General features: G+C 56.0%; 3 protein-coding genes across 20 annotated transcripts; 1 reads left to right on the forward strand and 2 right to left on the reverse strand.

The window, feature by feature from the left end:
* Positions 1-17,421: 17,421 nt before the first annotated feature.
* On the forward strand, positions 17,422-44,093 carry LOC129024027 (PI-PLC X domain-containing protein 1). 12 transcript variants are annotated; one of them, XM_054473344.2, is made up of 7 exons: positions 17,422-17,443; positions 25,246-25,393; positions 29,736-29,872; positions 31,870-31,998; positions 32,598-32,753; positions 34,127-34,310; positions 37,990-41,884. In XM_054473344.2, the coding sequence occupies exons 2-7, from the start codon at positions 25,267-25,269 to the stop codon at positions 38,226-38,228; spliced, it is 972 nt and encodes a 323-aa protein (XP_054329319.1). In that variant the 5' UTR covers positions 17,422-17,443; positions 25,246-25,266; the 3' UTR covers positions 38,229-41,884. The 12 variants fall into 12 exon arrangements, 10 of the variants coding, with proteins under 10 accessions (XP_054329319.1, XP_054329314.1, XP_054329317.1 ...); XM_054473339.2 differs by lacking the exon at positions 17,422-17,443 and adding an exon at positions 21,346-21,684; XM_054473342.2 differs by lacking the exon at positions 17,422-17,443 and adding an exon at positions 23,457-23,538.
* LOC129024030 (putative GTP-binding protein 6) lies at positions 43,667-56,500 on the reverse strand. Its single transcript, XM_054473338.2, has 10 exons — positions 56,132-56,500; positions 54,648-54,785; positions 53,058-53,128; positions 52,335-52,465; positions 51,374-51,441; positions 49,740-49,898; positions 48,831-49,039; positions 45,602-45,750; positions 45,230-45,382; positions 43,667-44,114 (listed from the first exon to the last, which is right to left on the reverse strand). The coding sequence occupies exons 1-10, from the start codon at positions 56,478-56,480 to the stop codon at positions 43,991-43,993; spliced, it is 1,551 nt and encodes a 516-aa protein (XP_054329313.1). The 5' UTR covers positions 56,481-56,500; the 3' UTR covers positions 43,667-43,990.
* Positions 56,501-69,569: 13,069 nt separating this feature from the next.
* LOC129024029 (serine/threonine-protein phosphatase 2A regulatory subunit B'' subunit beta) lies at positions 69,570-120,765 on the reverse strand. 7 transcript variants are annotated; one of them, XR_010125578.1, is made up of 15 exons: positions 120,069-120,289; positions 118,857-118,999; positions 96,561-96,746; positions 81,693-81,796; positions 81,344-81,446; positions 80,683-80,757; positions 80,312-80,398; positions 79,325-79,481; positions 77,875-77,923; positions 77,323-77,412; positions 76,894-77,069; positions 75,261-75,379; positions 75,087-75,193; positions 71,626-74,672; positions 69,570-71,507 (listed from the first exon to the last, which is right to left on the reverse strand). XR_010125578.1 is itself a non-coding variant. In XM_054473336.2 (14 exons), exons 2-14 carry the CDS (start codon positions 118,995-118,997, stop codon positions 69,988-69,990), a joined length of 1,545 nt encoding a protein of 514 aa, XP_054329311.1. In that variant the 5' UTR covers positions 118,998-118,999; positions 120,655-120,765; the 3' UTR covers positions 69,570-69,987. The 7 variants fall into 7 exon arrangements, 3 of the variants coding, with proteins under 3 accessions (XP_054329311.1, XP_054329310.1, XP_063517028.1); XR_010125577.1 differs by lacking the exon at positions 120,069-120,289 and adding an exon at positions 119,760-119,861; XR_010125576.1 differs by lacking the exon at positions 118,857-118,999 and having other exon boundaries at positions 119,760-120,491.
* Between the last annotated feature and the right edge of the window lie 19,731 nt (positions 120,766-140,496).

Below are 140,496 nucleotides of genomic sequence, written 5' to 3' on the forward strand. Positions count from 1 at the left end.
CAGGCGTCCCTGGGCTTGAGGTCGCATCACTCCAGTCTATCCCTCTGTGTCCACGTGGCCTCCTCCTCTGTGTCTGTGTCTCCTCTTCTGTCTCTTAAAAGGACACTGGTGATGGGATGTAGGGCCCACCCTAACCTGCTGAAACCTACTAATTCCTCTGCAAACACCCTATTTCCAAATAAAGTCCCATTCTGAGATCCCACTTGACAAGAATCTGGGGAGACTACAGAGCTCACTGGAGCAGCTGCGGCTGGGCCTGGCTGGGCAGCTGCCAATCTGGCAGCTCCAGGTGCCACAGAGACACCCATGCTGCCCAGGGGGTGGGCTCGGGCTCAGGATGAACGGCCAGGCAGCGGCCTGGGGTGCTCAGGCTCAGCCCTCATGCCCGCTCACAGGGAAGGTGCTGTGCACGGTGGAGCTGCCTGTGTACAGGGTCACCTCCTGCTGCTTCGGGGGGCCCGGCTACGACGACCTCTGCGTGACCTCCGCGGCGGACGACCTGAGTACGGGGCAGTTGTTACAGGAGCCCCGGGCTGGACACATCTTCAAGGTTCCGTGGGCGTTTTGTGCCGAGAGTCCCTCCTGGGGCAGCGGGCGAGAGCTCATCTTTAACCTCGGTGGGAAGCTCAGGCAGCGTGGGTGATGTCCGCAGACAGATGGAGGTTATTGTTTCTGTTTCCTAGAAAACAAACATTTCCAAACTTTTTTTTTTTTGAGATGGAGTTTCGCTCTGTCACCCAGGCTGGAGTGCAGTGGTGCGATCTCAGCTCACCGCAACCTCCGCCTCCCGGGTTCAAGCGATTCCCCCACCTCAGCCGCCAGAGTAGCTGGGATTACAGACATGCACCACCACTCCCAGCTAATTTTGTATTTTTAGCAGAGACGGGTTTCACCACGTTGGTCAGGCTGGTCTCGAACTCCCGACCTCAGGTGATCCACCCGCCTCGGCCTCCCAAAGTGCTGGGATGACAGACGCGAGCCACTGCACCGGCCAGTTTCAAACGTTTTACGCCCCCTGGTGTTAGATAGAAATTGTGTTTTTAACGTGTGGGTTTTAAAGCCTCTAGCATTGCTCTGGCCTTACTCTGCCGGTAACACAGTGTTTCGGCCACACCCTTGGAACTGACCGCAGCATCCCGGCTCCCTCCGCAGGTCACAGGCCTTGGGGTGAGAGGAGTCCCCCCGCCTTACTCTTTCACTGAGCGTCGGGTTCACAGCGGGTAATAAAGGCAGCCGTTCTTCAAAGTCGACTCTGTTGTGGCTGCTGTGGGGACATCAGTCACAGCCGAGGGACCAAGCACTGGGTCTCTGTGTGGCATAAATCCTGCCTGGGGCTGCGCAGACCCTCCTTTCACAGCTCATGGCCCCGTAAGCTCACCAGGCCCTCCCAGAAGTCGTCCGTGTGAGACAGAAGGCGTCTCTGCAGAATTCTAACTCCCCACCCAGAAGTTGCTACCCAGTGACTGATAGGATGAACAAGGTTTTCTAATTGTGGTAAATATGTATATAATTAGCACTTTTTTTTTGGAGACAGAGTCTCGCTCTGTTGCCCAGGCTGGAGTGCATTGGCGCGATCTCGGCTCACTGCAAACTCCGCCTCCCGGGTTCAAGCGATTCTCCTGCCTCAGCCTCCCAAGTAGCTGGGACGCCCGCCACCATGCCCGGCTAATTTTTTTTTTTTTGTATTTTTAGTGGGGATGGGGTTTCACTGTGTTAGCAGGGATGGTCTCGATCTCCTGACCTCGTGATCTGCTCATCTCGGCCTCTCAAGTGATGGGATGACAGGCGTGAGCCACCACACCCGGCGAACATTTTCTAATTGTGGTAAATATATATATAATTAGCACTTTTTTCTTTCTTTTTTTTTTTTTTGTTTTTGAGACGGAGTCTCACTCTGTTGCCCAGGCTGGAGTGCAGTGGCGCGATCTCGACTCACTGAACCCTCCGCCTCCTGTGTTCAAGCGATTCTTCTGCCTCAGCCTCCCAAGTAGCTGGAACTACAGGCGCACTACCACGCCCGGCTACTTTTTGTTCTTTTAGGGTTTTGCCATGTTGGCCAGGCTGGTCTCAAACTCCTGACCTCATGATCCGCCCGCTTCAGCCTCCCAAAGTGCTGGGGTTATAGGCGTGAGTCACCACGCCCGGCTAATTTTTGTATTTTCAGTAGAGACGAGGTTTCACCATGTTGGCCAGGCTGCTCTTGAACTCTTGACCTCAGGTGATCGACCTGTCTCAACCCCCGAGTCAGGCAGGGTGGACAGGAGGGTGGGGAGTCTGGGAGCTCAGATGCAGGAGCCACGGGGGGCCTGGCTGGTCGCTGCTGCAACCGTGAGGCCAATGACCAGGTGATTCTATGAATCGAGCTGCTTTCACCTGCTGTGAGATTTACCACAAGACAAAGCTTTAAAAAATACTTTGCTTGGCCGGGTGCAGTGGCTCATGCTTGTAATCCCGGCACTTTGGGAGGCCGAGGCGGGCGGATCACCTGAGGTCAAGAGTTGGAGACAAGCCTGGCCAACTTGGCAAAACCCCATCTGTACTAAAAATACAAAAATTAGTCAGGCATGGTGGCGCATGCCTGTCAACCCAGCTACTCGGGAGGCTGAGGCAGGAGAGTCTCTTGAGCCCAGGACGCAGAGGTTGCAGTGAGCCGAGATCACAACATTGCACTGCAACCTGGGCAACAAGAGTGAAACTCGGTCAAAAAGACAAGACAAGACAAGACAGGATGGAAAGAATGAAAGAAAGAAAGAGAGAGAGGGAGAGAGAGAGAGAGAAAGAAAGAAAGGGAAAGAAAGAAAGGAAAGAAAGAGAGAGAGAGAAAGAAAGGGAAAGAAAGGAAAGAAAGAAGGAAAGAAGGAAAGAAAGAGAGAGAGAGAGAGAAAGAAAGAAAGAAAGAAAGAAAGAAAGAAAGAAAGAAAGGGAAAGAAAGGAAAGAAAGAAAGAAAGAAAAAAGAAAGGGAAAGAAAGGAAAGAAAGAAAGGAAAGAAGGAAAGAAAGAGAAGAAAGAAAAGAAAGAAAGGAAAGAAAGAAGAAAGAAAAGAAAGAGAGAGACAGAAAGAAAAGAAAGAAAGAAAAGAAAGAAAGAAAGAAAGAAAGAAAGAAAAAGAAAAAGAAATCTATCTATCTGCCTGGGCCCTTGGCAGTTTGGCTGAGGATGAAGTTGTTGAGGGTTGTGACTGCACGTTGTCCAGGTTCTCGGCGTTTTGAAGAAAGAAATGGACAAAACGCTCAGCAAAGCGAAGAATGAAGCAACAGAAGGACGAAGGCAGGGATTTATTGAAAAGGAAAGTACAGTCCACAGCGGGGAGCGGACGTGAGCAGTGGCTCAAGGACCCAGATACAGCATCTTCCTGGGTCCAAATACCCCCGATAAGTTTCCCGTTGACCACTTCACACTCACCTCACGTAACTGAAGGGTTAGCAGCAATTCAGAGGCTGGAACGAAGTCACAGAGCTGCAGAGACTCCACGCACTCAGGCTGATGGGTTGTGGACAGCCGGTCTCCCATCTGCCAAGGGGAGTAGCCTCTGGTCCTTTTATTGCTTACGTGTCCAAAGTTAGGGTTTTCCTGTCTTTTTTTCTTCTTCTTCTTCTTTTTTTTGGTGAGATGGAGATTTACTCTTGTTGCCCAGGCTGGAGTGCAGTAGTGTGATCTCAGCTCACCGAATTCTCCACCTCCCGGGTTCAAGCAATTCTCCTGCCTCAGCCTCCTGAGTAGCTGGGATTACAGGCATGTGTCACCACACCCGGCTAATTTTGTATTTTTAGTAGAGACGGGGTTTCACCGGTTGCCCAGGCTGATCTCGAACTCCTGACCTCAGGTAATCTGCCCGCCTCGGCCTCCCAAAGTGCTGAGATTACAGGCGTGAGCCACTGCACCCGGCCTGGTTTTCCTTTCAATTTAGCTCTAGGAAGTCAATGTGAAACAGCCTTAGGTTTCCTGGCTCCAGACACTCGTCCTGCCTCAGACCCTCTTCTCCCGCCTCAGACCCTCTTCTCCCGCCTCCAGACCCTCTTCTCCCGCCTCCAGACCCTCTTCTCCCGCCTCAGACCCTCTTCTCCCGCCTCAGACCCTCTTCTCCCGCCTCAGACCCTCTTCTCCCGCCTCCAGACCCTCTTCTCCCGCCTCCAGACCCTCTTCTCCCGCCTCAGACCCTCTTCTCCCGCCTCAGACCCTCTTCTCCCGCCTCAGACCCTCTTCTCCCGCCTCAGACCCTCTTCTCCCGCCTCAGACCCTCTTCTCCCGCCTCAGACCCTCTTCTCCCGCCTCAGACCCTCTTCTCCCGCCTCAGACCCTCTTCTCCCGCCTCAGACCCTCTTCTCCCGCCTCAGACCCTCTTCTCCCGCCTCAGACCCTCTTCTCCCGCCTCAGACCCTCTTCTCCCGCCTCAGACCCTCTTCTCCCCCCTCAGACCCTCTTCTCCCGCCTCAGACCCTCTTCTCCCGCCTCAGACCCTCTTCTCCCGCCTCAGACCCTCTTCTCCCGCCTCAGACCCTCTTCTCCCCCCTCAGACCCTCTTCTCCCCCCTCAGACCCTCTTCTCCCGCCTCAGACCCTCTTCTCCCGCCTCAGACCCTCTTCTCCCCCCTCAGACCCTCTTCTCCCGCCTCCAGACCCTCTTCTCCCCCCTCAGACCCTCTTCTCCCGCCTCAGACCCTCTTCTCCCGCCTCAGACCCTCTTCTCCCCCCTCAGACCCTCTTCTCCCGCCTCAGACCCTCTTCTCCCGCCTCAGACCCTCTTCTCCCGCCTCAGACCCTCTTCTCCCCCCTCCACACCCTCTTCTTCCGCCTCAGACCTTCTTCTCCCGCCTCAGACCTTCTTCTCCCGCCTCAGACCCTCTTCTCCCGCCTCAGACCCTCTTCTCCCGCCTCAGACCCTCTTCTCCCGCCTCAGACCCTCTTCTCCCGCCTCAGACCCTCTTCTCCCGCCTCCAGACCCTCTTCTCCCGCCTCAGACCCTCTTCTCCCGCCTCAGACCTTCTTCTCCCGCCTCAGACCCTCTTCTCCCGCCTCAGACCCTCTTCTCCCGCCTCAGACCTTCTTCTCCCGCCTCAGACCTTCTTCTCCCGCCTCAGACCCTCTTCTCCTGCCTCAGACCCTCTTCTCCCCCCTCCACACCCTCTTCTCCTACCTCCACACCCTCTTCTCCTGCCTCAGACCCTCTTCTCCCCCCTCCACACCCTCTTCTCCCGCCTCAGACCCTCTTCTCCTGCCTCAGACCTTCTTCTCCCACCTCAGACCCTCTTCTCCTACCTCAGACCTTCTTCTCCCACCTCAGACCCTCTTCTCCTGCCTCCAGACCCTCTTCTCCTTCCTCCACACCCTCTTCTCCCGCCTCATACCCTCTTCTTGTGGCCAGGCGCGGTGGCTCACACCTGTAATCCCAGCACTTTGGGAGGCTGAGGTGGGCGGATCATAAGGTCAGGAGTTTGAGACCAGCCTGGCTGAGGCAGGAGAATTGCTTGAACCTGGTGTAATGTCAAAAAAAAAAAACAAAAACCAGTACCAAGCACAGCTCACAAGGCCTTTCCCCTATAGGCTCAGAACAATAGCGGGGTGCAATGGCTCACGCCTGCAATCTCAGCACTTTGGGAGGCCGAGGTGGGTGGATCACGAGGTCAGGAGATCGAGACCATCCTGGCTAACATGGTGAAATGCTGTCTCTACTGAAAATACAAAAAATTAGCCAGGCATGGTGGCGGGCACCTGTAGTCCCAGCTACTTGGGAGCCTGAGGCAGCAGAATGGCGTGAAACCGGGAGGCGGAGGTTGCAGTGAGCCGAGATCACACCACTGCACTCCAGCCTGGGTGACAGAGCGAGACTCTGTCTCAAAAAAAAAAAAAAAAATCACGCCTGTAATCCCAGCACTTTGGGAGGCTGAGGCAGGTGGATCACAAGGTCAGGAGTTCAAGAACAGCCTGGCTAAGACGGTGAAACCCTGTCTCTACAAAAAATACAAAAATTAGCCTGGCGTGGTGGCAGGTGCCTATAATCCCAGCTACTCGAGAGGCTGAGGCAGAGAATTGCTTGAACCCAGGAGGTGGAGGTTGCAGTGAGCCGAGATCATGCCACTGCACTCCAGCCCAGGCAACAAGAGCGAAACTCTGTCTCAAAATAATAATAATAATAATAATAATAATAATAATAATAATAATAGGGTCTCAGACTGCACCTCATGAAGCCCAGGGATGGGCTTTTGGGGTGGGCATCACTGTGAGGTGTGTGGGTTTCCAAGTAGTTCTCTGGGGCACAGAGCACCTTGGGAATCAGCAGGGAAAATGGATCTGGGCAAGCTCCGGCCCTGACATGGACTTGGGGCTCCGGGGACCACTCTTCTGGGCCAGCCAGGCCCCGGTATGCCTGTGCCCCTCTGGTGACGCACCCCGGCCTTTGCAGGGTGTGTCCCTTCTCCCACCACCTGCAGGTGGTGCATGGCGTCTGCCTGGGACGAGGACTCTGGAGGCTTCTGTGGAATCTGAGCCACTGCCTTCCAAGGCCGGCACCTCCTGCCCCTGCTGTCCTTTGATCTTGGGGTTCCCGTCCGAGCCACGGCTGTGACCTTGCGCCCCCAGGAGCTGGGTTTTCTTTATCCTCCTTGGTCTTCCTGTCACCGCCCAAGGGGCTCACCTCGCCAGCTGTGTAGACAGTGATTTGTCACAACCACAAAGCTGCAATCCCAGCCGGCTTCGTGGGAGGCTGGAGTTTCCTTATTCCTCAAATCCGTCTTCCCCAAGACCCTGGGACTGGAGTTTTTCAGGATAATTTGGTGGGTAGGAGGTAAGAAAGTGGGGAGTGCTGATTGGCTGGGTCAGAGATGAAATCACAGGCAGTCAAAGCTGTCGTCTGGCGCTGAGTCAGTTCCTGTGTGGGGGCCGCAGACCAGATGAGCCGGTTGATCATCTGGGTGGTGCCAGCTGATCCGGCCAGTGCAGGGTCCGTGACATATCTCAGCACTGATCGTAGGTTTCACAATAGTGATGTGATTCCGCAGGAGCAATTTGAGGAGGGTCAGAATCTTGAAGCCTCCAGCAGCCTGAGTCCTAAACCATCATTTCTAATCCAACCACTAATCTATTAGTCCTGTAAATGCAGCCTAGTTCCCAGGCAAGAAGGAGGTTTGCACTGGGAAAGGGCTATTATCGTCTTTGTTTCAAAGCTAAACTATAAACTAAGTTCCTCCCAAAGACAGTGTGGCTGACACCCAGGAGTGAAGGACAGCATGGAGACAGCTTGCAGACAGCTTGCAGACAGCTTGCAGGCAGCTTGGAGACAGCTTGGAGACAGCTTGCAGACAGCTTGGAGACAGCTTGGAGACAGCTTGGAGACAGCTTGCAGACAGCTTGGAGACAGCTTGGAGACAGCTTGCAGGCAGCTTGGAGACAGCTTGGAGACAGCTTGCAGACAGCTTGCAGGCAGCTTGGAGACAGCTTGGAGACAGCTTGGAGACAGCTTGCAGACAGCTTGCAGGCAGCTTGGAGACAGCTTGGAGACAGCTTGGAGACAGCTTGCAGGCAGCTTGGAGACAGCTTGGAGGCAGCTTGCAGGCAGCTTGGAGACAGCTTGGAGACAGCTTGGAGGCAGCTTGCAGGCAGCTTGGAGACAGCTTGGAGACAGCTTGGAGGCAGCTTGCAGGCAGCTTGGAGACAGCTTGGAGACAGCTTGGAGACAGCTTGCAGACAGCTTGCAGGCAGCTTGGAGACAGCTTGGAGACAGCTTGGAGACAGCTTGCAGGCAGCTTGGAGACAGCTTGGAGGCAGCTTGCAGAAAGCTTGGAGACAGCTTGCAGGCAGCTTGGAGACAGCTTGGAGACAGCTTGCAGGCAGCTTGGAGACAGCTTGGAGACAGCTTGGAGACAGCTTGCAGGCAGCTTGGAGACAGCTTGGAGACAGCTTGGAGACAGCTTGCAGGCAGCTTGGAGACACCTTGGAGACAGCTTGGAGACAGCTTGCAGGCAGCTTGGAGACAGCTTACAGACAGCTTGGAGACAGCTTGGAGACAGCTTGCAGGCAGCTTGGAGACAGCTTGGAGACAGCTTGGAGACAGCTTGCAGACAGCGTGCAGACTGCTTGGAGACAGGTTGGAGACAGGTTGGAGACAGCTTGGAGACTGCTTGGAGACAGCTTGCAGACAGCGTGCAGACTGCTTGGAGACAGGTTGGAGACAGCTTGCAGGCAGCTTGGAGACAGCTTGCAGACAGCTTGCAGACAGCTTGGAGACAGCTTGCAGACAGCTTGGAGACAGCTTGCAGACAGCTTGCAGGCAGCTTGGAGACAGCTTGGAGGCAACTTGGAGACAGCTTGCAGACAGCTTGCAGACAGCTTGCAGACTGCTTGGAGACAGGTTGGGGACAGCTTGCAGACAGCTTGGAGACAGCTTGGAGACTGCTTGGAGACAGCTTGCAGACAGCTTGGAGACAGCTTGGAGACAGCTTGCAGACAGCTTGCAGACAGCTTGGAGACAGCTTGGAGACAGCTTGCAGGCAGCTTGGAGACAGCTTGCAGACAGCTTGGAGACAGCTTGGAGACAGCTTGGAGACAGCTTGCAGACAGCTTGGAGACTGCTTGGAGACAGCTTGGAGACAGCTTGGAGACAGCTTGCAGGCAGCTTGGAGACAGCTTCGAGACAGCTTGCAGACAGCTTGGAGACAGCTTGCAGACAGCTTGCAGACTGCTTGGAGACAGCTTGGAGACAGCTTGCAGGCAGCTTGGAGACAGCTTGCAGACAACTTGGAGACAGCTTACAGACAGCTTGCAGACAGCTTAGCGACAGCTTGGAGACATCTTGGAAGTTCGAAGCAAGACGTATTCAGTGAGGTCAGCTCTCCTTCCCTGCCCTAATGTTCTCACAATTTTATCAGGCTGGGTGTGGTGGCTCACACCTGTAATCCCACCACGCTGGGAGGCTGAGGTGGGTGGATCACAGGGTCAGGAGTTTGAGACCAGCCTGGCCAATGTGGTGAAACCCCATCTCTACTGAAAATATCAAAACTAGCCGAGTATGGTGGCGGGCGCCTGTGGTCCTAGCTACCCAGGAGGTTGACACAGGACAATGGCTTGAACATGGGAGGCGGAGGTTGCAGTGAGCCGAGATCGCACCACTGCCCTCCAGCCTGGGTGACAGAGAGAGACTTTGTCTCCAAAAAAAAAAAAGAAAAATTGTTTTTGCAAAAGTAGTTTCAATCTCAGGGAGTAGAGCCCTTTCCTGTGGGACCCGCCTGGCCCAGCTCCCTGGCTCCCTCCCTTCCAGGCCACCAGGCAGGATGCCAAGGGTGGGGAGTTCTCTGAGGGTTACCATGGAGGCCCCACCTGTTCCTGGGGGCTGCCTAGAGAGTCCCCCCCCACGGGGAGCTGAGGGCCTCAAAGGAGGAGCAGAGACTCCAGTTCCTGCTAGGGTCAGTTGAGGTTATCTGTAGTTAATTTTTATCTAAAAGGTGATGCAAGCTTATTTTAAAAATGCAAACAGGTGAAGTGGCTCAACGCCTGTCATCCCAGCACCTTGGGAGGCTTAGGTGGGGGGATCGCTTGAGCCCCAGATTTAGAGACCAGCCTGGGTAACATAGCCAGGTCCTGTCTCTACAAAAAATAATAATTATAAATAAATAAAAATTCAACTGTAAAGATGTTTATAAAGTAAAAAAGGAAAAAATGCCTTTTTTAACCTCGCCTATTCTTCAGAAAAGGTAACCTATTCATACTCAATACTTATTTTTAATCATTCAATTTGCAATTTAATTAATCATTGAATTTTACATTTAATTTACATTTTTGTTTTTAATCATTCAATGTGAAATTATATAATGTCAACTTACCCATTTCAAAGTGTGCACTGCAGCGGCATTTAGTACAGTCACAAGCTTGGCAGGATCCTTTTTCTTTTTTTTCTTGTTTTTTGAGATAGTCTCCTCTGTAGCTCTGTCCCCCAGGCTGGAGTGCAGTGGCGTGATCTCGGCTCACCACAACCTCCACCTCCCAGGTTCAAGCGATTCTGCCTCGGCCTCCGGAGTAGCTGGGATTACAGACGTATGCCACCACACCAGGGTAATTTTTGTAAATTTTATCAGAGACGGGGTTTCACCATGTTGGTCAGGCTGGTCTTGAACTCCAGACCTCAGGTGATCCGCCCCGCTTGGCCTCCCAAAGTGCTGGGATTACAGGTGTGAGCCACCGCGCCTGGCCCTGCAACCTGTTTTATCAGCAGGGTCTTTGTGACATGTATCTGTGCCAGCCTCCTATCTCATCCTGTGACTGGGAAGCCCGGTATATTAGCCCAGTAGGGAGCCCAGTAGGTCTCAGCCTTATTTTACCCAGCTCCTATCCAAGATGGAGTTGCTCTGGTTCGAATGCCTCTGACATTAGGAGCAACTGTTTACATAAGCGAAGAAATATAAGCAACAAAGTCTTTCATCAGGGTCCCGTTTGAAGTTCCTCTCTGAGTTATCGTAACTTCTTACTGCCTGGCGCAATGGCTGGTGCCTATAACCCCAGGACTTTGGGAGGCTCAGGCAGGAGGATCGCTTGAGGAGTTTTATTTTTTATTTTTATTTATTTATTTATTTATTTATTTATTTACTTTCTTTTTCTTTTCTTTTTTTTTTTTTTTTGAGACAGAGTCTCGCTGTGTCACCCAGGCTGGAGTGCAGTGGCACGATCTCGGCTCACTGCAAGCTCTGCCTCCCGAGTTCACGCCATTCTCCTGCCTCAGCCTCCCGAGTAGCTGGGACTACAGGCACCTGCCACCACGCCTGGCTAATTTTTTTGTATTTTTAGTAGAGACGGGGTTTCACCATGTTAGCCAGGATGGTCTCGATAGTCTGACCTCGTGATCCGACCGCCTCGGCCTCCCAAAGTGCTGGGATTACAGGCATGAGCCACTGCGCCTGGCCAAGGAGTTTTAGGCGACACAACAAAGGCCTGTCTCAAAAAAGGAAATGAAATATATATATGTGTATATGAAGAGGAGTAAGATGGAATATATTTTACAACAATCAGTGTACATGGCCTGTATACCTGAAATAAAAGAGGAAACCAGCTGTGGTCAAAAACTGAATCAGGGGCCTGGCATTGTGGCTCATGCCTGTAATCCCAGCACTTTGGGAGGCCGAGGCAGGTGGATCACTTGAGGTCAGGAGTTCAAGACCAGCCTGGCCAACATGGTGAAAACCCATCTCTACCAAAAATATAAAAAATTAACCGGATGAGGTGGCACGCACCTGTAGTCCCAGCTACTCGGGAGGCCGAGGCAGGAGAATCGCTTGAAATGGGGAGGCAAAAGTTGAGGTGAGCTGACATCTCGCCACTGCACTCCAGCATGGGTGACAGAGCGAGACTCTCTCTCAAAAAAAATAAAAAAGAAAGAAAGAGAGAAAGAAAGAAAGAGGAAAGAAAGAAAAAGAAAGAGAGAGAGAGAAAGAAAAGAAAGAGAAAGAACGAAAGAAAGGAAAGAAAGAAAGAGAGAGAAAGAAAGAAAGAAAGAGAAAAAGAAAAGGACAGGACACACAGAAAGCAGACAAACAGCTGCATTGGGTGCGGGTTGACATTTACCTTGTTTGAACCTGGTTGGAACATTTGGCTGCCTTTGGCTGAGATTCAGTGATTGGCACAAGAGTAGGTTCTGGTCTGTTTACACCTCCTGTTACGTCACAGTTCACTATGTACAGAGAAACCTTTAGGCCGAACTTAAGATATGTCAAGAGGCAACTTCAGGAACCATCAATATTGTAGACAGAAGTTTCTCTTTTTTCCTTTTTTGGTAGACACAGGATCTCACTGTGTCACCCAGGCTGGAGTGCAGTGGTGTGATCATAGCTCGTGCAGCCTCGGCCTCCTAGACTCAAGTGATCCTCCCTCCTCAGCCTCCCGAATAGCTGGAACTACAGGAGGAGGGATGAGGTCTCTGTAGCTGGTCCTACAAGTGCACACCACTACGCCCAGTTAATTTTTATATTTTTTGTAGAGACAGGGTCTTGCTATGTTGCCCAGGCTCGTCTGGAATCCCTGGGCTCAAGCGATCTGCCTGCCTCGGCCTCCCCAAAAGTGCTGGTTTTTCAATCTCTATTGACTTGATCAGTGGAAAATGGTCATCTATTTTAACGTTGAACCCTGGTGTGGGGTAGCATTTATTTGTATGTGTTTTGACAATTCTATACAAAGTCGAGTGACTCTCCTGCTGTGTGTGTGATCAGAGGACATTTTGGGACATTTAGGGCTGTGTTACCATTTTGAGCGTGGGGACTTGGTGTAAGAATGATTAGCACGGGACCAGCTGGGCAGGTGCACCTGGCATCGGGCTGAGAGGGCTGCATCCCTGACTCCGCTCCTCATCCCTGACTTCCTTCTCTAGCTCAGCTGTGGCATGGGCACCCTTGGGCCAGAGGAAACGGACACTGTCTTTCTTTCTTTCTTTTCCTCCTTCCTTCCTTCTTTCTTTCTTTCTTCTTTCGTTCTCTTTTTCTTTTCTTTTCTTTTTGGAGACAGAGTCTAATGCTGTTGCCCAGGCTGGAGTGCAGTGGCACGATCTTGGCTCACTGCAACCTCCGCCTCCCGGGTTCACGCCATTCTCCTGCCTCAGCCTCTGGAGTAGCTGGGACTACAGGCGCCCGCCACCACGCCCGGCTAATTTTTTGTATTTTTAGTAAAGACGGCATTTCACCGTGTTGGCCAGGATGGTCTCGATCTCCTGACCTCAGGTGATCCACCCGCCTCAGCCTCCCAAAGTGCTGGGATTACAAGCGTGAGCCACCGCGCCCGGCTGGAAACGGGCGCTCTTTCAAGCCCATTTTTTTTTTTTTTTTTTTTTTTGAGACAGGGCTCACTTCAGCCTCAAACTCCTGGGCTCAATGGATCCTCCCTCCTCAGCCTCCTGAGTAGGTGGGACTACAGGAGGAGAGATGAGGGCTAGCCTCTTGCTGGGGAGGGCACCAAGGGCAGAGAGCTTGGGTCCGGCCAAATCAAGGAGAACAAGCCTGGGAAAAGATGGGGCTTGTGGAATCCTGCTGCCCCGCTGGGGGAGGAGCTGGGAAAATGGGCCACCGCATGCCCGGGAAAATGGGGCATGAGCCACTGCACCGGGCCAGCCTTAGCGTTCTTTATTCGATACTTACAATGCAAAATCGTGCCCTGCTTCCCGAACCCCCAAACCAGCAGAGACAAGAGCTACAGACGTGGAGAATACTTTTCCCAGAGGTGTGATTTAGGAAGCCTATACGTATTGCTCATAAAAATCAGTATCTCTGGCCGGATGTGGTGGCTCACGCCTGTAATCTCAGCACTTTGGGAGGCCGAGGCGGGTGGATTGCCTGAGGTCAGGAGTTTGAGACCAGTCTGGCCAACATGGGGAAACCCTGTCTCTACTAAAAATAAAAAATTAGCCAGGTGTGGTGGTGGATGCCTGTAATCCCAGCTACTCAGGAGGCTGAGGCAGGAGAATCGCTTGAACCAGGGACGTGGAAGTTGCAGTGAGCTGAGATCGCGCCAGTGCACTCCCGCCTGGGCGACAGAGCGAGACTCTTATCTCAAAACAACAACAACAAAAACCAGTATCTCCCAGCTCCTGCTCAATAAACAGCAAGTGAAGCATTAAATAACCCTGGCTTGATGCTGGCCGGGCGCGGTGGCTCACACTTGTCATCCCAGCACTTTGGGAGGCCAAGGCAGGAGGATCACTTGAGCCCAGGAGTCTGAGACCAGCCTGGGCAACATAGTGAGACCGTATATGAAAAAATGCTAAAATTAGTCAGGCATTGTGGCGCGTGCCTGTAGTCCCGGCTACTTGGAAAGCTGAGGCAGGAGAATCCCTGGAGCCCAGGAGTTCGAGGCTGCAGTGAGCCGACGTCGTGCCACTGCACTCCAGCCTGGGCTACAGCAGGTGACAGAGCAGGACGTGGCTCAAAAGAAAGAATACCGATGTGAAGGGCTAGGTGCAGTGGCTCACGTCTGTGAAAACAGCACTTTGGGAGGCCGAGGCAGGCAGATCACCTGAGGTCAGGAGTTTGAGACCAGCCTGGCCAACACGGTGAAACCCCGTTTCTACTAAAAATATAAAAATTAGCCGGGCGAGGTGGAGGGCGCCTGTGATCCCAGCACTTTCGGAGGCCGAGATGGGCAGATCACCTGAGGTCAGGAGTTCGAGACCAGCCTGGCTAACAGGGTGAAACCCCGTCTCTACTAAAAATACAAAAATTAGCCAGGCGTGGTGGGGGGCGCCTGTAATCCCAGCTACTCAGAAGACTGAGGCAAGAGAATCGCTTGAACCCGGGAGGCGGAGGTTGCAGTGAGGTGAGATCATCTCAGCCTTCCCAGTAGATGGGATTACAGGTGCGTGCCACCAGGCCCAGCTAAATTTTGTATTTTTTTTTTAGTAGAGACGGGGTTTCATCATGTTGGCCATACTGGTCTTGAACTCCTGGTTCCAAGTGATCTGCCCGCCTTGGCCTCCCAAAGTTGTGTCTTTTCTCTGGTAAAGGGGTAAGACTCAGCTTCGGAGACACAGTTCTCTATCCTTTTCACGTCATTTTGCTTCTCGGCAAGGACAGGGGGAAACAGAATTGATGACTTTATTTTTATTTTTTATTTTTTGAGACAGAGACCAGGCTGGAGTGCAATGGCGCAATCTCAGCCCACTGCAACCTCTGCCTCCCCGGTTCAAGCAATTCCTCTGCCTCAGCCTCCCGAGTAGCTTGAATTACCAGCACAAGTCACCACGCCCAGCTATTTTTTTTTTTTCAGTAGAGACGGGATTTCACCATGTTGCCCGGGCTGGTCTCGAACTCCAGAGCTGAGCTCAGGCAATCCGCCCGCCTCGGCCTCCCAACGTGTTAGGGTTATAGGCATGAGCCACCACGCCCAGCCTGGTGACGGTTTTAAAGAAGGCAGCTCAGAACAGAGCAGCTTCGGGAATCGCACCTGCGGAATGAGATCACGCGGCCTCCGGTCTCTGGTGTGCTCTGAGCCCGTCATGGCCCGGCCTGAGGCCCCGTGAGCCGCGCGGCTGCCCCCATGCTGTTGAAACCCGGGTCCGGGGCTCCCAGCTTTGTGCCTCTGTTCCTGGCGATGACACGTAGGGAGCCCCTGTTCGTCTCAGTGCCGCCTCTCAGAAACCCTGCCCGCTGGCTCTCAACCACGCATGACAACTGCAAGCCAGAAACAGGGTGGGATAATACCTTGGACTCAATAAAGGTGCTGGCCCGGGTCCCTCTCTGTCTGCTGCATTCCTCACACCCAGTGTGGGTGGGGCCTGCAGGACCAGGACCCATAAATATCAAATCTTTATCTCTGCCTGGGTGGGGCCTGCAGGCCGGCCGTGGACGAAGGACTTGTAAATAATGAAACCTTTATCTCCGCTTGGTGTCTCTCCTAGCCATTGGAGGGGTGCTCCCCATGCTAAATATTCAAAACTCAAACGCGGGGTTATGGGATTTTCTAGTGGAAAAGAGGGTTTTCCATTCCAGGAAGCAGCTGGACCAAGGGCTTCCGTGCCCGGCCTCGGGAGGGGTTCGCAAACACCCCTTGCCGGACCCAAGGGCACGGTCAACAGGGAAGTCACAGCAATTTACAGGGGCTCACACTTGGCCCACTTCACTCAAGCACCCTTCACAACCCTCGGCTCGCAGAAAAGAGGCAGCGCCGAGGCACGGACGACACGTCCCTCAGCCCACGTGATGTCCCCACCTGGTGTCCAGCCCACACCTGGCCGCCCAGGACACAGAAGGAGGAAGGGCCGGGCCCCGAGACTATGGGTCCACATCACACCAGGACACAGAGGGAGGAAGGGCCGGGCCCCGAGACCATGGGTCCACATCACACCAGGACACAGAGGAAGGGCCAGGCCCCGAGACCACGGGTCCACATCACACCAGGACACAGAGGGAGGAAGGGCCGGGCCCCGTGACCACAGGTCCACATCACACCAGGACACAGAGGGAGGAAGGGCCGGGCCCCGTGACCACGGGTCCACATCACACCAGGGCACAGAGGAAGGGCCGGGCCCCGTGACTGTGGGAGGAGGCGTGGAAGCTGCTTCCTGCTCCCGTGTCACACCAGGGCACAGGTCATTTTATAGACTCTCCCAGGGCTGTGGCAGGAGGTGGGAAACAGGAGGCTGGTGTCCCCGCAGGGCCTCAGTGAAGGGAGGAGGGAGGAGGGAGGGAGGAAACAGGAGGAAGGGAGGAAACCGATGGGCCAAGAGGAAGCCGCAGGGGGCTTTGGGCAGAGGGGGGAGTCTCAATGAAGAGAGGAAGGAGGAGGGAGAGGGAGGCCGAGGGGAGAGGATGGAGAAGGAGCAGGGGGAGGAAGGAGGAGAGGGGAGGAGGAGCAGGGAGGACGGCAGAGAGTGGGGAGGTGACGGGGCCTGAGCTAGGATGGAAAGAGGCAGAGAGGCCGGTGGCCTGTGGCTTGGCGGCCGACCAGATGTCCCTGAGCCAGGACAGCAGCCGCCCTCAAGCTACCGCACAGTGCAGGGAGAGAAACCTCAGCCGTGGCTACACGGGAGAATTCCACCCGGGAACGTGGGAGCCCAAGGCAGCACTTTGAGCCGTCCACTCCGGCCCCCAAATGTTGCGTGCACTCTGTGAAGCCCACACTGGCCCTGTCCTGGCGTCCAGCCCGGGGTGGGAGACAGCGGGGTGCCTGGGGAGCACCTGCGGAGTGCGCCGGAAGCAGCCGGGAGGAGGCAGGAACGGGGCCCTGGACAGACCCCTGACCTGGGCTCCTGGTTAGCTCCAGGTCGGCTCAGGGGGAGAGATTGCAGGCGTGGGCTGCGCTGGGAGGGCCCGCTTCCCACGACGGAGGCGGCACAGGCTGCCCAGGGTCTGGAGAAGGGCCACGCAGGGCGGGAGAGGTCGGAACCTGCAGGGGAAGCCCCCGGTGGGTTTGCTGGCCAAGGCGCTCAGAGCCTGCAGGCTTCAGACTGCTGGTCCCATGCCTTTGCCCCCAGGGCTGAGATGAAAGCACCTGTTCACCCCGTCCTGGGGGCTCCGGGAGACCCACCGCAGCAGCGGCCAGTGGCCCGAGTGGGGCCCGTCAGTCAGAGACCTCAATGTCCTCTGCAAGGGCCCCTCTGACCACAGAGAACCCGTGGGCGCACCTCTGGGATGTCCTTGCTGTCTCTAAACCCCTGACCGGGGGATCCCGGGGACACCTTGTTGGGACACACTGTGGGGTCCCCTGGGAGGGATCTTCCGGTCCCCAGCCCTGGTCTGTGGGGACCCCGGCCCCTCCCCTGACCCTGGGCAGCGGGGTCCCTGTGTGAGTTCGGGGTGGTGTTTGCAGCCCAGCCGGTCCTGCTCCTGCAGTGGGGACAGATCCGTGGCGGGGGCGGGCCGTCCCTCCTCCGGCAGGAGTGTCCGCGCCAGCCAATCGCAGCAGCCTGGGTGTGTTTTAGGAAGAGTGTCCTGCAGAGACCCACGGGAGCTGCCGGGAGCTCTGAGACTCCAGCGGCTGGAAGGTGAGTGTGTCTATCCCGTTCTCCTGATGCCAAGTCCCCTACAGGGGATGTGGCGGGTGGTGTCAGTGCCTGTCGCGGGCTGGGAATCAGGAACCCGCGCTGCCGTCATGGAGGCTCCTCCTCCTCCTGCTCCCGGGACCCTTACCTGGGGGCACGGGCAGGGGGTTCAGGGGGAGGGTCGCCTGGGATCTGTGGCCTGGACTTCGGCAGCTCCGGGAGACCTGCACCCCTTGCAGGCCCGGAGTTCTCTGCTGGGTCAGAGCCGCGGAGCCAGTGTGGAAACAGCCCAGGATGGTTATGAAATGAGCCTGGGGGCCACGACTTGCTTGGCTGGTTGGACGTCCTCACCCTGGCGCCGGGGCCTGCATGGGGACGGGTCGGGACAGCTGGGACGGTGGGGATGTTGGGACGGTGGGAATGCTGGGATCTCAGCACTCCTGTCCTTCCGTTGATTCACCCAGTAACTATTCACCCAGTGCATTGAATGTGCGGGTCAGGGCCACTCACGCCTCTGGGACGTGAGCCTCCCAAGGACTCAGCGGGCGGGAAGGTGTAGGTGTCTCACCCGGCCTGGCGGGTCACCGGGCGTCTCGGCCCGTCCGTCATCTGCGCCAGGGTGGAGAGGACCTCCCCCAGGAAGGGTCAGTGCTCTGTGGGACGGCCTCCAGACCCCACTCCGCTGTGCCGACTGGAGGAGATGGCAGAGGTGGCTGGCAGTGGGGGCCGCCCCCGGGGCTCCTTCCTGCTCTACTTTGTCATGTGTGGGGAGGGGTCGGGGAACGTGGGGACAGGAGGGGGGATAGGAGGGGGTGCCCTTCAGTGGTGTTGCCTGGGATGTGATGAAGGAGTCTCTGACGGGAGGGGAGGGACTGTGCCGGGGGAAGGGACTGTGATGGGAGGGAGGGAGTATGACAGTAGCCGGAATGGATGGAATCCATCATGACACAGAGGATGTGACTGTACAGCTTTGGGTCCAGCCTGTCCTAGGAGACACCAATTTCCTCGAGTCTTCTGAACCAAAAAGTATCTGAGACAGGTCTCAGGACATTTAGAAAGTGTGTTTTGCTGGCCGGGCACAGTGGCTCACGCCTGTCATCCCAGCACTTTGGGAGGCTGAGGCGGGTGGATCCCCTGAGGTCAGGAGTTCAAGACCAGCCTGACCAACAAGGTGAAACCCTGTCTCTACTAAAAATACAAAAATTAGCCGGGCATGGTGGTGGGCGCTTGTATTCCCAGCTACTCGGGAGGCTGAGAAAGGAGAATTGCTCGAACCCGGGAGGCAGAGGTTGCAGTGAGCCGAGATCACACCGCTGCACTCCAGCGTGGGCCACGGAGCGAGACTCTGTCTCAAAAAAAAAAAAGTGTGTTTTGCTAAGGTTGAGGACGTGCCTGTGACTGAGCCTCAGGAGGTCCTGACAACCTGTGCCCTAGGTGGTCGGGGGACATCTTGGTATTATGCATTTTAAGGAGACGTCAGACATGAATCCATACGTGTAAGATGAACTTGGTTCTGTCAAGCGCGTCGGTGCGAAGTGACCACCGAACAGGCTTTGTGTGAGCGATAAAGCTGTGTATTCACTTGGGTGCAAGTGGGCTGAGTCCGAAGAGAGAGTCAGCGAAGGGAGATGGGGAAGGGGTGGCTTTATAGGAGTTGGGTAGGTAATGGAAAATTACAGCGAAACGTGGTTATCTATTGTTAGCAGAAGAAGAGATTGCAAGTTGCATGGTGGACAGGTCATAAGACTCATTGTCCAGAAGAGGAACGGCACAAAGTCGACTGATCAGCTAAGGTAGGGCAAGGACAAGTCACTATAGTAAAATGTTGCAATTTTAGTTAATCAGTTAAGGCAGGAACTGGCTGTTTTACTGCTCTGTGGTTTTTCCTTGGCTGCTCCAGACTTCTTGGCTCCTGCAGGCCGCCTGGACGTATATGTGCAGGCCACAGGGCTGATAATGGCTGAGCTTCGGCTCAGAGGCCTGACAGGTTCAATCTGTGAGGGTGGGACACAGCTCGATTGGTGAGGAGATGAGCTTCCAGGTCATAAGGTAGATTTTAAAATTTTCGGACTGGCAATTGGTTGAAAGAGTTATTATTAGGCCGGGCGCGGTGGCTCATGCCTGTAATCCCAGCACTTTGGGAGGCCAAGGCGGGCGGATCACCTGAAGTCAAGAGTTCGAGACCAGCCTGGCCAACATGGTGAGACCCCGTTGCTACCAAAAATACAAAAAATTAGCTGGGAATGGTGGCAGGAGCTTGTAATCCCAGCTGTGCTGGAGGCTGAGGCAGGTGAATAGCTTGAATCCAGGAGGCGGAGGCTGCAGTAAGCTGAGATCATGCCACTGCACACCAGTCTGGGCAACAGAGTGAGACCCTGTCTCTAAAAAAAAAAAAAAAGAAGAAAAAAAAGAGTTATTAGTAGAAAGGAATATCTGCATTAAGATAAGGGGGTGTGGAGACGAAGGTTTTTTGTTTTTGGATGGGAGTCTCGCTCTGTCCCCCAGGCTGGAGTGCAGTGGTGCGATCTCGGCTCACTGCAACCTCCGTCTCCCGGGTTCAAGCGATTCTCCTGCCTCAGCCTCCCAAGTAGCTGGGACTACAGGCGTGCGCCAGCACGGCTAAATAATTTTTGTATTTTTACTAGTGACGGGGTTTCACCATGTTGGCCAGGCTGGTTTCGAACTCCTGACCTCAGGTGATCCGCCTGCCTTGGCCTTCCAAAGTGTTGAAGTGCTGGGATTACAGGCGTGAGCCAGCGAGCCCCGCCCACACCTGCATTTTAACCTTCCCTCCACCCCGCGGCCCCGGGACCCTGGGCATCCGGAGGCTCATAGCGGCCCTGCTGGGATGCTCCAGGCGGATCACTGCACAGCGGTGCAGGCGGAGGGGAAGCCGTGCAGGGGGATGAGAGGCCGTGCAGGGGGAGGGGAGGCCGTGCAGGGGGAGGAGAAGCCGTGCAGGGGGAGGGGGGCCTTGCCGGGGGAGGGGGGCCGTGCAAGGGGAAGGGGGGCCGTGCAGGGGCAGGAGGGGCCGTGCAGGGGGAGGGGAGGGTCCGTGCAGGGGGAGGGGGGCCGTGCAGGGGGAGGGGGGCCTTGCAGGGGGAGGGGGGCCGTGCAGGCGGAAGGGAGGCCGTGCAGGGGGAAGGGGGGCCGTGCAGGGGGAGGGGGGCCTTGCAGGGGGAGGGGAGGCCGTGCAGGGGGAAGGGGGGCCGTGCAGGGGGAGGGGGGCCGTGCAGGGGGAGGGGGGGCCTTGCAGGGGAAGGGGAGCCGTGCCGGGGGAAGGGTGGCCGTGCAGGGGGAGGGGTGGCCGTGCAGGGGGAGAGGAGGGTCCGTGCAGGGGGAAGGGGGGGTCCGTGCAGGCGGAGGGGGGCCGTGCAGCGGGAGGGGGGGCCGTGCAGGGGGAGAGGGGGCCGTGCAGGGGAAGGGGGGCCGTGCAGGGGGAGGGGGGCCGTGCAGGGGGAAGGGGGGGCCGTGCAGGCGGAGGCGGGGGCCATACAGGGAGAGGGGGCCGTGCAGGGGGAAGGGGGGGCCGTGCAGGCGGAGGCGGGGGCCATACAGGGGGAGGGGGGCCGTGCAGGGGGAGGGGGGCCGTGCAGGGGGAAGGGGGGGCCGTGAAGGCGGAGGGGGGGGCCATACAGGGGGAGGGGGGCCGTGCAGGGGGAAGGAGGGGCCGTGCAGGCGGAGGGTGGGGCCATACAGGGGGAGGGGGGCCGTGCAGGGGGAGGGGGGCCGTGCAGGGGGAGGGGAAGCCGTCCTGGGCCTTTTCCAGCTGGCTGCAGAGAAGGGGCCAGCTCCGTCCTGGGGACCCGGAGCCGCGGTACAGGTGTGATTGCTTCTCTTGGAGGAGGCTGAGCTGACATCCCCGGGGCTGATAAAGAATGGGCTCCTCCTCCTGGGCCCAGCCGGCTCTGGGGACCCTCCGTCCGTCCCGCCCTCCCAGTCCCGGCAGCAGGGAAGACCTGAGCTCATCTAGCTGGTGTTGGCTTAGGGTCTGGGAGGAAGGGCTTCTGGGAAGATGTAAATAAGAACAAAATCTGCAGCCACCTGGGAAGCCTGACCTCAGTGTGGAAGAGAAGGCAGCAGGGTTATTACAGAACCTCGTGAAACCAACGCGGGCAGCCGCCAGGAGCTGCAGACCCAGAGGATCTCCTCCTTTCTTGCGGCCCAGGGAGACCAGGGCCTTTCATTCTGGGCTCAAGATCAACAATTCGAATTCCGAACTCCCCCTGCGTGTGGGGCTCAAGGTGGGTTTGCAGTTTGGAGTTTGCTGAAGTTTGTCTCCTCTTCTCCAGGAGGCCGGGGCTTCTTCCCTTCCTCTGTGTCCCATTTCTTTTTTTTTTTGAGACAGAGTCTCACTCTGTCACCCAGGCTGGAGTGCGGTGGTGTGATCTTGGCTCACTACAGACCCCGCCTCCCGGGTTCAAGCGATTCTCGTGCCTCAGCCTCCTGAGTAGCTGGGATTACAGGCGTGCGCTACCACGGCCGGCTACTTTTAATACTTATAGTAGAAATGGGGGTTTCACCATGTTGGCCAGGCTGGTCTCGAACCCCTGACCTCTGGTGATCCACCCGCCTCAGCCTCCCAAAGTGATGGGATTACAGGCGTGAGCCACGGTGCCCGGCCCCTCAGGAAACATTCCTCAGAGGTGAAACTGTCAACAGGCTGATTTCTGGGCTCAAGATCAACAATTCTAATTGATTTGATTAAATCTAATGATTTTAATCTAATCAATTTTAATCTAAATGATTAAAAATCTTAAATACATTGCCGGGCGTGGTGGCGGACGCCTGTAATCGCAGCTACTCTGGAGGCTGAGGCAGGAAAATTGCTTGAACCTGGGAGGCGGAGGTTGCAGTGAGCCGAGATCGCATCATTGCACTCCAGCCTAGGTAACAAGAGTGAAATTCTGTCTTTAAAAAAAAAAAAAAAAAAGTACATACAGCTGGGCACTGTGGCTCACGCCTGTAATCCCAGCACTTTGGGAGGCCGAGGCAGGCGGATCACCTGAGGTCAGGAGTTCAAGACTAGCCTGACCAACATAGTGAAACCCTGTCTCTACCAAAAATACAAAAATTAGCGAGGTGTGGTGATGGGCACCTGTAATCCCAGCTACTCTGGAGGCTGAGGCAGGAGAATTGCTTGAACCCGGGAGGCGGAGGTTGCAGTGAGCCGAGATCGCGCCATTGCACTCCAGCCTGGGCAACGAGAACGAAACTCTGTCAAAACAAAACAAAACAAAACAAACAACCAAAAAAGTTATATACAGTTCAGAGGCAGAGAAAGAATTTACAAGTTGTCTAAAATGCAGTTATAAAAAGGGTCTCTTCCCTTATTTTCAACAGTATATTATATATATGTATACTGATATATGCATATATACTGTTGTTTATATGTATATGTTATATATGTATATATTATATATGTATATATTATATGTATATATGTTATATAGGTGTATATTATGTGTATATATGTATATATTCTGTTATATATATGTGTGTGTGTGTGTATATATATATAAATTTTTTTTTTTTTGAGGTAGAGTCTTGCTCTGTCGCCCAGGCTGTAGTGCAGTGGTGATATGGCTCCGATGAGTGGAGGAACACCAGGTTCTTCCTCTCGAGTCGAATTAAATAAGGCGACACGGACACACGTGGAGTGGTTTTAAGGAGCGGAGAGTTTAGTAGGCAAGAAGGGAGGGCGGGGCGGTGGCTCACGCCTGTAATCCCAGCACCGCGGAGGTTGCGGTGAGCCGAGATCGCGCCATTTCACTGCAGCCTAGGCAACAAGAGCGAAACTCTGTCTCAAAACAACAACAACAACAACAAACAAGCCAAAAGAAGTGGCTCCCGAGGACTGAGACAGAGGGACGGGGGCTCCAAACCCCAGGTGGGAGACCAGCCAGTGTTACGCGGTGCCTGGAGGAGGCCTGACTGATTTGCATAGCGGCCAGGGGATTGGTCTGACCAGGCCTGTCATTCACGTAGCCCGCGAAAAACCTGGCCCGCCCACCCGAGCTGCGTAATATGCAAATGTAGGGCGCCATGATGTTCCACACGCCCGGGGGTAGTGGGGGCGGCCATGATGTCAGGCCCAGGTGGGGGCGGCCGTGGTGTCAGGCGCAGGTGGGGGCGGCCATGATGTCAGGCCCAGGTGGGGGCGGCCGTGATGTCAGGCGCAGGTGGGGGCGGCCGTGGTGTCAGGCCCAGGTGGGGGCGGCCGTGATGTCAGGCCCAGGTGGGGGCGGCCGTGATGTCAGGCCCAGGTGGGGGCGGCCGTGGTGTCAGGCGCAGGTGGGGGCGGCCGTGGTGTCAGGCCCAGGTGGGGGCGGCCGTGATGTCAGGCCCAGGTGGGGGCGGCCGTGGTGTCAGGCCCAGGTGGGGGCGGCCGTGGTGTCAGGCCCAGGTGGGGGCGGCCGTGATGTCAGGCGCAGGTGGGGGCGGCCGTGGTGTCAGGCGCAGGTGGGGGCGGCCGTGGTGTCAGGCGCAGGTGGGGGCGGCCGTGGTGTCAGGCGCAGGTGGGGGCGGCCGTGGTGTCAGGCCCAGGTGGGGGCGGCCATGATGTCAGGCCCAGGTGGGGGCGGCCCTGGTGTCAGGCGCAGGTGGGGGCGGCCATGATGTCAGGCCCAGGTGGGGGCGGCCCTGGTGTCAGGCGCAGGTGGGGGCGGCCGTGATGTCAGGCCCAGGTGGGGGCGGCCGTGGTGTCAGGCCCAGGTGGGGGCGGCCATGATGTCAGGCCCAGGTGGGGGCGGCCCTGGTGTCAGGCGCAGGTGGGGGCGGCCGTGATGTCAGGCCCAGGTGGGGGCGGCCGTGGTGTCAGGCCCAGGTGGGGGCGGCCATGATGTCAGGCCCAGGTGGGGGCGGCCGTGATGTCAGGCGCAGGTGGGGGCGGCCGTGATGTCAGGCGCAGGTGGGGGCGGCCGTGGTGTCAGGCCCAGGTGGGGGCGGCCGTGGTGTCAGGCGCAGGTAGGGGCGGCCCTGGTGTCAGGCCCAGGTGGGGGCGGCCGTGATGTCAGGAGCAGGTGGGGGCGGCCGTGGTGTCAGGAGCAGGTGGGGGCGGCCGTGGTGTCAGGAGCAGGTGGGGGCGGCCGTGGTGTCAGGCCCTGGTGGGGGCGGCCGTGATGTCAGGCGCAGGTGGGGGCGGCCGTGGTGTCAGGCGCAGGTGGGGGCGGCCGTGGTGTCAGGAGCAGGTGGGGGCGGCCGTGGTGTCAGGAGCAGGTGGGGGCGGCCGTGATGTCAGGAGCAGGTGGGGGCGGCCGTGGTGTCAGGCCCTGGTGGGGGCGGCCGTGATGTCAGGCGCAGGTGGGGGCGGCCGTGGTGTCAGGCCCTGGTGGGGGCGGCCGTGGTGTCAGGCGCAGGTGGAGGCGAGGGCAAGAAGGCAACGGTGGGAATCGCCATGTTGGCTGGACCCAGCTAAGGGCTCGCATTTGCATATTAAAGGTTGCCAAGCTGGGTCTAAGAGCAAGGGCTTTCACGCTACACAAGAAACATTTCTTGGAGCTGCAAAAAAAGCTTCCAAGGATCCCTTTTCCTCTCTCTCTCTTTTTTTTTGAAATGGAGTTTCACTCTTGTTGCCCAGGCTGGAGTGCAGTGGCGGGATCTCGGCTCACCACAACCTCCGCCTCCCGGGTGCAAGCGATTTTCCTGCCTCAGCCTCCCGAGTAGCTGGGATTACAGGTGCCCACCACCACGCCCAGCTAATTTTTGTATTTTTAGTAGAGATGGGGTTTTGCCAAATTGGCCAGGCTGGCCGAACTCCTGACCCGAAGTCACCATAAAAAACCTCTTTTCCTCTTCTTCCTCAGGTTGCCCAGGGCTCACCTCTGATGGGCGGGCAGGTGAGCGCTTCCAACAGCTTCTCGAGGCTGCGCTGCAGAAATGCCAACGAGGACTGGATGTCGGCACTGTGTCCTCGGCTCTGGGATGTGCCCCTCCACCACCTCTCCATCCCAGGTGAGGGTGGGGTGGGGTGGGGCGGGGCGGGGGCCGTTGCCTCTATCCCAGGTGAGGGCGGGGTGGGGCGTGAGCTGTCGCGTCTGCATTCCCCAGTGGGGACGCTGGCTGTAGGAGCAATCCTGGGTGTAGGGAAATCCTAGAAAGCACACTGATGTGGACACACACAGTGCACACGTGTGTGCATACACATATGTACATAGTCATGGACAGGCACAGACGTGCACACACATGCACACGTGCACACGTACACACAGGTGTATATGCACACATGCACACAGGTACACGTATACACACATGCACACACATGCACATATGCACACATACGCATGTGCATACTGTGTTGGTCTGTTCTCACGCCGCTAACAAAGACGTACCCGAGACTGCGTAATTTATAAAAGAAAGAGATTTAATGGACTCACAGGTCCACCTGGCTGGGGAGGCCTCACAATCAGGGCAGAAGGGGAATAAGGAGTGAAGTCACGTGTTACATGGTGGCAGGCAAGAGAGCGTGTGCCGGAGAACTGCCCTTTGTAAAACCATCAGCTCTCTTGAGACTTATTCATGATCACGAGAACAGCATGGGAAAGACCTGCCCTGTGATTCGGTGACCTCCCACCAGGTCCCTCACATGACACATGGGAATTATGGGAGCTACAATTCAAGATGAGATTTGGGTGGGGACACAGACGAGCCATATCACATACAGAGGTGCACATAGGTACACATGCAGGCACACACACATACATATACACACATGCACACACAAATACATGCACACATGTACATCCGCACACATGTACATCCCCACACATGCACATGGAAGCATACATGCACACACGCACATAGATGTACACACATGCAGGCACACGTATACATGGATGTAGGCACATACTCATGAACACATGTATATATGCACATAGGCTCATACATACACATGGATGCATACATACATGCACATGTGCGGATGTGCACACATGCACATGCACACACCTGTACACATGTACACATGCACAAATGTATACATATTTGCACCTATGCACACATATACACATGCAGATATGTGCACGTGTACACATGCACAGACACAAGCACACGTGTACACTTGCACCTATGCACACAGACACGTGTACACACGTACATGCATGCACATACACATGCACCCATGTATACACACATTTGCACCTGTGTACATAGACATACATGCACATATACACACATGTACACATGTACATACGTGTACGCTGGCACACATGCACATGCACACGTGTGTACACACATACGTGCACACGGGAGCACATGCACACGTGCACGGGCACACACCTGCACACATACACACATGTCCATGCACACAGGAACACAGGCACACACGTTTAAACACAGGCATACACACGCACACATATATAGTCATGCTGACACACATACACATGCACACAGATACATATTGTCAACCTAAGGAAAGAAACTTAGACAAAATTAATATGAGTAGGGGCTTTCCTTGAGCCACATTTGAGGACTGCAGCCCAGGAAACCCTCCAACTCGCCTTAGGAAGTGGCTGTGGAGAACAACGTCGAGACAGGAGCTTCTAACGAAAAAACACATCAGGAGAGGGGGTGATGATGAAAGCTGTTTTTCAGGAATTCGTGTGGGTTGCAGAAGTGGCATTGAGCACTGATTGCGTTCTTCCTTGAAATGTAGGGAATGAGTTATGGTGCCCCAGTGTGACATCCTGAGGTTAATTTTTTTTTTTTGAGAAAGAGTTTTGCTCTTGTAGCCCAGGCTGGAGTGCAATGGGTCCATCTCGGCTCATTGCAACCTCTGCCTCCCGGGTTCAAGCGATTCTCCTGCCTCAGCCTCCCAAGTAGCTGGGATTACAGGCACGCTCCACTATGCCTGGCTGATTTTTGTATTTTTAGTAGAGATGGGGTTTCTCCATGTTAGTCAGGCTGGTCTCGAACTCCCTACCTCAGGCGATCTGCCCGCCTCGGCCTCCCAAAGTGCTGGCATTGCAGACATGAGCTACTGCACCTGATGTCTTAAGTTAATTTGTAGAGATGCGGGGCATCCGTCAGTCTAGAGCTGACCTAGTAAGTAGCTTCCAGGGGTGATACTGTAACAGGAGCAGCCGCAGACAAAACTCCTCAGACACCAGATTAAAGAAGGAAGAGGTTTCTTCGGCTGGGAGCGTCGGCATACTCGCATCTTAAGAGCTGAGCTCCCTGAAAAAGAAATTCTTGGCCTTTGTAAAGGCTTACAACTCTAAGGGGTCCACGTGAAAGGGTCGTGATAAATCGAGCAAGTGTGGGGAACGTGACTGGGGGCCACATGCATCAGATAACAGAACAAAGTTTTGTAATGCTTTTTCATACAATGTCTGGCATTTACAGATAACATAAGTGGTTTAGGTCAGGGGTTAATGTTATTATTGTTTTAACTCCTAGGGCCGGGTGGTGGTGCCAAGGTTGTCTGGCTATTTATCTTCTGTTTCTTTCCAACTTTTTGCTTTCTCCTGTCTTATAAACTAGGCAGGGTAGGGGCAGGAGGGCAGCAGGAGAAGTACTGGTCTCCTTCCGTAATACCTTAGCTCAAGATTGGGGGAGCAGGTGACTGTGGCTTTGTTCCAATGCCTCTCTGGGTCTGGGGACTTAAAGGGGGTTCACGTTCCTCAGAGGATGTAAAGGGGCTTCACGTTCCTCAGAGGATTGAAAGGAGGCCCAGAGTCCTCAGGAGATTTAAAGGAGGAAGGCCGGGCGTGGTGGCTCACGCACGCCTATAATCCCAGCACTTTGGGAAGCCAAGGCAGGAGGATCGCTTGAGTTTAGGAGTTTGAGAGCAGCCTGGGCAACATAGTGAGGCCCCATCTCTGCAAATATACATATATACATACACACACACACACACCCACACATTTATATATAAATTATAAATATACATATTTATATTTGAAAATATATAAATAAATGTATATATAAAAATACATATTTATATATTATATATTATATATTATATATTATATATAAATATATTTATATATTATATTATATATAAATATATTTATATATTATATATAACACATAAATATATTTATACATTATATATTATATATAATGTATAAATATATTTATATATTATGTATTATATATAATGTATAAATATATTTATATATTATGTATTATATATAATATATAAATATATTATGTATTATAAATATATAATATAAAAATATATATTATACTTATTTATATAAATACATATAATATATACAAATATATTTATATATGTATAAATACATATTTATGCAAATATGCATTTATGTAAATAAATATATACTATATATTTACATATATTCACATATAAATATATACTTATATATATTTATATGTAAATATATGTCATATATATCTTAAATATATATTTATATATATATAAAACTACATGTCATAGGCAGGAAATGCAAACATCAGCCATCAGTCAGACTCCACAAAGGTCTGTATTTCTTGCAGCTACCGTAACAAGTGACCACACGTCAGGAGGCAGCAAAGAACAGAAATTTACTCTCTCCTAGTTCTAGACACAGAAATCTGAAATCAAGATATAGGCAGGACCACATGTCCTCCTGAGGCTCTAGGGGAGGGTCCTTCCTGCCTCTCCCAGCTCCTGGGGGCTCCAGGCATCCCTTGGTTTGTGGCCGCATCACTCCAGTCTGCCTCCGTCTCCACGTGGCCTCCTCTGGGTCTGTGTCTTCTAAGGACACCTGTCATTGCATTTAGGGCCCACCACAAAGCCAAGGTGATTTCATCTTGAGCATTTTGAGAGCATGTGTAAAGACCCTATTTCCAAACAGGATCCCATTCACAGGTTCTGGGTGGGGGGTTAGGACTTGAACAGCTCTTTTGGGGATCACTAGTCAAGTCATTGAAATTGTATTCAGTTCCTTCTAGAGGCTCTAGAGTGGGGGGATCCTTCCAGCCTCTCCCAGCTCCAGGGGGCTCCCGGCATCCCTGGGCTTGTGGCCGCATCACTCCAGTCTCTGCCTCCGTCTCCACGAGGCCTTCTCCTCTGTGTCTGTGCCTCCTCCTCTTGTCTCTTAGATGGACCCCTGTCACTGGATTTGGGGGCCCGCCCTACTCCAGGATGATCTCATTTCAACTTAATGATATCTGCACAGACCCTGTTTCAACATGGGTCCTGTTCCCAGCTTCCGGGTACGTGAGTTTTGGGGGTCAGCTTCCACCCCTCCCGCCATGCCTGTGCCTGTGCTGTAGGCGGGCTACGGAGAGACTCACAGCAGGTGGCGGGGACAGACTGATGGTGACATGTCCGTGTGTGCTTTGCTCTCAGGGAGCCACGACACGATGACCTACTGCCTGAACAAGAAGTCCCCCATTTCGCACGAGGAGTCCCGGCTGCTGCAGCTGCTGAACAAGGCCTTCCCCTGCATCACGCGCCCCGTCGTGCTGAAATGGTCCGTCACCCAGGTAGGGTCTGCGCCCCCTGATGGTGACCTGGCCCGTCACCCAGGTGGGGTCTGCGCCCTGTGCTGCTGACCTGGCCCGTCACCCAGGTGGGGTCTGAGTGGTGCCCTGTGGCCTCAGGAGGCAGACGGCGACTTCAGCTTTGCAGCACAACACAGTTCCTATCCCAGCCACGGACACGGGATTAAAAACAAAACCTGCTGCACACCCAGACCCCCCTCCCCAAAGGCGGAAGAGAGGGGTACAGTGTTTTTATTTATTTATGTTTTATTTTTTGAGACAGAGTCTCACTCTTCTTGCCCAGGCTGGAGTGCAGTGGCGTGATCTCGGCTCACTGCGACCTCCGCTGCCAGGTTCAAGCGATTTTCCTGCCTCATCTTCCTAAGTACCTGGGTCTACAGCCGCTCACCACCACACCTGGCTAATTTTTTGTATTTTTAGTAGAGACGGGGTTTCACCATGTTAGTCAGGATGGTCTCGATCTCCTGACCTCATGATCCGCCCGCCCTGGCCTCTCAAAGTCCTGGGATTACAGGCATGAGCCACCGCACCCAGCCCAGCATTTTATTAAATGGCATAAACTTAATGCCGTGAGCATCGCAGGCCGCCACTGAGAGCTGCAGAGGGAGAGGGTTTTGCCCTGTTGCATCGCACAAGAGACAACCCCTTTCTTTTTCTTTTTTTTTTTTTTTGAGACGGAGTCTCGCTCTGTCGCCCAGGCTGGAGTGCAGTGGTGCGATCTCGGCTCACTGCAAGCTCCGCCTCCCGGGTTGACGCCATTCTCCTGCCTCAGCCTCCTGAGTAGCTGGGATTACAGGCACCTGCCACCATGCCCGGCTAATTTTTTGTATTTTTAGTAGAGATGGGGTTTCACCGTGTTAGCCAGGATGGTCTCGATCTCCTGACCTCAAATGATCCACCCACCTCGACTTCCCAAAGTGCTGGGATTACAGGTGTGAGCCACCGCACCCGGCCTGCTTTTATTTTTTTTTGAGATAGGGCCTTGTTCTGTTGTCCAGGCTGGAGTGCAGTGGTGCAATCGGACCTCAGTGCAGCCTCCACCTTCCAGGTTCAAGCGATCCTCCTGCCTCAGCCTCCTGAGTAGCTGGGATTACGGGCACGTGCCACCATGCCTGGCTAGGTTTCTTTAATTTTTAATTTTTTTTTTGTAAAGATGGGGTTTTGCTCTGTTACTCAGGCTCATCTGCAACTCCTGACATCAGGTGATCCTCCTATCTCGGCCTCCCAAAGTGCTGGGATTCCAGACGTGAGCCACAGCACCCAGCCAATTTTGGCTTTTTAAATTAATATTTTGTGTAGAGGGTATAGCACCACTCTCTTTCACCTTTTCATGTTAATAATTTTGCCCTTCCTGGCCAGCGGTGGTGTCTCATGTCTGTGATCCCAGCACTTGGGGAGGCCGAGGCAGGCAGATCACCCGAGGTCAGGAGTTGGAGACCATCCTGGCCAACATAGTGAAACCCTGTTTCTACAAAAAATACAAAAATTAGCTGGGCGCGGTGGCTCACGTCTGTCATCCCAGCACTTTGGGAGGCCGAGGCGGGTGGATCACGAGGTCAGGAGATCGAGACCATCCTGGCTAACATGGTGAAACCCCGTCTCTACTAAAAATACAAAACAAAATTAGCCGGGCATGGTGGTGGGCACCTGTGGTCCCAGCTACTCGTGAGGCTGAGGCAGGAGAATGGCATGAACCTGGGAGGCAGAGGTTGCAGTGAGCCAAGATTGCGCCAGCCTGGGTGACAGAGCAAGACTCCGTCTCAAAAAAAAAAGAAAGAGGCCAGGTCCCTGGAGATCAGGTTTTCCAAATGCAGGTCCCCGTGGCTGCAGAGCTCCCAGCACATACAACAGCTGTTGTTACGACATCCATGTCCCGGTGTACAGCAGGACGTGTGGCTGGGCTAACCCCGCAGCCTGTTCCCGAGCCCCCCAGATGCGGCGCTCAGCCAGGCAGACAGGACAGCAGCCTCTGTCCACAGGCGCTGGACGTCACGGAGCAGCTGGACGCCGGGGTGCGGTACCTGGACCTGCGGATCGCTCACATGCTGGAGGGCTCGGAGAAGAACCTGCACTTTGTCCATATGGTGTACACAACGGCGCTGGTGGAGGTGCGGCCGGGCTGAGGTGGGATGCAAGGGGGACAGCGGGAGGTGGCCGGGTGCTGGTGCAGGTGTGGCCGGGCTGAGGTGGGACCCAAGGGAGAGAGTGGGAGGTGGCCAAGTTCTCGTGCGGATGAAACGGCCACGTGCGATCTGGACAGGAGACACCCGGCCTTTAATGGGATGGTAACGTCACCCGTACACCAGACAGGAGACGCTGACCCCGGCAATCTGTTATGGGGATTTCTTTTTTGTTTGTTTGTTTTTTTTTTGGAGATGGAGTCTCGCTCTGTCGCCCAGGCTGGGGTGCAATGGTGCAATCTCAGCTCACTGCAACCTCCGCCTCCCGGGTTCAAGCGATTCTCCTGCCTCAGCCTCCCAAATAGCTGGGATTACAGGTGCCCGCCATCACACCCGGCTAATTTTTGTATTTTTAGTAGAGACGGGGTTTCGCCATGTTGGCCAGGCTGGTCTTGAACTCCTGACCTCAGGTGATCCGCCCACCTCGGCCTCCCAAAGTGCTGGGATGACAGGCGTGAGCCGCAACACCCGGCCTTCCCTGTGTTGTTGGAGTTGTGCAGGACTCAGCCCCGCACCCCCCTCCCCAGGACACGCTCACGGAAATCTCGGAGTGGCTGGAGCAGCACCCGCGCGAGGTGGTCATCCTGGCCTGCAGGAACTTCGAGGGGCTGAGCGAGGACCTGCACGAGTACCTGGTCGCCTGTATCAAGAACATCTTCGGGGACATGCTGTGTCCTCGTGGGGTGAGGAGGGGAAGGATATCCCCACGTCTCTCCCGGGGCAGGGGCATCGTCAGCCTGAGACTCCGTTTGCTGTACCCTGGGTGTGGGTGCTGCCATGATTCCTGTAGCAGGTGAAGCCGTCGAACAGGGGCTGCCTGCTCTCCCGCAGTGTGGGGGGCCCTGGCTGACCTGGCGGGGCGGCTCTTGGTGAGATCTGCTCCCCATGATGGGTTTAGAAATGTGTGCAGTGTCAGCTGGGTGCGGTAGCTCATGCCTGTCATCCCAGCACTTTGGGAGGTGGAGGCGGGCGGATCATGAGCTCAGGAGATCGAGACCAACCTGGCCAACATGGTGAAACCTGTCTCTACTAAAAATACAACAATTAGGCTGTGTGCGGTGGCTCACGCCTGTAATCCCAGCACTTTGGGAGGCCAAGACGGGCGGATCACGAGGTCAGGAGATCGAGACCATCCTGGCTAACATGGTGAAACCCCATCTCTACTAAAAATACAAAAAATTAGCTGGGCGCGGTGGTGGGCGCCTGTAGTCTCAGCTACTCGGGAGGCTGAGGCAGGAGAATGGCGTGAACCTGGGGGGCGGAGGTTGCAGTGAGCCGAGATCGCGCCACTGCACTCCAGCCTGGGAGACAGAGCGAGATCTGTCTTAAAAAAATAAATAAATAAATATAAATAAATATAAATAAATAAAAATAGAGACAGGGTCACCCTATGCAGCCCAGGCTCGAATTCCTGGCCTCAAGCGATCCTCCCACCGTGTCCTTCCAAAGTACTGGGATTACAGGCATGAGCCACTGCACCTGGCCATACTTAATTTATTTATTTATTAGAGAGGGAGTCTCGCTCTGTCTCCCAGGCTGGAGTGCAATAGCGAAACCTCAGCTCACTGCAACCTCCGCCTCCCAGGTTCAAACGATTCTCCTACCTCAGCCTTCCGAGTAGCCGGGATGACAGGTGCGCACCACCACGCCCGGCTAATTTTTGTATTTTCAGTAGAGATGGAGTTTCACCATGTTGGCCAGGCTGGTCTTGAACTCCTGACCTCAGGTGATCCGACCGCCTCTGCCTCCCAAAGTGCTGGGAGTACAGGAGTGACCTGCCGTGCCCGGCTAATTTTTGTATTTTTAGTAGAGACGGGGTTTCACCATGTTGCCCAGGCTGGTGTGAAACTCCTGACTTCAGGTGATCCACCTGCCTCAGCCTCCCAGAGTGCTGGGATGACAGGTGTGAGCCACCGTGCCCGGCCAGAATTTCATTTTTGGTTTATACTCATGTGTTGCACCGTGTCCCGAATTCCCGGCCTTCCTCTCTCCCAGGTGCCCCCCGTGTCCCCGGCTCTCCTCTCTCCCCTGCACCCCTTAACTCTGGCCTTTGCAGGAGGTGCCGACGCTGCGGCAGCTGTGGTCCCGGGGCCAGCAGGTCATCGTCTCCTATGAGGACGAGAGCTCCTTGGGCCGGCACCACGAGCTGTGGCCAGGAGTCCCCTACTGGTGGGGAAACAGGGTGAAGACCGAGGCCCTCATCCGATACCTGGAGACCATGAAGAGCTGCGGCCGCCCAGGTACCAGGTCACCCCTCATGGGGGTGGATCCCACACAGCCTCCCGTGACGCCCTGCGGCAGGCCGGGTCCACATGGACTTGCCTTCACTTTTACGTGAAAACAATTTAAAAGGAATGCATGAGCCAGGCGTGGTTAACCCTGCACCTGTCATCCCAGCACTTTGGGAGGCCGAGGCGGGCAGATCACCTGAGGTTGGGAGTTTGAGACCAGCCTGACCAACATAGTGAGACCCCATCTTTACTACAAATAAAATTTAGCAGCCGGGCGCAGTAGTTCATGCCTGTAATCCCAGCACTTTGGGAGGCTGAGGCGGGCCAATCACCTGAGGTCGGGAGTTTGAGACCAGTCTGGGCAACATAGTGAGACCCCATCTTTACTACAAATAAAATTTAGCGGCCGGGCGCAGTGGTTCATGCCTGTCATCCTAGCACTTTGGGAGGCCGAAGTGGGTGGATCACCTGAGGTCAGGAGTTGGACACCAGCCTGGCCAACATGGTGAAACCTCTTCTCTAGTAAAAATACAAAAATTAGCGGGCACGGGCCGGGCGCGGTGGCTCATGCCTGTAATCCCAGCACTTTGGGAGGCCGAGGCGGGCGGATCACTTGAGGTCAGGAGATCGAGACCATCCTGGCTAACACAGTGAAACCCCGTCTCTACTAAAAGTACAAAACAAAATTAGCCGGGCGTGGTGGCGGGCACCTGTAGTCCCAGCTCCTTGGGAGGCTGAGGTAGGAGAATGGCGTGAACCCGGGAGGCGGAGCTTGCAGTGAGCTGAGATTGCACCACTGAACTCCAGCCTGGGCGACAGAGCGGAACTCTGTCTCAAAAAAAAAAAAAAATTAGGCACCTGTAATACCATCTACTCGGGAGGCTGAGGCAGGAGAAATGCTGGAATCCAGGAGGTGGAGGTTGCCATGATCGCACCACTGCACTCCAGCCTGGGCAACAAGAGCAAGACTCCATCTCAAAACAAAAGAAAAAAGAGAAAAATTAGCCAGGCATGGTGATGCACGCCTGTAATCCCAGCTACTCGGGAAGCTGAGGCAGGGGAATCGCTTGAACCAGGGAGGAAGAGCCTGCAGTTAGCCGAGAAGCACCAGTGTACTCCAGCCTGGGCGACAGAGCGAGACTGTGTCTCAAAACAAGACAAAATCAAACTTCTGGGGTCAAGCGATCTGCTTGAACCACCATTCCCAGCCGAGTTGTGCAATTTAAAATCGTGAATTTCGGTGCAGTGGCTCACACCTGTAATCCCAGCACTTTGGGAGGCCGAGGCAGATGGATCACTTGAGATCAGGAGTTTGCGACCAGTCTGGCAAAACCCCATCTCTAGTAAAAATACAAAAAAAAAAATTTAGCTGGGCGTGGTTGTGTGCACATGTAATCCCAGCTCCTCGGGAGGCTGAGGCAGGAGAATTGCTTGAACCTGGGGGGTGGAGGCTGCAGTGAACCGAGATCGCGCCACTGCACTCCAGCCCGGGCGACAGAGCGAGACTCCATCTTGGAAAAAAAAAAGGTAACTTTATTGTATGTGAATTTCACCACAATTTTTGTAAAAACCCACTGAGTGGCTGTGAGGTGCAGGCAGCATCGGCAGCCACTGCCCCGTGTCCTCCGGAGGCAGGAGCCTGAGGGAGGGAGGGAGGAAGGTCCTCCCCACGGGGATGGTGGCAGGTGGGGCCGTCTCGGTCCTGCAGCCTGGGGCTGGGTTCTCTCAAGGTGATTGTCACGGCCGCGAGGGCTGCATCCCACAGGGGCAGCGTAAAACCCAGTCACAGGCCGGGCAAAGAAGCAGGCTTTCGTCAACTTGGTCTCTCGCCCTCACACAGGAATGAGGTTAGAGACTTCAGAAATGTCTTTTTTTTTTTTTGAGATGGAGTCTCGCTCTGTCACCCAGGTTGGAGTGCAATGGCGCAATCTCGGCTCACGGCCACCTCCGCCTCCCGGGTTCAAGCCATTCTCCTGCCTCAGCCACCCGAGTAGCTTGGATTACAGGGATGCGCCACCACGCCTGGCTAATTTTTTTTGTATTTTTAGTAGAGACAGGGTTTCACCATGTTGGTCAGGCTGGTCTTGAACTGCTGACCTCGTGATCCACCCATCTTGGTCTCCCAAAGTGCTGGGATGACAGGCGTGAGCCACGGTGCTAGGCAGAAAATTTTTTTTGTTTGTTTGTGTGTTTGTTTTTTGAGACAGAGTTTTGCTCTTGTTGCCCAGGCTGGAGTGCAATGGTGCAATCTCGGCTCACCGCAACCTCCGCCTCCCGGGTTCAAGCGATTCTCCTCCCTCAGTCTCCCACCACGCCTGGCTAATTTTTTTTATTTTTAGTAGAGACGGGGTTTCTCCATGTTGGTCAGGCTGGTCTCGAACTCCCTACCTCAGGTGATCCACCTGCCTCAGCCTCCCAAAGTGCTGGGAATACAGGCGTGAGCCACCACACCCGGCATTTGTTTTTTTTTTTTTTTTTGAGACAGAGTCTCGCTCTGTCACCCAGGCTGGAGTGCAGTGGCGCGATCTCGGCTCACCGCAACCTCCGCCTCCCGGGTTCAAGCGATTTCCCCTGCCTCAGCCTCCCGAGTAGCTGGGACTACAGGCATGCACTACCACGCTGAGCTAATTTTTGGATGTGTTTTTACTAGAGAAAGGGTTTCAGCGTGTTGGTCAGGCTGGTCTTGAACTCCTGACCTCAGATGACCCACTGGCCTCAACCTGCCAAAGTGCTGGGATGACAGGCATGAGCCACCATGCCCAGCCTAGAAATACGTGTTAAAAACCACCGAGAGAACTTGGCCATAAACGTCTGTGGACTTTGCCGTCTCTGGCCGCGGAGTCAGTCCAGCTGGTCCACACAGGGGCACTGGAACGTCCCTCTGGGGGAGCTTCTTTGCAGACCGCATCCCTCTGCCCCCACAGAGATTCCGGCTCAGCAGATCTAGGTGGAGCCCCCAAATTTGCATTTGTAATTATTGCAGGGACCCCACTTTGAGAATCGCTGGTCAACGTCAACTCTCTCTATAAGCCTCATAAGAGATGGCACAGACTTAGTGCCTAAGACGACAGCATTCCTCCCTGTTTATCGCGTGGGGGATAAGAACGTAGACATCTTTGGGGCCATTATTCTGTGTCCCACATGGGGATTAGGATGTGGACGTCTTGGGGGTTGTTATTTTGTCTACCACACGGTGTTACGACGTGAGCATCTTTGAGGTTGGCCACCCACCCCATGTTTTTTTTTTTGGAGCGGGGGATGGAGTTTCGCTCTTGTCCCCCAGGCTGGAGTGCAGTGGCGTAATCTCGGCTCACCGCAGCCTCCGCCTCCCGGGTTCAAGTGATTCTCCTGCCTCAGCCTCCGGAGTAGCTGGGATTACAGGCATGCACCACCACGCCAGGCTAATTTTGTATTTTTAGTAGAGGCAGGGTTTCTCCATGTTGGTCAGGCTGGTCTCCAACTCCCAACCTCAGGTGATCCGCCCGCCTCGACCTCCCGAAGTGCTGGGATTACAGGCGTGAGCCACCCACCACGCGTTATAACCAAAGTTCACCTGATTACCTTGTTGGACATGGTGCTTTCAACTCTTAATTCCTGAGATGCGAACCTCTAACAACGTGACTAGGAGGGATAAACAGACGAGTGAGGCCCGTGACCGTGTAACCTCTCCCCACCCTCACCGTTGCAGGAGGGTTGTTCGTGGCCGGCATCAACCTCACGGAGAACCTGCAGTACGTTCTGGCGCACCCGTCCGAGTCCTTGGAGAAGATGACGCTGCCCAACCTTCCGCAGCTGAGCGCGTGGGTCCGAGAGCAGCGCCCGGGGCCGGGTTCACGGTGCACCAACATCATCGCGGGGGACTTCATCGGCGCAGACAGCTTCGTCAGTGACGTCATCGCGCTCAACCAGAAGCTGCTGTGGTGCTGACGGGACCCTTGTGAAGTTCGGGACGCGGCGGCTGCAGTTTCACCCCCGACTTTCCAAGTATTGTGACTTTGTTTGGGCCAAATATTAGTGATCATAGGACCGATGATAATACGTTTTCTTTTTAATAGAGATGGGGTGGCCGGGCATGGTGACTCACGCCTGTCATCCCAGCACTTTGGGAGGTTGAGGCGGGTGGATCACGAGGTCAGGAGTTCCTGACCAACCAGGAGGTGCCTGACCAACATGGTGAAACCCCGTCTCTACTAAAAATACAAAAATTAGCTGGGTGTGGTGGCGGGCACCTGTAGTCCCAGTTACTCAGGAGGCTGAGGCAGGAGAATCGCTTGAACCCGGGAGGCGGAGGTTGCATTGAGCTGAGATCACACCATTGTACTCCAGCCTGGATGACAGACAGAGACTCCATCTCAAAAAAAAAAAAAAAGATGAGGTCTATGTTGGCCAGGTTGGTCTTGAACTCCTGGCCTCAAGTGATCCTCCCACCTCAGCCTCCCAAAGTGCTGGGATGACAGGCGTGAACCACCACGGCAGCCCATAATATGTTTTCTTATTTCTGTATTATTCTTGCTGTGGCGTCTGGAGCCCTTACAGACCCAGGGAGACACTACCCTCCCAACAGCTAATTACTAAACACAGTAACAACCCACTTAGGAGCCGGCCTCCCCTGTCAGCCAATCCCTCGGCTAGTTCTCACACCAAGCCTATATATATGTGTATGTGTGTGTATATATATGTGTATATATGTGTATTTATATGTGTATACATGTGTATGTGTACGTATACATGTATCCATATACATGTACGTATATACATGTCCATACATATACATGTACGTATATACATGTCCATACATATGCATGTACGTATACATGTATTCATACATATACATGTACATGTATACGTGTATACATGTACATATATATGTGTATATGTACATATGCACATGTATATACATATATACACAAATATACATATATACGTATGTGTGTATATATATATATATTTTTTGAGATGGAGTTTTGCTCGTTACCATGGCTGGAGTGCAATGGTGAGATCTCGGCTCACCGCAACCTCCGCCTCCCAGGTTCAAGCGATTCTCCTGCCTCAGCTTCCCGAGTAGCTGGGATTACAGGCATGTGCCACCACATCTGGCTAATTTCGTATTTTTAGTAGAGATGGGGCTTCTCCGTGTTCGTCAGGCTGGCCTCAAACTTCCGACCTCAGGTGATCCACCCACCTGGACCTCCCAAAGTGCTGGGATTACAGGCGTGAGCCACTGTGCCTGGCCGCCGATATTTCTTTAAATTATTTTTAGGGACAGGGTCTTGCTCTGTCATCCAGGCCGGAGGGCAGTGGTACCGTCATAGCTCACTGCAGCCTCAACCTCCTGGGCTCAAGTGATCCTCTCAGCTCAGCCTCCCGAGTAGCTGGGACTCCAGGGACACACCCCCACTCCCGGCTAATTTTTGTATTTTTGGTAGAGACGGGGTTTCACCACGTTGCACAGTCTGGTCTCAAATTCCTGGGCTCCAGTGATCCTCCCACTTTAGCATCCAAAGTAGCCAGGATCACAGGCATGCACCACTATGCCCAGGTAATTTTATTTTTTTGTAGAGACGTGGTCTGGCTATGTTGTGCAGGGTGGTCTCAAACTCCTGGGCTCAACTGATCCTCCCACCTCAACCTCTGCCATAGCCAGGACCTCAGGTGTCAGCCACCACACCGAGCTAATTATTTTTTTTTGTAGAGATGGGGTCTGGCTCTTTTTCTCAGGCTGGTGTGTAGTAGGGGCACAGTCATAGGTCAGTGTAACCTTCAACGCCTGGGTTGAAGGAATCCTCCCGCCTCAGTTTCCCAAGTAACTGGGACTATAGGTGTACACCACCATGCCCAGCTATTATTATTATTAGTAGTCGTAGAAGTATTATGTCTGAGATGGAGTCTCGCTCTGTCGCCCAGGCTGGAGTGCAGTGGCGCAATCTCGGCTCACTGCAAGCTCTGCCTCCCAGGTTCAAGCGATTCTTCTGCCTCAGCCTCCCGAGTAGCTGGGATGACAGGCACCCACCACCACGCCCGGCTAATTTTTGTATTTTTAGTAGAGATGGGGTTTCACCATGTTGCCCAGACTGATGTTGAACTCCTGATCTCAGGTGATCCATCCGCATTGGCCTCCCAAGGTGCTGGAATCACAGGTGTGAGCCACCATGCCCGGCCTCAAGCCAGTATTTCCCTGGCCCTAAATCATTCCTGGCTGAGTCCCAGCCCAGTAGAGCCTGCCCCACAGCCCAGAGTCCAGCTGAAGTGTTCAAAACTTGTCAACCCTCAGCCGTTCCTCAGTCGTGTTGCCCCGTTCTGCGGAAGCCCCTTGAAGGCTGTGGCCTGGGCTGTTTCCTCGTTCATTCCTGCCTCCCGAGCCAAACCCAGGAATCCCCTTGTACCTCTGCGTGGTGTGGCAGCCTCTTCTCTCCGGAAGGGTCAGGAGTAATTTCTTCTTTCAGTGGCCTCTCTGTGCTAGTCCCAGTCACCTCTGTGAATTAAAGTCCTATAGGTACACGGGAGACCACCCCACGGAAGGTGCCCCTGGTCCATGTGGGAGATTCGCACACAGGTTTTCTGCACAGGTTTCTTTCTGCCTCTGAAGCGTGAACGGTCCTAGTTTCAGACACAGATCTTGCAAATACCTTTTTTTTTTTTTTGAGATGGATTTTCCCTCTTGTTGTTCAGGCTGGAGTGCAATGGCACGATCTCAGCTCACTGCAACCTCTGCCTCCCGGGTTCAAGTGATTCTCCTGCTCCAGCCTCCCGAGGAGCTGAGATTACAGGCACATGCCACCATGCCTGGTTAATTTTGTATTTTTATTTATTTTTGAGACGGAGTTTCGCTCTCGTTGCCGAAGCTGGAGTGCAGTGGTGTGATCTCGGCTCACTGCAACATCCACCTCCCGGGTTCCAGCAATTCTCCTGCCTCAGCCTCCTGAGTAGCTGGGATTACAGGCACCTGCCACCACGCCCGGCTAATTTTTAATATTTTTAGCAGAGACGGGGTTTCACCATGTTGGCCAGGCTGGTCTCGAACTCCTGACCTCAGGTGATCCGCCCACCTCGGCCTCCCAAAGTGCTGGGATGACAGACGTGAGCCACTGCGCCCGGCCTATACCTCATTTTCTACATTCCACTTGTTGGAGCCGGTGGTTCAAGTTCCCAGCCAGCCAATGGATGCCAGCGCCATTTTTACTCCCCTTTCCCAAGCAAATCCTGCATTTCTTTGTCGAACGAGAGACATCAGTTTCTCAGGATGGTCCTCAAGAGGGTTATCAAGTCCACGTTGGAATAGGTTCTCTTTGGGACCTAATGACTCATTTTCCAAAAATCCGCTTCTACTTTTGGTACCCAGTTGCCACGGTGAAATGAAGGTGCCCCACATCCAGAAAGACGCACTCCTGCCACAACCGCGGCTACCTCAGCCCCACGGTTCTGCCAGATCAGGGCCCGGGCAGGCCCCGCAGAGATGAAGGAAGAATTTGCAGGGAGCCTCCCTGACTTCCGTCAGCTGTGAATTCTTGTCTGTCAGGAGCGTATCCACAAAATCACCGAATTCATACAGATCGTTTAAATAAATGAACATCATTAAAGTCAAATATGTGTATGAATTTTACTACCACCAACGCAGCCAAGACACCTCTGGCGGCTTTCAGGATAGCAGGCTGGAGGCATCTTTAGAAAATGTTAATTCAGGAGGCCGGGCACGGTGGCTCACGCCTGTAATCCCAGCACTTTGGGAGGCCGAGGTGGGTGGATCACAAGGTCAAGAGTTCGAGACCAGCCTGGCCAACATGGTGAAAATACAAAAAATTACTAAATATACAAAAATATATAAAATAATATATAAATTATAAATATATAAATACATAAAAAATACTAAAAATATAAAAAATTAGCCAGGTGTGGTGGCGGGGGCCTGTAGTCCCAGCTACTCAGGAGGCTGAGGCAGGAAAATGGCGTGAACCCGGGAGGCGGAGGTTGCAGTGCGTCGAGATCGCGCCACTGCACTCCAGCCTGGGCGACAGAGTGAGACTCCATGTCAAAAAAAAAAAAAAGGGTTAATTCAGGCCGGGCACACACAGTGGCTCACACCTATAATCCCAGCACTTTGGGAGGCCGAGTCGGGTGGATCACCTGAGGTCCGGAGTTCGAGACCAGCCTGACCGACATGGTGAAACCCCATCTCTACTAAAAATACAAAAAATTAACCGGGCGTGATGGCAGGCGCCTGTAATCCCAGCTACTCAGGAGGCTGAGGCAGGGGAAATCGCTTGAACCCGGGAGGCGGAGGTTGCAGTGAGCCGAGATCTTGCCATTGCATTCCAGCCTGGGAAACAGTTCAAGACTCCATGTCAAAAAAAAAAAAAAAAGTTAATTCACTGGGTACCTTTTTGAGGTCATGGAGCTTTAAAAAAATCAAGTTGTGAGGCCAGGTGCGGTGGCTCACGCCTGTAATCCCAGCACTTTGGGGAGCTGAGGCGGGCAGATCTACCTGAGGTCAGGAGTTCAAGACCAGCCTGACCAGTATAGTGAAACCCCGTCTTTACTAAAAAAAACAAAAATTAACCGGATGTGGTGGCGGGCGCCTGTAATCCCAGCTACTCGGGAGGTTGAGGCAGGAGAACTGTTTGAACTCGGGAGGCGGAGGTTGCAGTAAGCTGAGATCGCACCACTGCACTCCAGCCTGGGCGACAGAGCGAGATTCTGTCTCAAAAAAAAAATACGTACGAGGCATTTTGTTTTCCCGTGGATGGAGACGGCTAATGTGCGTGTAACGGCTGTACAGCCTGGCCACACGCAGGTGAACTTCTCTCTCTGCATCTCTTAGCGGATGGTCTGTGACACATCACGGTCTGGTTTGTTTTTCTTTTTGAGATGGAGTCTCGCTCTGTCGCCCAGGCTGGAGTGCAGTGGCGCAATCTCAGCTCATTGCCCGCTCTGCCTCCCGGGTTCACGCCATTCTCCTGCCTCAGCCTCCCGAGTAGCTGGGACTACAGGCACCCGCCAACACGCCCGGCTAATTTTTTGTATTTTTAGTAGAGACGAGGTTTCACCGTGTTAGCCAGGATGGTCTCGATCTCCTGACCTCGTGATCCACCCACCTCGGCCTCCCAAAGTGCTGGGATGACAAGCATGAGCCACCGCGCCCGGCCTCACGGTCAGGTTTGAAGCTGCTTCTTTAGTAAAACTATTTGCTTTCCCTTCTACTTTTGTGGAAGGGTTCTCTGTGCTGCTGGGAAACCTGATTTTTCGTCATTTCCCCGACACCACCATGGGAAACGAGACCATCTGTGAACACAGACAGCCGGGCGGAGGGGCCGTCGGTGCCCACCAGGGCCATGGCTCACGGCAGGTGCAGGAGGTACTGGAAATGCTGCTCACGGAAGTAAAAACAAAGGTTTAATGTCCTGCTACCGAAACATTCCGAGGGAAAGCAGTTCACAGCAGGCACCGAGGGCCCACTGGAATTGTGTGGACGCTCAGGCTTGGAGTGGATGCTCGGGTGGCCCGCTTTGGGGCAGGTGCGGCCGTGTCACCGGCCTGCACAGTCATCCCAGCAAATGGCTGGGAACGAGACGGGCGCACAACCAGACAAGGAGGACCCTGCTGCACCTGACACCAGGCTGCCCCCAACACAGTGGTAACGCCTCAGCTCCCCAGGCAGCAATGCCCCCACTCCCCAGGCCTCTGTGGGCGTCCGTTCATCCTGGAAAGAGCTTCCGGAATTTGCCGTAGGCTGAGTCGCTGATGATAACCCTCACGTCGGCCGCCCCGTCCTCAGGGATCACGTCCACCTCCTGAACTGTGGCCTCCTTATGCAGCCAGCTGGGCACAGACGCGCATTGTATGGAGACAAGCAGAACCCGTAAGTATTTGGTTAGTTTCATGATAAATAATTACGCTAAAAAGAGCTTAGCTCAAACTATTCATTCATCAGACTGTCCTGTTTACTCTTTTTGTTTTTTTTTGAGCCGGAGTCTTCCTCTGTCACCCAGGCTGGAGTGCAGTGTCGCGATCTCGGCTCACTGCAACCTCGGCCTCCTGGGTTCCAGCAACTCTCTGGCCTTAGCCTCCTGAGTAGCTGGGATGAAAGGCATCCACCACCAGGCCTGGCTAATTTTTGTATTTTTAGTGGAGACGGGGTTTCACGTTGTTGGCCAGGCTGGTTTTTCGAACTCCTGGCCTCAACTGATCTGCCTGTATCAGCCTCCCAAAGTGTTGGGATTACAGGTGTGAGCCACTGCGCCTGACGTAATTTTTTATTCTTTTATTCTTTTTTTTTTTTGAGACGGAGTCTCGCTTGTCGCCTAGGCTGGAGTGCAGTGGTGCAATTTCGGCTCACTGCAAGCTCCGCCTCCCGGGTTCACGCCATTCTCCTGCCTCAGCCTCCCGAGTAGCTGGGACTACAGGCGCCTGTCACTGCGCCTGGCTAATTTTTTGTATTTTTAGTAGAGACGGGGTTTCACCATGTTAGCCAGGATGGTCTCGATCTCCTGACCTCGTGATCCACCCGCCTCGGCCTCCCAACGTGTCAGGATTACAGGCGTGAGCTACCGCACCTGGGGTAATTTTTTATTCTTTGTAGAGATGGGGTCTCACTATGTTGTCCAGCCTGGCCTCAAACTCCTCTCAGCTCAAGCAATCCTCCTGCCTCGGCCTCCCAAAGTCTTGGGGTTACAGGCCTGTGCCACGGCATCTGGCTGGAGCTTGCTTTCTTATTCGTAGGGAGACCTGTACCCCTTGACTGTCAGCACAGATTAGGCACCTGTTGTATGCACAGTCAGAAATGTACATTTGATGCAAACCCATTCATCTCGTCTGTACATCCTAAAGCTCTCGGGGATCCCACAGCTCCTTCTGCACCCACGAAGAGCCCGTTTCAGAGCCAGAGACCGGCATCCAGAGCAACATCCCGTCTCCTGCCCCTGCAGGCTGCTCACCTGAGCTGCGCCCCTGCGAGCCTCACGCGGAGAGTGAGGATCTGTCTCCTGGTCGCCTTCAAAACCGCCGCATCGAGCTCAGCTTTCAGCTCCTGGAGCCCGTGGCCCCGCAGGGCAGACACAGGCACGACGTTGGGTTCCGTGGGGCTGTACCTGCGAGGGTGGGGATGCCACAGGCCCCGCTCAGCCTTGGAGTGGCTGGAAGAAATCAGGGTCCCCAGGAGTCCACTGCCCACGGGGCACAGCCCGGGGCCACTCCCTGCATCCTGGCTGCCACCGCTGCGGTTCACACAAGGAGACACGGCATCTCCCCACCCGGCTGCAGCACGTGCAGGGGAAGGAGACGCTTGCGGGCCCCAGGGCCGGACTCACCCGGGCACGAGGTCCACCTTGTTGTGAATCTCCACCATGGAGTCCAGGAGCGGGGCGGGCAGCTGCAGGCCGCGCAGTGTGGACAGAACGCTGCATTTCTGGAGCTCCGCCTCGGGGTGGCTGATGTCCCTCACGTGCAGGATGAGATCCTGTGGGCCAGGCCGTGCGGTCAGAGCTGCGGAGCCTCTGGTCCCCGACCCCAAGCTTGCAGACAGGCCCAGGAGAGGGGCTCACACGAGCTCCCAACGACAGGCTGGACGTGGGAGGTACGCCTGTGTGCAGGCCCCTCGGACACCCCGGGACGGGGGCTCCTGGACTAACGGTGGACGCGGGGCCACCCAGCTGCATTTACCCAACCTTCCAAGCCACAGGCGGCAGCTCCGCACCCCTAGACCCACGCGCAAGGGGGTGCCGTATATGAGCACCCAACCACCACCTGCTCACCCAGTGGGTCTTCATTCAAAGCTTTGGGCGGCTTCATCCTCCTGTGAAATCTTTTTTAACAGCAGAATTATTTCCTCTTTAAAGGATGTTTTTTCTCGCGTTTTAAAAAAATCTTACAGGCAGGTTCCTTACGTAAAATTTGAAAAACACGGGAAAAAAAAGCCGTGTGTAATTCTCCGACTTATACTACCGGGGTATCCACGTCTACTTTTTGTTTGTTTGGATGTACTTAATACAAATAAAATAATATTTTTCCTGTAACTGAGGCACTTTGGGAGGTGGCTTGAGCCCAGAAGTTTGAGACCAGCCTGGGCAAGAGAGCGAGACCGTTTCTACAGAAAGAACAAAATTTAGCCATGGCCTGGTTGTGCGTGTTTGGGGCCCCAGCTACTCAGGAGGCTGAGGTAGGAGGATCACTTGAGCCCAGGAGGTCGAGGCTGCAGTGAGCTGAGATCATGCCACTGCACTCCAGGTGACAGAGCGAGACCCTGTCTCTAAAAAAGAAAAATAAAAACAAAAAAAAAATTTCATCCTGGGAAAGTTTTAGACTTTTTGTTTTTTTTCTTTTTTGAGATGAGTCTCACTCTGTTGCCCAGGCTGGAGTGCAGTGGTGCGATCTCGGCTCGCGGCAAGCTCCGCCTCCTGGGTTCAGCCATTCTCCTGCCTCAGCCTCTCCAAGTAGCTGGGACTACAGGCACGTGTCACCATGCCCGGCTAATTTTTTATATTTTTAGTAGAGACGGGATTTCACCGTGGTCTCGATCTCCTGACCTCGTGATCCGCCCGCCTCGGCCTCCCAAAGTGCTGGGATTACAAGCGTGAGCCTGTTTGTTTTCTTAAGACGGAGTCCTACTCTGTCACGCAGGCTGGAGTGCAATGGTGCCATCTCAGCTCACTGCAACCTCCGCCTCCCAGGTTCAAGCGATTCTCCTGCCTCAGCCTCCTGAGTATCTCAGATTACAGGAACCTACCACCATGCCGGGCTAAATTTTTGTATTTTTAGTAGAGACGGGGTTTCACCATGTTGGCCAGGCTGGTCTCGAACTCCTGACCTGAAGTGATCCACCCGCCTCGACCGCCCAAAGTGCTGGGATTACAGGCGTGAGCCACCGCGCCTGGTCCATAATTTATTGTCGGGAGGAGTCAAAAGCGGAGCCCAGGCTCCAGGTGGGATTCAGTTCCATCTCCTCGCGGAGGTGGCAGCTGTGTTCGTTCTTTGGGACATTTGCTGCTTCTCCTTCAGGGCAAAAAACAAAGCTGTAGCCTGAATGTCACAATCTCACACCTCGTTTTCCTGCCTTGTTGCTTGACAATACTTCCCCGTGCTCTTCATGAACTTGGAAAGTCTACGGTACGGACGGAGTGGGCAGCTCACTCAGCTCCCTAGGGCCGGGGGCAGTTCCGGAGCCGAACAGCACCCCGCCCCAAAATCCACATCCACCAGCAGCCTCAGAATGGGACCCTACCCAGAATTAAGATGTCTGCGGATGCAGCTGGTGAAGATGAGGTCGAGGTGGAGCCGAGTGGGCCCTAAATCCAATGACTGACCGGTATGTTTATACGAGAAAGAGAGAGATGTGGGGTAGACACAGAAGAGAAGGGGACCTTGCTTGGAAATGGAGTTTTTGCAGATGTACTTAAGATGAGGTGACCTTGGGTTTATCCAGGTGGCCCCTAAATGCAATGACAGGTATCCTAGGAGACGCAGACACAGAGGAGGAGGCCACGTGGAGACGGAGGCAGAGACTGGAGTGATGCGGCCACAAGCCCAGGGATGCCTGGAGCCCCCAGGAGCTGGGAGAGGCAGGAAGGATCCTCTCCTAGAGCCTCCAGAAGGAAGTGGATACAGTTGAAATGGGTTGAACCATAGTCTCCCCGAAAAGCTCTGTCTACATCCTAACTCCCTCAACCCATGAATGGGACCTTATTCGGATATAAGGTCTTTAGAGATGTAACTAAGTCAAGGATTTTGAGATGAGATGATCCTGGATTAGGTGAGTCGTAAATCCAATGATAGGTGTCCCTGTAAAGACAGCAGAGGAGACGCAGACGCAGAGGAGAAGGCCACGTGGAGACGGAGGCCGAGACTGGAGTGATGCGGCGACAAGCCCAGGGACGCCGGGAGCCCCCAGGAGCTGGGAGAGGCAGGAAGGACCCTCCCCTAGAGTCTGTGGTCAGCTCCCACTTTCTGGAACTGTGGTGGAGTTGCTTCCTGTGGTTTCCAGCCCCCATCTGTGGCCCCTTTTGCAGTGACAGCCTCAGGACCCCACAGGTGTTTCCAGGGTCTCGGTGTTCATCGATCGTCAGGCGTCACCGTGCTGTGTCCGCCCCTGCCCGCACGTCTGTGACACGCACGGTCACTCTCACTGTCTGTCGGGTCTGTGACATGGAGCAGGTGCGCCCGGGAACACGCTTACGTGTTCGGGCATAAGAACACGGTCCTGAGTGCTGGTGAGGCTGCGGCAACCGCTCAGCCTCTCGCCCGGGGACATGGGAGGCTTGGGGGACACTAAGTCTGAACCCCAGGAGGCAGCTGTTGTTCCGGCCCTGAGTTGTGTGGGTGTCCAAGGGCCTGGCCTCTGGGCCGGGTGGGTGTCCAAGGGCCCGGCCCCAGGGCATGGGAGGCTCGGGGGACGCTAACTCTGAGCCCCAGGAGGCAGTTGTCCTGGCCCCAAGTTGTGTGGGTGTCCGAGAGCCCAGCCACTACCTGAGTGTGTTTCCGAGCGCCCAGCTCCTGGGCCGAGTGGGTGTCCGAGCACCTGATCCCCGGCCGTCCCACACTCACCGAGTGGGCCACGTCTTCCAGAGTGGCGGAGAAGGACTCGATGAGGCCGTGCGGCAGCTGGGAGAGGAAGCCGATGGTGTCCACGTACAGGACGGTCATGCGTGAGGGCAGCGTGCCCGCGTGGGCCGTGACGTCCAGCGTGGCAAACAGCTGGTCCCGCGGCTGGATGGCGGCATCGCCCGTCAGCGCCTTGATCAGCGTGGTCTTTCCTAGGAGGGCGTGGAGGTCAGGGTGCTGCCGAGACCCTTGTGTCCCAACTCCTAGCGCCGCAGCCGGGCCCTCCGAATGGAGACCACGGCACCCTCTGGGGGGCCGCACCCCGGGCTACACGGTCTCCGAGCTCCTCGGACACCCCCGGGCCAGACACGACGCGTGGGATGAAGCCACCGTCGCTGCTCTCAGGCCGATGGAGCGGGGCCGCCGTGTGGACACGGGAGATGGTGGTGTAGACGGGTGTGTGTGTGAAGGTGTGGATGGAAGTGAGGTTGTCTGTGTAGATCTGGCAATGGCGTAGATGGTGGGATGGTGTAGATGGGGTGGTGGTGCTTGTATAGACAGGGTGGTGGTATAGATGGGGCAGTGGGGATGGTCTAGACAGGAGGATGGTGTAGATGGAGGGGAGGCTGTGGTATAGACAGGGTGGTAAAGCTCTGGATGGGAGAATGGGGTTGATGGCATCCTCACCGTGGCTGCTGTACCCCACATAGAGACCACGGGAACCCCTCCCCTGGGCACGTCCTCACCGGTGTACCCCACACGGCGACCACAGGAACCTCTCTCCTGGGCAAGTTCTCACCACAGCTGGTGTATCGCACACAGAGAACACGGGAACCCCTCCCCTGGGTGAGTCCTCACTGGTGTACCCCACACGGAGACTGCGGAAGGCCCCTCCCCTGGGCGCGTGCTCACCGCAGTTGGTGTACCCCACCACGGAGATCACGGGGAACTCCCGCCTCGTCCGCTGCCGGCGGAGCAGGTGCCTCTTCTTGCGAAGCCTGTCCAGGGCCTTCCTGATCTTGGCCTCCTTCTCTCTCAGGAGACGCTGCTGCAGCTGCATGAAGGATTCTCCTGAAAAACACCCGAGCTGGTGAGGCGGTGAGCCACGCCGGGAAAGGCGCAAGAGCGGGCGGTGCCGTGGAGGGTCTGCGGGGTCCCGGGGCCTGCTCCTGCTCCAGCATCTGGGGGCCCGGCTGCTTTCCCCAGCAGCAGCCCCAACACTGTCCTGTTCCATGAGAAAGGGCTCTGCTCAGCGGAACGGGATCTCGCCTCCGGGCGTCCACCTGTGAGGTCAACGAGGGCTTCCCGTGACTCGGGGAGAAAGTAAAGGCCAGATCACTATGGAGGCCTCCGAGCGGGACACGGCCCGGGACGGTATCGTGAGTGGGCTCAGTGGGGCCCCGTTCACATCCGAAGTCCCAGAACGTGGGAATGAGACCTGATTTGGAAATATGGTCTTTGTAGGGTCTCAAGATATCATCCTAGGTTAGGGTGGGCCCTAAGGCAACGACTTGTGTCCTTCTAAGAGGCAGACACTGGAGTGACGAGGCCACAAGCCCAGGGATGCCTGGAGCCCCCAGGAGCTGGGAGAGGCAGGAAGGACCCTGCCCTAGATCCTCCAGAGGGAAGTGGATACAGTTGTAGTGGATTGAACTGTGGTCCTCCTAAAAGATCTGTCCACATCCTAATTCCCGGTGAATGGGACCTTATTTGGAAGTAAGATGTTTGTCATAAGTGAAGGATCTGGAGATGAGATGATCCTGGAGTAGGGTGGGCCCTAAATGCAATGGCAGGTGTCCTTCAGAGACAGAAGAGGAGACACAGACACAGAGGAGAAGGCCGCTTGGAGACGGAGGCAGAGACTGGAGTGATGCGGCCACAAGCCCAGGGATGCCTGAAGCCCCCAGGAGCTGGGAGAGGCAGGAAGGATCCTCCCCTAGAGCCTCCAGAGGGAAGTGGTTACCATTGTAGTGGATTGAACTGTGGTTCTCCTAAAAGATCTGTCCACATCCTAAGTCCCAGAACCTGTGAATGGGACCTTATTTGTAAATAAGGTGTTTGTCGTAAGTTAAGAATCTTAAGATGAGATCGTCCTGGAGTAGGGTAGGCCCTAAATGCAATGACAGGTGTCTTTCTAAGAGACAGAAGAGGAGACACAGACACAGAGGAGGAGGCCACATGGAGACGGAGGCAGAGACTGGAGTGATGCGGCCACAAGCTCAGGGACGCTCGGAACCCCCAGGAGCTGGGAGAGGCAGAAGGAGCCTCTGGAGGGGGCGCAGCCATGTCTCACCTTGATCTCAGAGTTTTGGTGTCCAGGAGGGGAGAGCATAGATCTCTGCTGCTTAAATCCCCAGTTTGTGGCTACTGATTTAGGCAAAACCTCCAAAAACCACCAGCATCTCCTATCTCCTCAAATGCTACCAGGAGACGGAGCCCCCAGACGGCCCCCACCCTCTTGGAATCTTCCAGGGCTAAGGAGTGTGGCTGCCGCTGACAACCGCGTTGTGAGGACGCCCTGGGACACCGCGCCCGGCCCTGTTTACCTGACCCCATGATGTAGCGCGAGCCGACTCCTCGGTACAGGTGGGCGACGTCCTTTATCAAGTTCGACCTGGTGTGGGAACGAGAGTGGCTCGGTCTCTGCAGACGCTCTCTCCCTCCCAGCAGAGGTCGAGGTGAAGGTGAAGGGGGCACTGAGTGGGGGCCTCCAGGCAGAAGGGAGGAGCTGGTGTTGCGGCCCCGCTCCGTGTGTAGCTCAGACACTGTGAGTGAGGCGTGTCCCGGGCCGAGGGGACCCAGCTAGCGGGCAGCCGGGGGCAGGCAGTGGGGGCAGCAGGCCCCGGAGAGAGAGCCCACATGGTGCTTTTCTTTTTTTTTTTTTTTTTTGAGATGGAGTCTCGCTCTGTCGCCCAGGCTGGAGTGCAGTGGTCCGATCTCGGCTCACTGCAACCTCCACCTCCCGGGTTCACGCCATTCTCCTGCCTCAGCCTCCTGAGTAGCTGGGACTACAGGTACCCACCACCGCACCTGGCTAATTTTTTGTATTTTTAGTAGAGACGGGGTTTCACCATGTTGGTCAGGATGGTCTTTTTTTTTTTTTTTTTTGAGACGGAGTCTTTCTCTGTTGCCCAGGCTGGAGTGCAGTGGCGCAATCTCAGCTCGCTGCAAGCTCCACCTCTGGGCTTCACACCATTCTCCTGCTTCAGCCTCCTGAGTAGCTGTGATTACAGGCGCCCGCCACCGCGCCTGGCGAATTTTTTTCTTGTATTTTTAGTAGAGACGGGGTTTCACCGTATTAGCCAGGATGGTCTCGATCTCCGGACCTTGTGATCCGCCCGCCTCGGCCTCCCAAAGTGCTGGGATTACAGGCGTGAGCCACCGTGCCCGGCCCCCATGGTGCTTTTCTTCCTCGCGTACCCCCAGAACGACCTACAGGTGACTACAGAACGGAGGGGTTCCTGGAGTGGGCGTGACGGTTGGCACGGCCCCGGTGCCCCACGATACCTGTGCAGGGGGATCTCCGCCAGGGCCACCTGAAGCCGGGCCTCCCTCGTGCGGGCGTTGCAGCGGAAAATGTGTAGGACGATTGTGAAGCGGTCAAACACCTCCACGCCCCAGGCGGCTTCTAGTTCTTTCTGCAAAAGGAGAGAGCAACTGAGAAGCCACAGCGGAAGGCCAGGCCCTGGTGGCCAACCTGAGAGGAAGGAGGACGTCTCTAATGCCTTAACCCTACCATGTCCCCTTCTGTCCCCATCTGTCCCCGCCTGGCGGTACGCTGTGGCGTCCATTCCTTCATCAGGCGGAGTGCAGGGACAAACACCAACCTCAGAGGGAGGGAGGCACCCCTAATGCCTTAACCCCACCGTGTCCCCATCTGTCCCATCTGTCCCCGCCTGGCGGGACGCTGTGGCGTCCATTCCTTCATCAGGCGGAGTGCAGGGACAAACACCAACCTCAGAGGGAGGGAGGCGCCCCTAATGCCTTAACCCCACCGTGTCCCCATCTGTCCCATCTGTCCCCCGCCTGGCGGGACGCTGTGGCGTCCATTCCTTCATCAGGCGGAGTGCAGGGACAAACACCAACCTCAGAGGGAGGGAGGCGCCCCTAATGCCTTAACCCCACCCTGTCCCCATCTGTCCCATCTGTCCCCGCCTGGCGGGACGCTGTGGCGTCCACTCCATCACGCGGAGTGCGGGGACAAACACAGCAAGCCACATCCTGTGGTACCTTGGTCGGAGCAGCCATCCTCTCCACGTTCAGGAAGACGCACGTGATGTGTGGGGACCCTCGGATCTTTTCTAACAGAAAGAGGAGTCCCGTCAGAGGCTGGCCATCTGGGCCCGTGGACTGTGGGAGGAGCCCACGATACCCTTTGTGGGATGCACCCGGAGAGCTCAGTTCACAGGCGTCCCCGACTTCCTGAGCACGAGACCCGGGATCCAGGAAGTCAGCGTGGGAGGGGGTGTGTCTCTAGGGGTGTGTGTCTCACAGACAGACATGCACACGGTGAACACATCCCAGCAGGGACACATACACACATATACGCACACACATAGTAAACACATCCTGACAGGGACAGACACGGACAGACACACAGTAAACACATCCCGACGGACAGACAGACACACACACATGCAGACACACAGACACACACACAGAGTAAACACATCCTGACAGGGACAGACACACACACACACAGACACACAGGCACACGGTAAACACATCCCAACAGGGACACAGACACACACACACACAAACACACAGTAAATACATCCCGACAGGGACAGACACAGACAGACACACAGACACACACACACAGAGTAAACACATCCTGATGGACAGACACACACACACGCAGACACACACACAGAGTAAACACATCCTGATGGACAGACACACACACACGCAGACACACAGACACACACACAGAGTAAACACATCCTGACAGGGACAGACACACACACAGACACAGAGACACACAGTAAACACATCCCAACAGGGACACACACACACACACACACAAACACATAGTAAACACGTCCCGACAGGGACACGCAGACACACAGACACAGACATACAGACATACAGTGAACACATCCCGACAGGGACACACAGACACACACACACATGCACGGAGAACACAGCCGGTGGAACACACACACACACAGACACAAACACAGTGTAACACATCCCGACAGGGACACACACAGACACACATGCACCGTGGACACATCCCAGTGGGGACACACACACTCACACTCACACACGCAGTGAACACATCCCGGCCGGGGTGAGATGCATCTGAGTCAGGCAGGGAAGCCGACCCCGACCTCGGCAAGAGACCCAGGGAAGCTGACCCCCACCTGGGCAAGGGAGTAGCATCTTCCTAACTCTGTACTGTAAGCGAGATGGTCAAAAACCTGGGAAGCACAAGGATCCCATGCTGGACCCCACCCTAAGAGACTGCTGGTGGGGTGGCGGCACCCAGAAGGAGGATTTGGCTGGGGCCTGCAGGGGCAGGTGGGGTTACAGCCGGTCCACTGCCTACCCTGTTTGTTGGACTCTATAAACTGCCCCGACCTAATCTTTACCAGTTAAAGTCTCTCCAGGGCCTGGTGTGAGTCTCGACACAGGTAAAGCCTCACCATCCTCCGACTCCTACTGGTGTGTGCTCCCAGCTGACCTGGGCAATCCAAGAGGCCGCTTCCCCTCTGGCCCCGCAAGACCCGCGTACTTCAGCGTGTCTCGGTTGAATGTTCTCGGCAGCAGCGGACAGGAAAGGAAGTTTGGGGAAGAAGCTGGTCTGCACGGACCCACCTGTCAGGTGCTCAAAGTTCCCTTTGCCGAAGATGAGCTTCTTGTCCGGCGTTTTGGTGGACACGACCATTGTCTGTACCACGGACCAGCCGTCCAGCGTGTGCACCAGCGCTGTGGCCTCTGCCACCTGCCACTCGGCTGCGGGGACACAAGGGCCGCCGTGAGAGATGCTTCCCTTCCGGGTAAGCCCGGGGTCCCCGTCCACACCTGCCCGGGGATGCCTCCTCCTGCCCTTGAGACAATCTCCCCGGAGAAGGCACCTTGAGCCGCCGTTTGTCCCCCGATATGACTCCGTCCCCCGCAGGGCCTCTAAGTAGGAATCTGACGGGGGAAGGACGCCGGAGCCACAGCGGGACACGAGGGCGATCCTGCGTTACATGGAATTTGGGCTCCAGGCGGGCGCAGCAGGGAACCGGGGAGCTGCGGGTGCTCAGGGATTACTGAGGAACCACGGGCAGGTTTTGGGAGGAGAGAGGCAAGAGGTCTGCGCGCTGTTCTGAGCAGTTTGGGGCTTCAGCTGTTCCAAGAATTGACCATTTTGGAAAACACCCGTAAAGAAAAACCACTCATCGACTACAGAAACTTCCAAGGGAAAAATCAACGTTTTTGAGAGTCTGGCACGTGCAGCGACTTATTCATTTACATTTCCTCCTAAGGGAGTGGCGTGGCGTGGCGTGGCGTGGCGTGGCGTGGCGTGGCGTGGGGTGGGGGGACTCGACACCGATTGGTCCGCTGGACGCCCTTCCTTCCCTGACCTCAAACACACCGTGCCTACCTCTAACCCAAGGCAAGAGAAACGTGGGTCCCATCGGCGAGAACCGGCCCACCCAATCCCACGGGGCTCCACCCCATAAACTCCGCCCCCGCAGCCCCGCCCACGCACCTCCACCTATGACATCCTCCCCTCTTCCCCATAAGCCCCGCCCTTTCACCCATGGGCCCCTCCCCCCGACCCCGCCCATGCACCTCCACCTATGAGATCCTCCCTCAGAGCCCCGCCCCCGCGTCACCACCCATGAGCTCTTCCCCTCAGAGCCCCGCCCCTCAGCCACGCCCTGACATCTCCACCCATCAGATCCTCTCCTTAGAGCCTCGCCCCCTGAAGCCCCGCCCCTACGTCGCCACCTGCGATCTTCCCCTCAGAGCCCCGCCCTGCGTCTCCACCTATGAGATTCTCAGGTCAGAGCCCCGTCCCTGAATCTCTACCTATGAGCCTCCCCAGAGCCCCGCCCTTGCGTCTCCACCTATGAGTCTCCCGAGTCCCGCCCCTGAATCTTCACCTATGAAATCCTTCCTGCAGAGCCCCGCCCTTGCACCTCCACCTATGAGAGTGTCCCCGCAGAACCCCGCTCCTGAATCTCCACCTATGAAATCGTCCCTTCAGAGCCCCGCCCCTGAATCGCCACCTACGAGCCCCTCCCCTCAGAGCCCCGTCCCCAGGTCTCCAGCTCCTGTTTCTCCCCTGAAAGCCCCGCCGCGGTCACCTCGCGTCATCTGCGGCTTCCCGGGGCCCCACTTGACGTCAGGGTGAACCAGACACACGCGCTGGGTGCCCGCCGGCAGCAGAGGCTCCCCCCGCAGCAGCTCCTCCTCCGCGTTCTCGTCCGCATCTTCCAGCTCCTCCTCGTCGTCTCCCGCGCGGCTTCGGCCGCCGTCCGCCCGCAGGCCCCGCCCTCCGCTCCATGGCCCCTCCAGATTCACGGGGCCCCTGCGGCCGACAGCGGCGAGCGCGCGCGCGGGGCAGAACGGCGCGGTTGCCCTCGGAGCCGGGCGGCTGCGGCCCACGCGGGAGAGCCGCAGCCCCGGGCGTACGGCGGCCCGCAAGGCCCACATGGCGCATCGGGCGGCTGAGCGGCGGCGGGGCTGCCCACAGGCCACTCCCCGTCACGTGCTCGTGATTGGCGTGCGGCCAGGGCGGGCTCAGGAGCGCCTCTCCACGGCACAGGGCGTGCTTCTCATTGGTCATCCCGCGTCACGTGCTAGAGATTGGCGTGCAACCGGTGGGGGGGGCTCACCAGCGTCTATGCCCGGCACAGGGTATGCTCCTCATTGGTTATTCCGCGTCACGTGCTGGTGATTGGCGTGCAGCCGGGGCGGGCTCACCAGCGCCTCGCGCCTGCAGGGAGCGTGCTCCTTATTGGTCATCCCGTGTCACGTGCTGGTGATTGGCGTGCGGCCGGGACGGGCTCACCAGCGCCTTTCCCCGCAGGGAGTGCTCCTCATTGGTCGTCCGGCGTCACGGGCTGGTGATTGGCACGCGCTGCGGGCGGGGGAGGCGGGGGCGGTTCCTGGCAGACCCAGCCGCTGGTGCAGCCGCTGGCCGGGTAGGCGCTAGGACCCCTAGCCTCGGCGGCGGCGCTGCCCTCGCTCACCTCGTCCTCCCTCCAGTCCTACCCCGTTCCGCGCTGGGTGGAGTCCAAGTCTGATTGCGAGGGTCCGGAACGCCGCCTCGGGGGCTTGACTCCAGCTCTGGGGATCCAGAACGGCGCCCATGGGTCCCTACGTCTGCCTTGGGGGCTCGAGTTCCGCCTTGGGGGTCTCCACGTCTGCCCTGGAGCCTGGAAAGCCGCCGTGGGGGGGGGGGTCCCGGAAGCCGCCCAGGTTTCCCCACGTGTGCCCTGGGGGCTCGAGTCCAGCTCTGGGGGTTCAAGTCCAGCTCTGGGGGTCTCGGACGCCACCCAGGGGGTCTCCACGTCTGCCTTAGGGGCTCGAGTCCCGCCCTGGGGGTCCCTCATGCCGCCCGGGGGTCCTCATGTCTGCCTTTGGGGCCTCGAGTCTCGCCCTGGGGGTCCCCGATGCCGCCTGCGGGTCCTCACGTCTGCTTTGGAGACTGGAGTTCCCCCGTGGGAGTCCCGGACGCCACCCAGGAGTCACCGCGTCTAGCCTTGGGGGCTTGAGTCCAGCCTTGGGGGTCCCGGACGTCGCCGAGGAGTCCCCACGTCTGCCTTTGGGGCTTGAGACCTCTGGGGGTCCCGGTCGCCGCCCAGGTGGGTCCCCACGTCTAGCCTTGGGGGCTTGAGTCCAGACCTGTGGGTCCCGGATGCCGCCCGGGGGTTCTGCTCGTCTGCCTGGGGGGTTGGGTCCAGCCCCAGGCGTCCTGAACACCGCCCAGGGGTCCCTATGTCTGCCTGGGGGCCTCAAATCCAGTCCTGGGGGTCCTGGACGCCTCCCAGGGGACTCCATGTCTGCCTTGGGCCTCAAGTTCAGCCGTGAGGGTCCCGAATGCTGCCTTGGAGGGTGGAGTCCAGCTCCGAGGGTCGTGGAGTCCAGCTCCGAGGGTCCTGAAGTCAGCTTTGGGGGTTCGAACCCATCCATCCCAGGGGTCCCTGAGTCTGCATTAGGGGCTGGAGTCCAGCCTTGAGGGTTTCTACTGCTGCTTTGGGGGCCTGGATGGGATCCAGCGGGTCTGAGTCCAGCCTCGGGAGCCCCTGCGGTGGAGCTCTGAGTGGGGCAGGGGCCTGGGAGATGCCAGGAGAATGAGAGCGGCGCCCCCTGGTCCAGGGGACAGTAAGAGGCAGCCGGTCTCAGAGAAGCTACCCCACAAACTGTTACCCGTGGTGTGCAGAGCGTCCTGCAACCCCAGCCCTCACCAGGACTTCATGCGTTTTTTCAGGAAATCGGTTGTGATTGGCATGTTCCTGAAGAGTCTGCAGGAAACCGTGGCCTTTTTGGTATTTCAGGAGGGGCTGCTAACCCCCCTCCTTGTAGGATTGGGGTATCGCAGCTGCTAATTCCTCTCCTAACAGCCCTGCAGTGCCTGGATTGGAGGCGACATAGGTGGCATTTTCGGCCCGAAGTCCCAAGGAAGGACAGGTGGCTGTAGCCTCCGCGTTTGTGTAAATTAACCTCCCCTTTTAGTTCTGTGAAAGGAGAACTCGATTAGTTTAAAATCACCTGCGTGAAAGAGGCTCTTGATTAGTTTAAAATCACCTGTGTGAAAGGGTCACTCGATTAGTTTAAAATCACCCGCGTGAAAGGGGCTCTTGATTAGCTTAAAATCACCTGGGTGTTTCGTTTTATTTCAGTTGGACTCTGAATCTATCCTACAGCTTTCTGCAAGCTCCAGTCTACCTTCTAAGGGAATAACGGGGCTCGCCTTTCTACGTTACTTTATGTGGGAGTAGTTGTAAAACAGAATGAAGGAGACCGGGCTTGTGCAGAAATGTAGCCACCGTTTACATGTCGGGAGGCTGAGGTGGGAGGATCGCTTGAGCCCGGGAGTTTGACACCAGCCTGGGTAACATAGTAAGACTTTTTCTCTACCCCCCCAAAAAAAAAAAATTTTAGTCTGGTGTGGTGGGTGCCTGTAGTCCCAGCTCCTCGGGATGCTGATGTGGGAGGATTGCTTGAGCCCAGGAGTTTGACACCAGCATGCGCAACATGGTAAGAACCCATATCTACCAAAAAAAAAAAAAAAAAGCCAGGTGTGGTGGTGGTGCCTGTGGTCCCAGCTACTCGGGAGGCTGAGGTGGATCACCTAAGCCCAGGAGGTGGAGGCTGCAGTGAGCTTACATTGCAGCACTGCGCTCCAGCCTGGGTGACAGAGTGAGACCCCATCTCAAACAAGAAGCACCAAAAGGTGTCTGAGCTCAGGCACGGTGGCTCACACCTGTCATTCCAGCACATCGGGAGGCCGAGGTGGGTGGATCACCTGAGGTCAGGAGTTTGAGACCAGCTTGGCTAACTTGGAGAAACACCGACTCTATTAAATATGCAAAAATTAGCTGGGTGTGGTGGCAGGTACCTGTAGTCCCAGCTACTCCAGAAGCTGAGGTAGGAGAATCGCTTGAACCTGGGAGGTGGAGGTTGCAGTGAGCTGAGATTGTACCACTGCACTCCAGCCTGGGCCATAAAGTGAGAGCTTGACGGTGGGGCGGGGGTGTGGGATGGACCTTCAGTGGTCCCAGCTACTCAGGAGGCTGATGTGGGAGGATTGCTTGAGCCCAGGAGTTTGACACCAGCATGGACAACATGGTGAGAGCCCATATCTACAAAAAAAAAATTTAAAATTAGCCGGGTGTGGTGTGTGGGTGCCTGTGGTCCCAGCTACACCACGAGTGGAATTGTGAACAGCCTGGGTAAATGGGGTTAGCTATATTTAGCCTTAAGGGGGCACATAGCCTATTAACACCACTGAACTCAGAATCGGGACCCAGATTTGCCAGGGCCTCTCCTGGGCTCCGTCTTCTCAGTTAATAGACTGAGAGACGGAATGAGAGCTTCGAAGATGCTGTGGGAGGAGCGCTGGACGTCTCCAGGTGGTGAGCTCGGGGACGTGTGTGTGTGTGTGTGTGTCCGTCAATCTCGTAGGCTCCTGGGTTCTGTCTGCCCTGTTCATAGACGGAGACGGAATGAGGGCATCCCCAGGTGGTGAGCTCGGGGACGTGTGTGTGTGTGTCCGTCAATCTCGTAGGCTCCTGGGTTCTGTCTGCCCTGTTCATAGACGGAGACGGAATCCCCAGGTGGTGAGCTCAGGGACGTGTGTGTGTGTGTCTGTCAATCTCGTAGGCTCCTGGGTTCTGTCTGCCCTGTTCATAGACGGAGACGGAATCCCCAGGTGGTGAGCTCGGGGACGTGTGTGTGTGTGTCCGTCAATCTCGTAGGCTCCTGGGTTCTGTCTGCCCTGTTCATAGACGGAGACGGAATCCCCAGGTGGTGAGCTCGGGGACGTGTGTGTGTGTGTCTGTCAATCTCGTAGGCTCCTGGGTTCTGTCTGCCCTGTTCATAGACGGAGACGGAATCCCCAGGTGGTGAGCTCAGGAACGTGTGTGTAGCCATCATTATCCTTTAGTACCTGGTCCCCGAGCCCTCCGAGTCATCCAAGGGCTTCAGGAGGCTGAGCAGGAGCGTCAGTAAGCGAGTCCACGGACCACCGCGCCGGCCCTGACCCCGCCAGGGGTCCTTTGGAGGGTGAGCCCTGCAGGTGGAGGGATGATGGCTCCGGAGGGTGAGCTCTGGGATGAGAGGGGACGTGCAGGTCGGGGGTGAAGGCTGCATTGCGGACAGAGCTGGCTCGGGACCTGGGCGCCACCTGCTGTCGACAGCTCCCTCCTGGGCTATGCCTCTTCCTTGTCTTATATTGGGGATAAAAAGCCACAGATGGCCGGGCACGGTGGCTCAGGCCTGTAATCCCAGCACTGTGGGACGCCAACCCAGGAGGATTGCCTCAGCCCAGGGGTTCGAGACCAGCCTGGCCAACATCGTGAGACCCTCTTCTCTGTAAGATTTTTTTTTTTTTTTTTTGAGACAGTCTCCTCTGTCACTCAGGCTGGACTGCAGTGGTGGGATCTTGGCTCACCACAACCTCCGCCTCCCGGGTTCAAGTGATTCTCCTGCCTCAGCCTCCCAAGTAGCTGGGATTACAGGTGCACACCACCACGCCCGGCTAAATTTTGTATTTTTAGTAGACGGGGTTTCACCGTGCTGGCCAGGCTGGTTTCCAACTCCTGACCTCAGGTGATCTGCCCGCCTCGGCCTCCCAAAGTGCTGGGATGACAGGCGTGAGTCACCGCGCCCGGCCCTGAGAAACTTTTAAAAGTTAGCTAGACCTGGTGGTGGGGCACCTGTCCTTCCAGCTACTAGGGAGGCTGAGGCAGGAAAGTGGATCACCTGAGTGTAGGAGGCTAACGCTGCTGTGAGCTGTGATTGCACCCCTGCACTGCAGCTGGGGCAACGGAGTGAGACCCTCTCTCTAAAAACCTCATAGGAGTGGATGTTTCCAGGGTGCGTGGTCTGTGTTGGGAGCTTCTCGCTGGACATAGATCTCTGCTGCTTTCCTATTTTTTTTTTTTTGAGACGAGTTTCGCTCTTGTTGCCCAGGCTGGAGTGCAGTGGCGCGATCTCGGCTCACCACAACCTCCGCCTCCTGCAGTTCAAGTGATTCTCCTGCCTCAGTCTCCCGAGTAGCTGGGATTACAGCCGCCCGCCACCACGCCGGGCTAATTTTTGTATTTTGAGTACACACGGGGTTTCACCATATTGGCCAGGCTGGTCTCAAGCTCCTGACCTCAGGTGATCTGCCCACCTCGGCCTCCCAAAGTTCTGGGATGACAGGTGTGAGCCACCGTGGCCGGCCAAGGGGGTGGCTGTTTTATAACCAGTTTGCGAGTTTGTTTTTCTTGTGTGTGAGGGGAAAGCGTCTTCATGATATGGTGAAGCCGTCGTCTGTTTTGGAAGACAGTGGCCAGGAAAATGGTAAGTTCTCCTGAAAGCAAACGCAGAAGGAAATAAAAATGACTAACAATTAGATCGTACAAAGATGAGCATTGTTTTATTTATTTATTTTTTTGAGACGGGGTCTTGCTGTGTCGCCCAGGCTGGAGTGCAATGACACGATCTTGGCCCACTGCAACCTCTGCCTCCCGGGTTCAAGCGATTCTCCTGCCTCAGCCTCCTGAGAAGCTAGAATTACAGGCATGCGCCACCACTACCCAGCTAATATTTGTAGTTTTAGTAGAGACGGGGTTTCACCATGTTGGCCAGGCTGCTCTCAAACTCCTGACCTCAGGTGATCACCTGCCTCGGCCTCCCAAAGTGCTGGGATGACAGGCATGAGCCACCGTGCCCGGCCCTGAGATGAGCATTGTTAAGATTTGCTTGGTCGGGTGCCGTGGCTCCAGCCTGTAATCCCAGCACTTTGGGAGGCTGAGGCGGGCGTATCACAAGGTCAGGAGATCAAGACCATCCTGGCTAACGCAGTGAAACCCCGTCTCTACTAAAAATACAAAAAATTAGCCGGGTGTGGTGGCGGGTGCCTGTAATCCCAGCTACTCCGGAGGCTGAGGCAGGAGAATGGCGTGAACCCGGGAGGCGGAGGTTGTGGTGAGCCGAGATTGTGCCACTGCACTCCAGCCTGGGCGACAGAGCGAGACTCCGTCTCACAAAAAAAAAAAGATTTGGTTATGTTCCTGCAGTCCTATATAGGGCTAGAAGAATATCACCAAAATGTATAAGTATACACACATGCACACACACATTTGTGTGTGTGTAGGCACGCATGCGTGGATAATATACCTGTGTATGTCTGTATATAGACATTTGTGTTTCTCAAAATTGTATCAAAAATGGATTCATGGCCGGGCGCAATGGCTCACGCCTGTCATCCCAGCACTTTGGGAGGCTGAGGTGGGTGGATCACCTGAGGTTGGGAGTTCGAGACCAGCCTGGCCAACATGGTGAAACCCCGTCTCTACTAAAAATACAAAAATTAGCCGGGCGTGGTGGCAGGTGCCTGTAATCCCAGCTACTCGGGAGGCTGAGGCAGGAGAATCGCTTGATCCCGGGCGGCGGAGATTGCGGTGAGCCAAGATCACACCACTGCACTCCAGCCTGGGCAACAAAGTGAAATTCTGTCTCAGAAAAAAATAAATTCATATCGTGTATATAGTTTTCTAAACTTTTTCTTGTTTTTTAGATGGAGTTTCTCTCTTGTCGCTCAGGCTGGAGTGCAGTGGTGCAATCTCCACTCACTGCAACCTCCGCCTCCTGAGTTTGAGCGATTCTCCTGCCTCAGCCTCCCGAGTAGCTGTGATTACAGGCACTCGCCACCACGCCTGGCTAATTTTTTTGTATCTTTAGTAGAGACGGGGTTTCTCCATGTTGATTAAGCCGGTCTCAAACTTCTGACCGCAGGTGATCCGCCCGCCTTGGCCTCCCAAAGTGCTGGGATGACAGGCGTGAGCCACCGTGCCCGCCTGTAAATGTTTAATTTTCTGAGGCAGGTTTCTGCTGTGTTGCCCAGGCTGGAGTGCAGTGGTGCGATCTCAGCTCACTGCAACCTCCGCCTCTCGGGTTCAAGCCATTCTCCTGCCTCAGCCTCTGGAGTAGCTGGGATGACAGGTGCCCGCCATCACGCCTGGCTAATTTTTGTATTTTTTAGTACAGATGGGGTTTTGCCATGTTGGCTGGGCTGGTCTTGAACTCCTGACCTCAGGTGATCCGCCCGCCTCGGCCTCCCAAAGTGCTGGGATGACAGGCGTGAGCCACCACACCCGGCCCTGGATTCTGTTTCTTAAACTGTAGGATATACTAAATACTTTATGTGTGTATGTTTCTCATTTCATTTTCTAAAGGAATTGGAGAGGGAGTTGCTCAGATTCTTTTCATTTTTTATTCTTTTGGTCCTAATCATGCAAATGGCTAACTGGTTTTTTTTTTTTGAAACAGGGTCTCACTGTGTTGCCCAGGCGGGAGTGCAGTGGTGTGATCTCGGCTCACTGCACCTCTGCCTCCCGGGTTCAACCGATTCTCCTGCCTCAGCCTCCCGAGTAGCTGGGATTACAGGTGTGCACCGCTGTGTCCCTCTGATTGTTAGATTTTTCCTAGAGACGAGGTTTCGCCATGTTGCCCAGGCTGGTCTCAAACTCCTGAGCTCAGGTGATCCCCCTACCTCGGCCTCCGAAGGCGCTGGGGTTTCAGGCGTGCAGAAGGCTCTTTGTCTACACGCGACACTGGATTTTCTACCCACGGGGACAGGGGTGTGCCCACAGCGAGGTGCTCGGGGAGGCGTCACCTGCCGGCGCTGCAGCCCAGGGATGGTAAAGGCTCTAGGAGTTTGGTTGTGGAGCACAGATGCCGGCGGTGTGGGCACGTGGCCCTGCACCTGCGTTTCTCCTGCACAGGCCGCAGAGCCCTGGGATGGGATCCCTGTGGAGTGACAAAGTCAGTGGGCTCTCGGTGAGGCTGGGGGATGGGAGCCGGCAGCATCCAGGCTGGGCCCCCGAGGCCCGGCTCCCTCACTGCATCCCAGAGGTCCCACAGGCTGGTGACAGCGTGACCGAAGACCACGCTCCAGTCAGGCCAGTCCCACGTGTGACCCCGGGTCTTGGCTCCCACTCCTGACCCAGGGTCCTGGCCTTCCACGTGTGACCCCGGTTCCGGCTCCTGTCCTCGTCCCCTCTGTCCCCTTCCCCGTCTCCCAGACGCCCCTCCCTTCCCTGACGCCTCCTCCCTCCCTCCCCGTCCCTCCTCCCTCACTCCCCAGCCCTCCTCCCTCTCTCTGTCCCTCCTCCCTCTCCCCGTCCCTCCTCCCTCACTCCCCGTCCCTCCTCCCTCACTCCCCAGCCCTCCTCCCTCTCTCTGTCCCTCCTCCCTCTCCCCGTCCCTCCTCCCTCTCCCCGTCCCTCCTCCCTCCCTCTCCGTCCCTCCTCCCTCTCCCCGTCCCTCCTCCCTCTCCCCGTCCCTCCTCCCTCTCTCCCCGTCCCTCCTCCCTCTCTCCCCGTCCCTCCTCCCTCTCTCCCCGTCCCTCCTCCCTCTCCCCGTCCCTCCTCCCTCACTCCCCGTCCCTCCTCCCTCACTCCCCGTCCCTCCTCCCTCTCCCCGTCCCTCCTCCCTCCCTCTCCGTCCCTCCTCCCTCTCCCCCGTCCCTCCTCCCTCTCCCCGTCCCTCCTCCCTGTCTCCCCGTCCCTCCTCCCTCCCTCCGTCCCTCCTCCCTCCCTCCGTCCCTCCTCCCTCCCTCCGTCCCTCCTCCCTCCCACCGTCCCTCCTCCCTCCCTCCCCGTCCCTCCTCCCCCCTCCCCGTCCCTCCTCCCCCCCCTCCCCGTCCCTCCTCCCCCCCTCCCCGTCCCTCCTCCCTCTCCCCGTCCCTCCTCCCCCCCTCTCCCCGTCCCATTTTTCCCTTGAGTCCTTGGGTGGTCCTGGCCACACGCCTACCTGGCTGGCCCCATCCTCTCCTTCAGGGCAGGGACAGCCGATGCCCCGCACCGCCCCCATCGCTTTTCTGCCTCTGCCCGTCCGCACATAGGCCTGGCGTCCCTTGGACTCCTGTAGGCCCAGCCATAGTCTTAAGAAGTCAGTGTGTCCCACAGCCCTAAAAGGTTGGGGTGCCCCCCGGCTGTCATGTTCAGGGCACCCTATAGTCCTAAAGGGTCGGGGTACCCCACATCCCTGATGTTCAGGGCACCCCATAGTCCTAAAGGGTCTGGGTATCCTGGATGACGGGTGGTCAGGTGGGTCAGGGCCCGGGTGGACGTCCTGTCATCCCACCCTGTGGGCCGTGCCCTGTGTCCCTGACTCTGACATTGGGTGAGGTGAGTATGGAGCAGGTTTCCGTGGCACATTTATTTGAGACAGTGTCTCGCTCTGTTGCCCAGGCTGGAGTCCAGCGGTGCGATCTTGGCTCACTGCAACCTCCGCCTCCTGGGCTCAAGGGATTCTCCTGCCTCAGCCTCCCAAAGTGCTGGGATTACAAGCATTGAGCCACCATGCCTGGTGGGACCCCAGTTTTCTATTAAAAAAAAAAAAGGCCAGGCGCGGTGGCTCGCATCTGTAATCCCAGCAGTTTGGGGGGCTGACGCAGGTGGATCACTTGAGGTCAGTTGTTCAACACCAGCCTGGCCAACATGGTGAAACCCCGTCTCTACTAAAAATACAAAGATTAGCCGGGTGTGGTGGCAGGTGCCTGTAGTCCCAGCTACTCGGGAGGCTGAGGCAGGAGAATTGCGTGAACCGGGAGGCAGAGGTTGCAGTGAGCCGAGATTGCGCCACTGCACTCCAGCCTGGATGACAAGAGTGAGACACTCAAAAGAAGAGGCGCAGCATGGAGTCTGCCTTTCTGGAATCGCTGTAGCCAGGCGGCCACCTCCCTAAGCCCCGCTCCCTGCCCTTGGCCTCTGAGTCTCCTGCGAGGTTTGTGTGAGTTCTTGGGGGCCGAGGCCCTGGCGAGGAGGACGGGGACTCAGGGGCCTCTGTGACCCAGGGGAGGGGCTGCTGTGTCCCCCTGTGGCCGCACCTGTGGGCTGTCGGCCGTAGGTACCGCTCAGGCCCATCTTGGTTGCAGGGCAAGGGCCTGTGTGCTGGGGGCTGAGGGACCGGGTGTGGAAGCCCTGTTGTGGGGAGGCCTGTGGGGGGCTTGTCCAAGTGGGACCTGCTGTGCCTGCACCGCTGGGGTCTTCCTTCCTGACAGGGCCTCACCCCCTCCTCTGGCTGCTCTGTGAGGTCAGGCAGCGCCGCGCTAGGGTAGATGGGGTGGCTCTGTCCCCGCAGAGGGGCTGTTCTCTGGGGCACAGGTGGGCAGGACCCCCCCCCCCCTTGTGGTCAGACCCACTCGTGGCGGCCAGGGCTGCTGTGGGAGCTGATACTGGGGTGGACACAGCTACGCCACGGTGAGGACACGGTCCGGGGGAGGCTGCAGCCGACGGCCAGGCCCCCGTGCGGAAGACCTGGGGCAGCCCCTGCCCAGGAGCTGCGCAGACACGTCCTGGGGCTGGGGGGTGTGGCAGGGTGCTGTGCCACTGAGACCCGAACAGCTGCTCCCCAGGCTCTGAGTGGCGTGTGTGGCAGCCAAGGCTGAGGGAGCTGTGACTTCTACACACAGTGCCAGGGTGGGGGGCATCCCTGCCCTACCAGGGTCTGTCCGTGGGTCATGGGGAACGTGGTTTGAGGTTCCTGTTGTAGCCTCGCGGCAGCGTCTTGCCGAGTGAGTGGCCTTGTCTGCAGGCTTCAGACCCGGCAGGGTCGTTTGTGCCACGTGGGGTCTGTCCCGGCCCAGGGGCCGCATCTCTGTCAGCCGCAAGATGTGTGTCTCGGCTGCAGCAGACGGGGCTTCTGTGCCATGTGGGGTCTGACCCCTCGGCCTGGGCAAGGCGGCCCGTGGGCACTGTGCAGAGGAAGACCTCCGGCCTCTGCTCCTTCCTCAGCTGTATGAGTCATGAAGGCCTCCCCCTCCCCCGGGAGCCGTGTCTCCTCTAGAACTGCTGGGCGCGGCTGGGTCTGGCTCTGCCTCATTCCTGCATCTGATGCCCGTCAGTTCTCCCCCACAACTCCCCCTTCTCCTCTGTCTCCCCCGACCCCTCCGTCTTGTCCATCTCCATGTCCTCCATCTCCCCTTTCTCCGTCTCCTGTCTCGTGGCTGTCCAGGCCCCGTCCCTCTGCAGGCTGGGTCCCCCCTTGTTCTGGGCAGGGCTCTGGGTGCCGGTGTGGTGCCAGTGCTGGGAGCCTGTGGTGCCCGTCACCCCTGCTGCACCTCGAGCAGCTGTGTCCTATCCCACGAGGAGGTGCCCTGGGACCTCAGGGCTTCAGGCTATGGCTGGGTCCGGCTCTGCCTCATTCCTGTATCTGTTGCCCTCCAGTTCTCTCCCATCTCCCCCTCTGCATCTCCTCTGTGTCCCATGTCTCAGGGCGGTCCAGGCCCCGTTCCCCTAGCAGACTGGGTACCCTTATTCTGGGGAGCCCGTCTCTGCCGCCCCTCAGGACAGCGCTCTGGATGCCGGTCTGGTGCCAGGGCTGGGAGCCTGTGGTGCCCGTCGTCCCTGCTGCACCTTGAGGAGCTGTGTCCTGTCCCACGAGGCGGCGCCCGGGGACCTCAGGGCCACGGCTGGCGCCTTTCATGGTCCTCCCGGAACAGAGCTCGTGCTGCTGCTTCTGGGTGAACCCGGGGCTGCCCCCGTGAACACTCGGGTGTGACAGCAAGGGACCCTGTGAGGGAGGGGTGGGGTGGGGTGGGCTGGGTCCCTGCTCGGAGATCACCAAGGGGTGACGGCCACGAAATGCAGGCGACCCAGGACTGTCATTCAGAGGGTGAGGGGCCGAGCCCTGGAACATCCTGGCTTCCGGCAGGACGCTGGCCCCGGTCAGGGTGACCCGGGTGCTTGTTTTGTGGGGTCCCTGGACCCCCTCACATGTGGGCTCTCGGGGGAATGGGCCCCCAGACCAAGTAGAGGGCACGACTGCTGGGCTCTGGGTCTCCCTGAAGCGCCTCCGTCCACGAGGACCCCCCCCACCTTCTCCAGCAAAGGCGTGGGTGTGCACGCCCGGCCCCGGCACAGCTCAGGGCATCTGGGGAAGGACGGGGCGCTTGGGGAATGCGGTGGATACGGGGATGTCGGAGGATGCTCGGGCTGTGCAGGGGCCTCACCAGGGACGTGGGTGGGGGACGCTGTCTTTCATGGCCCCAGGGAGGCCTCTGACGTCTCAGCCTTGAACCCTAACTGGGGGGCTCCTAGTGTCAGTGTGGGAGGCCGAGGGCACCGGTCAAAGGTGAACCCCCCACTTCTGGCCCCTCACTCCTATGCCCATGGGCTCCCGCTCATAGGTGTGTGTGATGGGAGGGTGTCGAGGTGGGTGGGGCAGACGTGTTCTCTCAGACGGGCTCCCCGGAGCTCGGGGCAGGGGCAGGCCGTGGCTCCCGGTGTCATTTCCCTGCAGCAGTCACAGACCCTCCTGCCCTGCACCTGTCCTGTGGTTGGGGGTCCTGACCCTTCACAGACCGAGGTGGGGGCATCCGGGAATGCAGGGGAGCACCTGGTGACACTGAGGACACCTTGGGGGCAGTGGCCATTCCCCTGGGAGGTGCTGCCGCGTCTACCCACCACCTGGAGCCCCGCCAGTCTCTCCTCAGGGATCCCAGGACCACCCCGTGAGTCCACCTCCTTTACAGCCACGGCTACCGGTGGATGAACGGGGTGTGTGTGCTGCTCTCGGGGTGGTCCCGGCCCTGCCACCTTTCCCGGGGGCATTTTGTCTTGTGTGAGGATGGGGTCGTTCCCATAGTCACCACCTGTGACCCTCTCCTGCCTGCAGAGGGAGCAGAGCTGGGCCTGGGCTCATCCGCGTTGGGTGCCCCTGGGGGGCTCGGGGCTCCTCCTGGGGGGGCCTCTGAACCCCCTCATTTAGGTGTCGCTGCATGTGGCTCCCAGGGGTGGACGTCCAACTCCGGCGCGGGCTTCCTTCCTTCTGGGCTCGTTTGTGGAATGCGGCCTGGGTCTGGGGCTCTGGGAGGGAACGGCCCGAGGTGGGGCCCCCCGGCTGGGGAGGAGACCCTGCAGAGAGGCCCAGGCTGCACCCCCATGCGTCTGGCGTGACCACGGTCCCCATCCAGTGCCGACGTTTGTAAATCCCAAACGGAGCCCATGCTGAGGCTGAGGGAGCTGAGCCCGTGACTGAACATCCGCCAAACATTCAGAAATACAAGCGTGATCGCCAGAAGCGCTTTTGTACATTTATACAAAACATTCACACAGGCTGTGGCAGAGGGTCCCGTCCAGGACGGACAAGGCGCCCGGGAGCCGCCGGTCACCGTTGCGCCCACACGGACCCTTTCCCGAGAGACGCTGGCCCCGGAACTGAGGCCAAGTCAACTCGGCAACGGCAAGTGCCGGAGGGTGTCCGTGTGGGAACCCGTCCCGCTCACGAGCGGCCCTACGTGTCCCCCGGGCACGGAGCTGTAGGCAGGTCCAGCTGCGAACCCACAGCAGTAATCAAGACGCTTCTGTGAATAAATAAAAATTTATCATTCCATACAAACGCACTCATTTTCCACAGAAGACAACAGTTTTTACAGGAGTCCTGGTGGTGGCCGTGGCATGTGTGGCGTGGCTCCGTGGCAGCGTTCTCACAGGTGGTGTCACAGTGGCTCCAGGTCCTCGTCCCCGCACGCATACTCGTACAGGCCCATGGCGCCCAGGGGCGAGGGCGCCTGGAAGAAGGTCCTCTGGGCCAGTGGGGACCGCAGCACACTCAGCTTCTGCTCCACGGGGCTGAGCTCGGCCTCGAACCTGCAACAAGAGGACAGTGAAGACGTGGCCAGCAGCGAAGAGCAGGCCCTGGGCCATTTTCTGGGAGATGCAGGCTGCTCAGCGGCCAGCCTCCAGCACAAGGAAGTCCCCTGAGCTCCAGCCGCTGACCCAGCAACGTGCTCCTGGCTGAGAAAGTCGGCTCCACCAATGCTCCCGGGGAGGGGCCTGTGGTGCAGCTGAAAACCCACCCAGGACGGGATGGAGCCCCAGGCACGAGGTACCCACAGAGGAACCAGGCAGGTGCACCTTTTCCCCAAAGTTACACGACGGTGACTCTCGGAGGGCAGCCTCCGAGCTGCACGGGGCCGGTGTTTACACAAGTGGGTCGTGGTGTCCACACAGGACTGGAGAACAAATGGGGACCACAGTTTAGACAAATTCTCCCAAACCACAGACGCTCCTTGTGCAGGCCCCCACTTCCGTTCTGACCAGAACACACAGCTGTGGGAGGACCGGACGCGCCACTTCCGTTACGGTCTCGGCAGTGACCTCGGGCGCTGCTCCGGGGAAACCAGCGCGGCCACCGACCACACAGACTCTCAGAGATCCTGTGGGGACACCTCTGCTTTCCAAGATGCCCCCCAACAGCCTGGCACTGAGTTCCCCACGGACCTGAGCGGCACCTGCCGGAGCAGGCGTGGACACGGGGAAGGCAGTCGACCCCTGTGTGGTGCTGGCTGTGCTGCAGACACAAAGCCGGGCGGCCGTGGGGGTGGACACTGGTCAGGTGGGGGCAGAGGTGACAGACGGTCGTGGGGACAGGCGCACACCCAAGTAGACTATGTCTGGGGGCCACGGTTGCCTCAGGGTGTCCGGCAGGAGAAGGCGGACTGGGAAGCTGTGGGGAGTGGGGACCCACAGGTTGGCTGCCAGGTCGCAGCCACTGTGCAAACGATGACCACGAGGAGGACGGACACACAGGACAGACGGCCCAGGGTGGGCCGCGGGGGCCCCGTGCTGCTTGGCAGGAATCGGACGGGGCGGCTGATGGGGGAGCAGGGGTTAAAATGCACATCCGTGGAACCTGTGGGTCGGGAACCAAATGGTAACCAGAAAGTATTTTGAGCTGCAGCAAAACGAGAAGGCCGGGCTGCAGTGTCAGTGGCCCAAGTTGCTGCCTGAAGATACTCGAGAGAAGGGAAACAGCAGAACAAAGGGGAGAAAAACCAGTGGTGGTTGTGGTTCCTTGAGAAGTTCAGGGAACCTCACCGTCCCCTCGCCTCACTGACCACACACAGACACGTCGGTATCAGGAGCGTGAGAGACGCCATCACTGCGGACTCTGCAGACGTTAATGTCACAAGCAGGAAATACCAGCAATAACTCACTGATGTGAATGGGCAAGTTTCTGCAACACACAAACCAGCAAAGCTCACTCAAGGCTACGCGGGGCTCAGGCCTGTAATTCCAGCACACTGGGGGACCGAGGTGGGGAGAACCCTTGAGCTCAGGCATCCAAGACCAACCTGGGCAACGTGGCGAAACCCCGTCTCCACAAAAAATTAGCTGGGTGTGGTGGCGGGTGCCTGTAATCCCGGCTACTCGGGGGGCTGAGGTGCGAGGATTCCTTAGGCCCAGCAGGTGGAGGCTGCAGCGAGCTCAGATCGCGCCACTGCACTCCAGCCTGCGTGACAGAGCCAGACCCTGTCTCCAAAACTCAAGAACGAAGAGAGATGACTTCAGCCAGTTTCTGATAAGGTCACGGGATTTTAGTGAAAAACCTCTCACAAATGGCTTCCCTGGCCAATTGCAAGTAGGTCCACGAAATTCAAGAAAATGCCGCGTGCCTGCAGTTCTGGGGGGGACGCAGGGGGAGACAGACACGTGTTAGGGTGATGGTGGTAACGGCTCTGTGGATACGGATGGACGTCAAAGCTCACCAAGCAGCACGCGCCAAACGTGGGTTCCTGTACATCTGTCGTAGCATGATAAAGGCAAACAATAACCACCCAGGCCCCAGCACTGTGAGAGGCCGAGGCGGGTGGATCACCTGAGGTCAGGAGTTCGAGACCAGCCTGGCCAACATGGCGAAACCCGTCTCTACTAAAAACACAAAAATTAGCCGGGCGTGGTGGCACATGCCTGTCATCCCAGCTACTCGGGAGGCTGAGGCAGGAGCATCGCTTGAACCCGGGAGGCGGAGGTTGCAGTGAGCCGAGATCACACCACCGCCCTCTAGCCTGGGTGACAGAGCAAGACCCTGTCTCAAAAAAAATAATAAAATACTACAGATGATCTGTGCAAAGACAATCCAATAATATGTAAGGATAACATACAACTCAGATCTATCCTGGGAACACAAGGCTGGCTGAAAATGACTCGCTGTAACTCGCTGTATGGGCAGACACAGGAACCACGGAGCAACAGCATCTGAGAAAATGCAGCCCCCACTGTGGGAAACCCTCCGCAGACCAGGCACAGGCCGGAACATCCTCGCCAATGAGCGTGTTTACCGCTGCATGAGGGGAGACGTCCCCCAGGACTGGGAACGAGGGCGGCACACAAACCTCACTCAAGGCTCACTCAAGGCTGGGCGTGGTCTGCCCTGACGTCCACATCACCCTGCGGGTTCCAGGCCGTGCATCGGGCAAGAGAAACAAAGTGACGTACACAGGGGTGAAAAGAAAGTAATGTACACACAGGGGTGAAAAGGAAGACGAGAAACAAACCCACTGACAGGCATGGGCTGTCCACGCAGAAAACCCCAAAGAACCGACAGAGAGCTTTGAGATCTAGTAAGTGTGTTTCATAAAGTTGCAAAACACAAGGTCAATAAATTCTATATGCTACCAACGAACAACTGGAAACGGGCACCTTAAAAGTAGCGTTGACCACAGCAAAACCTCAGAAACACTCGAATACAAGTCCCACAACATTCACATCAAGTCTACACAGAAAGCTACGAAAATCCTGCCGAGAAACACGGATGGCGCCTGTGGACTGGGCCTCCCGCGGCTATGAAGACGGCAGCTGGGCCCACAGGGATCCATTCGCTCAGCGAGATGTTGTCAGAAGTTCAGATTCTGTTTTTTTTTTTTTTTTGAGATGGAGTTTCCCTCGTTGCCCAGGCTGGAGTGCAGTGGCACGATCTTGGCTCACTGCAACCTCCACCTCCCGAGTAGCTGGGATCACAGGCATGAGCCACCATCCCGGGCCTTTTTTTTTTTTTTTTTTTGAGACGGAGTCTTGCTCTGTCGCCCAGGCTGGAGTGCAGTGGTGCAATCTCGGCTCACTGTAAGCTCCGCCTCCCGGGTTCACGCCATTCTCCTGCCTCAGCCTCCCGAGTAGCTGGGACTACAGGCGCCGCCACCACGCCCGGCTAATTTTTTGTATTTTTAGTAGAGACGGGGTTTCACCGTGTTAGCCAGGATGGTCTCGAGCTCCTGACCTCGTGATCCACCCCCCTCGGCCTCCCAAAGTGCTGGGATTACAGGCGTGAGCCACCGCGCCCGGCCAGAAGGAGCTTATTCTTACGTGTTTTCATACAAAGGCAAAGAAACCAGAATAGCCGCCGTAGCGCGGGACAGAAGAGCATCGAGAAGCCCAGCACAAGAGGCAAAAGTGACCACATCGCTCCAGCGCCCACCACGGGAGGCTGGTGAGGGCCAGAGTCTACGTGGTCACGGGACCAGCGCTCACCACGACGTCACAGTCCAACACACGTTCCCACAGGACGGCAGAGCACGGACGGGCTGAGTCTAAGATTCACACAGGCAGCCAAACACCAGAATGGCCCCAACAGTTCCACACGGCACCCAAGTCGGAGGCTTCTCACTGCGGTCAGCTCTGCAGCGGGAACGGACGGACGCGTGCAGCCGTGGAACGGAGGAAGGTTCAGGAACGGAGCCCGCACACGGCACAATCACGGTGCCGAGGCGACGCTGCAGCCTTGCAAAGCTGGTGCTGGGACAGTCGGACACACCCACCTACAAGGGGAACCTGAATCCGAGCTTCACACCTCACAGGAAGGTTACTCAAGCAGACCCCAGACCAAAATGCAAAACATCGCAGAGGAAAATCTTTGTGGCTTTGGATTCAGGAATGAATTCTTAGACACGACACCAAAAACACAGCTGTAAAAATAACCAGTCAGCGTCTCTTCCTCTAAATTCAGAACATCTCTGAGACACGACGTGAAGAGGGTGAAAACATACGTCACAAACTGGGAAAAGGCGAACACGTCGCAAATAAAGGGCCTGTATCCTGAAGACCCGAAGAACCCTCACACTCTGTGAGAAAGCAACCAGCCCATTGCCTCTTGGGGCCTCCGAGGCTGGAAGGCCGAAGTGGGCCCCGGAATGGCCACGGGCCCTGCAGCCTCCCCAGCAGGTGGCAGCCGTGGGCTAAGGACAGACGTTGCTGGCGAAATGCGTCTTGACTCGGCCTCCCCATGCTTGGCCTGATGTGCGAAGCCTCGGGCCCAGGATCACAAAACCCCACGCAGGGGGCCATGGGCGGGGGGCTCCCGGGTCCCGCCACCGAGCTGCGGTAAACAGGCGGTGCCGCAGGGAGGCTGCACCGAGGCCCGCCCCTGTCATCGGCTGTCCTTACTCACCGGCCCCGTGTCAGGTCTCACCCCACCCTGCCGTGTCCACGCGCCCCACCTGACTGGCCCCGCATCCCCCCAGCTGCACATTCACCCGTCCCCGCACTCACCCGTCCCCGCACTCACCCGTCCCCGCACTCACCCGTCCCCCCACTCACCCGTCCCCGCACTCACCCGTCCCCCCACTCACCCGTCCCCGCACTCACCCGTCCCCGCACTCACCCGTCCCCGCACTCACCCGTCCCCCACTCACCCGTCCCCGCACTCACCCGTCCCCGCACTCACCCGTCCCCGCACTCACCCGTCCCCGCACTCACCCGTCCCCGCACTCACCCGTCCCCGCACTCACCCGTCCCCGCACTCACCCGTCCCCGCACTCACCCGTCCTCCCAGGGCTCTCCCGCAGTCTCCTCAGCCACCAGGATGTCGTACTCCTCGGCCGCGTACTTCTCCCAGTCCGAGAGCTCGGGACCGCTGCTGTCACCGTCCTGGAGGAAGCACACAGGTTACGTACGCAGCGTGGTGCGGCCCCGCCCGCGCGCCCACCGCACTCACCCTGAGCGGGGAGATCTGCTCTTTCTGCTCGTGGTCGAGGTACTTCTCGATGTTGAAGAAGGTGTCGAAGAAGACGTTGGCCAGCTTGCAGCGCTTCAGGTCCCGCAGCGTGATCTTCCCTGCGGGGAGGGGAGCGCGTCCAAGGCGTGTGAGCCCGGCCTCACTTTCGGGGCCTGGGTGTGAGGTGTGGGGTGGGGGGTGCGTGCGTCCGGTCACACGTGCTTAAGGACGCGGCACGAAGCTCCGGGCTCTCACGCCACGTGTCTGACGTGAAAAGTGGACACACGAGCGTCCTGGTTCTGCGTGGGGACTGAGGCGTGGGAGGCCGTGTCGCGGAGGCAGTTAGGGGCCACCTGTGCCCCAAGGACGCGTGGACTGGGACGTGGCGCAGGGAGGCGCGGCCAGCAGGGGCACCCCTGGATCTGAAATTACAGAGACCAGAGCTCCCCGTGCAGACAGAGACCAGAGAGTGTCCTGGGGACACTGAGCAGCAGGAGGAGCCCCACGGCCAGGGAGGGGCAGGACTGCAGGGTGGTGCCCAGGCTCCAGAGCCATTTCCAAAGTGAAAGCCCCAGAGCTGGATTCTGAGATGCAGAAGGAAACTAGGCAGCGTGGACAGTGAGGCTCCCCTTTGCCTTAGAGGGCACCAGGGGTGGGTGGGAGGAGCTGGGGCAATGGTGCGGGGGGAACAGGGGTGAGGGGAGGAGACGGGGGTGAGAGGGGAGGAGACGGGGGTGAGAGGGGAGGAGACGGGTGGTGAGAGGGGAGGAGACGGGGGTGAGAGGGGAGGAGACGGGGGTGAGAGGGGAGGAGACGGGGGTGAGAGGGGAGGAGACGGGGGTGAGAGGGGAGGAGACGGGTGGTGAGAGGGGAGGAGACGGGGGGGTGAGAGGGGAGGAGACGGGGGTGAGAGGGGAGGAGACGGGGGGGGTGAGGGGAGGAGACGGGTGGTGAGAGGGGAGGAGACGGGGGGGTGAGAGGGGAGGAGACGGGGGGGGGTGAGGGGAGGAGACGGGGGGGTGAGAGGGGAGGAGACGGGGGGGTGAGAGGGGAGGAGACGGGGGGGTGAGAGGGGAGGAGACGGGGGGGTGAGAGGGGAGGAGACGGGGGTGAGAGGGGAGGAGACGGGGGTGAGAGGGGAGGAGACGGGGGGGGGTGAGAGGGGAGGAGACGGGGGGGTGAGAGGGGAGGAGACGGCGGTGAGAGGGGAGGAGACGGGGGGTGAGAGGGGAGGACCGCCCTGTGCGGCATCAGCACGAACGTGGCAACTGGTCCCTCAGCCCGGTGCCGACATCCCCAGTGAGCCCCGGCCCTGGGTTCCCCAGGTCACCCTCGGGGAGTGTCGACGCCCCGAATAGGAGGTTCTTGCACCGTGAGACTGGGCACCTGTGCTGCTGGCCCTCGTCACAAACTCAGAGTAGGAGTGGCCCTTTCCCAGTGTCCCCTCGCAGCAGGACAGCGCCTCACAAGGGGATGTCACCTCACAGGGGGATGTCCCCTCACCCTGGGCCGTCCTCTCTCCCGTCCGTCCCCTCACCCTGGGCCATTTTTTCTCCTGTCTGTTCCCTCACGTTGGGCTGTCCTCTCGCCCATCCATCCCCTCACCCCGGGCCGTGCCCTCACGGGGCATCACCTTCGGTCCTCGGTTTGACCAGGTCCAGCATCTGGCAGAGGCAGTCCTGGAAGGGCAGGGCCTCGATGGCCATGCTGTCCAGCCTTCGGCACTGCTCCTCATAGAAGTACTCAAGCTCGAACATGGACAGGGCGCCGTCCCCATCTAGGTCCATGCAGCGGAACCAGTACTCGATGCTGTGGCACGGCAAGCTCTGTCAGCCCCTGCCCTGGGTCCTCCCAGCCCGTGACCTGCAGCTCCTGGGGCAGCCCCCCACCAGGCGTGTGCACGCATCCCCCTGTGCCCTGCAGCCCCCCACCAGGCGTGCACGCGTCCGCCTATCCCAAACAGCCCCCACCAGGCGTGCACACATCTGCCTGGGGACACACGTCACATGGGTGGCTCCCGGCTCCTCCACCGGAACAAACGCACGCTGCAGCAGGAACCCACCTGGTTGGTGTTTTTTTGTCTTCCTCAGAGATCAAAAACCAGACAAAGTCGGCGTAGCTGATCCTCCCTTCCTTCTGCACTTTTCTGCCTCTAGATCCAAGGCCAGGATGGAGAGGCGAAGATGCACATCAGGGAGAACTTCACAGGAATGGAGCCCCTGCCCACGTGCTTCGGTGAGAGGAGCCCCCCGGGGCCCGGCCCTCCTCCTGCCCCTCCAGGGAGGAGGTGGAGGCCACGTGGCCAGAGGGCTTCCCCCAGATCCAGGCGGGGTCAGGAGCGCACCTTCATTACTGCTCACTCAGGCCCAGCGCCCGACAAGAACCCCTGACCTGGCGCCTGGGTCACCCCCTTCCTCAGACCTCACGTGACACAGAGTCTTGTGCCACCACCCCCCCCCATAGGGTTTCACGTGACAGAGACACGTGCCCCCCTCCTCGGGGCCTGGGGTGACAGCCACTCGCTGTCGGGACACGACAAGCTCATGTCAGGCAACGATGAGGAGATGGGTCCTCGCAGGGAATGGCTGCCGTCAGGCGCCTGAGCCGTACGTACCGTGTGACTGCTCCCGAGAAGATCCTGTCGATCATCTTGGTAGAAATGGCTGGAAAGGAAGGGGTTGATGGGCAGCCCGCACCATGCCTCGGCCCCGACATCACCACCCCCTCCCTAGAGCCGAGCCTGGATGCAGCGGGGACTGAAATGCTGAGAGGAGGCCTGGCTCTGGGAGAACCCCGGGGCCCTGATGCCCCTGCACAGGCCCCTCCTGGGTGCCCGCCATGCTTTCCCATCGAGCGGAGCCAAGTCCAGTGTGAAATCCACAGAGCGCAAAGCTGACCGCGGTTCCAAGACCCACTTGTAAAGAGCAGAACATTCAGGCCGCAAAGGTTCAGCTTCCAGAGGGAGAGACCGACCTCGAGCGCGATCACGAAAACAAACACGTTTCAACCAAAACTTCACTAACAAGAGGCAAGAGTGAAGGCACCGTCGCCGTCAGCTCAGGTCCTGGGCGGCCATCCCTGCGGTCACGGGTGTCCCTGGGACGCACGGGGCCAAGGTATCCCCCACTTCAGGCCGCAGTGCGTGAGAAACAGCCCAGCCCGGCCGCACACCATCCTGCCCTGGGACTGAGTGGGCTCCACGGGAACACGGAAAGCTGGGGCCGGGCCGGGGGTTCACAGGGACAGCGAGAGCCTGGTTCTGGGCCGATTCCCAGCTGTGCAGGTGCTGGCTTAGGCTACACGGCCGGCGCTGTGGAGCTGTGCTCTTCTTGTGGCTAGTTAGGGGCCCAGGGCGTAGGTGGCTCCCCGAACTGAGTGCAGGACAAATCCAGGGAATGCCACCTCTGCCCAGGTGCGCGTCCGATGCACACAAGACGGGAATCTGCTGCAGCCACGCGTGCAACCAGGCACGTAAGTTGACCACGCGCAACAGATGCCCCCGTAATTCGGAAATCCTCTTGGTCATACGGTTTTCTTGGGGGGAAAAGCACCCTTAAAGGGATCCTTTAGAAAACTGAAGCCCCACAGGCCACAGGCCGGTTTGAGTTCCCGGAAGTGTCGATGACTCTTAGAGGAGCCGGGAGGCAGTGGCTGCTGGGAGGACACCTGGGCGGCACCAGCTCCCGGGCAGGTATTGGAACGACCTGTAAGCCTGGGGCTCCACCTAGCCCGGGATTGGATGGAAACTGCTCCAGGCCTTGGGGGCTGGAACCTGGAGCCCCTGAGGGAAGGCGTCTGGTCTGCACGCCCTTGCTCGGGTGTTAACAGCGAAGCCCCACAGCGCTGCTGGCCCTGGGGCCGGGCGCGGCTGTGGGAGCTTCAGGACCAGCGGCCCACACGACCCTGTAGACGCCCGCAGGCAGAGGCCTCAGCAGAGGCGCACTCGGGGACCCAGACACGGGGCAGCGACCGGGGAAGGAGAGGCAGCTGCAGACCCGAGAGGCCCTGAGAGAAGGGTGCGCTCGGTGTCCCCGCGCCCCGCCCGCCCCTCTGCCCCTGCGCACCGTGGTCATTGTGCCGCGCCAGGTCGTCCGCGTCGATGAGCAGGTCGTGGTCCGTGTCCAGCTCCCAGAACTTGCAGTAGATGACGTAGAAGTGCTCGTAGGAGAAGAATTCGGTCAGCTGGTTGATGTCGGCCTCCTCCTCCAGCAGCGCCACGTTCTGCCAAAGGACCCAGGCGGCCTGAGCGCGGGGCCTCTGTGGGGACGCCCCAAGTCCGCGTGGCTGCGGGCGGGGGCAGGGAAGGCGGGGCGGGGCCGGGCCGCTCCGTGGGTGGGGGGGACTGGGCAGCTGGGGCCGGGGGCGCTCCGAGTGGGGGCAACTCAGCGGTGGGGGGAGCCCCAGCATGGGGGCGGCTCCCTAGGCGGGCGTGGGGGTGGGGGGCAGCTCTGGGGCAATCAGGGCTCGGCTCCCCCTGAGGGTGGTGCCCAGTACGGCCCACCCGCCTCCTAGATCAACCATAGGGACCCCCAACCGCAGGCGGCGCGGTCCCAGTGCTCGCAGGCCTGAGGGTGCGCTGGGAACGTGGTGGAGGTGGAGGTGGGGGTGGGGGGGGAGGGGGAGGGAGGGGGAGGGAGGGGGGAGGGGGAGGGAGGGGGAAGGAGAGGGGGGAGGGGGGAGGGGGAGGGGGGGGAAGGAGAGGGGGGAGGGAGGGGGAGGGAGGGGGAGGGAGGGGGAAGGAGGGGGAGGGAGGGGGAAGGAGAGGGGGGAGGGAGGGGGAGGGAAGGGAGTGGAGGTGGGCGGGGCAGGGCAGGGCCGGGGCCGGGGGAAGGGGGGAGGGGGAAGGAGGGGGGAGGGGAAGGAGGGGGGAGGGGAAGGGAAGGAGAGAAGGGGGAGGGAGGGGGAGGGAAGGGAGTGGAGGTGGGCGGGGAGGGAAGGGAGTGGAGGTGGGCGGGGAGGGGCGGGGCCGGGGCAGGGCGGGGCGGGGCCGGGGCAGGGCGGGGCGGGGCCGGGGCAGGGCGGGGCGGGGCCGGGGCAGGGCCGCTCCGCACCTGCAGGAAGGAGCTCCTCCGCAGCTCGGCGCAGGTGATCCTGCCGGACCAGGACCGGTTCACGGCGTAGAAGATCCGCTGGATGACCTGCGGGGGCGCCGTCAGTGCGGTGGGTGCGCGGACCCCCAGGAGCCTCGCGCCGCACGGAGACCGCGAGCCGGGAGAGGGGCGCGGCCACCCCGGAGAACCAGAGTCCCCCCAGCACCGGGCTCCCGGGCGGGTGGAGACCCTCCCACGGTGCGGCCGCCTCCTCCAGAAGCTCAGGACCCCCGGGCCCCGCCCGCCCCGCTCCGCAGAAGCCCCCGCAGCGGCCGCTGCAGAAACACCCCCGCCCCGCGCTGGAACCCACGGCCCCTCCGCTGCGGACCCACCGTGGTGATGTAGCGCGAGTGGAACTCGGACGCCTCCTTCAGGAACGACAGCCCCGGGTGCGTGTTCACCACGTCCTGCGGGTGGGAAGACACGAGGCGCGCCGTGTAGATGCGGGCCCTCCCGTGAGGTGTGCGGTGTAGACGCCGGTCCCCCTCCCCCCCCACCGTGAGGGATGAAGCGTGCGGTGTGGACGCCGGCTGTCCCGTGATGTGTGCGGTGTAGACGCTGTAGACGCGGGCCCTCCCGTGAGAGATGAGGCGTGCGGTGTAGACACTGGCCCTCCCGTGAGAGATGAGGCGTGCGGTGTAGACACTGGCCCTCCCGTGATGTGTGCGGTGTGGACGCGGACCCTCCCGTGACGGATGAGGCGTGCGGTGTGGACGCAGGCCCTCCCGTGACGGATGAGGCGTGCGGTGTAGACACTGGCCCTCCCGTGACGGATGAGGTGTGTGGTGTAGACGTGGGCCCTCCCGTGAGGGATAAGGCGTGCAGTGTAGACGTGGGCCCTCCCGTGAGGGATAAGGTGTGCGGTGTAGACGCGGGCCCTCCCGTGAGGGATGAGGCATACAGTGTAGACACTTGCCCTCCCGTAAGGTGTGTGGTATAGACGCGGGCCCTCCCGTGAGGGATAAGGCGTGCGGTGTAGACGCAGGCTCTCACCTGCAAGAAGGGGACAAAGTCCTCCTGCACCAGGTAGTTGCAGCCGGGGCTCATGAGCAGATGGAGGAACTTGGCCGCGTCGTCGTGGCAGTTCTGGAGGATTCTGGAAGGACAGGATGACTGGGCGCCACCCTCACAGAGGGGTGGCTTTCGACCCCGCAGACGCAGGGTGAAACACGTGCGTGGTGTTCCACGTGGTGCGTGGCAGGTGGCCACGGACAGGCCTGTGCCCATACGCGGGTTTCTCCTCTCACTGCGGCAGCCGCAGGCGGCACCCGTCCTGGCGCCACGGGGACCCGGGGACGCCTCCGTCCTCCCGACACAGCCCCCTGCCCAGCCCAGGACTCACTTTCTCCACATGGCGACGAACTTGTGGACGGACACGGAGCCCGTGCGCTCCCCGCCGGCGCCATAGAAGAGCGGCCCCTTCCAGTAGAGGGGGCAGCCGCAGGCCTGGGGCAGACAGGGCAGGAGTGGGCAGTCAGCGGGGCCTGGACGCCTGCGCTCCTGCTGCGCATCTCGCGCCTGACCGACCGACGCTGCCCAGAGACCCTCTGCTGCAGAAAGACACAGCACGCTCAGCGAGCCCGTCTGGACGTCTGCAAACTCCACGTGGCTTTCGCTCCGGCCTTCGAACTCAGTCATGAGAGCTGAGCGCGGGAGTGCCGGGCACGCGGTCTCCCCTGACCAGAGACCACGCATGGGCACCGCAACCAGAGGCGGCTGCAACCCCAACGTCTGGAAATCAAGCAGCGCATACTAAGAACCAGTAGGTACGGGAATAAATGGCCCCGTCAGCCAGGCGACGTGGTGAATCGGACAGCGACAGAAACATCTCATGGAATGTGTGGGACACACCTACAGCAGCGACCCATGGCAGGTTCACAGCCTTAAATACACGCGTGAGGAAGGAAAGTTTAAAATCGATCATCTACACTTCTACCTCAAAGGAACAAATACATGGCAGAAATGGAACATAAATAGTAACAGAAAATCAACAAAATCAAAACTCGATGATTTGAAAGATTTCTTTGGCTCATGCCTGTGATCCCAGCACTTTGGGAGGCCGAGGCAGGTGGATCACCTGAGGTCAGGAGTTCAAGACCAGTCTGGCCAACATGGTGAAACCCCGTCTCTACTAAAAACACAAAAATTAGCCAGGCGTGCTGATGGGCGCCTGTAATCCCAACTACTCGGGAGGCTGAGGCAGAAGAATCACTTGATCCTGGGAGGTGGAGGTTGCAGTGAGCCACGATCATACCACTGCACTCCAGCCTGGGTGACAGACTCTGTCTCAAAAAAAAAAAAAGAGCAAACACAGATTAGCCATGTCAGCTGTAACTACAGATCCTGCAAACATCAGATAGTGGATGCTCACGAATCACTTTATGCCTATAAGTCAGATGACTGTTGACACAGACTCCCTGATGAACGAGTCAAAAAATAAACTACAATAGAAAATCTGAAAGAGCTGTTTCTGCAAGAAATTGTGTCCATAATTTAAAACTGTCTCACCAAGAAAATTCCAGCCCCCAAAGGCTGCTCCCATGAGTCAACCAAACATTTAAGGAAGAAATCACACACGCGTTCCCCCGGAGAAGAAAAACGAGGGGCGTTTCCCAGTGCCTGTTCTGAGGCTGGCACAGCCTGGACAGTCGAGGACACAGGAAGTCACAGGCCAGTTATCACTGGAGAGCAGGGACAGAAATCCCACGCAGAACACACAGTACCAAGTCCAACTCGGCAACAACTGAAAAATCATAATAATAATAGGCCAGGAAACCAGAATCAGGAGGGACACTCTTATTCTAATAAAGGGTGCTATGGCCTGAATGCCTGGGTCCCCAAGATCCACGTGTTGAAATCTTCTCCCCCGAGGCGATGGTGTTGGGAGGTGAGGCCTCATGAATGCGATGAGTCCCCTCCTAAGGGACCCCAGAGAGCTCCCTCACCCCTTCCACCCTGTGAGGACACAGCGGGAAGGCGCCGTCGATGAACCAGGCACCACTTTGCCACACCGTCATCTTCCAGCCCGCAGACCTGTGAACAGTAAATGTCTTGCTGGTGACGAGCTGCCTGGGCTATGGTGTTTCGTGACAGCAGCCTGAATGCTCTGAGACAAAGGGCCTCTACGAAACACCCCAGCTGCTAAGACAGCGATGACACACGAACACTTCCTCCCTGTGCTGGGAACAAGAGGACAGTGTCACCGCCAAGGCCGCCTGGACAGCCGAGCCAGGGCAGCAGGCAAGAGAGGGGCTGAAAGATGCCACGACGGGGAGGAAGAGGCAGAACTGTCATAATTCACAAGCAACACACTGTGTAGACAATCCAAATGCTTACCAAATATGGGAATTAATACGTATCTTCAGCAAAGTTGCTGGATCCAAGGACAATATGCAAAAATAAATTATTTCAATATACTGGCAACAAACAACTAGAAAATAAAATGTTCAATAATGCCATCTATCAAGAGCATTAAAAAAAAAATCAACCTACGAAGAAATGGAACAAAAATCACACACAGTGTCTACAAAGCAAACTGCAGGGCACGGCTGGGTGAAATCAAAGACGACCTAAACGTGGTGAGGTGGACCTCACTGCTGAGTTCACAGACTGCAGTTTCCTCCAGACGACTCTGTTGACCCAGAGTCCACGCGATCCCCACCCACAGAGTCCAGCAATCGCCATCCACGTGCACCGAGGCCTGTTGTTTTGGGGTTTGTAGTATACACGGACAGGCTCACGTGAAAACTTACCAGGGAACACAAAAGAACTCACAGGGGGACCAAGTTGTGGATGTAAGTCCCACCGCCCGGTTTCAACCGTTCCTGGAAAGTCAGAGTAATGAAGACTGAGTCTCCGTCAGGCACCGGTGGCCTAAGAGAGCGAGGGAAGGAAGTGAGTTGGGACAGAGCCCCGTGGAATATCCACAGGGAAACCCACTTCACACAAACTGAATACATGAAAGGCCAAACAGCAGCCCTCCTGGAAAGACACGAGGGACGCTGCACGGCTCTGCTGAGGCCAAGGTTTCTTTCACGGGACACACGTGCACTCCCTGAAGGAAGAGAGGAGCGCGCTGCACCGCCCCAGCACAGGACTCAGGGTCAGCTACCGGCCCCGTGAACACAATGACAGGACAAGACACAGAGGGAGAAATGTCTCTGCAAGGCGAGATTCTGACGAGGGACTCAGAGGCAGAATTTCAAGCATCAGTGGGAAAGAGGCCCGAACACAACCCAGTCTGGACGTGCACTGCCCTCCAGAGAGGGGCGCACGACGGCCGTAGACAAGGGGAAGCACCCAGCACTGGTGCTGGCGAGGGCAGGGTTCATGGGGCACCGAGAGGTGGCAACAAGAACATGACACGCGCGGCTGAGACAAAAAGGACTGAAGACACCAGGTCCCACAAGGCTGCCAGGCAGCTGGGTGTCCTCTGCGTTGCTGGGGGAACTGGGACGCCGCGCAGCTGCCGGGAAAGCGGCCCACGGGGCGGCTGAGCATAAAGCTCCATGGCCCGGCCAGGACATCCATCCTCCCAGAAGCACACCAGTGGGAAGAGGGCCCCTGCCCATGAGAGCCTGCACGGATGGGGACGTCGGCTGCTTGATTCACGGCGCCCCAGGGGAGAGGAGCCAGACGCCAGAGCAGGGACTGGAGGAATAAACTGTGGCAGAGTCGTCCTCACAGGTGCAGGGCGGGAGTGACCACGGGGGGCGTGGGGGGACTGTGGAGGGGGCTGCGCGCCACAGCGGGGATTGCCGTGCAGCTATGGGAAAGGATGCTCTCCGGCTGGTGCACCTGTGGATGACTCGAAGGCAGCCGTGTGGAGCTGGAGGGACCAGGCCCTGCAGGACGCACGGGCACGTGCCGGCTCCCATGACGAGGATCCTGACGGAGCTCAGTCCTGCCCACCTGGAAGGGTGTCCTGGTGCGGTGGGAGGGAACGAACTGGGTGCAGCACTGGGCCCTCGGGCTGGTGCTAGTCTCACGCTTTTGACCTCATCAGACCGTTCTGGCTCACGGGCCATGCAGATTTCAGACCCCAAGCACTCAACACCCAGGGATGGGGGGATGTGTGAGCCTTCAACCTGTGCTCCTCACTGTGTGCAAGACACACCGTAATGACCCAGTGGCAGGGATGGAGCATCAAATCTATCCAGTCCTACAGGCTAGTGTCAAATCTACCCAGTCCTACAGGCTAGAGTCAAATCTATCCAGTCCCACAGGCTAGCGTCAAATCTATCCAGTCCTACAGACTAGAGTCAAATCTATCCAGTCCTACAGGCTAGCGCCAAGTCTACCCAGTCCTACAGGTTAGCTACAGGGTGATCCCTTTTTTGTTTTTCAGTCACGGTCTTGCTGTTGCCCAGGCTGGAGTGCAGTGTGTGATCATAGCTCAGTGCAGTCTCAACTTCACGGGCTCAAGCAATCCTCCCACCTTAGCCTCCCAAGTAGCTGGGACCACAGGTGCGCGCTATGATGCCTGGGTAATTTTTTAAATTTCTACAGTGAAGTCTCACTATGTTCCCCAGGCTGGTCTGGAACCCTTGGCCTCAAGCCATCCTCTTGCCTTAGCCTCTCAAAGTGCTGGGACTACGGTATGACACGCAACCAGAGACAGCTGCATCCCTAGTGTCTGGGTGATTGCGCAGGCTGGTCTGGAACCCTTACCCTCAAGCCATCCTCTTGCCTTAGCCTCTCAAAGTGCTGGGACTACGGTATGACACGCAACCAGAGACAGCTGCATCCCCGGCATCTGGGGGATGAGAACTGAGCGTGGGAGTGCTGCGCACACAGTTCCCCCACCACACCAAACCCGAAAATTACCTCAAAATGAATTAGCTCATAATTTTAAAAAATTCTGAAGTAAATGGAGATAATCAACTCTAAAATGCAAAAGATACAAAGGAAAGCAGTTTTACCTGAATGTTACAAAATCCTTATCGGAAAGGGAATAAAACATCAGATAACCTGATTTGATTTTTAAAAGTCTTTTCATGATTGACACACAGAAAGACCGACTCCTCGTGGGGCCCGGCAACGCAGCGGCACGCCCACCCGCACAGCCAGGACAGGGAACGAGGCCGCCAGCCCTGACAGTCCCTTCCGCCTGTCTGCACCCCGCTACGGCGACGGCCCCCAGGCCTCCTCCCCGTGGCTCTGGTTCACCTTTTCCAGGACACGGCAACGGGACCCGGCCATCTGCGGACTTTTAGGCCTGGCTTCCCTCGCTCAGCACACGCGTGTGGGACTCACACACCTTGCTCTGTGTGGACCGTCTGCCCCTGTACTGCTGAACCCTATTCCATTATGGCTCTGCTGGCCTCAAAGTAGCTCCCTAAGCAGGAAACACCACCGGCCCCAAGGCCCACGTGATGGTGCTGCTGCGGGCGGACTCGCGAGGCGGACAAAGGCCCGAGCATCTACATTCGCACAGGGCACGCCGACACCGACCGACGGGTGTGACAGGAGAAAGGAGGACGCCACAACCACAGCTGGCAAGTTCAGCATGAGTTCCTTGGCGGGTGACGGAACAAGAGGACGATCTGCAGAAACGTAAAGATGTGAAAACGCTGCCGAGCTACGTGAGCAAATGACATCGCGGAGCCGGAGGAGTCTTCAGGGTCACGTGAACCAGCGGTGGGCTTTGGCTCGGAGCCCCCACCCAAGTCTCATGGGGAACTGTGATCCTGAGTGTTGGAGCAGGGCTCTGCTGGGGGGTGACTGGGTGATAAGGGTGGACAGCCCCCTTGCTGCTCTCGTAATACTGAGTTCTTGTGAGATCTGATGGTTTGAAAGTGGATGGCAGTGGCCGGGCGCGGTGGCTCACGCCTGTCATCCCGGCAGTTTGAGACGCCGAGGCGGGCAGATCACCTGAGGTCAAGAGTTCGAGACCAGCATGGCCAACATGGTGAAACCCCGTCTCTCCTAAAAATACACAAATTAGCTGGGCGTGGTGGCCCATGCCTGTAATCCCAGCTACTCGGGAGGCTGAGGCAGGAGAATTGCTTGAACCCGGGAGGTGGAGGTTGCAGTGAGCTGAGATGGTGCCATTGCGCTCCAGCCTGGGCAACAGAGCAAGACTCTGTCTCAAAAAAAAAAAAAAAAAAGAAAGAAAAAAGATAGACAGCCTGTGTCTATTGAAACAATTCATGCTGTCTTTAAAAAACCTTCCCACAGAGAAAACTCTGTCCCAAATGGTTTCACTGATGAGTTCTACCAAACATTCAAATAAAAATAACACCTATTCTAAACAAATGGCTCCAGAAAAGTGAATTCTAAAGGACATTTTCCAAGCAACTCCCCAAGGCCAGCATCCCCCTGATGCTAAACCAGACCAAGCTATCACAAGAAAAGGAGACAGCAGGCCAGTCCTTCATGAGCGCAGACACCAACGCCTGTGAGGCCTGGCCATGTGGACCCAACACATAGGAGAAGTGTGACACCATGTGGTGGACCAGGGACCGGGGGCTGGGGGCTCACCCAAAGACCAGGGGCTCACCCAGGGACCAGGGGCTCACCCAGGGACCAGGAGCTCACCCAAAGACCAGGGGCTCACCCAGGGACCAGGGGCTAACCCAAAGACCAGGGGCTCACCCAGGGACCAGGGGCTCACCCAGGGACCAGGAGCTCACCCAAAGACCAGGGGCTCACCCAGGGACCAGGAGCTCACCCAAAGACCAGGGGCTCACCCAGGGACCAGGAGCTCACCCAAAGACCAGGGGCTCACCCAGGGACCAGGGGCTCACCCAGGGACCGGGGCTCACCCAGGGACCAGGAGCTCACCCAAAGACCAGGGGCTCACCCAGGGACCAGGAGCTCACCCAAAGACCAGGGGCTCACCCAGGGACCAGGAGCTCACCCAAAGACCAGGGGCTCACCCAGGGACCAGGGGCTCACCCAGGGACCGGGGCTCACCCAGGGACCAGGAGCTCACCCAAAGACCAGGGGCTCACCCAGGGACCAGGGGCTCACCCAAAGACCAGGGGCTCACCCAGGGACCGGGGGCTCACCCAGGGACCGGGGGCTCACTCAAAGACCGGGGGCCCACCCAAAGACCGGGGGCTCACCCAAAGACTGGGGGCTCACCCAAAGACTGGGGGCTCACCCAGGGACCGGGGCTCACCCAGGGACCCGGGCTGCCTTCACACTCAGACGTCAGTCAGGTCAAGACCAGTCCTTCATGACTGCAGACGCAACCCCTGCATGGCCGGGCAATGCACAGCTAATGCATAGGAGAAGCGTGACATGCTGCGGTGGACCACGGACCGGGCGCTCACCCAAGGACCAGGGCTGCCTTCACACTCAGACGTCAGTCAGGTACATTCACCTTTTACAGGACCAAAGGAAAACCTCACTGCCCCCTCAATACAGGTAGAAATACACGTCTAGAATACTGGACAAACTTCAAGGCACATTTATAATTTTAAAAAGTAAAACTGAGGCTAGGCGTGGTGGCTCATGCCTGTCATCATCCCAGCACTTTGAGGCTGAGGCAAGAGGACCCTTCCAGCCCAGGAGTTCCAGACCAGCCTGGGCAACACAGCAGAACCCTGTCTCTACAAAAAAAGAAAAAAATCAGCCAGGTGTGGTGGCGGGTGCCAGTAGTCACGGCTACTTGGGAGGGCTGAGGTGGGTGGATCACTGGAGCCCAGGAGGTCGAGGCTGCAGTGAGCTGAGATCATGCCACTGCACACCAGCCCGGGGGCAGAGTGAGAACCTGTCTCAAAAAAAAGCAAGAGCTCCCAGCAAACAAGGAACCAAAAGGGAAGGGGCCTCCTGAGTCTGATGAAGGACGCCAGCCAGGGGCGCTGTGTCAGGGACGACTTGAGCCCGAGGCGGGAAGGGGCGTGCTCTCCATGGCTCTCCAGCACTCACTGGCGGGCCGAGCCGTGCAGAAAGTCAGGGAAGAGACACAGACGCAGACGAGAAGAGAAAGGCTGAACTGTGCTCACCTGAAGATGACCTGACCGTGCGTCAGAGACTCTGCCGACTTAAAGGTTGAGCTGGTAGAGCCGATGACTGAGTTAAACTCGGTCAGAAAATGCAAAGTCCACATATAAAAACTAATAGTGCTTCTGAACACTCGCCATCGACAATCATATTAAAGTAAAAAATACCACATACAGTGTCATCAGAAATAGGAAATGCTTGGGTATCATGTGATGAACCGTGAACAAGACCAAACTACCAGGCGTAGAAGTGAAAGGTGCCTGAAATAAGGGAGAGCTGGACCGCGTTCCTGAGACGGAAGCCTCAGTATGGTCAAGATTCTTCCAAGTTAATCTACAGTCAACAGGATGCCGACGCAATCCCAGCAGGCTGTGGTAGCAATGGAGGGGCCGGTTCTAAAATTCACACGGTGGGAACGAACAACGGTGCAGCCACTCGGGAAGACGGCGTGCAGGTTCCCCAGAAAGCCGGAAGTGGAACGGCACACGCACGGAACGCCACGTGATCCGGCCCTGTGCACACACGCACACGGAACGCCACGCGATCCGGCCCTGTGCACACACGCACGGAACGCCACGCGATCCGGCCCTCTGCACACGCGCACGGAACGCCACGCGATCCGGCCCTGTGCACACACGCACGGAATGCCACGCGATCCGGCCCTGTGCACACGCGCACGGAACGCCACGTGATCCGGCCTGTGCACACGCGCACGGAACGCCACGCGATCCGGCCCTGTGCACACATACAAGGAACGCCACACGACTCCGCTCTCTGCACACACGCACGGAACGCCACGCGATCCGGCCCTCTGCACACACGCACGGAACGCCACGTGATCCGGCCCTGTGCACACACGCACGGAACGCCACGCAATCTGGCCCTGTGCACACATACAAGGAATGCCACGCGATCCGGCCCTGTGCACACGCGCACGGAACGCCACGTGATCCGGCCCTGTGCACACGCGCACGGAACGCCACGCGATCCGGCCCTGTGCACACATACAAGGAACGCCACACGACTCCGCTCTCTGCACACACGCACGGAACGCCACGCGATCCGGCCCTCTGCACACACGCACGGAACGCCACGTGATCCGGCCCTGTGCACACACGCACGGAACGCCACGCAATCTGGCCCTGTGCACACATACAAGGAATGCCACGCGATCCGGCCCTGTGCACACGCGCACGGAACGCCACGTGATCCGGCCCTGTGCACACGCGCACGGAACGCCACGCGATCCGGCCCTGTGCACACATACAAGGAACGCCACACGACTCCGCTCTCTGCACACACGCACGGAACGCCACGCGATCCGGCCCTCTGCACACACGCACGGAACGCCACGCGATCCGGCCCTGTGCACACACGCACGGAACGCCACGCAATCTGGCCCTGTGCACACATACAAGGAATGCCACGCGATCCGGCCCTCTGCACACGCGCACGGAACGCCACGCGATCCGGCCCTGTGCACACACGCACGGAATGCCACGCGATCCGGCCCTCTGCACACGCGCACGGAACGCCACGCGATCCGGCCCTGTGCACACACGCACGGAATGCCACGCGATCCGGCCCTCTGCACACGCGCACGGAACGCCACGTGATCCGGCCCTGTGCACACGCGCACGGAACGCCACGCGATCCGGCCCTGTGCACACATACAAGGAACGCCACACGACTCCGCTCTCTGCACACACGCACGGAACGCCACGCGATCCGGCCCTCTGCACACACGCACGGAACGCCACGCGATCCGGCCCTCTGCACACACACGGAACGCCACGTGATCCGGCTGTCTGCACACACGCACGGAACGCCACGCAATCTGGCCCTGTGCACACATACAAGGAATGCCACGCGATCCGGCCCTCCCACAGGGGGTGTGCGTGTGTAGAGGGCCCTGACGCCCACTACAGCGTGGAGAACCTCGAGCACCACACGCCAAGTGAGAGTGAACAGACACGGAGTCACCCAGCATAGGCCTCCCTTTACAAGCACGAAAAATCCAGAGCAGAGCAATTTAGAGACACAAAGCAGGCTGGCGGCTGCCGGGGGCTGGGGAGGGAAAGAGGGAGCGACCGTTTCAGGGGGATGCAGCCTCCTCTTAGGGCAATGAGAATGTTCTGGAACTGGACGGTAGTGGTCGCACTGTGCTGTATATGTAACAAACGTCTCCGAGTTCTGTACTCAAAATGGTTACAATCGTGAATTCTGTTATGTGAACTTTCCCATAATAAAAAAAGTGCCTGCTGTCTGATTCTGTTTACATAAAATTCTAGAAAATTCCGGCAAATCTATATTGACAGAAAATAGGCCTGAGATAGCGTGGGATGAGGGCGGGGGGTGCGTCAGAAAGCAGCAGAGAAAAGTCCAGCGTACGTTCCGGCTCAAGCGCAAGGATGCAGGGGCGCCTATCGTCTTGGTGGTGTGGATGGTTTCATGGGTGGGTACGGACATTGAAGCTCACTGAACTGTACCTCAACACGCGCCATGTATCCCACATCAGTTACATCTCAGCAGAGCTGCCCCAAAATGAAAAAAAGACAAACTGATGAGAAACACATAAGGTGGTCAACACGTCCATCAGGGAAATGAGCGCAGCCAGGACGGGACGCCTGCACGTGTGCAGAACGGCTAAAAGCAAAGCGTGTGGCCACGTGCCCACAGGGGTCAATACTGCTGCCTGGAAACGTGTCACTCAGGGCCACCCCGGAAGCAGGGTTTTTTGTGTTTTTTTTTTGTTTTTTTTGCCTAGAGACAGAGTCTTGCTTAGTTGCCCAGGCTGCAGTGCACTGGTGCGATCTCAGCTCACTGCAACCTCCACCTCCCGGGTTCAAGCGATTCTCCTGTCTCAGCCTCCCGAGCAGCTGGGATTACAGGCGCCTGCCACCACACCCAGCTAATTTTTGTATTTTTAGTAGAGATGGGGTTTCACCATGTTGGCCAGGCTGGCCTCGAACTCCTGACCTCAGGTGATCTGCCGGCCTCGGCCTCCCAAAGTGCTGGGATTAGTGGAATGAGCCACTGCACCCGGACCCTGGAAGCAGTTTTACAGCTTCTTACAAAACTAAACATGTGGCCACCAGATGAGGCAGAGCTCACCTCTGCGGTATTAATCACCTCAGGAAAACCCAAGCACGTCTGCGTAAATCAGTGCACAGACACACAGCAGCTTTACTCAAAAGAGGCAAAAACCAAAACAACCAGATGTCTATCGACCCCAGAACAGGGTAGAGATGGAGCACACACACAGCAGAAGCTACTCGGTGATAGAAAGAACAAACTGCCCATACGGCCAGGGACAGCCAGCCAGCCCCACAGTATCCACGCCCTGGCCAGTCACACGTGAGCGCAACAGTATCCACACCCCGCCAGCCACATGCAAGCTCCACAGTATCCACACCCAAGCTCCACAGTATCCACACCCCGCCAGCCACACGCAAGCTCCACAGTATCCACACCCCGCCAGCCACACGCAAGCTCCACAGTATCCACACCCCGCCAGCCACACGCAAGCTCCACAGTATCCACACCCCGCCAGCCACACGCAAGCTCCACAGTATCCACACCCCGCCAGCCACACAGCGAGCTCTACAGTATCCACACCCCGCCAGCCACACGCAAGCTCCACAGTATCCACACCCCGCCAGCCACACGCAAGCTCCACAGTATCCACACCCCGCCAGCCACACGCAAGCTCCACAGTATCCACACCCCACCAGCCACACAGTGAGCCCCACGGTAATCACACCCCAGCAGCCACACAGCGAGCTCCACAGTATCCACACCACAGTATTTAATCAATCCTCAACACACACATAGCAAAACATCTCGCTGTACCCTATATGTACAAATATTACTTGTCCATTCAAACTAAAATTTAAAATAAAAAAAAAGATGCTGCCAGGAAGAAGTCAGAAACCACAGACAAAATACTCCAAGAGTCCTCATGTGAAATTCTGAGAGAGGCACAACTACAGCGAACGGAAGCACATCTGTGGGTGGCCCCCGGGCCAGGAGAAAAGAGGGGGACTGATGACGCACAAAAGGAGGAACGGGGGAAACCCAGGGCAGGCGACAAGTGGCCGGTCCTGCCTGTGGGGGTGGATACCCAGGTGTGTGCTTTACCAAAACGGGTCAAATTGTACACTTAAAATCGGTGAATCTTAGTGTGTGTAATTATATCTGAATACAGCTCACAAAACAACATATTCAACAAACTAGAAAAAAATGACAGAAGGAAGTGTATGTAAAAAAGATGACCGTAGAAATTCATGAGAGAAAGAACTGGAATAATCTGTAACACTGACAGCTGCTTACTGAAAGAGATATACTAATATTAGTCTGCAGCATGACGGATCAAGAAAGGAACCAGAAACAGATAATTCTGTCAAGAAAGTGTCTACATGATGCAGATACGATAAAGATTTTTTAAATCGTACAAGACAAAGAAAAGCTTTAGAGCAATAAATTTCTAAGTTATGCAAAAAATTGTTTTAGAAAAAATGTAAATCATCAAAATAGTCTCAATAAATGAAAACCTTGAATTAGCCAACAAAGTTTGAAGGAAATTAACAAAGAGAAAAAAGTGTGTTTTCCTGCGGGGGCAGCTGAGGGGTGGAGTCTGGTGGAGGTGAAGGAGCTGATGATCCTCAAACGGCTTCAGAGAAAACACAGAGGAGTGAAAATGATGAAAGGGAGGAAATAATGTATGAGATCAGCCCTGACTCACACAGACAGGAACAGCCGGGCTAGGAGAAGGCACACACGGACCTCACTGCACAGCCACAGCTAAGATCCACAGGGGGAACCCCTTTCATCAAGTACAAACTCAAAGTCCCCTCAGACGTGAGTTCTCAAGCAGCCGCCGGGCAAACTCCACACGCCTGACAACACGCCGTGGGCTGTGACTCCAGGCCCTCACTCACTCACTCACTCACGCGACGGGGAGAAGTTGAAACGGCGCAGGCCTCACGTGGGGAAGCCTGATGATGCCAGCGACACCCCTACTTGTTCGTCCCCTGGGCCGGGGGCCCAGCTCACAGAAAACCGTCCCAAAGGCACACGATGGAGACATAGACGGACACCTGCACCTGGCAGCGAGCTGGGCCAGGTGCATTAAGTCACGAAAGCGCACACCCTGCTGGCCTCTGCCCACAGTCACTGTGGGCGCCTGAGCACCATGCTCTCCACCTGCAGGGCCGGGTCGGTGCGTGCACGGACAGTGGGGCCTGTGGAGGTGTCCCTCGGACTCCTAGCGGTGCAGACACTGCAAGCAACACAACTTCAGTCTCAGAGTTCTCTCCTGCCCCGCTAGGTCTCACCCAGGTCACCCTGCTTCTCTGGGGCATCAAAGACAACGAGAAAACTTGCTTTTTACCACCAAAAGTGACATCCAGCCAACGGACCAAGTTCTTTCAAGTCTTAAAGCCCTTACTACCTTAGACGGCCACGAAGGCCACCGCCACTGCACGTGGAAGCAAGGTCACGCCAAGAACTGAGTCCTGGAAGGAAAACGACATGAAGCGCGCACGTGAGAACCAGGCGCCATGGTGGGGAAGCACTGCGGGGGGTGGGGGGGGGTGCCAAGGCAAGGAAGCACCGCGTGGTGGGGTGACGTGGCAGGAAAGCACCGCGGGGTGGCACCGTGGCGGGGAAGCACCGCGGTGGCGGGGAAGCACCGTGGGGGGGGGCGGGTAGAAACAGCACAAACGGACAGACAGAACCTGGACTTATCTGAATGTGTCTGGTTTGTTAGTGTTCACTTTGTAACCATGGAGGTTTTTACATATTTATAAAACAAAACTGTTTAAAATACTTTGAAAACACAATCCCTAATAGAAAAAGGGCGGGGACACTTCTTAATGTGTTCTTTCAGACCCCTATTGCCCTAAAACCAAAACCAGACAAAGGACTCACAAGAAAACTACCAAGCAGTGTCTTCTCTGTGAATCCAGTTGCAAAAATTATTGGAATCCAGCAACATATAAAAAAGATGAGACACAGCGACCATGTGGAATTTATGCCAGGAATGCAAGGTTGGTTTAACATCCAAAACTCAACTCATTTAATCGACTGTATTAATAAGTTAAAAAAACAAAAACCGGCCAGGCGCAGTGGCTCACGCCTGTAATCCCAGCACTTTGGGAGGCCGAGGCAGGCGGATCACTTGAAGTCAGGAGTTCAAGACCAGCCTGGCCAATATGGTGAAACCCCATCTCTACTAAAAATATAAAAATTAGCCGGGCATGGTGGTACATGCCTATAGTCCCAGCTATTTGGGAGGCTGTGGCAGGAGAATCACTTGAACCCAGAAGGTGGAGGTTGCAGTGAGCCGAGATTACACCACTGCACTCCAGCCTGGGCGACAGAGCAAGACTTCGTCTCAAAACAAACAAGCAAACCCCAAAAACAAAAACCTGCCCACTCCCGAGGATCCCCTTCACAGCTGCAGAGCTGGAGAGGGCTGGGGGGCAGGGGTCTCACCCTGAGGGGCTCACCTGTACCGTGTACCAAGGCTCTGGGGCTCTGACCTCGAGGGGTGGGAGCATCCGCTGCCCAGCAACTCCACCTGGAGGGTAGGAGGCTGGAGACGAAGGCACAGGTCCCTGGAAACACAACCGCCCACCAGGGGTCCAGACACACATCCCTGGTGTAGGTCTTGCCCCGGTAACGCACAGACAACTAAACTGAGCATGCTCGATCTGCGGGCATCCACGCGGTCAGCCTGGAAAGCATGCAGCTGAGAAGGAAAGCAGGCGACGAATGACACACGCAGTGCCACAGCACTCAGGGTGAGTCTAGAAATGGGCCCATAGGGCTGCTGCTGGGGGACAGGGATCCACAGCCGCCCAGCCTGGGACGGCTGCTCCTCGGGCAGAAAGGGGCACGGCCAGGAAGGTGCAGAATGGCCTCTGAGAGCCCCAAGAGCCAGTGCCACTGGCCCCAGAGGGGAGAGGAGGGGAGGGTGGCACATGACCTCAGGATGAGAACGCAGATGGAATTCCCACTTGCGTTTCAGATGCTTAAGAATTCACACAGCAGCAACCAGACAGCAAACCTCAGACAACAACTACAACCTCAGAGGAAACCTGGGCCACTCCCGCACACGTGTGACACGTACCCGCCTCGGCCGCTCTGCCTCACTCATGCTCGTGTGACACGCACCCGCCTCGGCCGCTCGGCCTCACCCTCACGTGCCCGCAGTACCACCTCGGCTGCTCCACGTCACACGCGTGACACGCACCTTGGCCACCAGGCCCATGTCGTCCATGGTGGCCCTCTCGTGGGGGAACTGGGTGAAGGTGCTCTCGATCTTGCTGATGACGGCATCCACATTGACGGAGTCCTGCGGGCGTCCTCTGGGGAAGTAGAAGGTCGGAATGCTTTGGCTCGTGGCTGGGGGCAGAGGCTCTTCTTTCCGCGTCTGAACCTGAAGAGTCGACAGACAGCGCTCAGTTAGAACCTGGGAGCATCGAACGCCTTCTTCACCTGGACAACACAAGGGGCTCTCTAGGGCCGACGGTGCTGAGGCCACCTGACCCCAGCCGGGAGAGGACACACTGCAGTCCCTGCGGGGGACCACACACATACTCCACTGCAGGATCCACCTTCACCCAGGAGGCCACACGATGCAGCCACGGACCCCACTCTGGGAGGCTGCTCTGCGCCACTGAGCCCCCACCACACTGAGCAGGGCCCTGGGGACAAGGGCAGCTACGTGCCCCAGACGCCTGAGAGCCCAGCCAGGACCCACTCCCGATTCCCATGGGCCACACCACTGACCCCACCACACCTGGCAGGGCCCCGGGGAAAAGGGCAGCCGTGCACCCCAGACGCCTGAGAGCTCAGACATGGAGAGGCACAGGCGCCGTCCACAGGCAGCCCTGTCCCTGGAGCCCGGAAGACTCACATTCTGAGAGGCAGAGGCAGGGCAGGCAACCACACAGCCAGGTGAAGGGGTCGACCACCAGGTACTGCTGCGGACACGTCTCAGCCCCTCACCCAGTGCACAGCCCACGCGAACGGGCTCTTGGCCCCACTCAGCACCAGCACCCCCCTCACCCAGTATATCCACAGGCCTCAGAACACCACTCACTCAAGGGTCTCCTGCTTGCATCTCTACACAACCTGCGAGGTGGACATTTGATCTCATCCCGTGATGTTAAAACACCGCCTGAAACGGTTAACGGCATCTGCAACCGTACTGCATCCTCCTCCATCAACTGCCCAAGGGACGGTGCTGCGTCCTCCGCCACCATCAACTACTGAAGGGACGGGGCTGCATCCTCCTCCATCAGCTGCATCCTCCTCCTCCTCAACTACCGAGGGGATGGGGCCACGTCCTCCTCCATCAACTACCCAGTGGACGGGCTGCGTCCTCCTCCATCAACTACCCAGGGGACGGGCTGCGTCCTCCTCCATCAACTACCCAGGGGACGGGCTGCGTCCTCCCCCATCAACTACCCAGGGGACGGGCTGCGTCCTCCCCCATCAACTACCCAGGGGACGGGCTGTGTCCTCCCCCATCAACTACCCAGGGGACGGGCTGCGTCCTCCCCCATCAACTACCCAGGGGACGGGCTGTGTCCTCCCCCATCAACTACCCAGGGGACGGGCTGCGTCCTCCTCCATCAACTACCCAGGGGATGGGGCTGCATCCTCCCCCGTCAACTACCCAGGGGACGGGCTGCATCCTCCTCCATCAACTACCCAGGGGACGGGCTGTGTCCTCCTCCATCAACTACCCAGGGGACGGGCTGCGTCCTCCTCCATCAACTACCCAGGGGACGGGCTGTGTCCTCCCCCATCAACTACCCAGGGGACGGGCTGCGTCCTCCTCCATCAACTACCCAGGGGACTGAGTGTGTCCTCCTCCGTCAACTACCCAGGGGATGGGGCTGCATCCTCCCCCATCAACTACCCAGGGGACAGGCTGTGTCCTCCTCCGTCAACTACCCAGGGGATGGGGCTGCGTCCTCCTCCGTCAACTACCCAGGGGATGGGGCTGCGTCCTCCCCCATCAACTACCCAGGGGACGGGCTGTGTCCTCCTCCGTCAACTACCCAGGGGATGGGGCTGCATCCTCCCCCATCAACTACCCAGGGGACGGGCTGTGTCCTCCTCCGTCAACTACCCAGGGGACGGACTGTGTCCTCCTCCGTCAACTACCCAGGGGATGGGGCTGCATCCTCCCCCATCAACTACCCAGGGGACGGGGCTGCGTCCTCCCCCATCAACTACCCAGGGGACGGGCTGTGTCCTCCTCTGTCAACTACCCAGGGGACATCTGTCAACTACCCAGGGGACAGGGCCGCATCCTACCCCGTCAACTACCCAGGGGACGGGGCTGCATCCTCCCCCATCAACTACCCAGGGGATGGGGCTGCGTCCTCCCTCATCAACTACCCAGGGGACGGGGCTGCGTCCTCCTCCGTCAACTACCCAGGGGACGGGGCTGCGTCCTCCTCCGTCAACTACCCAGGGGACAGGCTGTGTCCTCCTCTGTCAACTACCCAGGGGACGGACTGTGTCCTCCTCCGTCAACTACCCAGGGGATGGGGCTGCATCCTCCCCCGTCAACTACCCAGGGGACGGGCTGTGTCCTCCTCCATCACCTACCCAGGGGACAGGGCTGTGTCCTCCTCCATCAACTACCCAGGGGACGGGCTGTGTCCTCCTCCATCACCTACCCAGGGGACGGGCTGTGTCCTCCCCCGTCAACTACCCAGGGGATGGGGCTGCGCCCTCCCCCATCAACTACCCAGGGGACGGGCTGTGTCCTCCTCCGTCAACTACCCAGGGGACGGGCTGTGTCCTCCTCCGTCAACTACCCAGGGGACGGACTGTGTCCTCCTCCGTCAACTACCCAGGGGAAGGGGCTGCGTCCTCCCCCATCAACTACCCAGGGGACGGGCTGTGTCCTCCTCCGTCAACTACCCAGGGGATGGGGCTGCGTCCTCCCCCGTCAACTACCCAGGGGACGGGCTGTGTCCTCCTCCATCACCTACCCAGGGGACAGGGCTGTGTCCTCCTCCACCAACTACCCAGGGGACGGGCTGTGTCCTCCTCTGTCAACTACCCAGGGGACGGGGCTGCGTCCTCCTCCATCAACTACCCAGGGGACGGGCTGTGTCCTCCCCCATCAACTACCCAGGGGACGGGCTGCGTCCTCCTCCATCAACTACCCAGGGGATGGGGCTGCATCCTCCCCCATCAACTACCCAGGGGACGGGCTGCGTCCTCCTCCATCAACTACCCAGGGGACGGGCTGTGTCCTCCCCCATCAACTACCCAGGGGACGGGCTGCGTCCTCCTCCATCAACTACCCAGGGGAAGGGGCTGCGTCCTCCCCCATCAACTACCCAGGGGACGGGCTGTGTCCTCCTCCGTCAACTACCCAGGGGATGGGGCTGCGTCCTCCCCCGTCAACTACCCAGGGGACGGGCTGTGTCCTCCTCCATCACCTACCCAGGGGACAGGGCTGTGTCCTCCTCCACCAACTACCCAGGGGACGGGCTGTGTCCTCCTCTGTCAACTACCCAGGGGACGGGGCCGCGTCCTCCCCCGTCAACTACCCAGGGGACGGGCTGTGTCCTCCCCCGTCAACTACCCAGGGGATGGGGCTGTGTCCCCCTCCATCAACTACCCATGGGACAGGGCTGCGTCCTCCTCCACCAACTGCCATGGAGGAGGGGTCTGGAGAGAAAGTCCCCATACCAATGGACCGCAGCTCAGGGCCTTTGCACCCATAATCCTGACTGCCTGGATCAATCCAGGACTGGGTCCAAGCTCCAGTGTCCTCACAGAGAAAACAGCCCACCCTGCTACTCCCACAGGACCCTCACCCCAGGTCACAAGGGTCCCAAAGACAGCGCCCCAACTGTCCCCACCCTGCTGTCCCTACAGGACCCTCACCCAAGGTGAGACTCAGTTGTTTTTCTCTGATCCCCATCTAGGGGAACAGAGGCCGCATCTGTGACCTGCTGCAGAGCAGACTCCCCGCAGTAGGTGCCGACTGAGTGCTCCTTCAGCACAGCTTTACCTGAAGGGCACACCCCTTCCCTGTGAATCAGAACGTAACCTCTGTGTCCTGGGGCAGTAGGTCCCTGCATCTCCCCGAGCCCACGATCCCACAACGCATCTCCCCGAGCCCACGATCCCACAACGCATCTCCCCGAGCCCACGATCCCACAACGCATCTCCCCGAGCCCACGATCCCACAGTGCATCTCCCTGACTCCAAATGCATCTCCCCGAGCCCACAACGCGTTCCCGCAGCAGTGCCTTCCCGTCTCTTGCTGTGGGGGTCCCACTGTGGAGCCTGTGGCTCTCCCCCCTTCATCACGCTGGGTTCACACAGCTCTGCTATTTGGGGTACGGAACTGACCTCGCGAATATTTTGCAGTGAGCTCTCGGGCTCGTGTGTTTGGCAATGTTACAATGACCTGGGCACAAAACCAACCTTCCTGCTGAAAACTGCCAAGAACCCTGGACAGAATAGTTCACACACGTCTTCTAGACGGCGCCCACAGGCTGGCCGGAAAGAAGGACACCTCAGGCCACAGCTGCCTGGAAGGAGGAACCCGGGGAAGCCCGTGGAGCCTGAACAGGCTCTGCCTTCAGAAGCGTGGGCCGAGCGGGCTCACCTGAAATCTCTCACAGCCTTGCAGAGCTCTGGGGAAGAGGAGGCAAAATGCAGGGTCCTCTGGGGAAGCTCCCAGAACACGTCCCCTTCAGTGGGAAGAATGAGCTCCAAGTAAATCCCCAGCGCGCCTCCGGCCCCAGGAATGAAAGGAAAGTTGCAGCCTTCACCTGGAGCTGCTCGTAGAGCTGGGCAGGGGGAAGTTCTCCCCCGAGAACTGACGGCTACAGGTGACTCTCCTGCAGGTTTGCAAACCAAACTTACGTCACCAGGATGATGCGAAAACCCTCACACTGGCCGGGCACAGTGGCTCATGCCTGCAATCCTGGCGCTTTGGGAGGCTGAAGGGGGCAGGCTGCCTGAGCTGACGAGTTCGAGACCACCCTGGGCAACATGGCAAAACTTAATCTCCACTATAAAAAAAAAGAAAATTGAAAAAATTAGCTGGGTGTGGTGGCGCATGCCTGTAATCCCAGCTACTCAGGAGGCTGAGGCAGGAGAATCGCTTCAACCCAGGAGGCAGAGGCTGAGGTGAGCTGAGATCGTGCCACTGTAGCACTCCAGGCTGGGCAACAGAGTGAGACTCTCAAAACAAAACAAAAAATTAACCAGATGTGGTGGCAGGCACCTGTAATCCCAGCTACTTGAGAGGCTGAGGCAGGAGAATGGCTTAAACCCGGGAGGCGGAGGGTGCGGTGAGCTGAGGTCGCACTACTGTACTCCAGCCTGGGTGACAGAGTGAGACTCTGTCTCAAAAAATAAAAAAAGAGTGAGATGAATACTTGGACATTTTTAGCCCCAAATTTACAGAGAGCATGCACCCCATTAACAGACACTCTATGGCGCAAAAGCTGAGGAAACGCAGCAGGGAGAAGCCAAGAGCTCCCAAAGGGAAGGTTGGAATTGAACGAAGGGATGAAGAGCAGGTCAGCGGTAATGAGTGGGAGAACCTCGGTAGCTGAACACATAAATCAGTGATAACAACGTATGTTCAATTAAAAAAAAAAAACTCAATACAACAACAGCCTGTCAGTGACACGGTGACTGGACGAGTGTGAGACGGTTTGTGAGTTGGCGGAAAACATACTGATTAATATTGGGCTTTGAAAAATTTGGTTGCTGTTCCTTTTTTTTTTTTTCTTTAAAGAGACGGGGTCTCGCTATGTTGCTCCGGCTGGTCTTGAACTCCTGGCCTCCAGCGATTCTCCTGCCTCAGCCTCCCAAGGCGCTGGGATCACAGGTGTGAGGCCCCGTGCCCGGCCAGCCGTTGACATCTGTAGGATAAACAGTGAGCTAGTAGAAAGCGTGTACTCCAAATGAGAGAAAAGGTGACCGAGCTGAAACAGCGGGAGACAGACAGTCGAGTCCATCACACGGATGAGCAGGCAACATCGACCTCAATGCACCGAGTGTTCTAGTTACAAGACAAAGGTCTGACTGCAGAAAGAAAACAGCATTCACGTACACGGGAGACACAGAGGACAGAAAGACATGGGAGATATATGTGACTTAAGGACACAGAGGCTACACATTTTTTTGTTTTTTTGAGATGGAAAAAGATAGAGGAGGCAGACAGTAGAGAAAGCTGGTGTCGCTGTATTAACATCCATGAAGTGACACAGGTGATGGATAGACCTGGAGACAGACAGGCCACCAAGGAACGCCGAAGAGGTCAGTCAGGGGAGGACAGGATGACGCTAACTTTATCCGTGCCTGACAACACAGCCTCAGCACTGATCACGTAAACACCACTGGACACAAACTCAGCCCACCAGGAAAGGCAGAGCCCACCCACCTCGGGCACAGATACGGGGAAGGCCGGTACCAGCCACCAACACTGGGAAGGCCAGGACCACCCACCCCGGGCACCGACATGGGGACGGCTGAGCCCACCCACCCCGGGGAAGGCCGGGACCACCCACCCCGGGCACCGACGGGGGGATGGCTGGGACCACCCACCCCAGGCACTGACGAGGGGAAGGCCGGGACCACCCACCCGGGCACCGACACAGGACGGCCAGGACCACCCACCCCGGGCACCGACAGGAGGAAGGCCAGGACCACCCACCCCAGGCACCGACGGGGGGAAGGCTGGGACCACCCACCCCAGGCACTGACACAAGACGGCCGAGCCCACCCACCCTGGGCACCGACGGGGGGAAGGCTGGGACCACCCACCCCGGGCACCGACGGGGGGAAGGCCGGGACCACCCACCCTGGGCACCGACACAGGACGGCCGAGCCCACCCACCCTGGGCACCGACGGGGGGAAGGCTGGGACCACCCACCCTGGGCACCGACACAGGACGGCCGAGCCCACCCACCCTGGGCACCGACGGGGGGAAGGCTGGGACCACCCACCCCGGGCACCGACGGGGGGAAGGCCGGGACCACCCACCCCGGGCACCGACAGGAGGAAGGCCAGGACCACCCACCCCGGGCACCGATGGGGGGAAGCTGGGCCCACCCACCCCGGGCACTAATAGACGAGAGACGGAACAAACAACACAACCACCCCATGCGGGCACAGGAGATTTACAAGTTTAATCTCACGGACAGAAATAGACTCGGCCCCAGCACAGCTGCAGAGCACACATTCTTTTCAACACACACAGCTCACTTGGGAACTGGCCACCTCTCGGGCCGAGCAGCAGGTCGCAGGGGATTCTGAAGGAATCACAGGGACTGCTGCCCTGCCCCGAACGTAGCCGGTGAGGCCAGGCATCAACAGTAAACACAGAAGGAGCAAAAACAGCTGCGTGTGTGTGGAAGAAGAATTCTAAAGCCAGCCGCCTGTTCATTAAAAAGTTCAGACAAACCAGAGAGGCCTGTGGCGGCCAGGTCATCCACTTTAAATCCTCCTCAGTACGTGTACTTTAAAAAGTACTTCGTAAAGCGCCCGTCACCCAAAGCACACTGATAAAGGCGACACCTTGCCTCCCAACAAGCTATTTCTGTTGAGGGCACTGAGAAGGCAGCTCCCTGACTCATCACAATTCCAGAAGTCACAGATACATGTGTCGCCCTTCCAGAGTACACCCACACTTTTGCAAAACACGTCCATATACGACCAAAAACAAAGGCTGAGCCTAACACTGAGGCTGCCCGTTTTTGCGTAGAAGTGCGTGTGCTTGATGGGTGCAGGTGAGTGTACCCCGAGAACACAGGCCACGTGCACCGTGACACATCCTCTCGTGACACCAGCCTCGGGCAGACCCCCGCATGTGCAGTGGGTGCGCACAGCAGGCAGGGCGCGGTGATCAGCAGAAATGACCCTCGCTCCAACGGACACCACGATGAAAGTCACAGAGGAGGTGCCGGAGTAGCAGGGAGCCGGCGGCAGGCACGCTCAGTACAGGCGGCAACGCACAGCCCTGTCTCCAGGAGCCCCCACTCTGCCGTGGGAGGGGGAAACACGGGAGGCTGTCGTATGGGATCAGGGACGGGGGGTTCGGCCGGGACCCACACTCATGGATTCCAGCTGAGCCCCTCGCCCACCCAGATGACAGCCACCCACTGGAAGGCAGGGCCTGCTGCAAGCTCTGAGCATTCTTCTCGGCCCAGCACTCGACTCCCAGGGACCCTCCGTGAAGGCTGGTAGAGGGCTGTCCGCTATACCTGCAAACCACACGCTGGACGGCTAAACACAGGAGTCAAAAAGGTCAGTGTTTACACAGAGGAGCCGAACATGGACATGAGAGGCCCCGCGTGTGGGTTTAAAAATCCCCTCTCTAGCAAAGAGGGAGAACTGGTGTGGAGGGCTCAACACGGAAACGCAGCAGGTCCAGGTGTCTGAGTTGGCCAGAGCTCACGTGGGCTAACATTCACTCAGACACATGACTGCAGCCGAGCAAGGGGGCCTCGACAGATGCTGAGAGACGTCGGCTGCCCTGGCACCTGCACCCACGGCTGCAGCGAGGTGTGAGTCTCCACAGAGCTCGGAAGGCTGGGCTGGGGGACGTGGGGATCATTCTGTCCACCAGCCAAGGGGTGACGGTGGATGCCGGGCAACACAGCGAGGGGAGGATCCGGCACCCTCCCTGCGTCCATAAGCCCCTGGCGGATGCTCTTGAGCTTGGTCTTCTGTGTGGACACTCCCACCCGGGCTTCTGTTTCCCGTTAACCCCCCTTGCCGCAGCTCCCTGCCAGGTGGGGAACCCAAGCCCTACCTTCTCCCTGCCACTGCCCAGGGAGTGGCATCCTGGGCAGCGTCCTGGCCAAACCAAAGGCTGCAAGGGTTTTGGTGACCACTGGCCTTGGAAGGGGAACGGCACATGCCCTGGCGGTGAGAGCAGGAGGTGCATCAGGGACGCCCAGAGCCCAGGCTGTCACCACGCCGCGGTCAGTTCCAAGTACAGCGGGGCTGCCGCGTAGGGGACGGCGCTTTCAGTCATGCGTGGTGCTGTGCAGGGTCTGTGCGTCCACCCAAAGGACCCCGTGGGGACGCTGGACAGTGTCTGTGTGACCAGGACAGGTGAAGAGGAGCCTGTGTGTGCTGAGTCAGTGTGTGGGGAGCGGGAGAGTCACTCTCCAGGCGGGGAGGGCCAGGCTAGGGCAGCACAGCTGTCCTGGGCTGGGAACAAGGTCTGAGCTGTCCTGCTGTTGCCCGGGGATAGAAGGCCCAAGAATCCCTGGGCAGGAGGCGCAGGCAGTGGCTCCAGCAAGAAAAGCTGGGCCAAGCAGCTGTACGGCTCCGCTCCAGGTACATGCTGGGTCCTACAGTGAGAGCATGAGCCGTGTAACACGCCATCGTCACACGGGAGCCTCCCCGGACCCACGGCGAGAGTACGTGTAACACATTATTGTCACACAGGAGCCTCCCAGGACCCACGGCGTGAATGCGTGCTGTTCCGTTCCCAAGGCCGGCGGTCGCTGAACACCCCCCACCCCCCGAGTTTGGTTTGTCAAGGGAAGTGAGCAGTGGCAGGGAGGAGGGGGAGCTTGGGTTCACCACTTGGGCAGGCAGCACCCACCAGGGGGTTAGTGGGAACAGAAGCCCAGGCGGGACGTTGCACAGTGAGAAGACCAAGCTCAGGAGCACCCGCCAGGGGCTCGTGGGCGTGGCCAACGTTAGTCGCGGAAGGCTGTGCCCGTCAGAGGACCCCTGAAAACAGCACCGTGCTGCCCGGCCGGGAGCGTCCGAGGGCGGAGGCGCGGCACCCCGACACGTCCAGTGGCTCCAACACGGGTGCTCCCTGACAACCCTCCTGAGGGTGTGTCCAAGTGGGGTGGACCCAACAGACAGAGCCCACACTCATGCACGGAGTGAAAGCAGCCAGGAAACGTCCGCTTCTCCCCCAACACCACCCCCACAAATACTCCAAAATACGCCTGTGATTCCTCCACCACCCCTCAGACAACATGCATTTCACACATCTGTCCTCATTCCCTAAAAACGTGGAAACCCATTTTCTGTAAAATGAAGCAAACTTCTGTAAACAGAATTCATGATTTCCCAAAAAGTGACTTTTAAAAAATAAACAGTCCTGTTAAAACAATGCAGACTTTGGTGAATGGGCTCAGCCTCCCGGAGGTGCACACACAGGTGCATGGTCACCACAGCCCCCCCCCCGCCCCAGAAGAGCCAGGGCCCCGCTGCAGGGCTGAAGGGCTTCCTCATCCAGCCACGTGCGAGCTAATCACCTAATTGAGTCTGCAACCAGCGAGCACGCATCTCCCAGCACCTCCCACCATCTAGAGCAAATCCCGCACAAGGCTGATCTCACTCTTCGCAGGTTAAGAGGATTTTAAAGAAACCAGCCTCGCCCTTACCCACTTACAGGCAAAATGTCAAAACCTGGAAGACAGAGATCAAAAACTCCGAAGGAGTGCAAAAGTTGACATGATCTTACAGAAAAAATTTCAATTAAAATATTAACAGAAAGAAGTGGGTCTTCCTCCCCCTTCAAGCAGGATGCCTTGGTTCAGCTTGATGTTTAGGCCACTAGTTCCAGACTTCTGGAACTGAGTTTGAAAAGTGTGTCTGATGTGCCACGTGGGTGTAAGGCGCCTGCCATGCACACCCTGCCTGGATGAGATTCGGATCAGATTCGGGCGCAGCCAAACCCTAAATTCTCAAATTATACCTGGATTGTCACGGGAAGAGTCTTACACGTTTAAATCACATGGTACTCGTAAAACTAACTTATACAATATACACGGGGTACAGACACACATATTACTTCCCTGAGCACTTATGAGAACTGAGATTAAATTTCAAAGCCAGCTGGGGTGGAGGCTCACGCCCCTACTCCCAGCACTTTGGAAGGCCCAGGTGGGCGATCACCTGAGGTCAGGAGTTCAAGCCCAGCCTGGCCAACATGGTGAAACCCCGTCTCTACTAAAAATGCAAAAATTAGCTGGTCATGGTGGTGCACGCCTGTAATCCCAGCTACACGGGAGGCTGAGGCAGGAGAATCACTTGAACCCAGGAGGTGGAGGTTGCAGTAAGCCGAGATAGTGCCGCTGCACTCCAGCCTGGGCAACAGAGAGGCTCCGTCTCAAATAAATAAATATAAATAAATTTCAAAGCCAGTGAGTTACTGAATAAAACCACGCTGCATAAATAGTCCGGTATGTGAGTGATATCTCAACCGACTCTTAAGTTAGCCAGTGGGAAGGAATGCTGGGTATTGCAATAACGCTGGAGAAGTTTCACCCACCCGACGCCTTTACGAAGGGTGAAGGAGTTTCCCGATGTTTATTACCAGCAATGCAAGATATTATTTAAATTAAAAATCTGTCTGCAGCGAACCCTCCCAGGCGCTGACGGCTCTCACCCCCCTTGGTTGATCACAGCAAGGCGCGCACTCACAGCCAAAACTCCCGGGAAAGGAGCGGGTGCTGTTTTCAAAGCCCGGTTTTCCTAACAAGCTTGGCACCGCTTCCCACAGAGCAGCACCCGGTTTTCGGCGGCGTGCGGCCCGAGCGGGTCCCCTGCGCCCACAACTGGCCCTGAAAATCTGGCGTTTGGGCCCCGCCACGCGACAACGGGTGCACGGCCAGCAGCGGCGAGCGGGAGCCCGCGCGGGGCCGGGAGGGCAGGGCTCGCCGGGCCGGGAGGCCTCGCCCGGTGTCGGGCAGCCGCGGGGCGCGCGGGGCTGACCTGCTGGAAGGCCTTCAGCCGCTTCTTGAACCGAGAGGGCAGCACGAAGTCGCAGCCGCGGGCCAGCGAGGCCAGCTCCTGGCGCAGGTCGGGGTCCTGGCGCAGCGAGCGCTCGCGGAGCCGCATGCCGTCGGCGCGCAGGGCTCTCCGCGGGCCAGGCCGGGCGCCGCGCTCTCGAGGCAGGGCCGGGCCGGGGCCGGCGGGGCGCTGCAGGCGTGGCCCGGGCTCAGCGCGCTCCATGCGTCGCCCGCCAGGCGCTCTGGGGCCGGGGCCCGCGCCGCGCGCATTCCTCAAGCTGAGGAGGGCGCATGGCGCCGGGGGTGGGGGCCGCCGCCCCTCCCGACCCGCGACTGTGCAGACCCGGCTGCTCTCCTCTCCTCCTTCTCCGCTCCCCGCACTGCCCTCCGCTCCCTCTGGTCCTCTTCTCTCCTCTCCTCTCCCTGTTCGCTCCGGGCTGGGCCGTCCGGCCGGGCAAGGGGGCGCTTTCTGCACGGCGGCAGCCGTCACGTGGCTCGCCCTGGAGCGCGCATCAACAGGTCCCCGAGAGGAGAGCCTGGGCGGAGCGCGCATCAACAGGTCCCGGAGAGGAGAGCCTGGGGACGGCCTCGGGGACCCAGGCGAAGGCGCTCCCCGCGAGAAGTGAGGTCCCCCCCACGACAACACCAGAGCTGGCTGCAGGCTCGGTGCCGGCTCCGGCTCGCCCCTCCAGAGCACAGGGCACGCCAGGTGCAGCTGCGCCTCCACAAACACACGCACTGCAGCCCCAGCATCCCCGCAGCCCGGCATCAAAGCGCGCCGGCATCTCCGCCCCTCCCCAAACTTCAGGAGTTTCTAGAATGCAGCTAAGCTGCAGTGGGCATCCAGGATCTCGTCTTCTCTGCCACTGCTCACTGTGATAACTGCGCGTGTTTGCAATCGTATTTAGAACAAGAAAAGAGGGGCGGTGGAAAAGGGGGACGGGCAACTTTAAATGAGGATGAGCTGACAGTCCGGGGGCCTGCACCTTCATCCCACCGGGAAGGAGACAGGATACCTTCGGGCTGAGGGTCAGAAACTGGCCACATCCCTGCCAGGCTGGACGCTGTCAGCAGAAGGCCTCCCAGGTCCCCGATCAGGAAGGTCCTGCGTGACCGCCTGCGTCTGTTACAGTCAATGAACCTCCTCGGACGGGTCACTATCACCCCGAGTCAACAGCGTGCACTGGGCTCTCCCACTGCTGCACGCTCTGTTGAGTCTGGAAAAACGCAGGATGACACGGATCTACCACTGTGGGGTCACGCAGAGGAGTTGCCCTGCCTCGAAAAACGTCTGTGTGGCACCGACGCACCCCTCCCTCCCTCCTAACCCCAGCAAGCCCCGATCTGTTTCCTGTCTCCATCGTTTTCCTTTTTCCGAGTGTCCTAGACTTGGAACCAGCAGTCTGCAGCCATCTCAGAATGGCCCTTTCTTCTCCTGCAACCTTCCACACCACCTCTGCCGCCCACCAGAGCCCCCCACCCGCAAGGCCCCTTCCAACTCTTCTTAGGGGTACGCCCCTCTCCACTTCCTTCTCTTCCACCTCCTTCCCTTCTCCAGCCATCCCCGGATCCCTCCATCCTTCTCACTTCCTTACTGTCCTTGAGGATTCAGAGGTCGGCCTCTGACCCCCTGTAAGTCTCCAAACGGAAGCTTAAAGACAGCACCAGAGACAATGTGCTCAAACCACCAGGAGACGATTTAAACAAGTGCACCCAGTAACCCACGACGCGGGGCGCAAACTCACAGGGCAGAGGTGCCGCCCAGTCACCCACGATGCAAACTCACAGGGCAGAGGTGCCGCCCCTTCAGTTCAGATCAGCACTACACACGGACGGCCTCCCAAACGCAGCTAGGGGAACCAGATTGGGAGCCAACCTCCTGTGATCTCCCTCCGAAAGTCAAAGATCAAACCCAAAACGCGGGGAAGCGAGCCAAGGGAGGCGCGATCCTCACACTCAGGCAACACGCCCTGTCCTGCCACGCGGGTGACACACACCCCTGCAGACTTTACTGCCAGGTTTCCTCTTTCCGTACAAGACTTTTGGAACACAGCCAGGCACAGTGGCTCATGCCTGTAATCCCAGCACTCTGGGAGGCTGAGGCTGGCAGATCATGAGGTCAAGAGTTCGAGACCAGCCAGGCCAACATAGTGAAACCCTGTCTCTACTAAAAATACAAAATTAGCTGGGTGTGGTGGCAGGCGCCTGTAATCCCAGCTACTTGGGAGGCTGAGGGAGGAGAGTCGCTTGAACTCGGAAGGCGGAGCTTGCAGTGAGCCAAGATAGCGCCATTGCACTGCAGCCTGGGGGACAAGAGTGAGACTTCGTCTCAAAAAGAAAAAAAAAAAAAAAAGGAAGAAAAAAAGACTTTTGGAACACAGCCTCAAAATCCTGAAGTGCACACACACAGAGATGTAAAGACTCTGACCTAGAGCCCTCAAACCACCTCTGGACGCAGCCCCACTGCCTCCCTGGAGCCCCTACGTCCTGTACCGATGCAGAACCCGCACCACCCACCCCCAATGCAGCCACAGGGCTGTCTACACGGGATGGGGGAGGGACAGGGCCGTCCACACTCGACGGAGCCCCCACGGGGCTGTCCATCCACTACCGTGTACAGGGACGGGGCTGTCCACACCCGGTGGGGCCGCCTCGGGGCTGTCTATCCATTACCGTGTATAGGGATGGGCCGTCCACACCCGGTGGGGCCGCCACGGGGCTGTCTATCCACTACCGTGTACAGGGACAGGCCGTCCACACACCCCAAATTCCTACTCTGATGAGACAACACTGCCATCTGGGCCGATGAAGGCCCTCACGGCACCCGAATCTCCACTGTCCTTCTCCCGTCGGGACACAATCATACCATCAACCTCTAAAGCTCCTAAAATGCCCAGAAGACCTTTATGCAAATTTTCATAAAAATCTCTTCACTTTTCATTCTCACTAAACATACATTTGTTCAGACGGCTTGTTTTAGGGTAAAAATGTGTCTTCCATGAGCAAACACAATGGCTTTTGTGAAATCCTAGATTTGAAAGGCTTAGGAAGGCGACCTGCCCTTTGTGAGAAAACGTTTTTCTGAACATCCAAAGCTAAAAGCATAGCTAGTAACAGGCAAACCCATGAGACATGAAGATGGCCCAGAATCCTGTCCTCACCCTGCAGGTGCTGTCTGCAGAGCACGGCTTCCTCCCTGTTTCAAAGGCCCTGAGAGGACAGGCTCCAGCGGATTCAAAACCCGTCCACCTCATCTCAGGAAAACGGCATGGTTCTCTCTGTCAACAGAAGGGGAGGGAGGGAGGAGGCTCTTTACACAGTTTCCATGGTTGCAGATTCTCGGAGGTTCCAAGAAGGGTTCTGGACACCTTCCTTCCTCCTCACAACGAGACTCTCATCGGTGCCCACTATGAAAACATGAATAGGTTGTTGTTACGAAGGCAGTGAAAACTGAACGCGGACAGGCACGGACCTGATACAAAAGCTACTGTCCCTGGGCAAGCTCACGGCTCCCGCACGAAACCTTCAGAAACCCTGAGCTCCTGCCCTGAGGGTTCTGGGTGCTTTTCTGTCTTACAACATGTTTGTTAAGAAATTCTAATGAAACGTTAAGATAAGCACATCTGTATGTATATGCACCTGTGTGTATGCACCGGTGTGTGTGTATGCACCTATGTGTGTATGTGTGTGTATGTACCTATGTACCCACCTGTGTGTGTATGCACCTATGTATGTGTGTGTGTGGACCTATGTATGTGTATGCACCTATGTGTGTATGTGTGTATGCACCTGTGCGTGTGTATGGACCTATGTATGTGTGTATGTGTGTGTATGCACCTGTGTATGCACCTGTGTGCATGCACCTATGTATGTGTGTGTATGCACCTATGTATGTGTGTGTATGCACCTATGTGTGTGTGCATGCACCTATGTATGTGTGTGTATGCACCTATGTATGTGTGTGTATGCACCTCTGTGTGTGATGCACACGCACGCACGTGTTTACCTCCAAACACCCTGTTCTAATGCTCTAGAATGCTGGCACCCAGTCTGATAAAAATCACAGGTTAGGTGGATACCAAAACTACTGAGTAGCTTCCAGTAATTAGAGAAGAACTAAATAAACAGATAGAAATTTAATCAAGGAGGTGCAAGACGTGTACCCGGGGAAGTACACAACGTTGCTGAACAAAACCCAAATGAATGGAAAGTCCTTTGTTTGTGGATTGGAAAATACTGTTAAGGTATCAATTATCCTAAATTGATCCACAGATTCAAAGCAATCCCAGTCAAAATTCCAACAGGCTTTTTTTGCTGGAAAGCAATTTTTAAAGAACAGGCTTGGACTCACAGTATCTACTTTCAAAATCTGCTAGAAAGTTACACTAATCTGGAAAGTGCCATGAAGGTGAGGGGATGCACATACAGCAATGGGATGGAAATAATAATAAACCAGACGTACGTACTCAACTGAATTTCAACAACACAATTCCATGGGGGGAGAAAAGACTGTTCAATATATGGTGCTGGGGTTATCCAGATAGCTCACCTCATACCACACAGAAAAACTGACCTGAACTGGATCACAGGCCAAAACGCAATCCTAAAACCACACAGCTTTCTCAAAATAGTAGAAAATCTTTGACACCTTGCGGTATGCAAACATTTTGTAATAAGACACAAAAAATAAGAGTCATAAAAGAAAAAAGTTGAAAAACTAAACACTTTTGCTCTTTGAAAGACACTGAAGAAAACAAAAAGCAAGCCGGACTCGAGAGAAATAGGCGCACACCACATTGTCTTACCAAGGACTTGCCAACAGTTGTACGTAAAGAGCTCTCGCAACTCAGTGAAAACATAAGCCAATTTAAAATGCAAACACACAACCTGAACAGACGCTTCACAGTGGAAACCACATAAATGGAAAATAAGCACCTGAAGATCCCTCGGCGTTACCAGGCCGCAGGGAAATGCAATCAAAATCATGCAGTACTGGCCGGGTGTGGTTGCCCTCGTCTATCATCCCAGCACTCTGGGAGGCTGGGGCAGGTGGATCACCTGAGGTCAGGAGTTCGAGACCAGCCTGTCCAACATAGTGAAACCCCATCTCTACTAAAAATACAAAATTAGCTGGGCATGGTGGCAGGCGTCTGTCATCCCAGCTACTCAGGAGGCTGAGAGGGGTGGATCACCTGAGGTCAGGAGTTCAAGACTAGCCTGACCAACATAGTGAAACCCCATCTCTACTAAAAATACAAAATTAGCTGGGCATGGTGGCGGGCGCCTATAATCCCAGCTACTCGGGAGGCTGAGGCAGGAAAATCACTTGAACTGCAGGAGGTGGAGGTTGTAGTGAGCCGAGATCGCACCATTGCACTGTAGCCTGGGCGACAAGAGCGAAACTCCATCTCAAAAAAAAAAAAAAAAAAAAAAAAAAGCAGCTCATCCACATGAGGTTGTTACTTCCCCTTGTAAGAACTTACTTTAAAGATGAATTTAGGGTACCCCTTAGCAGAAGCACCCTGGCTTGCAGCATCAGCCCATCAATACTGGCATTTTCTTTCTTTCTTTTTTTTTTTTTAGAGACAGGGTTTCACTTTGTTGCCCTGGCAGGAGTGCAGTGGCACAAACACAGCTCACTGCAGCCTCGAACTCCTGGGATCCTCCTGCCTCAGCCTCACAAGCAGGTGGGACTTCAGGTAGTAACCACTATGCCTGGCTGATTTTACTATTTCATATAGATGGGGGAGTCTCGCTATGTTGCCCAGGCTGGGCTCAAACTCCTGGCCTCAAGTGATCCTCCCTCCTCGGCCTCCCGAAGTGCTGGGATTGAGCCACTGCAGCCAGCCAATGCTCACATTTTCTAATTTGTACCAGTTTCTCTTCCCCAAAGACAGGAGGGAGCCACTGCAAGCACCCCTTTCAAACACAGAATGCAATGTCTCTGCTCAGTAACGATGAAGGCATAGGTAACGTAAAACAGCCACAGCAGCGCTGGTTACGTCTGCTTTGGATGCACTACGTGATGTTTTCACAATGGGCATGCCGTTCCTTTCACCCTTGGCTGGGGAGTTCAATGGACCTAGCGTGAACCCTCCTGACAGCTCATACTCCATTCTGTACATGTGTAGGTGAGAAAAAGCTGCTTTATTTGTGAAAATGTCTTCCTCTGACCCCAGCATCGCCCCTCCCCAGCCAGAGTTTGTAGCGTGGAACTGCATCCTTCACTGTTAACGTGGTCTCGCGTATTCTGTATACGGAATGGACAGGAACAAGCTCGTCTTTTTTTTTTTTTTTTTTGAGACGGAGTCTCGCTCTGTCGCCCAGGCTGGAGTGCAGTGGTACCATCTCGGCTCACTGCAAGCTCCGCTACCTGGGTTCACACCATTCTCCTGCCTCAGCCTCCGGAGTAGCTGGGACTGCAGGCGCCCAACACCACGCCCGGCTAATTTTTTGTATCTTTAGTAGAGACGGGGTTTCACTGTGTTAGCCAGGATGGTCTCGATCTCCTGACCTTGTGATCCGCCCGCCTCGGCCTCCCAAGTGCTGGGATTACAGCGTGAGCCAACGCGCCTGGCCCAAGCTCATCTTTTTTGTCCCAATGAACAGACATATCCTTCTAAGTTATTCACTTCTTGAGACTCAGCTGAAGTAAGCCATAGGTTCCAAACACGTAGACATGTTTAAGGCAAACTTTCAGTCCCAAACAAGGTCAGTCACTGCTTTTTGAAAACTCTTGGCATCTCCTAACCACCCCAGCCGCCACACCATGGTCCACAAGCGTTCTTCCTTCTGCTTCTCCCGTCAGACCACTCCAGTCGCTCAACGTGACCTGAACATCTTATCCTTTTTTTCTTTCTTTTTTTTTTTTTTTTTGAGACACAGTCTCACTCTGTTGTCCAGGCTGGAGTGCAGTGGCACAATCTCGGCTCACTGCAACCTCCGCCTCCCAGGTTCAAGTGACTCTCCTGCCTCAGCCTCCCAAGTGGCAGGGATTACAGGCATGTACCACCACATCAGCTAATTTTTGTATTTTTAGTAGAGACGGGGTTTCACCATGTTGGCCAGGTTGATCTCCAACTCCTGACCTCAGGTGATCCACCTGTCTTGGCCTCCCAAAGTGCTAGGATTACAAGTGTGAGCGACTGAGCCTGGTCTCATTTTCACACTCTGCCTGTCATCCCTCCCGGAATGGCCTCCCTTGGTCCTGCCCCCCATACTCAATAAACTCAGTGCATTTCCCAAGTTGCACTACTCACTTCCTCCTCAAAACTTTCTCCAGGAGAGAAATGACGTCTCTCTGCTTTCAACAACTTTGGAACTTAATTTCCACTTGTTAGAGGCTTATTGCCTGATTTACAGAATATATCATCCTCTCACGCGCACCCAAATGGCCTTGTCTGCACAGACCTGACCTTCCATCAATATTCCCAACCCTAGGAGAATTCATGCAAAGTCACACAATTCAAGCATTTACCTTAGTGTCTGGCTGTCATTCAACACGTTTAAGGACAAAATGGCAGGTCATTAGCGATCCCACTGAGAAAGCAAGCCATGGAGGGAAACCATCATTACTAGCGCACACTTCTTGAGTCCTGGCCCTCCTCTCACATACAATCTCCTCAGTAAATGAGGCATTTGGGCAAGAGTTCCTAAGGTGCTTCAGGTTTTGCAGCTCACTGGGAAAGTGCATTGGGCCGGAGCTCAAGAGATGCGTCCTGGGGCCCTGAGTCCCCTCCTGGATCGGGGTCTGGAGGGCCTGAGCCAGACGGTCTCCAAGCTGCCTCCAGCTCTAGTTCACATTTTCATCAACACGTACTTTTGGAAAACGTTCTAGATCCATCAGAACACGTCGGACAACTACCGGTAATTTAGAACGCAAGGAGCTCACCTCAGATTGCCACCCACCTCTCACTCAGCAAGTAGAGAGGCTGGTCCATTTTGGCTGGAAAACTGTGGTGCTACATAAATATCACTTCGTGACATGCTTATTAGTGCTGCTGATGGAAGGCCGGTGTTCAGCTGAAAAATTTCAAATGGTATAAACAAGTTCCAAGGGAACATTCTGAATATTTCAGGCTTCTTGGGACACCAGACGCACCCGCCATACGTGTTTCTATAACATCTGGAAGCAATGTTTTATCGCTTTAAACTGCACAGTATAAAACGACAGAAAGCATTTTTAAAAATACATAGCTGTCGGCGGGCGCGGTGGCTCACGCCTGTAATCCCAAAACTTTGGGAGGCCGAGACAGGCGGATCACGAGGTCAGGAGATTGAGACCATCCTGGCTAACACGGTGAAACACTGTGTCCATTAAAAATACAAAAAAATTAGCCGCGCATGGTGGCGGGCGCCTGTAGTCCCAGCTACTCAGGAGGCTGAGGCAGGAGAATGGCGTCAACCCGGGAGGCGGAGCTTGCAGTGAGCCGAGATGGCGCCACTGTACTCCAGCCTGGGCGACAGAGCGAGACTCGGTCTCAAAAAAAAAAAAAAAAAAAAATACACTGTTGTCCACAACCGACTGAACAGACCCCCCATTCTTGGCCAAGAGAAACCTTTTTTTTTTTTTTTTTTTTTTGAGACAGAGTCTCACTCTATTGCCCCAGCTGGAGTGCAGTGACGAGATCCTGGCTCACTGCAACCTCTGCCTCCCCGGTTCAAGCAGTTCTCGTGCCTCAGCCTCCCGAGTAGCTGGGACTACAGGCACCCGCCACCACGCCCGGCTAGTTTTTGTATTTTCAGTAGAAATGGGGTTTCACCATGATGGCCAGGCTGGCCTTGAACTTCTAACCTGAAGTGATCCGCCCACTTCAGGCTCCCAAAGTGCTTGGATTACAGGTGTCAGCTACTGGGCCCAGCCCCAAGAGAAACCTTAAAAACTAAGTTCAGGCTGGCGCGCTGGCTCACACCTGTAATCTTATTTTTTTGGGAGGCCAAGGCAGGCGGATCACCTGAGGTCGGGAATTCGAGACCAGTCTGGCCAACATGGAGAAACCCCGTCTCTACTAAAAAAATACAAAATTACCGAGGTGTGGTGGTGGGTGCCTGTAATCTCAGCTACTCAGGAGGCTGAGGCAGGAGAATCACTTGAACCTGGGAGGTGGAGGTTGCAGTTACCCGAGATCGCAACGTTGCACTCCAGCCTGGGCAACAAGAGCAAAAGTCGGTCTCAAAAAAAAAAAAACAAAAAAACAACTAAGTTCCCAGCCATGACTAGATGGGAGTTTGGACACACCTCCTTATACCCCTCCTGCTTTGGCAGTTTAAACACAACTAACCAGCAAAAAGGTTAAAATCGACATCGTAAGACTGACAGAACAGACACTGTGGCAAAGAAGACCAAGGGCCACCTGAGGTGAGGGTCAAGTCACACACCGCCTACACTTACAAAATAAACTACAGTTCCAACTGCCAAAGCATTTCTTTTTCTCCAGCAGCTAAATGTCCTTTTAGGTTATTCACTAGAGACAAAGGTCTCTTTGCAGAGACCTCTGCAGAAACTCGTTTTTGAGTTTCAAGAATAAAGGATGTTTTTCTTTTTCTCTATTGCTTATCTTGGCCTCAAGCTCACACGTGCAAGACTGTCTCTCTCTCTGTCTAGATATATATAATTTTTTTTTTTTTTTAGACAGGGTCTTCCTCTGTTGCTCAGGCTGGAGGGCAGTGGTGCAATCTCAGCTCACAGTAATCTCGGACTCCCAGCTTCAAGCATTTCTCCTGCCTCAGCCTCCTGAGTAGCTGAGACTGCAGGTGCGCCATCACGCCTGGCTAATTTGTGTATTTTTAGCAGAGACGGGGTTTCGCCATGTTGCCCAGGCTGGTCTCGAACTCCTGAACTCAAGTGATCTGCTTGCCTCCAACTCGCAAAGTGCTGGGATCACAGGCGTGAGCCACCATGCCTGACCAATATAAACAATATTAAAACATCTGCAGCTTCCTGTCAGATCCTGATGAACAGACCCCTCTGTTCCATCAGCCGTAACTACAGCTTTGACTGGGAAAAGACTGATTCCAGGCCAGGTGTGGTGGCTCACGCCTGTCATCCCAGCACTTTGAGAGGCTGAAGCAGGTGGATCACCTGAGGTCAGGAGTTTGAGACCAGTCTAGCTAACATGGTGAAAGTCCGCCTCTACTAAAAATACAAAAATTAGCCGGGCGTGGTGGTGTACACCTGTAATCCCAGCTACTCGGGAGGCTGAGGCAGGAGAATCGCTTGAACCCCGGGGGTGGAGGTTGCAGTGAGCTGAGATTGCACCACTGCACTGCAGCCTGGGTGACAGAGTGAGAATCTGTCTCAAAAAAAAAAAAAAAAAAAAAGACTGATTCCAATCACTTTATCCTGATAACTAGTCACCACGGACTGGTTCTGGCCGGTTGACAAAGGCTGCAAACTTGCTTAACCTTTTGACCTAGGGGGCCTAACCGTAATGCATTTAAATGTTAAGTCTCAGCTCCAAGGTGAACTTGGGAGTAGGTAACATGCATGTTTGTTCAATACCCATGGGTCAGGACACCCTTGGTGAATATCCATAGCTCTTCCTATAACTTCTTGAATATATACACTTGGCCAACCCACTCAGCCTAAATTCCTCTCATCTTTTTTTCCCTAAGTGCTTGTTTTTAGTCTTTTTTTTTTTTTTTTTTGAGATAGAGTCTTGCTTTGCTGCCCAGGCTGGAGTGCAGCCTCTGCCTCCCGGGTTCCAGTGATCCTCCTGCCTCAGCCTCCCGGGTAGCTGAGATTACAGGTACATTAGCCAGAGGGTGTGCTTCTCACCCGCACTGAATAATCACCTTCTATGAAATAAATGGCGCTTCTTCTTCTAAGAAATACAGTGGGATTTTGGGAGGCAGAGATGGGAGGATTGCTTGGACCCGGGAATTCCAGAACACTCTGGGTAACATAGCAAGACCTCATCTCTGCAGAACAAACAAACAAAAACAAAAATTAGCCTGGCGTCATGGTGCACGCCTGTAATCCCAGCTACTGGGGAGGCTGAGGCAGGAAGTCCAGCTGTGTTTGCGCCACTGCACTCCAGCCTAGGAGACAGAGCAAGACCCTGTCTCCAAAGAATTTTAAAATAAATAAAAAAGGGGACCGGGCACAGTGACTTGCGTCTGTAATCCCAGCACTTTGGGAGGCCGAGGCAGGCGGATCACTTGAGGTCAGGAGTTCGAGACCAGCCCGGCCAATATGGGGAAACCCAGTCTCTACTAAAAATACAAAATTAGCCGGGCGTGGTGGCGCGTGCCTGTAGTCCCAGCTCCTTGGGAGGCTGACGCAGGAGAATCGCTTGAACCTGGGAGGCAGAGGTTGCAGTGAACCAAGATCGCACCATTGCACTACAGCCTGGGCAACAGAGCAAAACTCCATCTCAAAATAAAATAAAATAATATAAAATAACATAAAATAAAATAAAATAGGAAGAAAGCCTTTCTACCTTTATAAATTGTGTGATTTTTAGGTTAATAACTGTCAATGACAGAATGTTCAATTCGTGGGACTTTCTTGTCTGTGTGTGTGTGTGTGTTGGGGGAGGGGGTCGGGGCGGGGAACAGACTCAATATGAAACCGTTTTGGGGTCTGACGCTCTCCCACCAGCCTCCACCATGCAGCCACACGTCCGCTATGCGACCAGAGCCACCTGCGCAGGTGTTAGCAGAAGGAAGAGTAACTTACTACTCTCGTCCCTGCGGATCTACGGGTGCCTCGAGCGTGGGGCGCGTTCCTGGGGCTGGAGGCGGCGCCCAGGGGCAGCGCAGGGCCCGGACCGGGGGTTCCCGGGGGTTCGAGCCCGCTGGGCCTGGGGGCGGCGAGCGTGGCTGCTGGCCAGGCCCCGGGCAGCTCCCCGTCCCCCGCGGTCGGCTGGTCCCGCCCGGGCGCCTTGATCCGGCGCAGGCAGTCCTGCAGCATCCGCTGCGTGCTGGCCTCGCTGAGCCAGTACAGGAACAGCTCATCCACCTTCATCTTCAGGACCGGCTGCAGTACCTTGCCGGGAGGCATGGCGGGGGCTGAGCCCGGGGCGCCTCCGGACGCCCGCGCCCCGCCCCGCCCCGCCCCGGGGGCTTCGGTCCGGCGCGGACCGACCTCGGTGATGCGAGCACGGCCCGCTGAGGGGGCGAGGCGCAGGGAGCAGGGCCCGCGCCTTGGGAACTGCGCGGACTCGCGGGGCGCGGGGACCAAGCAGGGGGCGCGGTCCGGCCCGCGCTGCTCAGGACAGCTTCAAAACGGGCGCGCCGGCCGCGCTCCCAAAGAAGAGCGCCCGCGTTCACGTCACTGAGCCGCGTCATAGCGATGATGTCATCACGAGGCGACGCCGCCGCTGGCCACGCGCGCCCCGCGGCCCTCGGAGCCTTTGCAGGAAGCTTTGGTGGGGCCAAGTGGCTGCGCTGCGGACGGGGGAGAGGCTGTGGCGGCCCTCCCGCCCGAGATTTTTCTGCGTTTAAGATTTTTAGAGGCCCGGCCCATGGTGGCGAGGCGGCCTTAGAGCTGCGGAGACGCGAGCATGCGCACTGCCTGCCTGCCAGAGCGAGGGGAGGGGGAAACCTCCGCATAGAGCATGCGCCTTGCCTACCGGTGGAGGAGCGGAGTGCGGGAGGCCGGTCGGTTGAGCATGCGCAGTGCCTGCCCGTGGGGCGCGAGCCAGCGGCGGGGAGGTGTGTGAGCGGGTGGGGCTGGGGGACGGGAGTGCGCCTGCGCAAAGGGAGGCACTGGGAACGAGCGAGTATGAGGGGTGCGCGCCCGCCGAGCTCGGGAGCGAGCGTGCGTCCTGCGGGAGCGCGCGAGGAAAAGATCAAACTTCTCAATAACAGAGGGCTACGTGGGACCCAAAGGGCCCCGTTTACTTTAGCTTTGCTTATCAAACAGTAGAGACAGGTTGGAGGAGTTGGACCCCTTTAAACGTTGGTGTTCTGGGATGAGCGTGAAGTGCTTTGAAAATTGCAAAAATCATCCACGTCCAGGGAGGTGACATTAAATAACTTTACCCAATGGTTGTTTTTGTTTCTGCTTTTAACAGTATCCATAAAAACACTGCATTATCATCTGTCTGGCACACATGCACCTGTTTCCTTTACATCTTGCCCCGCTTTTTATTCATTTTTTATCAAAATAGGGTTTCACCTGGTGTTGCACCCTGTTAGAGAGTAATTTCAAGGTCTTTTATGAGCCAGGTTCTCCTACTTCTGAGCTGCATAAATCGAGCTAGAGTCAATAAGTAACTCTTGGCCGGGCGCGGTGGCTCACGTCTGTAATCCCAGCACTTTGGGAGGCTGAGGTGGGAAGATCACGAGGTCAGGAGTTCGAGACCAGCCTGGCCAGCATAGTGAAACCCCATCTCTACTAAAAATACAAAAATTAGCCGGGCATGGTGGCGTGTGGCTGTAGTCCCAGCTACTCAGGAGGCTGAGGCAGGAGAATTGCTTGAACCCAGGAGGTGGAGGTTGCAGTGAGCCGAGATCACACCACTGCACTCCAGCCTGGGCGACAGAGCCAGACTCTGTCTCAAAAAAAAAAAAAAAGTAACTCTTTTTTTAGTTTTATTTTTTTTTTTGAGTTGGAGTCTCGCTCTGTCGCCCAGGCTGGAGTGCAATGGCAAGATCTCAGCTCACTGCAACCTCTGCCTCCCGGGTTCAAGGGATCCTCCTGCCTCAGCCTCCCGAGTAGATGGGATTACAGTCGCCCGCCACCACGCCTGGCTAATTTTTGTATTTTTGGTAGAGACAGGGTTTCACCGTGTTAGCCAGGATGGTCTCGAACTCCTGACCTCAAATGATCCACCCGCCTTGGCCTCCCAAAGTTCTGGGATTACAGGCGTGAGCTACCACGCCCGGCCTAAATAACTCTTTTTGTTCGTTTGAGACAGGGTTTTGCTCTGTCAGCCAGGCTGCGATCTTAGCTCAGTGCAGCTTTGATCTCCTGGCTCAAGGGATCCTCCCACCTCAGCCTTCCAAGCAGCTGGGACAACAGGCACGTGCCAACATGCCTGGCTAATTTTTAATTTTATTGTTTATAGAGATGAGGCCTTGCTGGTCTCACACTCCTGGCCTCAAGCAATCTTCTTGCCTTTGCCTCTGTCTCTGCCTCCCAAAATGTTGGGATTACAGGCATGAGCCACCGCACCCAGTTTAAATAGCTCATAAACGATAGTTTTGTGTTGTGTACATAATGATTTGAATTTCAGTTTGTGTTCCATGATTGGATATAAAAATCCGAGTGTACTTGGTCACAAGAGCGCCATCACACAGGAATTCTGTGAAGTTATTTTTCCTAATTGGGAAGCAAACGTTTGTGTGTGTGTGCGCGATGCTGTGATTTCTGGAGGGAAGTGAATATATTAATACAGTTCTCTGTTTGAGTGTTTATCGGACACAGACGTCTTTTCAAGGAACAAACGTGCTTTTCATTCTGGGTATTTCGATGAGCTGCGAGTCACTGTTTGAAGCATCGCTGTGGTTTTGAGGGGAAAGGGCTTCCTTTGAATGCCTGCACAAGAGGGCTTTCTCTGCCAGGTTAGTGGGGCACAGTGGTGAGGCCCAGGGCCAACAGGACAGAAACCAACTCAGGGCAGAAACAGAATGCACTTTCAGTCTGCGCTGGGGCCCGGGGGCCCACTCGGTGCAGGCTCTGCTGTGGGAGAACAAAGAGGTGCTGTCGGGTCCCCAAGGCTGGCAGGGCCTGAGGTGTTGCAGAGTTTGCTGGGATGTGGCCAGGTGCAATTAGCCAAGCTGCTCCACAGCCGGATGGACGCCCTGCCTGTTCGGGTCTGTCCGTCTTGCAGGGATGGTGGGTGGCCACCAGAATTGTCCTGGGGAGAGAAAGGTGAGGGCAGGCCGGGTGCAATGGCTCATGCCTGTCATCCCAGCACTTTGGGAGGCCGAGGCGGTGGATCACCTGAGGTCAGGAGTTCAAGACCAGCCTGGCCAACATGGTGAAACCCCGTCTCTACAAAAATTCAAAAATTAGCCAGACATGGTGGCTCACACCTGTCATCCCAGCACTTTGGGAGGCCGAGGCGGGCGGATCACCTGAGGTCAGGAGTTCGAGACCAGCCTGGCCAACAAGGTGAAACCGCATCTGTAGAAAAATACAAAAATTAGCCAGACATGGTGGCTCACACCTGTCATCCCAGCACTTTGGGAGGCCGAGGCAGGAGGATTGTTTGAGCCCAGGAGTTCAAGACCAGCCTAGGCAACATGGCGAGACCCCATCTCTAGAGAATATTTAAAAATTAGCTGGGCATCCTGGCGTGCGCCTGTGGTCTCAGCTACTCGGGAGGGTGAGGTGGGAGGACCATTTGAGCCTGGAAGGTTGAGGCGTCAGTGAGCCAAGATCTCACCACCACACTCCAGCCTAGGCAGGAATGAAAGACTCTGTCCCTAAAAACATTAAATTTTAAAAAGCAGCCAGATATCGTGGCTCACATTTGTCATCCCAGCACTCTGGGAAGCCGAGATGGTGGATCACCTGAGGTCAGGAGTTCGAGACCAGCCTGGCCAACATGGTGAAACCCTGTCTCTACAAAAATACAAAATTAGCCAGACGCGGTGGCTCACACCTGTTATCCCAGCACTTTGGGAGGCCGAGGCGGGCGGATCACCTGAGGTCAGGAGTTCGAGACCAGCCTGGCCAACAAGGTGAAAGCCCGTCTCTACAAAAATACAAAAATTAGTTGGGCATTGATGGCAGGTGCCTGTAATCCCAGCTACTTGGGAGACTGAGGCAGGAGAATTGCTTGAACCCGGGAGGCAGACATTGCAGTAAGCCGAGATCACAGCATTGCACTCCAGCTTGGGCAGCAGAGCGAGACTCCGTCTCAAAAAAAATAAATAAAAATAAAAATAAAATAAAAAGCGAGAATGGGGAGGCAAGAGTAGTGAGGAAGATTCCGGAAGACTCTGCTCCTCTGTGGGATGTAGGTCCAGGAACAAAGAGCTGGGTCAGCGCTTCCCGGGGAGGTGAGGAAGGAGGGAGCCAGGATGGTTGTAGAGGGAGAGCAGCTCCTTCCTTCATCCACCTGAGTCCAGGTCTCCTGTGTGGCCACAGCCTCTGCAGCCCAAAGGGCCCAACTTTGTGAGGTTCACACACCGGCAGCCTCTGCCCCACCTGCAGCTGCTCAGAAATGCAAACTCACCCACTGTATGACATACTCTGGATCTCAGTCGGCCTTCGCACCGCAGACCTGGGTGGTTGATTGAACGCTAAAGCTCCAGACCTGGAGATGCCTCAGAGGAAGCACCTGGCAAGTAGGATCTCCCTGGTCCTGCGCCGACCCAAAGCTCCCAGCTAGGTGCATGCAGTGAGACGTCAAAGAGGGATCAAGTTTATATCTGCCGCTTGCATTCCCATGATGACATAAAACAAAACAAAAAACAAAACAAAACAAAAAAACCCAGCGAGGCGCGATGGCTCATTCCTGTCATCCCAGTACTTTGGGAGGCCGACGCGGGTGGATCACGAGGTCAAGAGATTGAGACTAGCCTGGCCAACGTGGTGAAACCCCGTCTCTACTAAAAATACAAATATTAGCTGGGCGTGGTGGCGGGCACCTGTAATCCCAGCAACTCGGGAGGCTGAGGCAGGAGAATCGCTTGAACCCGGGAGGTGGAGATTACAGTCAGCAGAGATCACACCCCTGCACTCCAGCCTGGCGACAGAGCGAGACTCTGTCTCAAAATGAATAAATCAATAGGAAAGTAGTGTGGGTCTGCATTCTGCAGGTTTTGGAAACACATTTCTGATGCATATTTCAGGTGAGGAGAGGTGGGGACTCCAGGCAGTGAGCACAGTTAAGACCCTAACTGTGGGCCAGGCGCGGTGCCTCACTCCTACAATCCCAGCACTTTGGGAGGCCGAGGTGGGTGGATCACAAGGTCAGGAGTTCGAGACCAGCCTGGCCAACATGGTGAAACCACGTCTGTACTAAAAATCCAAAAATTAGCTGGATATGGTGGCGGGCACCTGTCATCCCAGTTACTCGGGAAGCTGAGGCAGGAGAATGGCTTGAACCCGGTGGGGGCGGAGGTTGCAGTGAGCTGAGATCATGCCGCCGTACTCCAGCCTGGGCGACAGAGCGAGACTCCCTCCAAAAAACAAACAAACAAAAAAACCCCCACCATAACTGTGGCAGGAAAACGCCAGGAACTCTCACGGATACCTCCTCCAAAACTGGCAAAAGAGAGGATGGAACATTTGCTCTGTATCACGGGGTTTTCCGGGTAAGTCTGCAAGGGGTTGGCCGGGGGGGGGCTTTTATGAGCTCCCTGGAGACACAGCCCCGGTGGAGGTTTTCCTGCCTCTTCATAACTCCTTGAGGCTGTGTCCTCATCCGTCTTCCAGAAACCAAAAACCCTTCACACATCGCCCCTTTTGTCCCGAGCGGCGCCCGCTGCCACCTGCTTGGCAAAATAAAACATAAGTGGAAAAATGCTCCCTTTTCCATTTTCATCTCTAATTGAATTTTCTCCTGACCTCTTGGTTCCCCACGGCTGTGTTTCAGGTTTTGATGATAAGGAAAAGAACTCTGTATTTGGATAATACAATTTTCAGCAACCTTCAACTCAATTTCCTCTCCCCAGAGACAGTGTATCTTATAGGACAGAATGAAATCCCTTATTCATAGGGAAAAAGTTCCAATTTAATCTGAATATTCAGCGTGCCGCCGTGGCCGGGGTGATGGATGGCGTATGGAAATAGCACGGTTCAAGCAATCAGATGTCGGAATGCACTCTGCTACTGGAAGAAATAATGACGCCTATTCAATATTCTATAAGGCGCAGAAATGCATGTTGCATCGTGAGGACCCCGGCTTTCTCCTATTACCTTACTAATCACATCTCCATTTAAAAGCAGAACAAAAAAGGAAGCGTGGTCACAAATTAAGAGTTCATGGAAGTGAGACTCTGCAATGGATTCGGGGCCGAGGGCCAAAGGCGGCCGCCACGTGCTGCTATTTACATGAAGTCACACAGATTACGGGGACGAGCGGGGTCCCCTTGTCAGAAGCTGCTGGGCCAGATGAACCTGACAACTATCTCCTAAGAAGGATTTAGAAAAGGGGAAGATTAAATCTTTGGAGGTAATGGAGAATTAGAAGCACATCGTTACCTATAAATCCTGCAGCTCTGCACACGCTGTTGACAGCCCGGAAGATGAGGCTTCTGACTTCGAGGGCTCAGGCAGGACTTAGAACCTGCGGCCAAAAGGAAACAGATTCTGAGCCTGGGACAAGCGGACCCAGATTCTAGGTGGCCAGGCTGTGTGGTTGCTTTTATCATTCTAGGAGACTTTCGGGAGGAAATGTTTGCAAAGAGCACGCAGACGGCATTTTCTTTTCTCTCTCTCTTTTTTTTTTTTTTTTTTTGAGATGTAGTTTTTGCTTTTGTCGCCCAGGCTGGAGTGCAGTGGTGCCATCTCGGCTCACCGCAAGCGCCGCCTCCCGGGTTCAAGTGATTCTCCTGCCTCAGCCTCCCAAGTAGCTGGGATTACAGGCACCCGCCACCACGCCCGGCTACCTTCTATATTTGTAGTAGAGATGGGGTTTTGTCGTGTTGGCCAGTCTGGTCTCGAACTCCTGACCTCAGGAGATCTGCCCACCTCAGCCTCCAAAAGTGCTGGGATTACAGATGTGAGCCACCGCGCCTGGCTAGCATTTTCTATCACCCACTAACTGCATCTATTTTGGTGTCGTTCATGATAATAATAAATGTCATGCATATCTCTGATTGAACTTGGCCTGTTCTTGAGCTCATTAGAAACAAGTTTTCCTATGCGCCATCTCTTACTTTTCTTGGTAATGCTTGGAGCTGAGGTTTCTTTCTCTCTCTCTTTCTTTCTCTCTCTTTCTGTCTTCCTTCCGAGACAGGGTCTCACTCTGTTACCCAGGCTGGAGTGCAGTTGTACGATCACAGCTGCAGCCTCGACCTCCCGAGTAGCTGAGACTGCAGGTGTGCACCACTATGCCTACCTAATTTTTTATTTTTTTCTAGAGACTGGGTCTGACTGTGTTGCCCAGGCTGGTCTCAAACTGTTGGCCTCAAGCAATCCTCCTGCCTCGACCTCCCAAAGTGCTGGGATTACAGGCATGAGCCACCGCACGCAGCCTTGAATCCTTTTAATAAGTACTTTCCTCTTATCCACGACCCAGAACATCATCACACTGTAAGCAGTCATTTAGGGTTTTGAAAGATTTATATTTTTAATTTTTTTTTTTTTTTTGGAGACGGAGTCTCGCTGTGTCGCCCAGGCTGGAGTGCAGTGGCGCGATCTCGGCTCACTGCAAGCTCCGCCTCCCGGGTTCACGCCATTCTCCTGCCTCAGCCTCCCGAGTAGCTGGGACTACAGGCGTCCACCACCACGCCCGGCTAATTTTTTGTATTTTTAGTAGAGACAGGGTTTCACCATGTTAGTCAGGATGGTCTCGATCTCCTGGCCTTGTGATCTGCCTGCCTCAGCCTCCAAAGTGCTTGGATTACAGGCGTGAGCCACCGTGTCCAGCCACTTTTATTTTGAGATAGGATCTCACTCTGTCACCAGGTTGGAGTGCAGTGGTGCGATCTCAGCTCACTGCAACATCCGCCTACCAGGCTCAAGCGATCCTCCCACTTCAGCCTTCCAATTAGCTGGGACCACAGGCACGTGCCACCACACCTGGCTAATTTTTTTGTAGAGATGGGGTTTTGACATGTTGTCCAGGCTGGTCTCGAACTCCTGAGCTCAAGCGATCTACTGGTCTCGGCCTCCCAAAGTGCTGAGATGACCACCATGAGCGACCGTGCCAGGCCTCTGTTTTTAATTTTGTAATTGAGATACATTTCACATAACATAAAATGAACCATTTTAAAGTGAACAGGGGCATTTAAAACATCCACAATGTCATACCACCACCTCTGTCTAGTTCCGGAACACTTGGGCCAGGCATGGTGGCTCACGCCTGTAATCCCAGCACTTTGGGAGGCCGAGGCAGGTGGATCACCTGAGGTCAGGAGTTCAAGACCAGCCTGGCCAACATGGCAAAACCCTGTCTCTACTAAAAATACAAAAATTAGCCAGGTTTGGTGGTACGTGCCTGTAATCCCAGATACTCGGGAGGCTGAGGCAGGAGAATCGCTTGAGCCTGGGAGGCGGAGGTTGCAGTGAGCCAAGATGGTGCCACTGTGCTCTAGGCTGGGCCACAGAGCCGACCTGGTCTCAAAAACAAACAAACCAACAACAACAAAAGTTCTGGAACATTTTCTTCACCCCAAAAGGAAACCCCGTCCCCGTTAACAGTCACTTGTCCCACTCCCCAACCCCTGGCAACCACCCATCCTTTCTGCCTCTGTGGATTTGCCTGTTCTGGACCTTTCCTAGAAATGGAATCTTACTCTATGTGGCCTTTTGTCTCTGGCTTCTCTCACTGAGTGTGATGTCCTCAAGGCTCATCTACATTGCAGCCTGTGTCAGAGCCTTGTTCCTTTTCATGGCTGCGTGCTATTCCACCATGTGGGTCAACCACATTGTGCTGATCCACCCATCCACTGGTGAACCCTGGGTGGTTTCTGCTTACTCTATGTGGCCTTTTGTGTCTGGCTTTTCTCACTGAGTGTCACGTCCTCAAGGCTCATCCTCATTGCAGTCTGTGTCAGAGACTCATTCCTTTTCATGGCTGCATACTATTCCACCATGTGGATGGACCACATTGTGCTCATCCACCCATCCACTGGTGGACCCTTGAGTGGTTTCTGCCTACTCTATGTGGCCTTCTATCTCGGGCTTCTCTCACTGAGTGTCACGTCCTCAAGGCTCATCCTCATTGCAGTCTGTGTCAGAGCCTCGTTCCTTTTCATGGCTGCGTACTATTCCACCATGTGGGTCAACCACATTGTGCTCATCCACCCATCCACTGGTGGACCCTTGAGTGGTTTCTGCTTACTCTTTGTGGCCTTTTGTGTCTGGCTTCTCTCACTGAGTGTCATGTCCTCAAGGCTCATCCTCATTGCAGTCTGTGTCAGAGACTCGTTCCTTTTCATGGCTGCATACTATTCCACCATGTGGGTCAACCACATTGTGCTGATCCACCCATCCACTGGTGGACCCTTGAGTGGTTTCTGCTTACTCTATGTGGCCTTCTATCTCGGGCTTCTCTCACTGAGTGTCATGTCCTCAAGGCTCATCCACATTGCAGCCTGTGTCAGAGCCTCATTCCTTTTCATGGCTGCGTACTATTCCACCATGTGGGTCAACCACATTGTGCTCATCCACCCATCCACTGGTGGACCCTCGAGTGGTTTCTGCCTACTCTATGTGGCCTTTTGTGTCTGGCTTCTCTCACTGAGTGTCACGTCCTCAAGGCTCATCCTCATTGCAGTCTGTGTCAGAGACTCGTTCCTTTTCATGGCTGCATACTATTCCACCATGTGGGTCAACCACATTGTGCTGATCCACCCATCCACTGGTGGACCCTTGAGTGGTTTCTGCTTACTCTATGTGGCCTTCTATCTCGGGCTTCTCTCACTGAGTGTCATGTCCTCAAGGCTCATCCACGTTGCAGCCTGTGTCAGAGCCTCGTTCCTTTTCATGGCTGCATACTATTCCACCATGTGGATCAACCACATTGTGCTCATCCACCCATCCACTGGTGGACACTTGAGTGGTTTCTGCTTTTGGGCCATTACAAAATCGAGCTGCTGTGAAACAGTTCACTTTTATTTGATTTTATTTATTTATTTTTTTGAGACAGAGTCTTGCTCTCTCGCCTGTGCTAGAATATAGTGGAACAATCTCGGCTCACTTCAGGCTCCGCCTCCCAGGTTCAAGCAACTCTCCTGCCTTAGCCTCCTGAGTAGCTGGGATTACAGTCACCCACCACCACGCCCGGCTAATTTTTGTATTTTTATTAGAGACAGGGTTTCACCATGTTGGCCAGGCTGGTCTCGAACTCCTGACCTCAGGTGATCCACCCGTCTCGGTCTCCCAAAGTGCTGGGATGTTACAGGCATGAGCCACCACACCCGGCCTCTAGGTGATTCTTTAACTAGAACATTAGATATAGGACTTTTGCTATGGGGTGGCTTTTCCTCCTAACCTGAAATGAGGCAAAGAGTCTTAGCATGTCAGATGTGATGCCTTCTCTTATTTCACTCAGCACAATTTTAAGCAAATTGAGAATGGAGCCTGGGTACCCATTTCGGTAAAAGGTGTTTTTTTTTTTTTTTTTTTTTTTTCTGTGTAAAACCTACATTTGACTCAGAGTGTAGTTGGTGAAATGCACATTTTTCTTAATGGCAGAAGGACGTATTTCTTTTTTTTTTTTTTTGAGATGGAGTCTCGCTCTGTCGCCCAGGCTGGAGTGCAGTGGTGTGATCTCGGCTCACTGCAAGCTCCGCCTCCCAGGTTCACGCCATTCTCCTGCCTCAGCCTCCTGAGTAGCTGGGACTACAGGCGCCCGCCACCACGCCCGGCTAATTTTTTGTATTTTTAGTAGAGACGGGGTTTCACCGTGTTAGCCAGGATGGTCTCAATCTCCTGACCTTGTGATCCACCTGCCTCGGCCTCCCAAAGTGCTGGGATTACAGGCGTGAGCCACCGCGCCAATCCAGAAGGACGTATTTCTGATAGGCAGGGGTAGTGATTTACAGCACTGTAGTGCAAAAAACTGTTTTTTTTCTTTTGTAAGAGGAATAGTTGCTGATTGGAGAAAACTTGGGAAGTAGAGAGAGAGTATTCAAAAATCAGGGCTGGACTTTGGGAGGCCGAGGCAGGCGGATCACGAGGTCAGGACTTCGAGACCAGCCTGACCAACATGGTGAAACCCCGTCTCTACTAAAAATACAAAAATAGCCGGGTGTGGTGGCAGGTGCCTGTAATCCCAGCTACTCAGGAGGCTGAGGCAGGAGAATCACTTGAACCCAGGGGGCGGAGGTTGCAATGAGCCGAGATCGCACCACTGCACTCCAGCCTGGGCGACAGAGCAAGATGCCATCTGAAAAAAAAAAAAAAAAGCAGGGCCAGATGGCTCATGCCTGCAATCCCAGTACTTTGGGAGGCTGAGGTGAGAGGATCACTGGAGCCTAGGAGTTTGAGATGAGCCTGGGCAGCATAGCAAGACCCTGTCTCTACCAAAAAGCAAAATTAGCAGGGCATGGTGGCGCGTGCTATAGTCCCAGCTACTTGGGAGGCTGAGGTGGGCAGATTGCTTGATCCCAGGAGTTTGAAACCAGTCTGGGCAACGTAGTGAGACGCCATCTCTACCCTCCAAAAAAAAAAAAAAAAATAGCCCAGCATGGTGGTGTGCACCTGTAGTCCTAGCTACTCGGGAGGCTGAGGTGGGAGGATCACGTGAGCCCAGGAGGTCAAGGCTGCAGTGAGCCGAGATCACACTATTGCATTCCAGCCTGGGCAACAGAGCAAGACCCTGTCTCACATAAAATAAAATAAATAGGCTGGGCGCAGTGGGTCGCGTCTGTCATCCCAGCACTTTGGGAGGCCGAGGCGGGCGGATCACCCGAGGTCAGGAGTTTGAGACCATCCTGGCCAACATGGTGAAACCCCGTCTCTACTAAAAATACAAACAAACAAACAAACAAAAAAAAAGCCAGGCGCGGTGGCAGGTGCATGTAGTCCCAGCTACTTGGGAGGCTGAGGCAGGAGAATGGCATGAACCTGGGAGGCGGAGCTTGCAGTGAGCTGAGATTGAGCCACTGCACTCCAGTCTGGGCGACAGCGCAAGACCCCGTCTCAAAAAGAAAAAGAAAAAAAAGAAAAAGAGGCCGGGCGCAGTGGCTCACGCCTGTAATCCCAGCACTTTGGGAGGCCGAGGTGGGCAGATCACAAGGTCAAGAGATTGAGACCATCCTGGCCAACACGGTGAAACCCCGTCTCTACTAAAAATACAAAAAAAAAAAAAAATAGCCGGGCGTGGTGGCGGGCGCCTGTAGTCCCAGCTACTCGGGAGGTTGAGGCAGGAGAATGGTGTGAACCCGGGAGGCCGAGCTTGCAGTGAGCGGAGATTGCACCACTGCACTCCAGCCTGGGCGACAGAGCGAGACTCCGTCTCAAAAAAAAAAAAAAAAGTCCAGACGTTGTTGTTCAATAGCACAGAGGGACGTCTTGCTGAGAAGTGGCCGGACGAGGCTGCCGCAGACACCACAGCCCTCTCCTCCTGCCCGCCACACCCTCCGAAGGAACCTGTTTGGAAGGAATGCCTCCGGGGAGAACAGCTGACGTCCGGGTGCCGTTGTGGCAGCACGGAACCCGAGTTATTTTCAGATGTCTTGTTCGTGCCCCAGAGGTCAGGGACCAGCAGCTTTCAGGAAGCCTCGTCCACGCACTGCATTAACTCAGCGATGAGTTTCTGGCTGCGGAATCCCAAGTATGCAATTCCCTCTTAATCCCCAGCTTCAAAGCACTGTCAGGCGTTTCCGTGACAAAAACTCTCTCTTTTTTTTTTTTCTTTACTTCTTTTTTTTTTTTGAGATGGAGTCTCACTCTGTCACCCAGGCTGGAGGGCAGTGGTGTGATCTCTGCTCACTGCAACCTCTGCCTCCCGGGTTCAAGCGATTCTCCTGCCGCAGCCTCCCGAGTAGCTGGGATTACAGGCACCCACCACCACGCCCGGCTAATTTTTGTATTCTTTGTAGAGATGGGGTTTTACCATCTCTATGGTATTTCCAAATAAGGTCCCAGGCCGGGGGCGGTGGCTCACACCTATAATGTTGGCCAGGCTGGTCTCGAACTCCTGACCTTAAGTGATCCACCTGCCTCTGCCTCCCAAAGTGCCGGGATGATGGGCATGAGCCACTGCGCCCGGCCAGAAATGCACTATTTTCTGCACTGTTTTTCCAGGTCCAGGCAGACGCGGGTCCCTATGGTTTCAGAGCACAAGTGGTGTTTATGGAATCATCTTCTCTGTGGCAACACACTATGGTAGATGGGATAGGGTGGGTGTTGGTGGTGAGGAAGAGGTCGTGCCCATCCGTAGATGAGATGGCAAGCTGTGTGTGTGAGGGTAGGTGTGAGTGCGTGTGTGATCGTATGAGCACGTGGCTGTGTGTGTGTGAGGGTATGTATGAGTACGTGTGTGATTGAGCACGTGGCTGTTTGTGTGTATGTGTGTGCATGTGTGTGAGGGTACGTGTGAGTGCCTGTGTGATTGTATGAGCATGTAGCTGTGTGTGTGGGTACATGGGAGTGTGTGTGATTGAGCACGTGGCTGTGTGTGAGCATACAAGTGAGTGCGTGTGTGATCATATGAGCTGAGTGCATGTATGATCCTATGAGCACGTGGCTGTGTGTGTGTGACAGTACATGTGAGTGAGCGTGTGACTGAGCACGTGGCTATTTGTGTGTGAGGGTATGTGTGTGCGTGTGTGATCACATGAGCACGTCGCTGTGTGTGCGTAAGGGTACATGTGAGTGTGTGTGTGATTGTATGAGCTGAGTGCATGTATGATCCTATGAGCACGTGGCTGTGTGTGTGTGTGTGTAAGGGTACGTGGGAGTGTGTGTGTGATTGTATGAGCTGAGTGCATGTATGATCCTATGAGCACATGGCTGTGTGTGTGTGTGTGTAAGGGTACATGTGAGTGTGCGTGTGATTGTATGAGCTGAGTGCATGTATGATCCTATGAGCACATGGCTGTGTGTGTGTGTGTGTAAGGGTACATGTGAGTGTGCGTGTGATTGTATGAGCTGAGTGCATGTATGATCCTATGAGCACGTGGCTGTGTGTGTGTGTGTGTAAGGGTACGTGGGAGTGCGTGTGTGATCGTATGAGCTGAGTGCATGTATGATCCTATGAGCACGTGGCTGTGTGTGTGTGTGTGTAAGGGTACGTGGGAGTGCGTGTGTGATCGTATGAGCTGAGTGCATGTATGATCCTGTGAGCACGTGGCTGTGTGTGTGTGTGTGTGTGTGTGTTTGAGGGTACGTGGGAGTGCGTGTGTGATCGTATGAGCTGAGTGCATGTATGATCCTATGAGCACGTGGCTGTGTGTGTGTGTGTGTGTGTGAGGGTACGTGGGAGTGCGTGTGTGATCGTATGAGCAGGTGGCTGTGGCTGTGTGTGTGTGAGGGTACATGTGAGTGCGTGTGTGATCGTATGAGCTGAGTGCATGTATGATCCTGTGAGCACGTGGCTGTGTGTGTGTGTGTGTGTGTGTGTTTGAGGGTACGTGGGAGTGCGTGTGTGATCGTATGAGCTGAGTGCATGTATGATCCTATGAGCACGTGGCTGTGTGTGTGTGTGTGTGTGTGAGGGTACGTGGGAGTGCATGTGTGATCGTATGAGCAGGTGGCTGTGGCTGTGTGTGTGTGAGGGTACATGTGAGTGCGTGTGTGATCGTATGAGCTGAGTGCATGTATGATCCTGTGAGCACGTGGCTGTGTGTGTGTGTGTGTGTGTGAGGGTACGTGGGAGTGCGTGTGTGATTGAGCTGAGTGCATGTGTGATCCTATGAGCACGTGGCTGTGTGTGTGTGTGTGTGTGTGTGTAAGGGTACGTGTGAGTGCGTGTGTGATCGTATGAGCTGAGTGCATGTATGATCCTAAGAGCACATGGCTGTGTATGTGTGTGTGTGTGTGTGTGTACGTGGGAGTGTGTGTGTGATCGTATGAGCTGAGTGCATGTATGATCCTGTGAGCACGTGGCTGTGTGTGTGTGTGTTTGTGTGTGTTTGAGGGTACATGTGAGTGCGTGTGTGATCGTATGAGCTGAGTGCATGTATGATCCTGTGAGCACGTGGCTGTGTGTGTGTGTGTGTGTGTGAGGGTATGTGGGAGTGCGTGTGTGATTGAGCTGAGTGCATGTGTGATCCTATGAGCACGTGGCTGTGTGTGTGTGTGTGTGTGTGTGTAAGGGTACGTGTGAGTGCGTGTGTGATCGTATGAGCTGAGTGCATGTATGATCCTAAGAGCACATGGCTGTGTATGTGTGTGTGTGTGTGTGTACGTGGGAGTGTGTGTGTGATCGTATGAGCTGAGTGCATGTATGATCCTGTGAGCACGTGGCTGTGTGTGTGTGTGTTTGTGTGTGTTTGAGGGTACATGTGAGTGCGTGTGTGATCGTATGAGCTGAGTGCATGTATGATCCTGTGAGCACGTGGCTGTGTGTGTGTGTGGGGGGGGTACGTGTGACTGCATGAGCCTGTGACTGTATGAGCACGTGGTTGTGTGTGTGCGTGTGTGTCCTTGCAGCCGGCAGGAGGGGGTTGCCCAGGGAAGAACTGGGGGAAGCAGCTTTCTCCCCACTCAGGAGAGGGCCCGCACAGGTGAGCGCCCACCCAGGCCGCGCAGGAGCTTAGCCTCCTGACTTGGAATCCCTGGCAGGAACCTGATGCTGGAGTGAAGAATATGCCTTGTTTAGGGGGGCACCCTGGTTCCCACTTCCCAGCTGAGGAAGCCCCTTGGAGAAGGTGGGGCTTTGTCCCCCACATGGGGTGGGGTTGAGATTCAGAGCCCGCCCTGGGACCCACAGTCAGATCGCTGCCCTCCTTATGAGACCTGCTGAGCTCCCATTTTCCCTTCTCTGCCACAGGTGCCACCTGCATGCTGGGGCGGCAAAGCGTAAAGGCTGGCAGGTCTTTCCTGAAGTTGGGAACCACAGCACGGTCATTGCCGGCGTAAAACCCCGGGGCCGTCAGGTGCTGTGTGCAGATCGAACAGCTTCATGCTTCTACCCTCATCTGCAAAGGAATAGGTTGGCGCCTGGGACCACATTGTGAAATGCAATCTGAGCATTCTCTGGGGAATTAACGTGCAACCTGGACAGGCTCGGGGGGGTCCCCAGCGTAGACATTGCACCTCCTCTTTGTCATTTTCCTAAAGGTTGGAAGCACAAATCGTCCTAAATCATAGCCATGCAATTTCTTTCCGGAAAGGACAATGTTTGGGTAATGTAGGGTTCCCGTCTGCAAACTCTGAACTTCTTTTTTTGTTTTTTCCTTTTCTTTCTTTTTTTTTCTTTTTTTTGAGATGGAGTCTTGTGCTGTTGCCCAGGCTGGAGTGCAGTGGCACCATCTCGGCTCACCGCAACCTCCGCCTCCCAGTTCAAGTGATTCTCCTGCCTCAGCCTCCCGAGTAGCTGGGACTACAGGCGTGCACCATCACGCCTGGCTAATTTTTGTATTTTTAGTAGAGACGGGGTTTCACCGTGTTGGCCAGGCTGGTCTCGAACTCCTGACCTCAGGTGATCCACCCACCTCGGCCTCCCAAAGTGCTGGGATTACAGGCATGAGCCACCGTGTCCGGCCACTTCTGCACTTCTGTGTGTCCTTTCTTTCAAGGAAAGGACACAATGCTGGAATTATAGGAAAGGACACGATGTTGGAGTTATTGAATAAGTCCTCTTTGAGATAAACGGGAATCATTCGTGTCTTGACAGTCAGCACTTGCAGTAGAAATCACGCACACTCAGTAGAGGGCTGCACAACGCCAGGTGTGCTCCACCTGCCCCCCCAAAAAAATCAGCCTCCACACCTGCCGTGGCCATTTCATTACATCTCAAAACAACGTCAACTTATTTAATAAATAGAAGAATTTTTAAATCAAGTCCTGAGGCAAGATGTATAAACTTTAGTATTGATTATGCGTCCCTAAAAGCGCTCTCAGTAAAGGGACCTTGCTTCCTTTTCCTCAGGTTCCTATGAGGTCGTTTAATCTGTCTAACTCTTATTTTATGTTGTTTTCGCCGTTTTTATTACTTTCTATGACAGTACATCTTTGTGGCCACAAACTGAATAGCATAATTGTGTTTTTTTTTTTTTCCTGAGACAACAATGTGCTTTTTGTTCGAGGAGGTAATAATTCTTGACAAAATCTGTTTTAATGTCGTACCAGAAAAAAAAAAAGAAAAAAACCCACAAAACCCTTAATGGACATTTGTAGTCCCCATTTGATCTAAAACACTGTGATATTGTTTGTGTAATCTGCTTTTAAAGTCACCAAAAGTGCTTTGTTGTAAATACTCTGTGATAACATTTGCTTTGTTACGTATTTTAAATGAAATATAGTTATAATTTCCCTCATGACATTTTCATTTAAATATATATAATTTAAATGTCATGAGGGAAATTATAATTTAATTTAAAAAATGATTTAAATTTATTTAATAAATTTAATAAATAATAATATATAATAATAAATAATCACATTTATTTAAATTTATTTAAATTTATTTATTATTAATATATTTATTTAGATATTATTTATTTAAATTTATTATTATTTATTTTTATTTTATTTCATTGTATTTATTTTATTTTATTTTATTTTAGAGACAGGGTCTCCTTCTGTTGCCCAGCTTGGAGCGCACCTGTGTGATCTCAGCTCACTGAAACCTCCGCCTCCCAAGTAGCTGGGAACACAGGTGCACGCACCACCACGCCTGGCTCATATTTTTTAGACATTTTAATTTTATTCAGAGTCACAAAGTTACTTTTTTTTTTTTTTTTTTGAGACCAAGTCTCGTTCTGTCGCCCAGGCTGGAGTGCAGTGGTGCAATCTCGGCTCACTGCAAGCTCCGCCTCCCAGGTTCAGGCAATTCTCCTGTGTTAGCCACCCGAGTAGCTGGGATTACAGGCACCTGCCACCACGCCTGGCTAATTTTTGTATTTTTAGTGGAGACGCGGTTTCACCATGTTGACCAGGCTGGTCTCGAACTCCCGACCTCGAGTGATCCACCCGCTTCGGCCTCCCAAAGTGCTGAGCTGACAGGCGTGAGCCAGCGCGCCCGGCTACACAGTTACCTTTTTATGTGACGCGCATCATGTAGATGGAAGAGAAATCAAACGGCGCCGTCTGCCAGGGTGGGATTGCAGCCTGTTCCAATGTCTCATTTATTCCCTGGGTCCTGGGAGTCTCTGGGATGACAAGACTGATGGTTCCTAACCCAGGCCGGGGCAATGCATGACTTTTGACGCCTCGGAGAAGCCCTTCCTTCCTGGACTGTATTCTGACACGGAGTGCGTGTCACATTTTACCCGACGGCGCCCAGAGCAACCTTTATCGCGGCCACAGGCCAGGGCCGTCTTCTGGATCTTCATCAGCTTGAGGAACTTTCTGTCCCCTTCTGGGTTGATTGAATTTTTATTGTGAAAAGGCACTGCCTTTGCTCAAATGCTTTTCCTGCATTTCTGGAAATGATTATGTGAGTTTGGCCCCTTAGCCATGAATACAGTTCGTCACTTTCACTGGTTTTCCAGAAAAGAGCTGTATAGAGAGATAATTTACACAGCTGACAATGTATCCATTTAAACTCTTCCAACCCGTGGGTTTGTGTATGCAGAGACTTGTGCCACCATCACTACAGTCTATTTTATTTCTTTATTTATATTTGTATTTTTTTTTTAGAGACAGGGTCTCACTCCTGTAGCCTTGGACTCTCAGGCTCAAGGGATCCTCCCTCCTCAGCTCCCCAAGTAGCCGGGCGACGCGGTTCCTCCCGAGTAGGTGGGTGATGCTGTTTCTCCCGAGGAGGTGGGTGACGCTGTTTCTCCCGAGTAGCTCGGTTGAGTAGCTGGGTGACACTGTTTCTCCAGAGTAGCTGAGTGACGCGGTTTCTCCTGAGTAGCTGTGGGTGACACGGTTTCTCCCGAGTAGCTGGGTGACATGGTTTCTCCCGAGTAGCTGGGTGACACGATTTCTCCCGAGTAGCTGGGTGACGCGGTTTCTCCCGAGTAGCTGGGTGACGCGGTTTCTCCCGAGTAGCTGGGTGACACGGTTTCTCCCGAGTACCTGGGTGACATGGTTTCTCCAGAGTACCTGGGTGACACGGTTTCTCCCGAGTAGCTGGGTGACACGGTTTCTCCCGAGTAGCTGGGTGACACGGTTTCTCCAGAGTACCTGGGTGACATGGTTTGGCTGTGTCCCCTCCCAAAGTTTACCGTGAACGGTGATCATCCCCACATGTCAAGGGCTGGGCCAGGTGGAGAGAGTTGAATCATAGGGTCAGTTTCCCCCAGACTTTTCTCGTGGTAGTGAATAGGTGTCATGAGATCTGATGGTTTTTTTTTTTTTGAGACAGAGTCTCACTCTTGTCACCCAGGCTGGAGTGCAATGGCATGATCTTGGCTCACTGCAACCTCAGCCTCCCAAGTAGCTGGGATTACAGGCGTCCGCCACCACACCTGGATAATTTTTTGTACTTTTAATAGAAACGAGGTTTCACCATGTTGGCCACGTTGGTCTCGAACTCCTCACCTCAGGTGATCCACCCGCCTCGGCCTCCCAAAGTGCTGGGATGACAGGCGTGAGCCACCGCGCCCGGCTGCCTTCGGACATCTCGGCGAGAGGAACGTGTGGGTCCTATCCAAGCATCAGCTCTGTCTCCCACCTGCTCCCACCTCTGTGGGCACGCCTGGTTCTCGGCACCCGTGGCAGCTGGGCCGTTGAGCCTCGGCTGGGGTTTGCAGAGGTTTTCTGGGAAGAGCTACTCCAATTCAGGCGAGATTGGCAGATCTGGAGAATTCCACGGCCCCGGGGACCCAGGGCAGCTGTCGTGACTGTGGGGTTCAAGGACCTGGTGGCCAGGTGGATCCCAGGCATTGCGATAGTCTCCACGGTGAGCTCTGGAAAAGAGCCTGGGTCCTGGATTTTATATCTGGGAATCTGCTGACCACACTTGCCCACTGCTTTACTCATAGTGTTAAAAGCAGCTACTTTTAGGCCGGGTGCAGTGGCTCACGCCTGGAATCCTAGCAGTTTGGGAGGTCAAGCTGGGTGGATCACCAGAGGTCAAGAGTTTGAGACCAGCCTGGCCAACATGGCGAAACCCCGTCTCTACTAAAAATACAAAAATGAGCTGGGTGTGGTGGCGGGTGCCTGTCATCCCAGCACTTTGGGAGGCCGAGGTGGGTGGATCACCCGAGGTCAGGTGTTCGAGACCAGCCTGACCAACATAGAGAATCCCCGTCTCTACTAAAAATACAAAAATCACCTGGGCATGGTGGCGGGTGCCTGTAATCCCAGCTACTCAGGAGGCTGAGGCAGGAGAATCGCTTGAACCTGGGAGGCGGAGGGTGCAGTGAGCTGAGGTAGCACCACTGCGCTCCAGCCTGGGTGACAAAGACTGAAACTCCGACTCAAAAAAAAAAAAAAGAATGTTGCTGATGTCTGCCCCAAAGCAGCTTGCTTTAGTTATAGTGTTAAAAGCAGCTACTTTTAGGTCGGGCATGTTGGCTCACGCCTGTAATCACAGCGCTTTGGGAGGCCGAGGCAGGCGGATCACCTGAGATCAGGAGTTCGAGACCAGCCTGGCCAACATGGTGAAACCCCGTCTCCAGTAAAAATACAAAAATTACCTGGTCATGGTGGCGGGCGCCTGTAGTCCCAGCTACTTGGGAGGCTGAAGCAGGAGAATCGCTTGAACCCGGGAGACGGAGGTTGCAGTGAGCCAAGATCGCGCCACTGCACTCCAGCCTGGGTGACAGAGCGAGACTCCATT

The sequence above is a fragment of the Pongo pygmaeus genome, chromosome Y (assembly GCF_028885625.2).
Source record: "Pongo pygmaeus isolate AG05252 chromosome Y, NHGRI_mPonPyg2-v2.0_pri, whole genome shotgun sequence".
NCBI lineage: Eukaryota > Metazoa > Chordata > Mammalia > Primates > Hominidae > Pongo > Pongo pygmaeus.

Coding starts and splice junctions, on each gene's coding strand:
- LOC129024029 (XM_054473335.2), bottom strand. CDS start 120,083: ATGCCTCCCGGCAAGGTACTGCAGCCGGTCCTGAAGATGAAGGTGGAT. Junction 80,399..80,682: donor ACTCGCGCTACATCACCACG/GTGGGTCCGCAG, acceptor GCGCCCCCGCAG/GTCATCCAGCGGATCTTCTA. Junction 77,413..77,874: donor TTCTCGGGAGCAGTCACACG/GTACGTACGGCT, acceptor CCTTGGATCTAG/AGGCAGAAAAGTGCAGAAGG.
- LOC129024030 (XM_054473338.2), bottom strand. CDS start 56,480: ATGTGGGCCTTGCGGGCCGCCGTACGCCCGGGGCTGCGGCTCTCCCGC. Junction 54,786..56,131: donor GAAGCCGCAGATGACGCGAG/GTGACCGCGGCG, acceptor GTGTCCCCGCAG/CCGAGTGGCAGGTGGCAGAG. Junction 44,115..45,229: donor CTCGCAGGGGCGCAGCTCAG/GTGAGCAGCCTG, acceptor GTCTGTGCCCAG/CTGGCTGCATAAGGAGGCCA.
- LOC129024027 (XM_054473344.2), top strand. CDS start 25,267: ATGGGCGGGCAGGTGAGCGCTTCCAACAGCTTCTCGAGGCTGCGCTGC. Junction 25,394..29,735: donor CCACCACCTCTCCATCCCAG/GTGAGGGTGGGG, acceptor CTTTGCTCTCAG/GGAGCCACGACACGATGACC. Junction 32,754..34,126: donor ACATGCTGTGTCCTCGTGGG/GTGAGGAGGGGA, acceptor TGGCCTTTGCAG/GAGGTGCCGACGCTGCGGCA.